General features: G+C 42.9%; 4 protein-coding genes and 1 pseudogene across 4 annotated transcripts; all 5 read left to right on the forward strand.

Annotated features, from left to right (window-relative positions):
* Positions 1–15,266: 15,266 nt before the first annotated feature.
* On the forward strand, positions 15,267–90,549 carry SLC12A4 (solute carrier family 12 member 4). Its single transcript, XM_073307579.2, has 24 exons — positions 15,267–15,491; positions 45,100–45,194; positions 47,831–47,962; positions 56,308–56,454; positions 59,830–59,884; positions 62,566–62,696; positions 63,265–63,506; positions 66,113–66,327; positions 67,473–67,637; positions 67,738–67,836; positions 69,336–69,393; positions 72,685–72,859; positions 73,769–73,887; positions 74,380–74,478; positions 75,089–75,208; positions 76,757–76,861; positions 78,367–78,535; positions 79,329–79,524; positions 79,933–80,102; positions 81,952–82,083; positions 82,171–82,278; positions 83,092–83,276; positions 87,017–87,150; positions 88,958–90,549. Exons 1-24 carry the CDS (start codon positions 15,269–15,271, stop codon positions 89,047–89,049), a joined length of 3,366 nt encoding a protein of 1,121 aa, XP_073163680.2. The 5' UTR covers positions 15,267–15,268; the 3' UTR covers positions 89,050–90,549.
* LOC140896577 (U2 spliceosomal RNA) lies at positions 29,329–29,504 on the forward strand (annotated as a pseudogene).
* Positions 90,550–101,392: 10,843 nt separating the features above from the next.
* Positions 101,393–103,968, forward strand: LOC140896524 (ferritin heavy chain A). The gene is made up of 4 exons (XM_073308449.1): positions 101,393–101,692; positions 102,069–102,215; positions 102,682–102,807; positions 103,746–103,968. The coding sequence occupies exons 1-4, from the start codon at positions 101,591–101,593 to the stop codon at positions 103,899–103,901; spliced, it is 531 nt and encodes a 176-aa protein (XP_073164550.1). The 5' UTR covers positions 101,393–101,590; the 3' UTR covers positions 103,902–103,968.
* A 4,747-nt stretch (positions 103,969–108,715) lies between these two features.
* Positions 108,716–112,005, forward strand: LOC140896525 (ferritin heavy chain A). Its single transcript, XM_073308451.1, has 4 exons — positions 108,716–108,912; positions 109,623–109,769; positions 110,289–110,414; positions 111,756–112,005. Exons 1-4 carry the CDS (start codon positions 108,811–108,813, stop codon positions 111,909–111,911), a joined length of 531 nt encoding a protein of 176 aa, XP_073164552.1. The 5' UTR covers positions 108,716–108,810; the 3' UTR covers positions 111,912–112,005.
* A 4,513-nt stretch (positions 112,006–116,518) lies between these two features.
* Positions 116,519–122,285, forward strand: LOC140896526 (ferritin heavy chain A). Its single transcript, XM_073308452.2, has 3 exons — positions 116,519–116,620; positions 120,792–120,938; positions 121,574–122,285. Exons 1-3 carry the CDS (start codon positions 116,519–116,521, stop codon positions 121,718–121,720), a joined length of 396 nt encoding a protein of 131 aa, XP_073164553.2. The 3' UTR covers positions 121,721–122,285.
* The last annotated feature ends 13,625 nt before the right edge of the window (positions 122,286–135,910 follow it).

Genomic DNA, 135,910 nt, shown 5'->3' on the forward strand with positions numbered 1-135,910 from the left:
AGTTGAAATTGGTGGGTGTAACACAACCCATAACAATAACTCTGAAACCATAACAATATATTTCCCAGGCTTTGGAGCATCTGTGTTCAGTCTGATTTTCAGAATTCTGCAAATCTGGCTCCAATTGTGGGTACTGAGCACTTGAAAAATCTGGCTCTGAGCTCTCTGTGAGAATCTGTCCATCTGAGTTTCAAATGACCATAATAAAAATACTTGTGCTTGGCTTGATAGTATAGTTCTGTAGTTCCACGTAAGAATCTGATATTTCAAACTGGAGGGCATTGGACCAGGGCTTCTGTTAAGGCACCACGTGAATTTCTTTAAAGAAATTCTTACCAAATTAGTCCCCTGATCCAGGCTGATTCTTGGGGGTATCACATCCAGCCTTCCTGATAAGAAGTATGTGGTCCTCTGCATGGTCCGTGTCTGTTTATGGTCTACAAACTCACAAGCGTATATCTGAATTCCTGAGACTGCCTGTAGGGCCTCCAGGGGAGGTGAATGCAGGATCTGAGAGTTGCATACAGTGATGTGCAAAAAGGAAAGCTGTATATGAGCTCAGTTGCAGTTTCCAAGGCTGACCCTGAACCCGGGTATGACTCCGACTTCTGCAAGAGGTGAACATAGACACAGCTCCAATGGCTCCAGCACTTCCTTAGCCAAGTGGAAGGGCTGCACTCACTACTCCAGTCCATAGGCTGGAGTAGCAGCCCTATGGGGGCACCTCTGTGCCCAGGCCCTGGGTTGTGGCCGCTGTTTTTCACCTTCCCAACCTGCCTGGACTTTAATCTCCTAGACCCTGGTTCCCCAGACTTGGGGATGAAGTGAATTTCACCTTACGGGCTTGAAACTCCTCTCACGCCTGTGGAAATTCCACGCCAGGAGGAATTCCACTGAGGTCAGTGTACATATACCAACATAGGACAGGTGTAAGTGGAATGATAAATCTGGCCCTGGGTGTCTGAAGGTCCTTGTCTAGGTATGTCCTCAGTTCAGGGTCTGTGTCCTCTGTAAAAATAAATAAGACAATGGCATGTGCCATGGATACTCAGTTCAAAACCAACAAAACTTCACACCAATGCTTCTTCCTGGAGGAGTCCAGGATCTGAACTTCAGAAACAACTGTGGAATGTGACAAGTTGCTTTAAGAGGATGTTATTTACCAGTAACTGGAGATTCTTCAAGATGTGTGATCCCAGAGTGCTTCCTTACCTCCCGAGTAGGCCCTGCCATGGTGGTGGTTCCACCAGCACTGGAGTCGGATATAGTAGTGGGAGACGCGCTCCTTGCTGAATCAGGCCAATATACAAGCAATGTTCTCTGGCCTGGGTCCGAGTGTGGTCTCATGGTGAGCTCAGAGGCGAAGAGCCCGGCTTTCTTGGGTGCAGCGGAGGAAGGACTGGCAAATACTGCATCTAGCCATGATGTGAGCTTCCTGCAGGCAGTGAAGGCAGTGTTGGTGGTTGTCGCTGACCGAGAAGGATCATGGGCAGAAGATGCAGAGTTTGCAGCCTGGAGTCCTGCACGTAGTCCGGTACCTGTACGGCGGTATGTGTGAAAACCCCAAAGTCTCTCTAAAACAAATGTTAAAACTATTAACTATTAGAACTAAGAGAAAAATAATACTTCTAAACTATGTACATTTTAAAGATGTGTGTCAGAGATGAGGACACTTGGGAGTTTCGATCTGGATCATGTGGCAGTGAAAAGGAACTGGAGATGCAGTCAGTCTACCCTGCCTTTTGTCACCTTGGACAGAAGCAAAAGATGAATCAGGAGGCATGCATGGACCAATGGATACTTCTTTCAAATGCTCCTACTCTGGGCACATGATGTGCATGCATAACCCTCAGTGGAATACAATAGGGACCATCGCTCAAAGAAAAATATTTTTTTAAAAGTTAATTTGGGATAAAACTGTTCTTGAAAAATCTCCCTCCTACATGATGCTACTATAATGCCCTCTTGTGGTTGATAGCATCTAAGCCTTCACATGCTTCGCAGTGCATCTCACAAAAGAAAAGCAGAATTTCCACAGTTGTAGTTGACATGCAAACTTTTGCAGAATTGTAATGTGAATTTCCTGCAGATGTGTCTACTGTTGACGGCTCATGGTTGTAGGGAAGTGAGCAGGAGGTGTTCTCCCCCCTCACTTTTTTTAGTATCCTTTTCCCAGGTTCTCCCAGCTTTGGGGACAGCAAATGATGTAGGAAGTGGTGAATTTTGTTTACATATCTTCTAGTTTAAAAGTGGTACTTACTCTACCACAACTATTAATTCAGAGCAGAGGACTGTGAATTGTTTCCATCTGATTTTAGATTGGTCTGTGCTGCAAGCTATGGACTGTCATGAGTGTCTCAGAACTATAGAATGGAAACCGCTCATTAAAATCCCAAATGAAAGGGATTTGGGACAGTAGGCAATGGGAAGAGAAAGAAGAAAGCCGAAAGCCACCTCAGTTAATAGGGAAAAATAAACAAAAGTTAAGACTCCAGCTGCTCTATCTATGACCTGCTCCCTAGCCTTTCAAGAGAAAGCCAAATCAGTTACTTAAATATACTGTGGAAAATTCCCAAGCAAGTGAAGAGCAATTTGATTTACTTTGTGAAAGCTACACAAGCATCTTCAAAGGATAAGGTTTAATGCTGCTACAGAAGTGGGAATTCACTGGTGTTTCTTAAAAGCCTCATGTAGCTTTGCAAGTTGCAGATTGCCAGCCTCAGCCCAGAAACAAAGAGCATCTATGTGAGAAATGGGTAACAGGGCTCTGGCTAATGCTGCCATGGTTTTAGGCCTCTGTAATGAAACACAGCCTCATATGGTACTTAAAAAAAAATAAGCAATTACTTTTTCTGCAGCAGTGTACAGGTGTCTGCACACCTACCTGGAAGAGAAGTTGGTATCATATCAAATGAATGACAAAGCTACTAGTAGCTGAAAACACATTCATGTTTAGCACTTTTAAATTTGTCCTTATATTGTCCATAATACACTATATGGAGATTATTGTTGCAAAAAGTGGCAGGAAAAATATATTACGCACAGTACAATGCTATTTGGAATACTGTATTTGGCATAGCCATGGAAATGAAGTATATAGTGCCATGGCCTTAAAAGGCTAATGGTGCAATTTTCAAAAATGCCTAAGTCCCATTTTCAAAAGTGACTTTGTTTCCTAAAATCCTAAGTTGCTTTTGAAAATGAGACTTATGCACCTAAGTCACTTGGTTATTTTAAAAACATTTGCCATTTGGGCTGATTTATATAGATCATACATTTGTGAAAAACCCTCCAAATTTCTCATCTAACTGTATTTCTATTCTGATGCCCTTGGATATAAGTTGATGACACAGGACATCACTGAAATTGCTACAGTATCATATCTATCAGAGTTCCCATAACTGTAAGTTCAGGATTGGTTTGGTATTGCATTTTACAGACTGTGACAAAGTCAGGCCTGAGTCTGACAGCTAGAACAGAGTTGGCTTATGGGGTTCCAGGAAGTGTGTGGACACAAGCCCGTGCATGGCTAAAGAACTCTCCCCCCAACCCATGGGGAGGATCCATTGAGCATGGGACGTAACTAAGCATGGGGGACAACAGAAAAAATAACAAGGACAGGTGCGAGGGTCCAAAATAGGGAATTGGAAGGGGACACCAAGCAGAGAACCCTGGACAGTGCCCACTGCTCCTCAAATGTGCCAAGGGAGTAGAATGGAGTGGTCCTATTGGGTTCTGGGAAGGGAGCAGGCGCAAGCCCACCCATTGCTAAAGGACCCACCCCCAGCCTTAAGGGAGGATCCACAAGGTCCAGGAACTCAAATAATTACAGGGGACAACCAAAAACATAACAGGGGCAGGTGTGAAGGTCAAAGGGTCAAACAAAGGGAACCTGAAGGGGACACTGGGCAGAGAACCCTGGACAGCACCCACTGCTCCTCAAATGTGCCAAGGGAGTAGAACGGTCTATCAGCCCTCGAATGTTGAAGGCACTTTCCCCCCCGAAGTTGAAAAGAGGTTACTTCAGATCAACTAGGGACATATGAGTCCAATTAAGGGCTGCCTGTGACCTTTAAAAATCCCTCTTCTGGTAAGAGAGGGAGGAGGGATGAGAAACAAGCTGTAGCAGAGCTAGTGGCAGCAGGGAGAAAAGGCTTCTCCTGGTTGGAAGGCTGCTGTCCTCCCTATAAGGGAAACAACGCAGTTAACTGCTGTTTGGGAAAGGACTGGCAACTAGAAGTTAGCGTAATATGGCAACACTCTGGAAAGGGGGAAGGGAAAGGTATTTCTTTTTGTGCTATGAGTTTGTTTCTTTGTTTTGCACTCTCTCTCTTGCATATGGCATCTGTCCACAAGCTATTTTAAGGCCTCCTCTGTGACATTGTGGCTATCATCCAATTCACTTTTGAATCCATATTTGGGGCACTGCACCATGATGTGTTTGGTCTGGATGTTCTCACTGCAGTCAAATGGGGGGGGTGGTCTGTGATTTTTCCATTTCTGCATCAAAGAGCTGCGTCTTCCATGGTTTGTTTGGATACAGTTCATTGTGGTTCCAAGTCTGTGTGGCAGGTTAAAACTGGGAAGGCGGCTTATTGCGTCAGTAATAATGTGCTTGTTTGGAATGGTAGATGAGGTCCAGACACTCTGCTATTCACTGGCTGGATCCAGAGACACAAGATGGTCACGTGTGATCCATAGCGGTTTTCACAATTTTAGGTGGTGTTGGGGTTTATTATCCATAACCTCCTAGATGGGAAGTCTATGCAGCATTTAAGTTCTCGTGCTTTGGCTAGATCTTGAGGGCTAGCTGGAGGTTTGATGTTTGCTAATACAGAATGCTACAGCAGAGGCGTTAATTTTAAAGGTTTCAGAGTAACAGCCGTGTTAGTCTGTATTCGCAAAAAGAAAAGGAGTACTTGTGGCACCTTAGAGACTAACCAATTTATTTGAGCATGAGCTTTCATGAGCTACAGCTCACTTCATCCGAGCTCACGAAAGCTCATGCTCAAATAAATTGGTTAGTCTCTAAGGTGCCACAAGTACTCCTTTTCTTTTTGTTAATTTTAAAGTTCCTGTGGTGATTTGCATGGTCTGATTCAGCTACCTATCCACAAGATGGTCATGGCAGCTTCTTGTCCACACAGATGCACAGTGCTTTGCAACTGAGTACACCAGGGCTAATGCCATGGTGTTTGCAGCACCAAGGAAGTTGATCCCCCAGCTTGTTCTGACGAACTTGAAGAATGTTGGTATGAGTCTCTGATTTAGAGGCTTCTTTTTGAGTCATGAAAGTCAGTATGTGGTCAAGAATGATACCAGGATATGTTGGCTTTGGGTCATAATGTGAAATTATTCCAGAAAACTGTACAGTTAGAGTGTTTTCTGTGATTCTGTTGTCAAGGTGGAAAGTAGAGACTACCAATTTTGCCCAAATTTAATCTTAGTTGCTACTTTTGGAAGTACACCTCCATGATCTTAAGGTCAGATGTAAGGGACACTTCAAGTTCTTTAAAGCTACAGGGCTGAGATCATCAGCAGATCATCAGCATATGCAAACTTCTGTGCCATTGTTTCGGGCATATCACTAGTGTAGACACTGAAGAGTGTCGGAGCAAGTACAGAAGAAGTTGGTAGCCCACTTATTCAAAGGGTATGGGTTGATGGTTTGACCTCTGAGGTATATGCACATCCTTTGGCTGCTAAGCATGGTGTTCAGCAACCTGAGAATCTGAACACGGGGGATATATACTCCAGACTGGCCAGTTTCAGTACCACATCATCCTTCCAGACTGTGTCATATGCTGCTGACAGATCGACTAAAGCAATTCTGATCTTGAGTTTTCATTGGAATCCAGCCTCAGTGTATGTAGTGAGGGCCAGGACCTGGTCACTGCAACTTCTGTGGAGGCAAAAACCACCTTGCTCCTTGGGTATACTGGCATCCCCAGTAGGCCTGATTTGGTTCAGAATCATATGTTCCATCATCATGTTGGTGGTGCTCAAGAGGGAGACTGGCCTATAACTGGAATGGTGATCTGCAGGTTTTCCAGGCTTTAGAAGTGCAATGACCTTGGCTTCTCTCCACACACGGGGATTGCTCCAATCTCCAGCATGTTGGTGAAAAGCTACATCATCCATTTCCATGCCAGTGGACCAAGTTTATATAGGAACTCAGGATAGGCGAATACAGACTAACATGGCTGCTACTCTGAAACCTGTCAGGATAGATACTATCTCTTCCTGCTGCTTTTCCCATTTTCATGGCTGCAGTGATCTCATTAGCGGTGAATGGCCCAGACCACTGGGACAATGAAGCGCATGTGGATATCACCTGTTGGAGGGATCTGCTGCTGGATTTGTCTGTGATACTGTTTGTCCATTTGCTGTTTTGATGTCTGTAAAAGTTTATCAGCGATGGCATCTCAGCGGGTTCCAGGCATGCCTTCTCAAGAGTGTGAAGGTTTTTATTTTTTTTATTTATTTATTTTTACTTAAGAGCACTACTTGGGCCTACCTTGTAAATATTGAAAAATAAACCAGAGTGAAGCATTAAAAAACCTCTGGAGTAGGAGAGGGAGAAACACTGGGGCCAGTGAGGCAAAGGAGGTGCCTTGGCATAAGGCAAAGAGATTAGAGGGAAGTCTTAAATCTACAGCTTATTTTAATGGATAAAATCCCAATATGTGCATCTAAGGCATTTGAAATATATGTATCCTATGCAATTTAGAGCTTTGTACTTGGCATAAATGTAGCATGTTTCATTATCCTGGGCCAATATTTCCAGCAGACATGCCTTCAACCACGCTAAATATATTTTGCTTTAACCAGATCCCTTGGGATATATACAGTACTGCTGACTGTCAGTGGCTGTAGGCTGTGTAGCTGCTGCAGTTCTGTATAATTGTATCCTTGTATATTTCAAATCAGTCAATGCAAATCTCATTTGAATCATGTACAAAGTTTTCTGTATTAATCAACATCTCATTGTTCTCATCAAAAAGCAGCCCAAACAGAATGTCAGAGCTAGCTCAGTTTGACAAATGTGCACTCTGTGAATCTTAAAATTCATTCCTCATAATATGAGCTCTCAGTAAAATGTCTCGACTTCCTGCTTCTAATGATAATCTTTGACACACCATCATTTAATTGTCCCTTCTATAAAAACTGAAACATGTATCTACAGCTGTGATTTTCCCCATTAAATTCTGTGGGGATGTAAAAGTAAAAAGCTATGGCCAAATCTAATCTCAGATACTGGGCATGCATAAGCCCAAACCTACAGTAATAATTTTTTATTGAAAGGAAAATAGGACCTGAGGTGCTGGCTGTTGTTCAACTGAGATTAACGTCAGAAGCTTAGTTGTGTGTTCATTGCAACACATTTAAACAAGTAAAATAGCCCCAGATACTACACAGATTCACTTGAAATCTGGTTTGTCTCAGGGGCTTGGCAAGGATGCTGATATTAACACCTTAGAAATGCCTATATATTAATAAAAAGAAAAGGAGGACTTGGGGCACCTTAGAGACTAACCAATTTATTTGAGCATAAGCTTTTGTGAGCTATAGCTCACTTCATCGGATGCATTCAGTGGAAAATCTATAAATTAATGATTGTCTTTCAATGACTGTATACAATTCTATCAGTTTGTAAGTAAAAACGTGTTTTATAACTGCCAGCAGGCTCTGTGCCACCCTCTCATGGTGGGCTCTGAATGTCATGCTAGCTTTTTTTGTTTGCATGTTATTACCCGTAATAAAGATTGTGCAGGATAAACTTTGCCATTGATTATACCTCTTTGTCTAAGCATTTAGACAGGGCTCATCAGAACATCTTACAACATTAATTTACTGAACTTTCCAAGAGGCTCTGTGGTGTTTGTGTAACCCATTGTTTTGAATTGAATCCCCCTTGCATGGGTGAAATTGAGGGAAAATATTGGCCCTGCAATAGGAAGTTCAGGCCCAAACTACTGCTCATCGAACCTAATGAGACACCCGGTGATGTAAAATGAGAGTTGGATCCATGCCCTTACTTATTCAGTTTGTAGATGATGCAGGAGCCAATGTAGAATCCTGCTCCTTCAGATCATGACTTCACAGAAGAAGCAGATCTGTGAAGGAGGAAGTGTGTACCTTTACAGTCACTCTTCTGACCATGTTTGTGCTTTAAATTTCAGTTTGGATAAGGGGAATGAGCAAAATTTCAGGCAAATTATTTGTCCCAATCAATTTTCCTGCAGAGCTGTGTGCTACTCACTGACTTCATGGGAGTTTTCTAACATGTAAAATCTGCAAGATCAGGTCGTTTAAGATCTGCTTCTGCTAATCTGACCTGCATGTGACTCCTGCTGTAATCAATGGGTATTGTGTGTTTGAGAACTGCAGACTTTTTCTCCTCCTTTGAAAAAACAGGAAAACAAAGGTGTCTGCAGGTCCTTTCCTTTGTTATCATTCCTGCTTTCTCTGTCCCATCAGTTCTCAGACCCATATAGATTAAAATAACATCAAGGCTGCTTCTCGCTGCTGGTAATGGGTCCTAAGATGAATGGGCAGGTAACCTACAATTTTCTTGTTCACCCTTTTGGTGTGATGAGAGACAATGGGTGATGTTCTCTCAGGTAAATGGAATGACACCACTGTAGACAAACTGAGCATCTGGTCCCACAGATGGATCCTGCCCATTTCTGACAACCCTTTTTACTAGCTATGTAATTTCCACTTGTATCATTCATAAGTAAGGATTAGTATTTTCAGTGAAGAAAAGAAATTAAGATGAACAATAAATTGCATTAGCCAGTATAACAGTAAGTCCAGTTCCTTTCCTCTACGCTCAGTCTGTTATTAGATCCCTAATAGCCTGGTTTGAAATTCCAGTTCCCTTTCAATCTAGATACTGCAAAACAAAGTTGTTATGGACAAGTAAGCTCTTATCTTTACTTATGGACCAGCCTCTGACCAGTAAACAAAGCCATTGACTTTAGACAAAAGTAATATCTCACTCTCAAATTTGCAGTTTCCTAGAGGCAAATTCTCTCTTCAGAGATGCATGTGTAATTCCCCTTCAACAAGAAAATGGTAGTTGTGGGCTTAAGTGTGAAAGCAGAAGTTTTCCCTACCTGAATGAAGCAGTTGCACTGAAATTCTATGAATGGAAATCATGCAGTCTGGTTCTTCAAAGCCCTGCATTTTCTAAGGCAGCCCAGATGCCTCTGGTTGGTATCTGAAGAAGGGAAATAATTCCCAGCCAGGTTATGACCCAAGAACCTCTTAATGGCAACTGGCAAGAGAGTGCAGAGAGGTTACAGGGATCCTTTGGGTCTCATATTTTCATTTACCAAAGAATGCCATGTGAGATCTTACATGAAAGCTGGTGTCACACTGGTCATCAATATCATTATGAAATTAATGTACAGATACTATGTGACAAGTTACTTATAAAATATGTTCTTAAAAGTGTGCAGGCGGGGGGCGGGGCGGGGCAGGGCAGGGCTTGGTCACCAGCAAAGGTGAAAAACAGTTTTTCAGTCAAACGAGATGTTTATCCTTGCATCTGTTTACATGTAAATTGACTATTGCCTCATGCACAATGGGCTTTTTATCAGCAGTTTGAACTGAATGCAAAAGATTGCAAGAACTTTAGAAAGGTACTAACAGGAGAAATAAAGCAGGGAAAAGAACCTTATCTTGAGGTCTATATCAAAGATATGCTTGACTATATTTGGAGGGCAGAGAAGATACTCAGGTCCCCTTCACTGAGGAAGTAAAGAGACATCAACTAGGCTTCATGAAAAAGGGGTCTTAACCAGGTGTGGTTGAAAACATGGGAGGGAACTTTTGGGCAAGATAAACTTTAGATAAGAGGTTAACCTGGGAAAGCATTTTATGATTTTGTTGTTACATGTAATTTCCAATATTCTTACCCCTTACCACTTGAATCTCTCATCTTTAATAATAAACATATTCTTCTGTTTGCTGTAAATATATGTAAATGCCACCTTAAAGACTAACCAATTTATTTGAGCATAAGCTTTCCTGAGCTACAGCTCACTTCATCGGATGCATACTGTGGAAACTGCAGAAGACATTATATACACAGAGATCTTGAAACAATGCCTCCTCCCATCCCACTCTCCTGCTGGTAATAGCTTATCTAAAGTGATCACTCTCCTTACAATGTGTATGATAATCAAGTTGGGCCATTTCCAGCACAAATCCAGGTTTTCTCACCCTCCTTCCCCCCCCCCCACAAACTCACTCTCCTGCTGGTAATAGCCCATCCAAAGTGACCACTCTCTTTACAATGTGTATGATAATCAAGGTGGGCCATTTCCAGCAAAATCCAGGTTTTCTCACCCCTCCTTCCAAAAACCACACACACAAACTCACTCTCCTGCTGGTAATAGCTCATCCAAAGTGACCACTCTCCCTACAATGTGCATGATAATCAAGATGGGCCATTTTCTTTTGGCGAATACAGACTAACACGGCTGTTACTCTGAAACCTATATGTAAATGTTGTGTGTCAAGCAAAGTGGTGCTCTTGAGCCGAAGCGTACAAGGTGGTCTGTGTACTGTTCCTTTGGGAACAGCAGGCCTGATAATACTGTGAGTGTTCTGTGGATAAGGGGGCTGTACGATGCAGGGAATGCTCTGAGGGCTGGGTGGTGGGGTGTGCCTGTTGCTACCTGTACAGAGAGTGAGGCTTGCAGAGGCCTGGAAGGCAGTGCTTCTGCTGCCAGAGGAGAGGCTGTTAGTTGCAGAGACCACAGCAGGCACAGCCAGAACTACATCACACTAATGGCAGGGGGTGGGGTACTCCTGGGGAGCATTACACAGACCCAATTCCTCTGCAGAAGAAAGGGGAGAGGAGAAGGAAGCTCCTTGTCTGACTCTCCCTTCTGGCTACATGGGATGCCACAGATATTAAAGCTTGTCCTGCAATACCCCTCACTTTGTCACCAGGAGTCGAGTCACTACAATCCCTGTTGTTTTTTCTAGGACAGCACAGTTGTGTGGAACACCTCAAGCCTAATGATATTAAATGGAAGCCACACAATAGAAAAATGTGAACTTGAATAGAACAGTCACTTCTGATCATCTTCCTACTTTTCTGTAATATTCTGCTTTTGTGCCCTAGAGATTACCCTTTCTTCCTCCTTTCAAACTTCTGGGGCTAATCCAGCATCCAATGAAACATGATTATAGTTCTAATAACTACTTTAATTTTGTGTGAGACATGATTCAACCTCAAATTGAAGGGCTAGGGAAGAAAATTCTCCATTAGGCCAGGTATCCCATAATTGACAACTTTGGGATGCTTGCACTTTCGTGTGGAGCAGTTGATACCTGCCACTGTCATACACAGGATACTGGCTATATGGAACACTGTCACTGGCCTGATCTGAGGTGGTAATACCTGAGTTTCTAAAATCTACAGTAGGAGTGGATTTTCAGAAGTGCTCAGACTAACTGCTCCCAATGAAGTTGCTGGTAAAACTCCCATTGACTTCAACAGGGTCAATGAAAATCCCACTCTAAATATTCTAGATATTTTAAAATTATTGAGAAAATACATTTATCTGGCCAGAACTAGGGAAGTGAGAAGATGCTTCACAGCAAAACAAATGAAATGCCCCAAACCAAACACAGATACACTTCTGTTGTTTGTTAACACTGTGAAAAGATATAAATAAAATTTAGATGATAGAAAACTGTTTCCTTTCTCAGAAGCCTGTCTGATCACTGCTAGGGGGTGCAATTGTTCTGGCTTTCCCCAGAGGTGGCCCATCAATACATTTATTAAGTGAACTGAGAAACCTTCATCCCTCCTGGCAGCAGTCGCCATGGATCCTTAAACCCAGCTAATTAAAAGTAGAATAGTTATTCAGTTCTTGTGAACAAAGAGTTCTCCCTCTTGTTTGTCTCCCATTTCTGCTCACTACCAGTATCTTTTGACAAGCTGGACATTGCTCTGTTAATAATGTAAAATCCTGTTCCAGAAGGCAGGATGAGGTTAAAAAAACACCAAAAGGTTGGGTTCCTCTAAGATCAAGGCAGCAACGCTTTTACAGATCCAGACTAACATGGCTACCTCTCTGATCTAAGATCAGGAAATCTCTAAAATAGACCTTCTTCCGCTCTTCCTGCCCTAAGACTAGTGTTTCCCATGGGCTCCTGTGTAGCCTGAGAACTCTTTTGCTGTCTAATGGCAGGAACTAAAAAGTGCATTATTACAGAAAACTTAAATGGGCAATGAGTTTACAGAGTCAGATTCCTGACTGAGGAAGTCTTTTTAGCCCTAAATCTAAAATCAGGTTGGATTGAGCCAATAGAGAAAAGTCAACCATATAATCTCTTCCCCATTCTTTTCTGGTGACTTTATGAATTTTAAAGAATTTTAACCATTAATTTAACAACAATAAAAGAAGATCAAACCCTTATAAGGTCAAAGATAATTTCCCAAAAGAAGTGTGAATGCTTAAGTAGGGTGTTAATAGAGAGGCCTTATCATAGAATTTTCAATCTCGAAGCCATTAGAGGAACACTATCACTTAAAAATAAAAGTTCTCTAATACTTAAGTGAAAGATTAGGAAAAAAGAAGTTTTCTCTGTTTTGTTTGTTTGCTGACAGCACTTCTGGCAGTCAGTTTCCCTGTTTCCCCCATATAGTGAGTTTCTCAATTCTCTATTTGCTTGTGTGGGTCTTTCAGACTGCAAAATGGGAGAGGAAATATAAAAACATGAATGTGAAACCACCACAAATGACAGAAAAATATGGGGACAGGTCTAGTACAAAAAAAACTTTTTAAAATTTAAAATACACCAGATTTTAAATCAACAGTGTTCCTTTAATTAGCTCACTGCTGATAATCTGATTGAAATTCGGGATTAGAAGCAGAGTTTGGGTACAGAACCACCACTGTTTTCCTATCAGACACAATTTTAGGATTGCAAACTCTTGCAATTTTATCACCAGTCTTGCAATATTTGGTATTTTCTAAAGCCATGAGTCATGCGATTACGTGAGAATCTCAGCTTTCCTTTTAAAAGAAGTTTTTATCCCCAGCTGCAAAACTTTGAAAGACTCAAGCCCAGAAGGCAAATACAAAGAATCCACAATTTTAAAAAAAACCCAACTCATTATTTGTAAGATAATCATCTCTGTTTGTGGCCTGACTCATAATTTTTGAACATTTGAATGTAGGCAATACTGCTGCACTGTTCAGATTCAGCCATATTTACCAGTTCAGCACTAAAAGTGTTCCTGATACAGAATTTGGAGGAAAGAATACTGAGCAGCTCCATGGCTGTCCAGCAACATCCTCCCCAGCTATTGCCAATAACCCTTGCAAATTAAGGACCCCCTTTCTCCCCCCAGTTAAAGTCCTGGGGAGTAGGACCAATGATACTCCCACTGGCTGTAGCACTCTCTGCCTCCCTGGAGCTCAGCTGGGTCTGTTTAGCTTTTGCCTCCTGCTGATAGGTTCCATTTGGGGAGGGTTGGGCCGCAGGCATGGTTTTATCACTGGTTTGGCCCTACAGTAGAGCTCCAGGGGGACACAACAGTAGTAGAGTCTGTTCTCCACAGCAAGAGGAGTTCTGTTCCCTATTTAGACAGGGAAGCTGTGAGACTTGCAAGCAAACCGGCTTAGCTTGCTTGTCTCCTGCTTTCCCCAAACCACCCCCCTTAGGTTCTAGGGCAATTACTCTACTGATCTGAAAAATCAGCCCAGTAGAAGGGTTATTCTTGTCCTGTCTGTCCCAGGAGCCTCTATTTAGCAGAGAAGACTAATTCCTTTCCCTCTCTTTGACTGTCTCAGGTCTAGCTGCAGGAAAAGGAAAAATGTTAAGTTTCTGAGGTGCCTGGGCCTGCTGTAGGGGTGCCCCTTCTCCCCATTGGACTGCCAGGCCGAGGCTTCCCCTGGCTATAACCATACCCCTGGATGTCTTTTCTGCAGGAAACAGAGAGTCTGTAATGCAATATAGCAAGGCGGTGAACAGGTGCTCTTTGACCCTGTCAGTGGGCATTGGGGTGAAGGGGGTGCTCTGGCAGAGCAGAGGGGAAGACATTGCTTCTAAGTGTTCCCCTGCTTTAAGTGGTTTATCTGGCTTTGTTGTGCTTTGCTGGGGTAATGGGCCCCTTTGCCTCTCTCCTGAAAAGGGGATGGAGAAGGGAAAAGGCCCATCTTCATCAGTCCTGCCATAGTTGAGTCACTTTGCCTGCTGCCCTATGGCTTTGACTTCTCCTTGTCTCCCCACCTCTGCCCTGACCCCTTTTACTGCCCCTTCCCTTCTCCTGCCAAAACCCTGCTTGTCTTCCTTTAGACCCTTTTCTTTCCACTCTGCTCCCACTTTAGCATTGCTGAATGGCATCCCCACTCCCAACCTGGCATGGCTGAGTGGGGTCCCTCAAGTCCCTTCCCCTCTCCCTATTGCTCTCAATCTCTCTCTGCTTAGTGCAATTCCTCCCACAGCCCTCTTGCAGAATGGAGTCCCCCCCAAATCCTCCACCCCCTATTACTGAGTGGAGGGCCCCCCTCCAAATTCCCCTTTCGCTTCCCTCTATTACTGGGTTGAGTCCTGTCCCAAAGTTCACTCCTCCTCCTCTTTCACCCACCTCGCAGAGTGGAATCCCCCCAAATCCCTGCTACCCCTCACAGTATGGAGCCCCCAAATCCCCTCCCCCTCCCAGTCACAGCGTGGAGCCCCCCAAATCCCCTCCTCCCCCTCACACAGTGGAGTCCCCCCTCACAGCAAGGAGCCCCCCCCAAATCCCCTCCTCCCCCTCACACAGTGGAGTCCCCCCTCACAGCAAGGAGCCCCCCCAAAATCCTCTCCTCCCCCTCACACAGTGGAGTCCCCCCTCACAGCAAGGAGCCCCCCCCATCCCCTCCTCCCCCTCACACAGTGGAGTCCCCCCTCACAGCAAGGAGCCCCCCCCCCAATCCCCTCCTCCCCCTCACACAGTGGAGTCCCCCCTCACAGCAAGGAGCCCCCCCCCATCCCCTCCTCCCCCTCACACAGTGGAGTCCCCCCTCCCAGCAAGGAGGCCCCCCCCAATCCCCTCCTCCCCCTCACACAGTGGAGTCCCCCCTCCCAGCATGGAGGCCCCCCCCAATCCCCTCCTCCCCCTCACACAGTGGAGTCCCCCCTCCCAGCATGGAGCCCCCCCAGTCCCCGCCCCCTCGCCGTCGCAGAGTGGAGACCCCTGAAGCGGTGGCGGGCCCGGGCTGCCGAGAGGAAGTGACCGCACGGGGCTGGAATGCGCCGCTGGCTGGGGAGCGCGTCCCGCCCGGCTGGCAGCGACCCGCGGCGCCGGAGCTGCGAGCGGGGCCCCGGCGAGATGCCGCACTTCACCGTGGTGCCGGTGGCGGACCAGGCGCGCGGGGACTACGACAGCCTGGAAGGGCTGAGCTGGGTGGACTACAGCGAGCCGGGCGGGGCGCGGGGCCCCGCCGACCCCTACGACACCGCCAGCTCCGAGGGTGAGTGGGGCGAAGTTCCCCCAACTTCCCCGGCCGGCCGGCCGGCCTCGCTCCTCCCGGCGCAGCAAGGGACGGGGCGCGGGCTGGGGCGTCTCATAGAATATCAGGGTTGGAAGGGAGCTCAGGAGGTCATCTAGTCCCACCGCCTGCTCAAAGCGGGGCCAATCCCCAGGTTTTGCCCCAGACCCCTAAATGGCCCCCTCCAGGATTGAACTCACAACCCTGGGTTTAGCAGGCCACTGCTCAAACCACTGAGCTATCCCACTCCCCTGCGCTGTATTTGGATAGAGGTCCAGAGCTCCCCCCCTGCCAGTGCCAATATGAATGGAGGGGACTGTTGTCAGGATGAGCACCGTGTCCCGGGGACAGGCGATTCCTGTCCCCGGCAGACAGAGGGTGGTGTCGCCTTAGAGGAGAGGCTGTGCGCCTGCAAAGCCTAGCTGCTGGCCTGGGACCATGTCTAGTTACATCAGCTGACGCTGGACGCTCCAATTCTCCTGTCCTGGTATTGAGAGAGTGAAACAGTTAAAAACCCCAACCCCTCACGACTCACCTCCACTAGCCAGCGGGTGGCCTGTTAGCAGCTCTTTAAAATCTCGTTTCCTCTCTTTAAAAGAGAAGTGAATGGGACTGCTCCTGTTACAGTGTGTATGGTAACACCCATTGTTTCATGTTCTCTGCATATATAAAAACTCCCCACTGTATTTTCCACTACATGCATCCGGATGAAGTGAGCTGTAGCTCACGAAAGCTTATGCTCAAATAAATTGGTTAGTCTCTAAGGTGCCACAAGTCCTCCTTTTCTTCCTGTGAGTAAAGTTACTCATTGCTTGAGTGTGGGCAGGATCATTGTCTGCTCTCTTTCAGTCTTCCTGCTGTGCCTATTATAATAGGACCCTGATTAGGCATTGGGCCTTTTGGCCACTATAGTAACACAAAATATTTTAAGGAAGCTAAGACAACAGTAAAAGAGTCATACAGTAATGGAAATGGTTCACAGATTTGTACATGCTTATTTATTGTTGCTAACTAAAAAGTTATGTGGATGGAATATTTGAATCTGGATTTTCAAATCTTTCCTTACCACTGTTGGCAAATCTGTCTGTAATAGTGAGGCTTGTGATGTTATACGACATTGTAAAGATTTACTGGGTGAAAACTCTTGCCTAGGAACAGTGACTAAACATTCTAGCCTTTTGTATGTAGCCTAAGGATGCAATAAAAAAAAACTAGGAGGAGTCTGGTGGCACCTTAAAGACTAGCAGATTTATTTGGACATAAGCTTTCGTGGGTAAAAACCCCACTTCTTCAGATGCATGGAGTCAATGCAATGTTAGTACAGAATGTGAAGATCAATTCAGATGTCACATTTTTGTCTTTAAACTGACTGGTGATGAAAGTTATTTTTGTTCTGTTTTCTTAGACATGACCTGATGTAATTGTGTAATGGGCTATTATCTAGAAGTGGTTTTTAAAATTAAATAATATGCTGTGGCTTACCACGAAATAGTAGTTATGGCTAGCCTGTCTGTGTTGCACTGACATTCAGCGAGAGAGAAGAAATAATTTTAGTTACAGTGGTTTTTCTCTGACGCAAAAAGACTGTATGGCCCTGCAATTAAAAAGCTAATCCGTCCTTCTGCTCCTGGCCCCATTCCTTCCCCCTCAAAACAACTTTTGCTCTCAGTCACTTGTTGTTACTTTTTGTTTTGAAAATTAAGTTTCTTAATGAGGGAGATTGTAGAATTTATTTTATGGCCTAATCCTGCACATGGAAGGATTTTTCATGATTTGTGATGGGAGTGTTAAAAGCTGACATGAGTAACTATTTAAGTGCTCTCAACTAAATAAACTCACGATAGAAACTATAGCTAAATAATCTAATCTCATGTTACTGTTAGCTTTTCCTATTGTGGTTATGTACTCTCATTCCTTTGGTCTGACAGCTATTTTTTAATGTAAAATCAGTGCTTAAATAATGTAGCAAATACTCTGTGCATTGTCTCTGGGCTACTTTTACAGTTGCTTCTGTTAGGCATGCTTCTGTTAGGCATAACTGCATCTTATTAACAGTTAATTTAGTTAAAGAAGGCCATCTCTTAAGGAGGAGGGGCCTACCCTGGGGGCTGATGGTGGGGAAATAGAATTTTAATTAGGCTACTGTTAACTGGTTGCTGATGTCACTGTTTAGCCTTTGTGGATGTTTCACTGTGACTTTTAAAAGGAAATGGAATTTAAAAGATCCAGGGTGCATGACCAAAGTGGCTACAACAACCCTGCAAGCAACAATGGAATTTTAGACAGGCAAAACAAATAATAATCTAGCTCTATAAGTGATCAAAACAGTGAGGCTCCAGATGCAAGTGACCTTTGCATTCCAGTGTGCCAGACCAGGGTGTGTTGTAATATCTGTGCACACTTCTGAGATGCTTAATTAGTGTGCCATTGTAAAATGCCTTCAGAAGTAAAAATTCTTTCACATGTATAGCAGGGGGATCTCCATTCAAAAACTTGTTTCTCTTGTTGAACAGCTTGCTAGACAGGTGGGTCGGTGTCTGCTGGACTAGTTCTTAATCCTGAAAACCTTCACTACTAAAGGCCCTATGTGCTTTTTAGGGATTATCCTTCTCCCGCAAAAATATATTTAAGGAATTAACCCATAAAATGTATTAGTCCTTTAGGCCTTGTCTTCACTGGGCAAAAAAGTGTGTTCTTACCTCATGTTAATGTGTGGTAACTGACATGAGGTAAAATCCAAGTGAAGACCAGGCAGTTTGTAGTTTTAGCATGAGTTAGTCTATGGGGTAGTGGAGCCTTGCTTGTACCTTCTCCACAGGATGGAGCAATTGATCACTTCCTGCGTCCATGTTGGGGCTGAGTAGGAATAACCTCTAGGACTACTAGGAGTTACTGCTCCATTTGGGTAGTGAAGGGAAGAGAGCCCAGGCTTTTGGCTGTGTCCATCTTGCTGCACTTAGCCACTGCTGACGTCCTGAAGGCAACTTCATTTCCCATTTGAAAAAAACCCCAGCTGTCTGTCCTGCATACTGGCAGGCTGATGCATTGTGGCCCTGGGTGTGTTGCTTTTTAGACTGTTACACAAAAATGTGCCAAAAGGGCTACAGCTGACTTACATATATTCTGAAGCTGACAAATGTCTGGCGAAGGTTCTGTGTTAATATGTGTTGTGCTTCAGCAATATTTTTTTGTTTTGTTTTTAGCTGTAACGTTTTCCATTTCTGTATCCCCCTTATAGTATTTATATGGGCTGGGTCACATCAGCAGGGCATAAAGATGATGAATGGCCTTGCTACCTCTACTGACATGCTAGCGCCTTTCCTCCGGACCCACAGCTTGGAGGCTTGAGGAAGGGGGAAAGGCTTCACTTCCCATCTCCCAGTGATCTCCAACCTTGTAGTTAGGGCCTGGGAAGTAAAGACCCACTTACTACTACTGTTTTCTGGGCCCAGCAAAGGGAAACTCCAGGTCTGGGGAGAAGTCACCTAGCCCTTTTTGCTCCTGCTGGGTTCCATCCTTTTGTGGTTGCGCAGAAGAGACAACAACTCCCTTTGTCTCTTCTCTGCTTCCAAGTGCCTCCCTCCAGCTTAATGTAGAGGTGTAGGGGAGCATCCAGTGGATGGGGAGTGCCAAGTAACAAGGCACATGCTGAGTGAGGGAAGCTCCCGTGAAAGGCTGGCAGTTCCAGCAGGAAACCTGTGAAAGGGAGCTGATTGGAACTGAGGGGAGAATTGGGCCCGCAAGGAATGTTCCAGGGTGTTCCGTGGCAGTTGTGAGTATGGATTGTGAGTAGGATGCTAACAGTTGGTGGGAGCCGTGATGCCAGATAGGATGTTATACTTTTGTGTAACTGGAATGCGTCACTTTACAATTTTAGTTGGTGATTGTCCCCAAAGTGTGTGTGTTGTTATATGGGCAATCCATGAATATGTGGAGGGGTTGTCTGGCAATAAGTGTGCTGGCACGTTGTCCATTTCCTCTATGTGGCCCAGTGGAATGATCCCTGCCACCAGGGCTAGAGTGGTGAAAACTAAGTACAGTTATTTTTGTGAACCTCTTGCTTTGGCAGCTTGCTTGTAAGAGCCATATTTAAATGCTGCTCCAGGTAGCTCAGTTTGACTGATCACGTGGATGGCCTAAAATGCAAGTTATGGTATGACGTTATCAGGGTAATGCTGACTCTCAACTATAGTAATATTGAAATAACGGAGAAAAAACACTGGCTTTGGCTTTCAGAATATTCCTTGAACACCTGTCTCATGCTATAATACAGCTGTGAGACTTCGTGAGTCTGGGAGAACTTAATTTGATACCTTCCCTCCCTCAGTCCCTGTCTGTTTGCTTCATGGGGTTTTTTTGCTTTTGAATGTTTTATTTTGTTTTTTATGGGATGTGTTGCCATCTTATGGTGGTATAGCATTTCAACATTACAATTTCTTGGCAACACTAGTTATAAGCAAATAAACAAAGTGCAACACAAGTAATGCATTTTAACAAAAATATTTAACACGTGATTATTTAATCCTAACAATTGGTTAAATACTCACTTGTAAATAAAATAAATCCCTCTCACTGTTTGTGACTAACCATGACACCTTCCTTCATTTGGAGGAGGGATGTAAATGTGTGAGCCCTGCTTTGTGTGTCAGCAAGAGTAAGAATGCACACTTGGTATCCTTTCAACATTTGAGATAAAGCTGGTGGCTTGGTAGGGGGCTCATTTAAAAAGGGGCAAAGAAATGGTTTGAAAGATGATAAAACTTCTATTTTAAAGCTGATCTTTCATAAAGATTATTACTCTTCCCAGTCCTCAGAAGGCTGAGCTGTTCATCTCTGTGACGTGCTTGACTTCTGCCAACACAAGTCTGACAACTTCAGATATGTGCTCTGTAGGAAGCTGTTTATCTTTCAGTGATGTGTGTGGAATCAAGACTAATAAGCTTTGTGTCGCTGACCTAGTTTGGGCAGTGACCAACTCTGGTTTTGCCAATGCACTTTCATGCTTATTTGCCAGTTGTATTACAGCTTTTGTTGAATCCATGGAACTCAATGAAACAGTCCTGTAACCAGCCTGGAGCCCTCTCCTCCAGAGATGGCAGGCCAGTAGTAATCTTACATGTTGTATTAATGTGTGGGCTGGTTGGTTTTTTTGTAGTAATAGGTTATGGTGGCCTGATACAATACAAAGAACTTTGTTGCAAGCTGTTTTTTTTTTTAATGGTTGGGGGAACGGGAGGGTGAAATGATGATACCAAGACCATATATTTTCACTTTTATCTTTCCCCCAAACAGGTATTTTTTAAATATCTGATGACAATATTTGCTTTTAAATATAGGTTAAATTATTGAAGTAACAGCTCTTAAAACTTGGAACGCAGCTCATGTAAAATGTGTATGAAATTCTTATAGTGTATGTAGCATTTTTTTCATTCCAGAAGATTCCAAAGACTTGACCCTTTGGCGAAGTCTGGAGACAGGGGAAAAATTGGCCTTTGTAATAAAACTAGACATCTTAACTAGTGTGTACCCACAGAGTCTTTCTTATATACATACATAAAAGAGCATGACTGAAATTCAGGTATTTTAGGGGCTGAGAGTAGCAGCCATATGGATAAACAGAGTCCAGTCCCCACACAAATGTGGTTTTTGGCTAAATGAAGAGGCAACCCTATTTTTACACACTTACTCTTGTCATTCTTCATGTTACTCGAAAAATATAGAATGAAGCCAAACAGGAGGGCGTTGGGGAAGATTCTAGGAAGCAGCTCTACAGGGAAGCAGAGTGAAATAACTTTGGAATGTGGAGCACAGTGTTACTTCTAGTAATGGTGGAGCTGACTCCTATGTGATTTCTTTACCACTGTCCAGAGATAAATGCTACTGGGCCTTTGTCTAAATTTACCTACTTTTCAGAGATAAAGGGCTGAATAACTCTGCCAAGGAAATCACTTCAACTCACTTTCTTGGTGTCTCCATTTGTTAAGTGGGGATAATGATGCCATGTAAGGTGCTTTAAAAGTCTCAGATGACAAATATAATGTGAGTTCTACGAAATGTTTATTATGTAAACCCTTGGATCAAAGAAGTTGAGATATTTCCAACCTGATGCTTTGATCTGGCTCACCTCCTCCAGCTACAAATACAATATGAATGTGATGCAGAGCCACGCTGTGTTTAGGTGCCAGAGTGATAAATACTGTAGAACCACCTTGTAAACATCCATCCAGGATATAAAATAACTTGTAATGGAAACTGAGAGTCTGAGACTAGATTGTATGCGGTTGAACTAAAAATCTCTCTGCTCTTTATGAAGTCAAGTGTATGGTCCGGCTTATGGGCAGATGGCAGTTACTATAGCAATGGTACCAAACTCAGGATGCAACATTCAGGTGCATAGGTCTACAGACTTATGCTGATAAAGATAGGATTGTGATATGTGGAAAATGGAAAGACTGGAGAAGGGCTTCAGGACTTACCCAAAAATTGAACACAACTGAATATAGTGGAGGAGAAGGCGTATTCGTTCTTCTTCTGGTTCAGACAATCTCAAATAAATTGGTTAGTCTCTAAGGTGCCACAAGTACTCCTTTTCTTTTTTCTGAACGCAAAGATACTGCCCTGAGATTCTCATGGGAACCCCATGTAGGGTTGCCCCAGAAGACTTGTCAGGTTTCTGAAGCTTTTCAGTAGTTTGCACTTTGTCATGCTTACTCTCTCTATATAGCTGCTTACTTTAAAAAAACCATGCCCTGTTTAGCCTGTTTTATACGCCTCTCACATATGGCTTCTGATTTCTGTGGCGCAGTAGCTGAGGCAGCTGCAGCTGTGGTACACTGAAGGACTCCCTTTGCCGGCTGCCAGCAGAATCCTTAGCTAAATTTAGAAGAACCTGTGCCTTTTTCTGGATTCTCTGGAATTTAAGTAATTTGGAAGTATCTAGGAAAGATTGTTCTGATGCGTCAACATTAGTTAAAAACAACCCTCTCATATGTCTGTTGGGGTGTGTGCAGTGTAAAACAAAAACTTCACTGCTCAATGTTTATAACTGTGATTAGAAAGCTTAGCAAGGATATGTAGAGAAATGGATTTTCTAGTTGATTTTTATCCACAAATGACGACTGTCAGTGATTTGCTGACTAATGAATGTTTCAAACAAGAGAGGTCAGACTCAGAGAGGTTCTTTAAATGCTGAAGCAGTGGGAAATTTACATCAAACAGAATACTTGTTCAGGGATCCTAACTCAGCTACTGGTATCCCCAACTTGTCTTTTCCCACTTAATCTCTGCTTCATATAAAACTTTATTCTGTCTTCCCTCTCTCCCCCAGCTTGCCAGTGTTTGGCTTCATTAAAAGTAAACAGTAGCATCCTTTCTCCTTTTCCCCACTCCAACAACTACGTTTCATGATTATGGTTTTATTGATCTTTTAAAACTTGGCTTTCACATGAAGCCCCATGCTAAGTGGAGATTAAGACACTTTGCAGCCCTATTGGCCAGCAAATGCAGCCAGGCATAAACACCATTCACTCAAGTTTTAAAAAAAAAACCTACTGCTCATTATTTTCTTTTTTAGTGTGCGTAACGGAATGGGGGACACTCAGTGTCACAGAGAGATAAAGACACTTTGTGGTAAGTTCTTTTTAAATATAAAACTCCAGGAACAAGCTAAAAACTTAAATTTATCTTGACAAAGTCATTCAAGATAGCTTTCCCAAATTTAATAAGCAGATTTTTTTTTTGTAATGCAGTAAAGCAAATACCACTGTTTCTGTTAGTGCAACAGACTTATTTGATCAATGGGTTTTTTTTTTTTTTGTATTTCTGTTTGATTTGGCTGGCAACATCTTTATTTCTTAATTGTTCCTCTTTAATAGTGAGCTGAACATGAATAGTGATGGATACAATTTGTTTGTTCTCTGTCTTCCTTATGACAGACTAGTGAAAGGTATCAATGCTATTGTTGTATTATAGTTTTCCCCTCTTGTTATTCCTCAGGAAACATGTATTTTGCCATGTATGTAGAGAACTGTGTACAATTAGTTCTGCCAGCTGTGGTAGACATTATTTGAGTGTTTATGGCATATTAAGAGAGACAGGATGGGTGAGGTAATATCCTTTATCGGACCAACTTCTGAGGGTGACAGTGACAAGCTTTTGAGCTATACAGAGCTCTTCTTTAGGTCTGCTTATGGTATATGCAGTCAAGTAAATTCTTCCAGAACTAATGCTTTTGAAGCAGGTAGCAAGACAGAATGCTGTATGTGAGTATTCTAAGTCTTGTAACTTAATTAATTTGTGAATGTCTTTTCTCCGTCCTCTTTTTAATGTGTAGTAGTTTTCTAATGTTCAATTAAAACACTATGGCTCAGTTTCAGACAAGAATGTATTTTAACCTTCTAGATTGCAGTGTCAAGTTTTCTCTATGAAATAACTTGCCTTTGCAAATATTTACAGTGTAGAGGTCTTGGTGTATGAGGCTTTTCTTTAGCTATCAGATTAACTGTAGGAAGCAAAAAAAAAATCCTCTCAATTGATGTCTTAATTTATAATTTCTAAATTCTACATCCCTAACTCCTTAAGAGTATGGACTTGTCCTCAGTATAAAAAAAAATTGGGGAAACTTTTTAAAGATATTCCCATGACTGTTACAACATCACCTGTAAATTGCCTATCATAATCTTATTTCTGTATGTTTTCTGGTTAATAAATTTTTTCATTATAATTTAAGCACTACTGGTAACTGTTGAGGACTAGATTCAATGACCCTGTTGAAGAGAATAAGGAATCTTCATAGTAGTCCAAACAGCCATATTTGCTTATTCTACAAATGCTTTATTGGCTGTATAGAGGAGTCCTCAAGTGATTTTTGTATGCAAAATAGCAGCAACACTACAAAGGCATCATGCTATGGGGAGGGGTTTGTTCTACAGAATATCATAAGTAAGGGAATCTCTTGCCAGGTGTGTGAAACTGCTTCCAGTCACTAGCCCATTTACATGAATCTATCAGACTACACTTTATAAATGTATGTAAAATATGTTAAATTGGGCATAAGATTTTTTTTTTGGTATAGTTTTTATCTTGCATACTTCAGAATCTTTTATACGTGTGCTAATCTTTCTGCCTCACAATTAATCCCAGTTGTTATGGAACAAAATCACAAAAGACCAACAGCAGGAACAACAAAAGCTTCAGTTTCTTAGAGATGGGCTGCTCTTTAACATCCACGTTCCAAACTTTGCACTTTGCGGTAGTCGCTCAGATGGACTGTGGTTTTGGCTCCTTTCAAGCCAATTACCAAAAGAGAAGTCTACAGCATTTAGAGCTCGGATACACTAGAGAGTTTACAGCGGCGCAGCTGCACTGCTGCAAACTGTCTGATATAGCCGCTCTAAGAGAGCTCTCTCCACTCCAGCCCCTGTGAGCGGCAGAAGCTATGTTGGTGGGAGAAGCTCTCCCATCCACATAGCACTGTCTAAACTGGACTGATGATGTCATTCACCCCCCTGAGCAACATAATTTATGCCGATAAAAGCTGTTGTGTAGACATAGCCCTAGCTCTTTGCTGCAGTGTTGTTGCTAATGGTAGGTGTACCTTGGGGAAAAAATGTTGTTATATAATGCATTTCTCCTCCTCCATGCATGAAACGATGATTCTGTAGATCCTACAGAGTGAATATGTATTACTTTAAGTATTTCTGCTCCCAGTCTGTTCACAGACTTTGTTCTTTAGCAGGTTTGGTACATGTTAGTGGAGTTTGTGGATACTACTGTCACAGTTCAGGGCAACTGCACCTGTATTTCCCCTCATTGGTTCATCAAGGCCACTCGATTTCAGCTCCCCAGCTGTTGGCTTTCTTGGGTGGAGACCTCGTCTTACTCCCTTCTGACTGAGGTACTTCCTGGCTGCACAGTTCCCTGCCTTTACTGTGTTATTCTCTGCAGAGACAGGCTGCTTACTTTCTTTTCAGAGATGGTTAACAGGTGTAAGTGCTCCAGTTATAAGTTAGCACACAGTTCTTTCTGTGCAAACCTCTTTTATTCTTAAGATAAAAGCACTACAAAGCTACATGCATGTTAATCAGCTTACTAGACACCATCTCAGCATAGGCTCTGGAAGGAGCAATCCTTCAGCACCCTAGCTACAGGGTTTCCTTTGTAGTCAAAAGTTCATCACAGCTTCAGCTCAGAACTAGCACCCAGTCTATGGGGCCTCCGTAGACCCAGGCTTTCCAACCCTACTCTAAGGATTGGGGCGCTCCGTGGACCAGGGATAATGTCCATTGCTAGGTCAGGAAGAAGGAAATGAGCCAATTTAAAACCAGGCTATTTATCCAAAAATCCTTTTAGGCTCTTGGTCACTGGAGAATCCAGTTTGAACTGTCTTGCTCTCTGGAGGGGGGGTGTGTGTGTGTGTTCGTGCGCGCACACTGATAACAGAGGAACTATATTAGCATCCCCCTCCTCCTAGAGAAGGGACTTATAATTCCACAATAACACGTACAGTTTTAATACAACGGACCCCCTGATTCAATAAGGTTTAACTTTATTGAATTAAGTTCATTCAGGATGTTGCAGGAGACTGTTACACCTACTGCTTATCAATATAATTCTGTAAGCGGCAGAATGATAATCTGTTCTCTTGTGGACTTCAAGTTATCTACCTTGATCTCCTTACTGGAAGTTTGTCTTTATATTTTTTGTGTACTGATCTATATTTGTAGGGTTTTTTTTTAGTAACTGCCACCTAATTCAGTGGATTCTGGCCCCTGCTGTGTGGTAGTGGTTTAACTTTTGTAATCATGACCAGTGTGGGGCTTGGAAGTACCAACCGACCTTTTCCCTGCACCCCTGTTTGTCAGTATATGCCTTCCTTGAAGGACAGCTGCCTAGAACAGTGTGAGGAATCCATTTCCATGGAAATATATGGCACTACAAAATGTCATGATGAGTTTCAGATGATCTTTTAATCATTGTTCCGCTCTGTATGCCCACAGGCATATATTTGCTTGGCCGGCAGAGTGGAAAATTAAGTGGTAGCAGCCTTAAGAGCGAAAGGCTAAATTATTAGTTTTTGCATGGATGTATGGGAAAGGATTTTCTTTTTGATACCACTTGCAGGATTCTGAGGTCTTTGCTTGACTTAAAAGCTATTGCTACAGTTGCATTTGTCTCCAGCTTGTTCCAAAGTTGCTTTGATTGATAACCATGCTAAGTTGTACACACACCTCAAGGCTCATTACTGCATGATGTCTAAACCAGTGCTGAGCATTTGTCACCATTGTCACACTAATATACTATTATGTACTATTATAGGAATGAGGAGAAATAGTGTTGTAGGTATTTGACAAATGCTGAATTTTTACCACTGATCGCTGTACTAAGATGGACATGACAAGAAGGATGGTCTGGTGATTAGGGCACTAATTTCAGACTCCAGAGTCCTTGCTCTACCACAGTTGTGCTGCGCTATGCAAGGTCCGTGCTACCACCAAAAGAGATGGTGGAGACCAAAAAGCAGTGTGTGGAATTTTAAAAAGGTGTGGAAATTATGGGATGTGGAAAGCATTATGGGATGGAGAAAGTGGAGTGGTGGGAACTTGATCATAGCTCTCAGAAATCCCTGGGCGAACCACTGGTATCTCACAAAGCGCTGCAAAAATGTCCCACAAGGCATTGAGCCGGATGGCAGTGTGGTTCACACAGGGATACCTTCCCCTGATGCATTGCATTTTACGTCGATGCAAGCACTCATGGTGAGTAAGTGCAGTGTCGGTGCAAGCACCCAAGTATGCACATGCCGAAGTGATATACAAAGGTCAGCAGCTGAACACAGACGTAACTCGCATTGACAGAACTTTGTGTTGTTGACGTGGCCTCAGATGTTAACACAGCTTATCAACATGTGTTTAAAATATAACTTTTTTCCCAGTGAAGACAGGGCCCTTGGATTTCAGTGCCTCATCTCTGAAATGGGGATAATAGAGCTTTTCTAACACTTAAGAGGTATTGAAGATAAATCCGTTAGAAAAAGATAGAATCCAGATGTCTCAGTCTTATGGTTTCATACTGCTGCCCATCACCATAGTATCAGAGCAGCTTCAATGTAAATTCAGTAGTCACAGTGAAGTGGATTTTACGGCGTCTCCATCACTTCTGTTATTTTAAGGGGGGAAAGAAATCTCGGCTGGGGGTGGGGGCAGGCTTAGAGTTTGTATTTTGGGTCTTATTCCTTTTTTTCTTTTGGTGTGGGTTGATTGGGTAAGAGGGGGTGTCAGTGGTGAGTGCCCATTCTTATGGCGGAAAGGATTTTTTGAAGATGATAGTTTTGCAGTGTTTCCTAAACACTCTGGATTTGCCTGATCTCCTCTAGAAATTTGTTCTATAGTTGAGTCCCCTCCATCGAGAATGCTTTGTTCCCAGATCTCACATACTTTGTCCTGGTGATGTGCATTGTCCCAGAGGAGTGCAGCTGTTGTGTTGGTTCACAGATCAAAATTTGGTCTTCAGTATAACTGGGGCTCGATCCATTAATTGCTTTGAAAACTAGGACTGAAGTTGACTGGGAGAGATTCAATAGCAGTGCGGGCCATGTAAATACCTCTGATAAATAGATGAAGCAGATATGTGTTTAAATAATACAGTATATTCGTTCTACTGACGACTTTAGCTTCTCTTTTATCACAGATGAAAGAGGTCACACTTTCCCCCTACAAACCAGCTGCCACTCTCCATCTTTTTGAGATCCCTACTTACAGCCCAGTGCTTTTTCTTATTCATTTTTTATTAAGCAGTGTATGAGAAGTTACTCCTGTGTATGAGAAGTTACTTAGGGCATCAGATGTTGTCCGAAAAAATATATCTTTAGGGGAGTCAGACCATTGTAATTTTGCCTTTCATCTCCATTTCAAAGACAAAATGCCATTATTACATGCCATTTGAAGTAGTTTATTTTGCTGAGCTACGGTAACTTTCCGAGAAGGCAGACTTGTTGAGGCTTGCTATTGCATACTTTAAATTGCTGATTGCAGTAAGAAACAAATTTTATACCTAGGAGCCACACACTTTTATAACAGCCCCACCTTGTGCTGAGAGCCTGTCTGTGCTTCCAAGCTAAACAGCCTTGAACTTGGGCAGTGTATGCAAAGACCATCTCCACAGAAACTCAGGGTGTTGCCCAGGTAATCAGTGGATCATTATTAAACCAGACCTCAAGATATGCAGTCTACCTTTTGTCTTTCATAAGGCACTCCACAAGCCCTGTCAAATTCCAGTCTGGTAATTCTGTCTTTCAAATGCCTTCTTCGGCTTCTAGTCTATTAACTTTTTGGCCTAGATTGTCACTTATCTCATGCGGCGCCTCATGGTCTCGGACACCATCCGATGGTCCAGGGACATCTATATCGAGCACATCACCGGCCACCGACAGTACCAGGAGGAGTGAGCCGGTACGACACTGTGCACACACTGTGGGAAAGAGACTGAGAGGCCTTCCCCATCGGACCGTATGAACTGGAACCGTAAGCCCGCTGAACATTAAACCCCACCAAATGAGGGTAGACCCATCCCCACCCCCATATTCACTCACTATACCCAGCATACCGAACGTAGCTGTTGTGTGGATAACTTACCCCATATCTCGATGTCTGTACTCTGACCGGTTAAACTTTTCACCCAGTCGGGGAATTTGCAGATTATTATGTGATCCTTGCTCCACCAGCTCCTAAATCGAATTTTGCACCCCTTGATAATCTGTACCTTATCCCCTGACGACCAGAAACTCCTATGCTTGAACTCTGTACCGTTCCTTATTTCAACATTACCTCTAATAAAATTATTAAATCTGTTCTTATCAGTTTAATATCTGATACGTCCTCTATCTGAGGACTATATATTAAATGGATTTTTGAAACAGGGAGATGGAATAGGAGCTTGCTCCATCCACTCCACGCATCGACCTGGTATTGCAGTACGTCCAGGAACGGTGCACCTCCCCCCTGGGGAGACTATTGTGGTTGAAAAACAGACTCAGTTGAACTCTGCCCTTTAAACCCGTCTTCACAACAGTTTTATTCTCAAGCATTCAGTCTCTTGGCTTATTTATCAAAATTTCTGTTGTAATTTTGTGAGTCCAGAGAGGTGAGGTGTTACTAGAGAATTATTTAAATTGCTGTGTGCTAAATAGCTGCTGTTTAACTCCAGCTGTGGCCTTCATTTAAAATGGTGTGTGAAATCATCTCTGTATAGCTTGTATATAAGTTTAAATTTGAAAAGAACTTTGGGATGAATACTGCTCCCGTGACAAAAAGCCCAATTATAAAGTTATGCTACCCGAGCCACAAGCATCCATTGCCAAAGGGCTGCAGCTTTTTGTTGAGAACCAGGCGCTCCTCTGAAGATGGAAGAGCTGGCAAGGACCTAAAATGACCAGCCTGGTGGTAGAAACCTCAGCATTTAAACAGGTACTTTATGCAGAGAGAGAAAGCTAATAGTAATAAATCATGGGTGAGCATCAGTTGGAGCAGTATCCATTCCACTTGTCTTCTGTAAGGCTCATATATTTAGCAGTCAGTCTGGTAGCTTAATTAAAAAAAAAAAACTTCCCTTGATGGTCCTGGCTGGATGAATCTTATTCAAAACAAATTATTATTAATTTATCCTGTGGTGGGGATGCTTCCCTGGTGGTTTATGTGGAATGGTTTAGGATTAGAGCCACTATGTAAATGTGAACTGTTATTTGAGTGCTTAAGACTGCACAGAGAATTTATAATCTGAACTTGGTGAGCTGGACCTGCTTCCTGTAGTGCATATGAAATATGGTGTTCTTCCCTCAGAACATCTTTGCTAATTATGGAGTGCTCCCTGCAGTTTCCCGTTAGCTTGGCTGGCTACAGTGAACAATCTCTTCTAGATGTTAATTGGCACAAAATGTAACAAGGATTAGCTAAAACAATGTTTTCCGCTTTGGAGGAATAGTAGTGAGCAGCTACTCCATTGTCCAATTTATATAACTGGATTGCGAATCTGAGGTTACTGATGGGTTTTTTTTTTCTTTTGGTCATATAAAAGGGAAAATACAGACAGCTTGGGGAAAGACTGAAACAATTTTATTAAAAAAATTCCAATATCTCAGTCTACTATGATGGAAAATACATTTTTCTGATTGGAAATAATAGGACTGGAAGGGACCTCAAGAGGTCACCTAGTCCAGGCCCCTGCACTCATGGCAGGACTAATTATGTAGACCAGGGTGGACAAACTTTTTGGCCCGAGGGCCACATATGGGTGGAGAAATTGTATGCAGGGCCCTGAATGTAGGGCTGGGCAGCGGGTTGGGGTGCAGGAGGAAGTGTGAGGTGTGGGAGGGGGTATGGTATGCGGGAAGGGCTCAGGGCAAGGGGTTAGGGTGCAGGAGGGGGCTCAGGGCAGGGGGTTGTGGTGCAGGAGAGGGTGCAGGGTGCGGCAGGGGGCTCAGGGCAGGGGGTTGGGGTGCAGAAGGGGTGTGGCAGGGAGCTCAAGGCAGGGGGGTAAGGGCTCAGGGCAGGGGATTGGAGTGCAGGGTGCCGGAGGGGTTCTGCATCTGGGCTTCAGCCTGGCACTGCTTACCTCGAGCGGCTCCAGGGTGGCAGTGGCGCACAGCGGAGCTAAGGCAGGTTCCCTGCCTGCCCTGGCCCCGCGCTGCTCCTGGAAGTGGCCAGCATGTCTGGAAGTGGCTCCTGGGGGTGGGGTGGGGTGAGGGAGGCAGCTTTGCTGCGCACTGCCCTTGCCTGTGGGTACCACCCCCAAAGCTCCCATTGGCTGCGGTTCCCCGTTCGCGACAACTGGGAGCTGCGGGGGACGGTGCCTGCACATGAGGGCAGCGCATGGAGCTCTCTGCCTCCCCCTCCCTCAGGGGCTGCAGCGACGTGGTGCTGACCGCTTCTGGGAGCGGCGCGGGGCCAGGGCAGGCAGGGAGTCTGCCTTAGACCCACTATGCCATGGGGCTGGCAATCCCGTGGGCCGGGTTGAAAGCCCTGATGGGCCGGATCTGGCCCGCGGGCCATAGTTTGCCCTCCCTTGATTTAGACCACTTCTGATAGATGTTTGTGTAACCTGCTCTTAAAAATCTCCAGTGATGGAGATTCCACAACCCCAGTAGGCAATTTATTCCAGTGCTTAACCACCCTGACAGGAAATTTTTCCTAATATCCAACCTAAACCTCCTTTGCTGCAATTTAAGCCCATTGCTTCTTGTCCTATCCTCAGAGGTTAAAAAAACCCCAATTTTTCTTCCTCCTCCTTGTAACAACCTTTTACATACTTGAAAACTGTTATCATGTCCCCTCTCAGTCTTCTCTTTTCCAGACTAAACAAACCCAATTTTTTTCAATCTTCCCTCAGAGGTCATGTTTTCTGGACCTTTAATCATTTTTGTTTCCTTCATTCCCTATCTGTTAAATATTTCTACCTTCAGCTTCTAGGCACTGGATGTTATAAACTACTCTGCTGAACCATCCCCGAAAAATAGGGGAATATAATACATTGGGGCATAACTGATAGTGCTAATGACTTCAGGGCCATCCATATTACAAGGTGCAAGGCTGGAGAGGAAAACCTGTGACTCAAGTGTGGGGAGGGATTTATGTGATGAAACAGAGCTGGTACTTAAAACTTACCTCTTCCTTATGCATACTGACTAAAGCTTGAATTATGCATAGGCGCTGTTTCTCTCATTTAAGGCTTGAATTTTGTCTTGTCTTTAATGGTTCTCCACTAGGATTTCCCAGGAAAAGAGACTTCTCCAATATTTGTAAGGTCACGATGAACTCCAGAGTTCATTTTTGCCACAGGAAGATGGTAGGCAATGTGTCTTCTGACTATAAGTAGCTTGGAATTTTAGCAACAGCATTTTCAGTATGTTAGTGACATTTATATAGTTCGTCTCCGTTGAAAGGATTATAGTTTCAGGAATATATCAATGTCTGCTTAGTCTTCCTGTGAGAAAGCATATTGCTTTATGAACCAAATCAATTCTGTGCAGTGCAGCAGCCAGTGTGTCCCTGGAAATAGTGAACAGTTCCTTTGGAAGTACAGTATTACTTGTTTTAGTTGTTCTGGTCCTTCAGGGCTGCCTAAAAAAGCATGTGCTGACTAAATGTCATCTGAAGAATAGAGAAGAATGATCAACCAAATTACAGAAAATGGCAAAGAATTACTGCTAAGGGGTAAGTATAGCATGTGATATTAATACGATGAAGGGGTGCAGTGCTCTGAAGGCATCGGTGTGGCTTATTTATGAGGAGTAAAATAGAGAGACTTGTTGAATCACTAATCGCAAACATTTCAATGGCTAAATCACTTGAGTTGTGCAGTTCTCGTTGTTGCTATGGCTGTGAGGGTATTATCACAATCTTTCAAAATACTGGGAAAGGTGGATTCTGTGATTTCATAGGGCTGGTGTTATACCTGCATGCTAAACAAACCGTAAAAAAAAAATCTTAAGGAATATTTAACTGGAAATTGCAGTTTATATATTTCAAAAGATATTAGTGGCTCATTTTTAAACAGTATTTCATTTGTAAATTTCTGGTTTGCTTGTACTAAATCCTTTTCAGATGCAAAAGCTGTGTTATTGGCCATAAATTATTCTTACATGTTTTATATGCAGTGTCATGTGCAATTGAGCTGTTCTTAATCAACCTTTCTTTTGCCGGGTAACATCCATTAAGTACAAAGTCTTGGTTATAGTGGTAACCCAGCACTGGGATGGATAACGTTATATTGTAGGCTAAAAGATGTGGTGAACAATTTTGTCTGTTTAAAATATCTATAAATGTTAATAGCTTGTTTTTCCTACTGGGCTTTAAGCTGTTGTGGTTCATGGAGACACATCTGTGATAATGATGTACAAGAGTAAATGTATCTGTAACCTCTGGAATTCAATTCTGTGTTTAAAGTACAATGTGATTCCTTTTGCATGCTTAAAAGCAGCCCAGGTAGAGATCAGAGATCCCAGGCCGAAGTCTACCCTATCCTATACCCTGTACAGCTGCCCTTGGTGCATGGGGTATAATCCAGGACAGATTTGGCTTTTCCCGGTGACCATGTCTTAAAATAGAGGATAAACCTGGAGTAGCAGTCAACAGTTCCACAACCGCTCCTCCCTCAACCTTCTCCTTCAGTGAAATGGGTTCTGAAGTCCAGGATGGTGAGCTGTTGCTGAACTCAGAATGGCTTCTTTTCCCCCCTGCAGTCACTTCACTGTCAGTACTTATCTTAGTATGTATATCAAATAAAGTTGTATTCTATAAAATAAAGTCCCATTTTTATTTCCTGCTGTTCACAATTTGAGATGTGTTTAACGTAATGATTTTAAAAAATAAAGCATTAAACCCTTTATTCCCTTTAGTATGCTAGACTTCAACAGGAGTCTTTGATCTGTGGAGCCTACAGAGATGAATCACCAAAAGGTTGATTGCTTTAAGATGTAACAATTTATATTTTTCAATTCTGAAAAAATATAAACAGGTTAAAAATCTAATCGTATAGCCATGGTAACTGTTTTTACATTTTTAAAGAAAAATGCCTCTGACAATTTAATTATTGATCAAAATACAGTTGAAGCAAAAATAAATCAATATTCCTCATCAGATTTGTGATGTAAGCTGTTTATAGAGATAGTGTAAATGTGTTATAGACAGAAACTTGCATTATGTAAAACATTTTAATGCAAACACTATTCACTGTTGACTAGAGAGAACCAACCGTGTTTTTCTAATAGATTCTAAATTCTATTCTCTTATAGTTTAGTCACCTTGGAAGCTTATTTAAATAATTGGATTATGATTTCTTTTGCCTTTTAAAGCAGTTTAAAGCCAATAACTTCAAAAATAAATATAATGTGATTTTCAGTTGTGCAGTTTACATTTGGAAATCTCTGAAGAAAATAGAACAATTGCTAGTTGAATAGTTTGCCATGGAATTTTACCAAGGCTTTGGGAAATATCTTTATTCAGTAGAAGTCCTCATGCTATTCTCTGTAGTAATGGAACCAGAAGAAGTTTGGTAAACAAGAGCAAACAGTTAAAGGACAGTTCCAATTCCAGTTATACCTTACAGTACCACGATGTGTGACTATTGTAAGTATATTCTTCAAATAGAGTAGGTCATCACACTTTGAATCTGTGAATTACTGTGTTTCTTTACGTAGGCATGAGGTTAGCATAACATTGAGGTGCACTGGTATTTTTAAACAATAGGCTTGAATAGTTTTGTAGTGTCAAAATATTCCACAGTATGATGTCCAAGATTTTTGGCATACATACTGGCAAAGATTCAGGGTCAGATTCTGCTATCTTAATAGTATTAAGCAGTACTGTACTCATCAAGTAGCTCCTCTGAAATCAGTGAAGCTGTTTGTTGAGCACATACTACTTCCTGTGAGTATGGGAGCAGAATCTGGTCTGCGGATAAAGATTTTTGGGAGAGTGTCTGTATCTTCCTTCATGTCTGCAAAGTGCCTGATACAGGACTGAGGCTAAAATAATCATAAATACCAAGATCCTCTGGTAACTGGAGGGGGACAGAGAAGATGGAGATAATAAGTTCTATGCCTTTATCCTTTTACTTTTAAACCAAACTTGGAAAAAAATCAAGTAAAGATCAGCAATATTTTTTTGAGATGGGTAGGAGGAAACCATAACTGCCTGTTAAAGCTAACTTGCTGAACTCTGTTTGTGACTCTGAACACTGCTTTAATTTTTGCATCTGAACAATATCTAACTGGATTGCATTTGTTTGATCCCTATCTCTTTTATAAATGTGTATAGGAGGGTATAAGGTGGAGTCCAGTATCTTTTTCTGTATTTCTCAGACAAAATAGATTTTTAAAAATTCATTTACACACTATCACTTCAAACAAAGCTTTTGGAGAGTTTTGTAGTTTTCTCAAAAACAAATAGCAAGTTGGGAGTTTGCTACTAAGTTTCCACTTTGTATCAGAAAATACAGAATTCTGGAGATTAGATCACCCAACCAAAATTAACTCTTTTGCCAAGGGTTTGCTATTCCAATCTTAAATTTGCAGGCAATGTACTTGTACCTCTGCAGGCAGAATATTGAAACCACAAAGATTTGGTTTTATAATTGCTTTCACACATGTATATGTTTGAGTCTAAGTGATACTCCTGTCTAGGTTTGTATATGTAGACACTCCAGCTCTGTGTCTAATGACTAGTACAAGGGATCTCAAACTTCATTGCACTGTGACTCCCCTCTGACAAAAAAAATTACTACAGGACTACACAAGGGGAGACCGAAGCCTGGGCCCGCCCAAGCCCAGGCACCCTGGGTGGGGGGGCCAAACCAAAGCCTGAGCCCTGCTGCCCAAGGCAAGGACGCCAAGGCCAAAGCCCAAGGGCTTCAGCCCCAGGCAGGGGGCCTGTAACCTGAGCCCTTAACCCAGGGCTGGAGCCATTGGGCTTGGGCTTTGGCCCTGGGCGATGGGGCTCAAGCTTTGGCCTCAGACCCCGGCAAGTCTAACGCCAGCCCTGGCGACCCCATTAAAACGTGGTGGCGACCCACTTTGGGGTCCTGACCCACAATTTGAGAGCCTCTGGACTAGTATAACTAGTATAACTCCGAACAGTAGAGCATGCTGGTCCCTGGTGTGCAGTCTGTCTTATGAAGGTGTCTTTCAGCAGACAGTGCATGTTTGTAATGGGGTACTCACAAGCAAAGCATGATCACAAATAAGGCATTTGGTTTTGTGTTTCTGGAGAGATAAATTTGTATTTGATGGATGGATAGACTACCACCGAATTTCTGACGGTCTAGTAAGTTGTCTCCTTGACAATCAGCAAGACCTAAATACAAAGATTGTTAAAACTTTATACAAGAGAGCCTCTTGTGTTGCAAAAATGTCATTATCTCCAAAACTCTTCAGTTTACTCCAAACTTTTAAAATTAATTCTACTCTGGACTAAGACAGGGTATGTGAAATTTGAGGTAGAATTGTTGGGCAGGAGAAGGTTAAAACAAGGACTAAAATTGGTGGAAGTTAGCTTCTAAATCGTCCCTTCTTACTGAAACTAGAGGTAGCTATTGCTGCTGGCTAGGACCAATGTGTCACATGCTCCTAGCTGACAGCTGTCAGTCACTAGTGCAGACATGAGTTCCCCATCTTGTGCCTGGAATCTACATATGCAGTCATCTCACATTGTAGACTGTAGGAAGTTGCCTTATCAGGTGAGTCTGGAAGGGACTCCCTGTAATTATGACATTAGAAGCTTTGCTGAGCTTGTCTTAGCCTGAGAAGCGTGTGTCTGGACATGTCTACACTACAGAGCCTTTGCTGGTATGTCTGTGCCAGCAGAGGCCCTGAATGAAGATGCTGCAGAAGCTGACAGGAGTAGTTCTGCCAGCATAGGTACTCAACCTCCACAAATGACATTAGCTAAGATGACAGAAGTACTCTGTTGTGAGCACAGCTGTGTCTGCACCGGGGGTATGGCTGTGTCAGATAGGATACTCTCGTATAGGAGTTTGTGACACCCAGGGACCCCTTGATGCCAATTGGCAGAGAGCACAGGGAGTGTATAGAGTTTTACAGGGATCCCCTGGCTCACATATTTGCATAGTAGTTCACCAAAGGGTGAGGTCTGTACTGAGAGCCAGTAGCCCACTGGTTGTCATAATTGTGATGTGTATGTAAGGCTAATATTTAAGAAGCTATGTATATATACTGCAAACTCTGTTCTTAAGTAGGGCAGATCACCGGTGCCTTGGACTGATTCCTTTCAGGCAGGGGGTAACAGATGCTTATTTCCCTGTCTAGTCATTGTGTATTGTCAACTTCACAGTGGTGGTCTTATTTGCATATTGAGCCTGATGCTTATCAAAAGGTTGTGAAACTGACAAAAGAGGGATGCCGGAGGGGGAAAAAAACAAAACAAAAACAATCAGCAACAGGTGTCCAGTTGGACAAAGGACTGTGCTGATATATCTGAGGGTACCAACAGACATCCTGCATCTTCCACTGACAGGGCGACTTGTCTCATGAACAGAAGATCACAGACAAGCCTGGCTTTAAAATGCTGAAAGGACTTTCGGTGAGCATTATTCTGTAAGATGGGGAAGCATCTAGTTAAGTAAGTCTAGGTTCTAGAATGCGTGTTATGATTTTATTTTATATGTAACCATTTATTTCCAGTATTTTTACTTGCATCCCTATACTTAGTGAAGATGAGTAAAAAATTATTTAACAATGAACATCTCTAAGCACTGTGTGTTAAATGAAATGGTGATCCGAGGTGTAACTGGTAAGCTGGCACATACTGCTCCTTTGGGATCAGCGGATCTGTGAATAACTGTGAGTGTTCAGTGGACCAGGAGCTGGACACTCCAGGGAGATGCTCGTGGGTAGGAGTGTGCTTATCGCTAACCTGTAGAAAGAGAGTGGGCCTGCTCAGGCCTAGAGGGGAGTATTTGTGTTGTCTGTGGACAGTGGAGTTGGGGAGCTGATCCCCTGGCAGGCACAGCAAGGCTTCCTCATGCTAAGGACAGGTGGCACTGAGGTGCCTCTCAGTCATGGGTACCCTGGGAAGCGTGATAGAGTGATTTCCCCCTCCCCCTTCTAACTGACATAGCTATGCTCGCAAAACTTTGTAGTTTGGAGAGAGCCTGACAATGTCGGTTCCTTTTGATGGGAATTGGGTGAGTGCCTGGGTCAGCTGGTCATGTCCAAATCATAGGACTTTTTAGGGACTTACACAGGCCGAAATTGGCAAACCTCTGCACAGAGCCTTCCATAACAAACTGTTATCACCTAATATATCTACCTAAGACTGAACACTTGCTCATACCCTTAGCAAAAAAAAAAAAAAAGTACCATGTGGCGATGCCTGTCCTAATGCTAAGATATATTTCATGCTTCAGAATGTCAGCTGATCACATGTGGGGCTGAGAAAAGAATTTCTCCTAACCCCTTTCCTATCCCACATGTACAGAGGACTTTTTTTGTTTTTTTGTTTAATGTATTAGGTATTTCCCATTAACAGAGGCAAGGTAGTGGACTAATGCTCTATTCCGGTATGGCAAATACTGTGAAAATTACTTTGCATTGTACATTAGAAAATTACGCTACAAATGTGTTTGATTCTTGTTTTATAAAGGAAATGGGGTCAGTTTACATGGTCTTACTCAGGGCATTGGAAGCAAGCAAAAACCAGATAAAATGAGATCATTTTGGTGTTGTGGTTTAGAACACATCTAAAATGTGCAGATTGCTCAGGAAGAGTTGTTGTGCGGAAAGTGATTTTGGTCCACTGATGTATCTAATAGAGCAATTCAGTACTCCCAGTGAGAGTATAACAAATACATCAAACTGCCTCTCTGCAGCAGCCAAATCTAACTATTGATGGAGGTTAAAATAGGATGTCCTTGCAATGATCTTGACTGTAAACCTCTAAGCTTTTGGTTACTATTGGGGAAGTCTGCAGTATTTGAGAAGGGACAGAAGTGGGACCAAAAGTGTGGCTAACCGTTGAACGAGTGGAAGAATACAGTTCAGAAGCCCATTTATAATTTACACGATCAGTAATTCGTGACTTCTGCATGCTCTTTCAAGCGGATGGAGCAAATGCTGTATACAAGAAGAAGAAAGTGATCCAGATGTGGTTTTGCTTTACCCTTATAATTTTGCAGAAGGTGGGCATCACGTGCTATTTCTGGCTGATTGTACTAGTTATTTCTGAAGATGTCGTAAGTGTAGCCACCCCTAAACGCTAATACTGCAATGAAACATAAATTTTCAGCCCATTAATGATACACTAATCATGTGAGCGGGGTCCAGGGAGAAGTAGGGGAATGGTTTTTCCACTTTTGTTTGGAGAAACCCTGGTTGGGGTAAGAGTGTTGGAAAAGTGATGAGAGGCCCGAAGGACTAAAGAGGGCAAAAGAGTTTGTCACTTGTTGGGTTCATACTTAATTTAATTTACATAAAAGCAAAAGGATCAATCACATGACTTTTATAGAGAAAAAGTGCACAGGCATTTCTACAGAAAGCATTAGAAATATTCCCAGAGATATTAAAAATGAACCCATATCCCATTCAGCAGATATTTCTGACAGTAGCATGTTGCAGCTACAAGAGAAACACAAAATCTAACTGTTTGTTGCAGAGGAGGGTTTCCTGAGGCTTCAAGCAGCAAAGGTACAGTTTAAGAAATGACCCACTAGCTCATTTTTAAAACTTCCAATCTACCAGAGCAACCCTAGAAGATAAATAATCAAGACAATTTAAGTACTGCATGAGACAAAGCTATAATAACTGTCTGAGAGAAAAATAGCCTCTTACAGCGTGGTCCAAAATTTTGAGGAACTAGGTGGGGCAGTATTTTTATTACAATTATCATTCACCACTGCAGACTGTCTGAAAACTGGTTTAAATAACAAGTGCAGTGAGTGGGTGGTTCTTTGAGTTTAGTCTCCAGTAGACACTTTCCTCTGTTTAAAAAGTCAAGAAACATCTCATGTCAGCTTCACACTCTGTTGCCAAACCGAGTGTTCTTATGGAATCTTGGGATATTTTGTCTTCTCGTAAAGCTAAGCTCCTGGAGAGGTGTGATTATGTGAGAATCTTTCACATTTTTAAAAAATGAACATTTCTAGTCCTCTAGGTGGTGGTAGAAATCTTGTAAATGTAGATCCTTGGAAGCTCAAAACCCAGAGGCAAATAAAACTGATTTTGAAGCCAGAGATTTTAAACAATCTCATACCATTTTTACAGGCATGATCCATGAGTTTTGAATGGTTGGGGTTTGCAATAATGTAGTCCGCTCAGGAGAGCCTAGTGAAAGGAGTCCAGAAGCTGTTACTGATTAAGATTTCAGTACATTGGCAGAACCATAAAAAGGAACATGCACAGCTCCTGGGCTTGCTTCAAAATCACTATAATTAAACTAGCCCATTTAAAAGATGATTTGGGGAACTTGTAATGCTAACAAATTACAGAAAACCTACCTGGCATTACCATCTCCATTTAGGAGAACTCTAAGATGACTTATTCAACCATTCTGACTTAAATTATTACATTCTCCCTGCTCCCTTCAGGTGGTAATTTACTTGTGGTTTTGATTATGTACATCTTAGAAATTAGGAGGCCCTGTTAAATGGGCTAGCTCCATTGACTATGCCAAGTTCTTGGGTTCTGAGAACCCTGGAGTCTCGAAACACAAGTTCCAATTTTAATGAACTTCTGACAACTAATAGTTAAAGTACAGCTTTGAATTTATGCCTCTGGAGAACAGGCTATACTTCAGTTACGTCAGAACTAAATTATTTTACCTCCAGAAATCTGGGGGCTTCAGAGACCCTAGCCCTTTACCGTTTTTATCCAAAGCCTGTTTAAACTCATGCAGGCTCCATAGTCATCACAGTCTGAATCTTTTGCACTTTGGGTGGCAGCAAGCAGGGTGCTGCTCCTTCATGGATACCTACCAGTTAAAATGTTGCCATTCAAACCATTCTAAACAGAGAATACTTGCTTTGTTTTTAAAACACTTCAAATGATCGAGCCCTGTAGCCAAGTAACCATGTAAAACCACTGTGGTGTGGGGCCCTAAGTAAATAGTTCAATATAGAGGGATGGGAATCTAGTTTTGTAGCCTGCATTCTCCACCCCAAAATGAACTGCAACCTTTCAATGAAAAAAGAAAAGTTACTACCAGCAGGAGAAACTCACCTTACCTGATCACCCTGGTGACAGTCTGTACGGTAACACCCATTGTTTCATGCTCTCTGTGCGTATAAATCTCCCCACTGTATTTTCCACTGCATGCATCCGATGAAGTGAGCTGTAGCTCACGAAAGCTTACGCTCAAATAAATTGGTTAGTCTCTAAGGTGCCACAAGTCCTCCTGTTCTTTTTGCGGATACAGACTAACACGGCTGCTCCTCTGGAACCCACCTTTTCAGAAATGCTAGTTAATGATCTCTGCAGGACTTGGGATATAATGGTAATAGATGTGTTGTTAATGTAGGGTCTCTTTACTTGAAGAGTTCCAAAAAGTCTTATGTACTATGTGTGGATTGTAGACAGCTCTGGTAGTATTGCGTCTTAAAGTTGCTCAACACTTCTCATAAATCCCTGTGTTCAGTTGTTTATATCTCTGCCAAATTTCAACAATTTGGACTGAAATTTTCCAGGCTGAGTGACTGCCTCAGTTGGGATTTTTCTGAAAGTTTCAGACAAAACAGTTGAGCTGTTTGTGAGAATGAGGCTAGTGACAAAATGTTGTGCCCATATTAAAAAGTTCAGATGACATTTTCTTTGAAAAGCCTCTAGTGCCCCCAAAGCTTTAGAGCAGGGATTTGAACTTGGTGTGTGTGTGTGTGACTTTTGTGCCATGAATGTGTCTTGTGCTAGCTCCTTGAAAATCTGCCCAATTTTTTTTTTAAACCTTTAGAAAAATTTTTTTTTTTACACATGCTCAGATTTTACACCTGCACTTCTTAGATTTTTAGCAGCCGCATTCCCTGAAGATTCCGTCTGCACTGGGCATACCTTGAGCTAAACAGGACTTTCCCTGCAATTGAGCTGTTGCAGGCTCTGCTGGATCTGGGAACCTGAACTGACAGCAGAGAGGCTTTCTCCTGTGCTCTCAACCTGAATGCAAAGGAGACAAGTTAGATCGAAGGTGGGTGGGAGTAGATTGGAATGGAAACTGTGGCTGGAGGATGGTAGGTTAGGAGAGGGAATATTGGATGGGGAGTGGAGATGCGGGGAGGTGGGAGGGAAGACAGCTCTGACTAGAAGTTGGGGTAGAAAGGGAGAACTGGGACTGGCTGGGTAAAGAGTGGGATAAGGAGCTGAGGATGACGGGAGATTAGGACTGGGAGCCAGTGTGGACATGTTTATGTTTCAACTGAAGGCCAGAGTTGTGGGGAGAGATGGATAGTATGAGGAGTTGGGAGTGATGGTGATGAAATTAGAAATAGCTGGGCAAGGGGACTGTGATAAGAAGCCACAGTACGGAAGAGATGGGACTGGGACAGGCACAGGTTGGAGGGCTCAAGGCAGAAGGTGGTCATGGAGGTGTGGAATGGGCAGAAGAATTTGTGTCTACTAGAGCACACTCCCCTCCAGATCCTGGAATGGAACTCAAGATTCCTGCGAGCAAATCTGTGAAACTAGCTGGCAAAGTTTATCAACTTTTAGTGCTGGTCCACATAGAGAATGGCAACATACTACTGCTACCAGTAACTCCATTAGTTCAAGTGGCAGAGGTCTGTGTGCTGGATCTGAAGGTTCAAGTCTTCCTGATGATATGTGTCTGTTGATGTGATGGCACCTGTTGAAGTCTAAACTTAATTCCAGCAGAAAAGGGCCACCCAATCCGTTGTTTTTGGTGGATAAAACAAACTGCTTTGCCTATATCTGAATATCTTTTTGCTAGTTGTTTAGCTTTTACTAACCAAAACAAGTGGGCACACAATGTGTCTCTACTTTCCAGCAAACCAGCTGTGCTTTTTTCCAAACTCTTCCCCTGATGAGAATGGTGCTGAAATAACAAGATATGAACGGATTCTTTTCACTATAACAATTATCCAACTAAACATGTTGAATGTTTAAATACACTTGAAAGCATGTGATGCTGCACACAGATAGGAGCCTTCTGTTTAGCTTGCCAACTACTTATCCAATTGGGTGTAATTTTGTGAGACACGTCCAGGTTTCATAATATCAAAACAGATACCTTCACTTATGTAGTGCTAATTCAACAGAGGCTAACCCAGTTGATTTAAATTGGTTTAACCATAGTTGAATTAGTTGTAAGATGTAATTTTGAAGAAATGTTTTCAACTTCTCAATCTTCTGCTTTTTCTTACAAATTCAACATACAATTCCATCTTTTAGCTTGTAGGGATATGTTCCTGTTAAGATGGTCTTTGATATTCTTTCACTTTCTTTGGTAATTTAGTTTTTTGAAATTAGTGACTACAATATCTTTTAGGTTATATTTGTTTTCTTTTTGGGATATGAACCTGTAAACACCTGTGCCTTGTGTATTGGACCTGGGAAACGCAGGGAATGCAATTCAGAGTGCTAAAGAAAAGATGTGAATTTAAGAAATGCTGGTCATCTACAGCTCCAATGGTAGTTGCAGATGCTGAGAATTTCTGAAAACCTGAACCATTGCTCAGTTGTGCAGAATATCACATCATTTTATGCTGCACTGCACTTAAGAAGTTTTAATACTGAAACTATTTTAAAACTTTCTTTAGGTCCTCTGTGCTATGCTAAATTTTCTTTCACATTGTACTGTATATAAAAACTATGAATTATTTGTTTGTACAGTATCCAAATGTGCTAGATGCTAGTTTAGACTCTTAAGAAGAGTCTTTATCCCCCAAAGCCTGTAATTTTATATGAACAAAAACAACATGATGGGGAAGGGTTTAGTGCAGTGATGGGCAACCTGTGGCCCATCAGGGTAATCCACTAGTGGGCCGCGAGACAATTTGTTTACATTGACCATCTGCAGGCATGGCTGCCCGCAGCTCCTAGTGGTCGCGGTTCGCTGTTCCCAGCCAATGAGAGCTGTGGGAAGTGGCGGCCAGCATGTTTCTGCGGCCTGAGCCACTTCCCGCAGCTCCCATTGGCCAGGAACAGCGAACTGCGGCCACTGGGAGCTGCAGGTGGCTGTGCCTGTGGACAGTCAATGTAAACAAACTGTCCCACGGCCTGCTAGTGGATTACCCTGATGGGCCACAGGTTGCTCACCACTGGTTTAGTGCAACTGAGAAAGTGCATATTTACTTACAGAATTTAGAGTTTGCAATAAAATAGAAGGAAAATACTCTTTAGTTGATGTGGTATTATCTTAACTAGCCTGCAACAATTCTTACTAAATATTTTTTGAATCAGGCCGATTAGATCTATCTGATTTGTTTACTTATTGCTTAAAGAGAAAATTGTGTTACAAATCAGCAATAATCTCTAACTGTGAGTGATCTCAGGAACTGTCTTTTCTGACAGGTTTCAGAGTAACAGCCGTGTTAGTCTGTATTCACAAAAAGAAAAGGAGTACTTGTGGCACCTTAGAGACTAACCAATTTATTTGAGCATAAGCTTTCGTGAGCTGTAGCTACAGCTCACGAAAGCTTATGCTCAAATAAATTGGTTAGTCTCTAAGGTGCCACAAGTACTCCTTTTCTTTTTGTCTTTTCTGATTAATCATAATACTCTACTAAAAAACGTAAAAAGGAAACTGTCAAGGTTATTAGGCCCAAGACATCATCTTGGCAGTAGTCCTACCTGTAAACTTCCCCTTGAGGCAGTTTTGTGTTACTCCTTGTCTTTTAAAAAAAAGATTACTTTCAACTCTGAAAGCAATATCAATGATGGTTTCAGTTTCTCTGTGTCATAGTAAATCAAACAACTAACACAGTTATGCCATTTTAAAATTATATGCTGAACAAAAACTGGGATTTTAAAAATTGAATAGAACAGCTGTTGTATAGAGCAATCTTCCTTGGGGAGTTGAGATGCTCCTCAGATTTTACCTCCATTCCAAACTTACCAAAAACTACTTCTTTATTCTCTCTGCAGGTCATGGCAACCATAAAGAAAACAGTCCTTTTCTCAACAGTTCTGAAGCTGGCAAGGGAAGCGATTATTATGATCGAAACTTGGCCTTGTTTGAGGTAAACTTTAATTTTGCTTTCCAGACCACTGGGCATGAGCATCCTTGACCTTGAGTTATGGAGAATAGGAGATGAGGTCTTTCTCTCTCTTCTGTGGAGGGAGGGGATGGAGTCTTCCAAAGCTACAACTGGCAGGTAGATGCCTAATTCCCATCTAAAGTCAAGCAGTCAGACACCTACATGCCATTCATACCTTTTAAAAATCTTTTTAAAGTGTTGAGTGGCCTTTGGTAGGTCAGGCCCGTTAACATACACTTATAATGCCACTGTCCCAGGCAGTGTCTGTGGGCGGTTGTTCGGCCGGTGATGTGTGGAGTAGAGAGCAGCTGGCATCCCAGGTACCATGCACTCACGTGTAACTGTCTCTATCTCAGCCTCTCAGCTGTCAGGACCTAGTGCCAGAAGGCTGAAGATTGGGAACATGGGTTCCAGAGATTGGGAACAAGGAATGACAGGAGCTACTGATTAGGGAAGGGTGGGAAAAAATAGCATGTTTGGGCTCTGATGCCCAGGAGGCTCTAAAGAGCCCAGAAGATCAGGTTCAATACAGCAGCACCACACTGACCCAGTCTACCAGCATCTGCCATTATTCGCTTTTGCCAGCTAGCTGGATGGTGGCTTCTCCGATGCCCAACTCCTTTTCTTGGCAGTGTATGATAGTGTGCCTCTTCACCCTTTAGCAAGTTTGACATGCTGAGAGTATGTTCTGAGGTTCACGCAGAATGGAGGAGGAGTAACTTCATACCAGTACCACTTTTTTGTCTGCAGATTAGTTGCTCTGGCTTGGTTTTTTTTGTTTTTGTTTTTGTTTTGCATGGCTGGGTTAGCAGGGCATTGATTTACATGGTGAAAGCCATATTTTTATAATGGAAAGCTCTATAAATGAAGGCCAAAATTAAGTGCCAAAAGTTGGTTATTTAGGAGTCCTAATTTTCAGTGGTCCTGAGCACCTCCAGTTCCTATCAACTCCAATTATAAGTGTGGCTGTTCAGTGCCTCTGAATCAGGCTACACAGGTGGCTAACTTTAGGTAGTCATCTTTGAGTGTGTGTGTGTATTTTGTTTAAAGAGGTAATTCCAGGGCCCTAATATAATTGTAAGAACCCATTAATCTTCCCATTTGCTTCCAGTTTTCTCCTGTCACTGCATGTTGTTTGTGCCACTCCCATAGAATCCAAAGAAGCAAGAACCCTCGACTTTTTCTTGAAGGGAGAATTCTCAGCCCTCCATCCAGATGCTTCAGTTCATGAGAAAGCATGTTCCAAGCTTTCTTAAGCACTCGCTTTCCCAACAGGCCATTTAGATTAGCTGCTGCTGAGCAGCTGCTCCATCAGGTCACAAAAGCTCCATTTTAGCACACCCTGTTTCCACAGTGACAACCCATCATGTAGAGGCTTGTGCTAAGGAAGTCTAGTGCCAGTAAGATAGAACCAGTCACAATGCCTGCCTCCAATTCCTGCCACTCTCGCTCTGAGCAGAACCTTCACTGAGACTTCATGCTAGTTCATGGACAGATAACAGATGTTTGCTTCTCTCAAAGGCATGTCTTCCAGGAAAGATATCATAATCTGCCTGAGGCTGGAGTTTTGCTTTTGAGCAGAATCAGGTGTGTTGTGGATGGCTGTGTTAGAACGAAGGGACTTTGTATATTTGCAGGGCCTGTGGGTCTATGTGGCTGGTAAATTATGATTGCTGAGATTGGTGTTGGTGAGAATGTTGGCTTCACTGGTGACTTCCCTAATTTTTAGTTATTGCGCTTGAGAAAGGGTAGGGTAGGCGCTTGAGAAAATTTAAACCTGACAGGCATGCTCTGCGTGTGGGGCAGGCACAAGGGAAGGCGCAGAACAGAAAGTTCAGAACAACAGAACTATTTTAAGGATCTTTAGGAGATAATGCAGGAAAGAATACGGAGCGAAGGCAGAGAAGAGAAGCTGTAAGAGTAATCAGAGCACTCTCTAAACACTTTGCAAAAGATCCCAGCTGGTATAAAAATGAGACAAGTGGCTCACTCCTGCCATACTGCTCCAGAAGACAGGATGAAGCTGCAATACGGGAATGTGCCTGCTTGCCGCTCCTCGAGCGCATTGGTGCAAAGTACCAACACACGGGCTTTCCCCACCCTCAAAGACAAGCACAGGGTAAGAGGGATCCTGCTGGATGTGGGGAATTTAGGGAGAGGGGATCGCGAGAACCTTCATACAGTCAAACAAAACATACCGATTTTGGGAGGCTTATCTAACCTCAAACCTCTCGGAGGCCCTGGATTAGGATATTGATATTAAATCTACCAGAATGTGCCCATAACACTGCAATAGCTGGGACTCTGGGTACCAGATCTCTGGTTTATTTGAAGAATTGTCCCTGAAAATGTTTTTTTAATGTTAACCCAAGATATGCATATTAGCCAACTGTAAATCATTCACTTTCCTGCAATCATGGAGTTCAGAGCTCTTTTTTTCTAAGACAGCTTTCAAAACCCAAATGTCCTCTAGCCAGATCAGACAAAATTAATATTTCATTTATTCTACTGCAGCCTCTTTCAGTGAGTTTATCACCAGCTCCAGCCCTGCCAAGAAGGTATATATCCACCCCTTCTTTCTGACTGCTTTGGCTTACATAAGTTGTTTTCCTCCACAGGAGGAACTGGATATACGACCAAAGGTATCTTCTCTACTTGGTAAGTTGGTCAACTACACAAATCTCACTCAGGGAGCCAAAGAACATGAGGAGGCAGAAAGTGCTGAAGGTTCAAAGAGGAAAGTTTCAAAAGTAAGTAGAACTTCTCTCAATGGCCAGCTTGTAACTGAGATTGCTTGTGTGTGCAGTTGGAGAGTTCTGAAATTCCTTGTGCTTCGTCACCATTTCTGAATACGGATCTAATCCTCTTCCCCCCACCCCTGCCATGGAAGCCATGACATGACATTGCTTCATTGGCAGCAGGACTGGGCCCCAAATGAACACAGTGAGTTGCTTGTAATTTCTTGTTTCTAGACTGAAGCTGTTTTCCTCAGAAAATCAGAGGTGAAGTAATGCTTAAGCAATCTAGCCACTCCAGTGCACTTGGATAGTCTTAGTATGTATTATTCTCAGGAAGTTTGATTAAGTAGGTCACAATGTCACAAAAATCATGCATTTAAGTTTTACAACCTGTTTCTGCCACGATTATTCACCTTAAATAGAAACATAGTCTGTGAGTTGTCACACTGATTTCAAAACCATTTTTAGAGGCAGAAGTGTGTGTGTTTAGGCTTCCTGTTTGAGCCCCATTTCTAATAACACTCTAGCAGGTGAGATTTAGTGGCCTGATCTGAGGGTGCTGTGCACCAGCAGCTCCCTTTATTTTTTGTAGGGGCTGCAGTTGTCCAGTGTCTCTGAAAATGAAGCCATATGCCTCAACAGGGTACTAAAAATCAACACATTAAGGCTAAACTTCCTATTTAAAGGTCTTGCTGCTTTGCTTGCTGGTTTTCAAGCAAAGGTTCAGCAAAAGGTTTTCAAGTAAACTGCTGTGAAACTTGAACAGTGCAGATTTATTGTCATCCTGTGTTGCCATATATACAGAAGTCTTGACCCACTGAAACAAGACAGAGGCAAAAAGAAAAGGAGTACTTGTGGCACCTTAGAGACTAAGCTTATGCTCAAATAAATTGGTTAGTCTCCAAGGTGCCACAAGTACTCCTTTTCTTTTTGCGAATACAGACTAACACGGCTCTTACTCTGAAAGACAAAGGCAGTAACACTGAAGATTGCCAATTCACTTTCAAAGGGAATGCACATTAATCCATGCCAAAAGTCTGATTCCAGCACCCTCACTCCACATGTAGTCCCTTCTGATTTCAACAGAGTCACCAAACCCAACAGGTGTTAAAAACATTAGTTTACTCTAATCTGGGACCACAGGTATTAAAATGTCTCAATTTTGTGGTTATTATGGTATCGCTAAAGGACAGAGTTAGGTTATTTCGGTGTCTGTGCATTTTAATACCTTAACATATATGGATTCCCTTTTAGGCATAACTTTAACTAATATATATATAAGTTAAGGTTATGCCTAAAAGGGAATATATATCAGTTTGTTTGTCTGGACATAATACTAAAATCAAGCATGAGCTGTTGTCTTTTCCTGTGAATTTATTGGATTGCCTAATTTCAACTGATTATTCAGTCTGTTCTTCCTAAAAAATTGGGAGAAATTACTCTAATAAAGAATGTAGGGAAATAGGGTAGGGTAAATCCTTAACTTTTTGAAATGACACCTTTTTTGGCCATTGTTAGTGTTATTTAAAGATGGTTTATGATTAAATGACACCTCACACTGGTATTCTACACTGGCCATCTGGAAGCCAGCCATTTATTTTCCCTTTGGAAAAGACTTCAGAGAATTTGGTAGCTGGTTCCAGCCTCAATGGGGAAGAGATTAGGCAATGATAGGAAGCCGAGAAGGTATTATTAGTCCCTAGCAGAGTAATTCATGGTGGTGTCAAATATTCTGTATTTAGATACTGCATATATAGTGTAACCCACTTAGGCTTGGTCTACACTACCACTTTATGTCAGTATAACTACGTCACTTGGGGTGTGGAAAATCCCCTGAAGGATGTAGTTATACTGACCTAACCGCTGGTGTAGACGGCACTATGTGACGGGAGGGCTTCTCCCGTTGATGTAGCTACCGCCTCTTAGTGAGGTGTAGTACCTATGCTGATGGGAGAAGGTCTCCTGTCCACACAGGTAGTGACTTTGCTAAGTGCTCCAGCGGCGCAGCTGCAGTGCAGTAAGTGTAGACAAGCCCTTAAAGTGAACTTGTGTATAGTGAAACTCCATCTGGGCGATAACAATAAGGGTATGGCTACACTGGAAACTTCAAAGCGCTCCCGCGGCAGCGCTTCAAAGTGCGAGTGTGCGAGCGCCGGGAGGGAAACTCTCCCAGCGCTCCTGGTAATCCACCTCCACGAGGGGATTAGCTCCCAGCGCTCGGAGCCTGTCTACACTAGCGCTTTAAAGTGCTCTGACTTGCTGAGCTCGGGGTGATTTTTCGTAAGTGTAGCCAAGCCCTAAGTCTCAGTTGTCCCATTTTAAGCTATACTGTTGTGGTTTGTGGTCCTGCCATGGTAGAATTTGACATGGTTAAAGCACATTTTGTTCTCATTGTATGGGTAGGAGTGAACTTTTTGAAAACAAACAAACAAAAAAACCCACTGTTCCTGCATTAGCCTCTGGCGCATCTGTTTTCACAGTGTTAAATTTTTGTATTGTAGTCTCTGGGTAACTCAAATCTTTTGAAAACATTACCCTGAACTAGTGTTTCAGTACACGGTGTATGCTGGAACTCCAGTTAGTGAATTTCTGCCTAGAGTGTCTGTCTTTTGTGAAGGACACTACAGTAAAGGTCCCACTGTGTGTAATCTAAATTAATTGTAGTTGGCATGGGGGGAGGAATTCAAATAACATTAAAGCTGTGAGGATGTCAGATGTCATTTGGAATTTAAAACTAGGGAGTTGAATACAGACATGAAATTCTAATTCAAGTCACCAAAAAGGAATGCAAAATCATGGGCAGAGACAATGGAGGTCCCCTGCATTGAGAGAGCCTCCAGAAACTGTGGAAATGGGATTTTCCTACAGGCTTCCGGTTTTTATTTTAAAAAGTTTCTAGTTCTCCTTTTGAAGTGTAAATACTGACACAAGGAAACAGTAGCACCGAGGCATGAAATCCCCACTTATCTTGATTGGGAGTTAAATTTTGACACTCTGCTATTAAATATTAGCATTGTTAACTGATTTGTTGCTGGATGATACACCAGATACATCCAGCAAATGTACTTACCTAGTACGGCTGAAAGTAAGTTGCATGTGTTGACATGTCAGTCATTTGAATTATGCAATGTTGTTGTAGCTATGTTAGTCCCAGGATATTAGAGAGAGAACTTATTTTTCCAATAAAAGATATTATCTCACCCACCCTGTCTCTTCAGTCATTTGAATTGACATTCCATAGGGAAATGCTGGAACAGGAATATGAGCTTTCTTTTGGTTTGGACTTTGTGAATCTCTGTTGCCTAGCTCCTTAAAATCTCAATATGTGTTGTTAGATGCATGTTGCAGGTGTGAATTTTTAATGGTCTGGCTTTTCCACCTCCTCATCTAATATGCCTAAATTGATCATTGGATGTGCCATGCCAAGCTGCATGAATAATGTAGTCTTTTCTGTAAATAAAAATTATATCTCCACAAACTGCCAACAGAGGACAAATCTCTCAGTGAATTCTGCTTCCTGCTATGCTTGTCGGTATCAACCGGTTTAACCAGAGCCATATTAGCACAGGCAGACTCTCCTTTCCAAAATCACTGCCACTTAAAATCAAAAAACCCACTTGTATGCAAATGCAAAGTATTAAAGACCTGTGAATGGCAGACATGGAAAGATAATCGTATGCTTAAGCTGCTAGATTATGTGGTGCTTTCGGCTTTGAAGACAATTTTGCGTCCTGCTGGTCTTACTGAAATTACAAGATTGAAGGAAACCTGAAAATTTTTCACAAACACTTGCAGTGTGGAAAATACAGTATATGGAATTTCTGTCCAGAAAAAAGAAAAGAAAATCCCCTATAGAAAACCTGCTCAGTTGTGAAAGTGTCAAGAACAGACAAACTTAAATGGAGTATGGCTCACTGTAACTATTTCACCTTGCTTCAGTATTGCCATAAGTTTTTCGTATTCAGTGTTACGTTGTTTTGTAGCTCCTCGCTTTGTGCGCTTGTCTACACTTACATTTTGTCACGCTCTACCTTGCTGGCTCGGGGGTATGAAAAAATCACCCTCCTGAGCACAGCAAGTCTGAGCGCTTTAAAGCGCTAGTGTAGACAGGCTCCGAGCTCTGGGAGCTGGCCTCCCAGCGCTCGGAGCTCATCCCCTCGTGGCAGTGCTTTGAAGTTTCCAGTGTAGACATACCCTGTGTTAAGATACATTATCAATTACCCTCTCTCTGTTTAAGAGGGCAGCAGGGGTTTTGTTTTGCTTTTTAGGTTAGTATGAATACTGTCTGTAGTAAAGTACTGACACAGTTATGACACAGTTATGGTGCTTCAAACACCAGGTTAGACAAACATCTGTCAGGGATGGTCTGGATAATACTTAGTCCTGCCGTGAGTGCAGGGGACTGGACTAGAAGACCCCTCGAGATCCCTTCCAGACCGATGATTCATGAATAATAAAACTCCTACTTCCCATATTGGAGATCAAATGAACTACTTCAGCTTCTACATTGTAACTGGGCAGTTCAGCTTTATGCAAATGTCTGTTATGGCTTTTGGGGCTGCTCTGTGGCATCATCAGTTACTTATATTGCGTGGCTGGTAATGGCAGTTGTCAATTTCTTTGGGCCCTGCAGCCAGTTGTTTGGAAAACCAATCAGGCTAGCACAAGGGGAGTGGTGTCCTTTAACTCAAATCAATAACTTGCGTCAGTTACGTGTTTGAAGCTGATCAAAGTGGATACCACACATGTGGAAGCATGGGCTGCCTGGCTGAAAACAGATAATTTTCATAGAAGATATGAGGGTTTTTTTTACCATTTGCCGATTGTCAGTATGTCTGCTTGAAATATCTTATTAGCTCCGTGCAAACTTTAGAGTAGTATTTCAATTTTCCCTTTTGGTACTGACAAATCTGTTTTTGATATAATATTGCCCTTGCTATTTCTGATTGCCTTCTATTGACTAGTTTCAGAGTAACAGCCGTGTTAGTCTGTATTCGCAAAAAGAAAAGGAGTACTTGTGGCACCTTAGAGACTAACCAATTTATTTGAGCATGAGCTTTCGTGAGCTACAGCTCACTTCATCGGATCCGAAGAAGTGAGCTGTAGCTCACGAAAGCTCATGCTCAAATAAATTGGTTAGTCTCTAAGGTGCCACAAGTACTCCTTTTCTTTTTGCTTCTATTGACTAGTTTCATATAACCGTTTACAATAGTGGCATCTGCTGATATAAGAGGATGTAGAAAAGGGCTCAGTCACTGCAAATCACTGATAGAAATGTTTTGCTGGTGCAAGCTGTTCTCCTGCTTCATGTCTTTGTTTGCGGCATTTTTATTTGGGTACAGAAACCAACAACCCAGTGACGACTTATGTCTGAGGTGCACTTAGTAATGCTGTGATTTGGGCATCTCTTAAGCTGTACTGCTTTGCCATTCTCAAAGTATACAATAAATGCACAATGTTTTCCCTTTACGACTGAGATTGTAACTTGGTGTAGCAGAGGCTGCAGAGGGAGGGGGAAGAGGAACCAGAGCAAGAGAGTTGAGATGCCAATCAGAGAAGAGGAGGTGGAAGCAGGAAATTGCCAGTCAGGGGGAAAGGGGTGGCCCAAGCTACTGTAAAGCACACAAACAATGCGGGGTGAAGGTGTTGGGACCAGGGAGGAGTGCAGTACTGAGCCTCAATTTGATTGTGTTAGTGCTCTGAATGAATGGGGAGGGGGAGATAGTCAAGTAAACCAAAGGCAATTTTACTCACTGTTCTGTCATTGTGAAGTTTAATTTTCTAGCCAAAGGAGAGTAGACTGCGTTGCAGCTTTGAGCTCTGCAAATTTAATGGCAGCTGCTACAAGTTATCTTTTTTTATAGTATTGCAACCCCAAGCGTTGAAAAATTGTGACCCAGGCACTCCAGAACATGAGATTTTCTAAAACGATAATTTTTTGGTCGTTATTTGCTGGGCTACAAGAAAAACACCTCAAAGGCTGGGAGTTGACAACGCTGTTAGGGGTGATTTGGACTGAAAGCTTCAATATGGACTGAAAGCTTCAACATGCTCTGTTAAAACCTTGCAGTTGTAAACTTAGCTCCTGCTGCCACAGCCAGGCAGTCTAGTTTGCAAATCAATCCTTGAGTTATACACTACATTTCAAACATGTTCAAATGCAAATTATATGCACACAGATTTGGTTGAAGTTTTAAAAACCTTGAACAATATCAAGCACCTCATACCATCCTGGTTTCTGGAGGGGAAAAAGGAGTGAGTATTTAAAACAAAAGCCAGAATTAGCAGAGGAAATGATGCAGGCCTTGGGGCAAGTAAACAAAAGTAGTATGCTAGGGAATTAGTACAGTGAAAATTCTCGGAAAGTTAGTTCTCTTGGTTTCATGTCAAAGACTAAATGTTTTGTGTAATTTACATACAGCATGACAACCTTTCTGGTCATTCTAATTAGATGCTTTCTAAGACATTTCTCTTGTTAGTGAGCGTAAGACCTTTAAAATAAAGTATCTGAATAGACATACATTTTTTTATCCAGATTGTCAGACTGAGTGGGGATACTAAAATGTGAGTGTAATGTACCAGATTGTGCTTCAGAGCATGCAAGGGCAGTTAATTTCAAATCAGAGACATTAGTATGGTATCTGGAAGTCTTTGGATCTTTGCACATTCAGTCCAATGAATAGAGACCACCTTACATAGCACCCTCCTAGATTTAATATCTACACAATTTAAGATAAAACAGTAAAGGAAGGAAGCATCTAAGAATATTCTCATAATTTTTTTTCCCGAGAGCCTTGTAACAAATAATTTGAACAGCTCTTCCAATGAGTGTTCAGCTTTTTTGAAATTTGAATTAGGGCACTTCTAATTAGGATGTCTGTACACAAGCACAGCTTCCATTAGCATCATGGGACAATGATCTCTTGCTTCTTCATACACACTAAGGAAAAGCCAAAACATATTTTCATAGTGGGCCACATTGATTCTGTTAGTGCTGTAGTACAATAACTATTTGCTACACAAATGATAGCTTTTTTGTCTGATGGACCTGGGTGCAGCAAAGTAACAGTTATTGACTGCATCATTAATCAGCCACATTCTGGCAGCCTAATAGAACAGAACAAGTAGCTACCCCTTCCCACTCCCTCCCACCCCCTGCTCCAAACAGTCCACACAAATTGCAATGGCTAAAAAATTACTTGGGTTGGCTTGAGTTACAGAAGGAGCTCAAAATAAACATCACAAAATCCAGTCTAAGACTCTTTAGACTTGGTCTCTCCCCCTCCTGCCTCCCAAATGTCTCCTTGAGAATTGCTCAGCCCATGCTCTAAGGCCTGGTCTTCGCTAGAAGTGTGGAGCTACCTCACATTAGCAACGTGATGCAAAATCCTATTGAAAACAAGGCAGTTGGTAGTTTCAGTGTTTGGGGAGGGGTGGGGGCAGCGTGCAGAGCTGCCTAGCTGCACCTCTGCCTAGGAGCAGCAGAGACATGTTGCCGCTTGCAGGAAGCTGCCTGAGGTGAGCAGCGCCCGGATCTGGCACCTTGAAACCCCCCCTGTGCCCCAGTTCCCTGCCCCAAGCCCTCTCCTACAGCCAAACTCCCTCCCGGAGCCCACGCCCCGCACTCGCTCCTGCACTCCGAATCCCTCATGGCCATTCCTCCGCCTAGGAGCAGTAGGGACATGTCACCACTTTTGGGGAGTCACGCGGAGCCAGGTAGGGAGCCTGCCGGCCCCGAGCCAACCGGACTATAAACTGGACTTTCAATGAAGATCAGAAATGGCGGTTTATAGAGCTTTCCGGTTGGTAAAGTGCTGGATAACACAGCTTTTACTGTACAAAGAGAAATTTAAAGATATGGAAAATGTATGGCACATTTCTCAAAGCTGTTTCCAAATCTTTTGGTAGTTGTAACTGGAAACACACTGAACTTGTTGGGATAAACCTGTTCTTTACTTAGATTGTAAGTTTCTTGGACAGGGGCTGGGTTCTTGTTCTGTGTTGTGGACAGCATCTAACGCAACAGAGTCCAGCACCTTGCTCGTAGGTACTACCTCAGTACTAATAATAAATAATATAAATATGTTCAGTTGGTAACTGCTGGAGAGGCGGGGCTGAAATGAAGAGTTAGCATCCTGGTCCAAATTTTTTTGCCAGTCAACCAATGGTTTTGGTTTAAACAATTCTCTTGAGGTTTTTTGGAAGCACAGCACTGTAACATTTGTGCATCTTTTTATTATAATCTGCCACAACATGATGTCATTTAAATAGCTGAAATCTATTTTCCTCTTCTGTGTTCTAAACCCTTATTTTGAGTTACTCAGCGAATGAAAGTTGATGTATGTGTTTATTTTCAGTCACCCAGCATGGGCACCCTGATGGGCGTGTACCTTCCATGTATGCAGAATATCTTTGGGGTTATTCTCTTCCTTCGCTTGACATGGATGGTAGGAACAGCAGGAGTTCTACAGTCCTTCCTGATAGTCTTAATCTGCTGCTGTTGTGTGAGTACATGATCAAATTAAGACACTTCTCATACCACGTGTGCACCTCTTGCAAAGCTTTTACTATGCCCGTCTAAGGGGGTTTACTATACATGTGTGTAGGATTAAGACCAGGACTACACCAGAAACATTTTGTAGCAAAGCAATGTCAATTAGGAGTGTGATATTTTTTGGGTGGGTGTGGGAGGGGATGGTAAACATTACTATAATGGTAAAAGTCCTAATGTAGATGCAGTTTTAATGGTGAACAAGTGTTTTTGCCAGTGTAGCTTAGGCTATGTCTACACTAGACTTCTGCTGGTATAGCTCTGTTGGTCAGGATGCGAAGAGGTCTGTGGCTGGCAGAATCTTCAGCTGTATCAGTGAGTCGGTGCTTTACAGATATGTTTATTTTGCTTGTGGGGGTGGGAGACTTACAAAGTGCAGCTTTGCTGGTATACCTGTGTCCACTTTGCCAGTATAGCATATTGGCACTCCTATGATGGTAAAGCACTTCAGATGCAGCCTTATTTCACTCAGGGAAATGGTGTAACCTCTATCAGCAAAAGTACTTTTTTGCTGGTATAAGCTGCGACTAAACTAGGAGGTTTGCTGGGATAGCTATGCCAGCAAACCTGTTCTTGTGTAGGCCAGGCCTAAGTTCGTTGGGTAGTGAAGAGTGGTGAAGGAAGCCCTGCCATGATCTATGGGAGAATCTACCCTGCAGTGCTAATATAAATTGTTCAGATTGCATGTGCAGTCTAAGCAGTTACGCAGCCATGCTCTTGCAGGAGGGGTTTGGAAATTCAGATCCCGCAATACCGTCCAAGTAAATGTGACAGTAAATGTGTGAAGTCTTACAGAGCTCTTCTCCTTGGCTGTTGTTCAGCTCTTTGGCACATCTGTTACGCTGTACGTGCAAGCCATGCTCATCTCCCACATGAAAGGCTGAAGAGTTGTGAAATCATTGAGTTTTCTGCATTGAGAAAATGACCTTTGGAGGGTGTGACATACCAGGGTACAATACACACTAATGAGCAGCTGTGTTCTGCAACCCTAGCCTGCAAACTTCGGTGCCTTACAATGCTTTGGTTGAAACAGTTCCCACCTGGGCCACTCACAAACAGCCGTTCAGCATGCAAGCCACACCCTGTGTGTCTGTGTGTAACTGCAGCTGGACAGCTACATTGGGTTACACGCCAGCTCTCACCAGCCTGGGTTATACTTCCGGGTGACCCCAACACACCCCCAGTCTTAGATTTCCTCCCCCCAGAATTGTATGTCCTGTACTTCCCAGCCCTGTTCTGGACAGTACAAATTATATAGTGTGTGTTATTTCTTTAATAGAAAGAATATGCACACAACTTGCCACCCCAAATGGAGTTTCCCAGACACTTAAATTTAAACACACCGGATTAGGTAAAACAACAAAAGAGCCACAAAGAGAGAGATTTAAAGAACAAGTAGTGGGGCATAAAAGTCAGAAATGGTTATAAGAAAATAAAGTTAAAATGCTACTAGTGCCTAACTTGTCAAATTATATTAGAGTCAAGCAAAGTTTCTCACCATATGCTTTCAGCTCTCTTATTGACCAAATCCCCTAGGCCAGGACCGCTTCTCCCAGAATCCAGTGAATGCTTTCTTTGTTGCTTCAGGGTGTATGTGTGTGTGCGCGCACATGCATGTGCACGCTTGTACTTTGGGGTGTTTGTCCCTCCTTTTTATAGTTTCAGTCCCCCTCTTGAAAAACATTTCCAGCTGTGTACTAGGAGACAAAAAGTCTGTAGGAAAGGAGTTCCCTGCTGCTTTTCCCTCACTTATTTGAGCTTCCTTTGTTTCCCTTCCTGCTTGATGACTCTGTTTACTGCTTAAATGCAAATTAATCAGAGCATACATTCGTTTGTTTAAGATACACCTGTTTGCCAACCTCAGTTTGGTCCATCTGGTAATAACACCATACAATAGAATCTTATAACTTCAGTGTTGCCACACATATTTTATCAGAACAATACTGATCAACACATTGAGTTTTCAAATGATAACTTACAAGGCATACTTTGTACAAAGATTATTACAGTAGATACTCCTGGGGGAATTCTGCGCCACTGTGCGTGCGCAGAATTCTTGTCGCCCGCAGATTTGTTTGCTTCCCTGCAGAAAAATGACTTTTTGACAGGGATGCAAAGGGAAGCTGCAAAAGCAGTTGCACACCACTCCCTAGCTGCACAGGTACATCGTTTCAGGCACCCAGAGCAGCCAGCGGAGAGGTAAATCACTGCAGGGCTGGGGACACCCCAGCCAGTGGCTCCTACTCTGCGCCGGGATCAGCTGCTAGTCCCGGCTAGGCTGGAGGAAGGGGAGGATGAGATTTCCTCTTTCTCTGCAAAGAGTGGCCCCAGAAACCTCCCCCAGCTCCAGGAAGCTCAGCATCCTCCCCTGCTTCCAGCCCCCATCACTCCTTAGCTGTGGGGGGAGGGGTCACTGTACGGGGAGCTGCTCCCCCATCCATCCAACCCCCGTGCATCTGGACCTCCCATACCCAGACACCCCCACGAAGTCTCACCCCATATACCCGGAACCCCCCAGCCCTCCATACCAAACCCCACCCCACTGAACCTCAACCCCTGCATCTGGAGCCCCCCTGCCTCCGGACCCACACCACTGCACCCAGACCACCCCCCACTGAGCTCCCTGCACTCAAACCTCCACCCTGACGAGCCTCATCCCACTGTACCACCCTGAGCCCCCATATCAAGACCCCCATGCCACTGATCCCCAAATAGCTGCACCCAGATCCCCACCTCACCAAGTCCCATTCCCCCAGCACCCAGACCTCCCTGCTGAGACCCCCACACCCAGACCCCTCCCCTGAGCCCCAACATCCTTCACCTGGAAGCCCCTGCAGAGTCCCATTGCCCTTGCACCTGGAATCTTCCTGCAACAAACCTCTGTGCATCTAGATCCACCCCACATAGACCCCCTACTGAGCTGCCTGCACCCAGATTGTCCCATACAGAATCCTCTCACCCCACACCTGGATCCCCCCACACAGAGCCCGTGTCCCAGATGATCTCCCACCTTCATAGAACCAGTGGCCTGTGCCGCCCATGCCATGCTGGAGTCTCTGAATTTATTAATTAAGAAATAAAACTTGCAGAATTTTAAAATGCACGCAGAATATTTAATTTTTTGGTGCAGAATGCCCTCAGGAGTAAGTAGTGTAAATGGTGTGAATACAGGGGTACGTTCTGTCTCTGTGGGGTAGAACAGAATGCTGTAAATTCATACTTAAGCATGACAACTTTTTCTGTTTTGCTTATTTTACTGTACAGGGAAAGAATTGTATTTTTGAGACTGTTACTTATGTAAATATATCCATTGTCTTGTTCTCCACAGACTATGCTGACAGCCATATCAATGAGTGCAATAGCAACAAATGGTGTTGTTCCAGGTAATTGTAATTAGCAAATTCCTCACTTCAGTCAGAATAGCGTATCTGTAATCCATTTTGACTCACATTTCCTGTCTGTAAGTACAACTGTAAACATGTGCAAATCTGTATGCTAACTAGAAGATTGTGGTTTAATAAATGTAGATTTTTTGTTGCTTTCCGTTGAAATTAGATGAGAAGGCAAACTAATATCCTGACATGTCAAGTGAAGAACTGTATGGTACCTTCTCCAGAATTGCCAACCCCAAGTGTTAAAATATCATGAGCCAGGTGCCTCCCCGAACCCATCAGATTGGCTTAAAAATCATGAGATTTTTTTTTTTAAAAGTACCTGTTTTTTTTCTTTCTTACCGAAAAGGTATGGGTGGGTCACATTTTCAAACTTTGATCTGCTACCATAAGGGCTAATAACTATTTTAAACAAAAGCTGAGATTCTCCCCATATCACATGTCTCCCAGATTCAGGTTTTTGAGTAACACAGTGACTTGCTAAAATCATGAGTTGGCAACACAGCTTCTCACCTATTTGAGAAACATGTCCTGTACTAACCACGAGGAGTACTTGTGTACTCCAGAGCACTTCAACCTCCCTGGACACACAATAACAGACCTAAAAGTGGCAATTCTTCAACAAAAAAAACTTCAAAAACAACAAGAAACTGCAGAAATGGAATTAATTTGCAAACTGGACACCATCAAATTAGGCCTGAATAAAGACTGGGAGTGGATGGGTCACTACAAGAACTAAAAACTGATTTCCCCATGCTAATTTTCCCCCTACTGTTACTCACACCTTCTTGTTAACTGTTTGAAATGGGCCTGATTACCAAAACAAAAGTGATTTTTCCTCTTGCTGATAATAGCCCACTTTAATTGAATTGTCTTGTTAGAACTGGTAGGGCAACTCCCATCTTTTCATGTACTACGTATATATATCTTCCTACTATATTTTCCACTCCATGCATCTGATGAAGTTGGTCTTAGCCCACGAAAATTTATGCCCAAATAAATTTGTTAGTCTCTTAGGTGCCACAAGTGCTCCTCGTTGTTTTAGCTGATACAGACTAACATGGCTACAACTCTGAAACATGTTCTGTACTGACATATATATCATTGCTATGGTCTCACTGCTATTTTTCTAAGGTTTTTTTGCTTCAGATCCCATCAAGTTGAACTTCACAGCAGATTGAGGGACGATTATTATTTAATGAGGAAGAAAAGTAGTTTAGTGTATACAAAAGGTGAAATCCAGGAATTTAAAATGTAGCTCACTCTTCAGAATGGTGATACTAGCTAACCTTTCATTGGACACTAAACAGATTTGCACTATGTGTAACTTAGCTCATCTGTGTTGTAGCCCGTTGTTAGGGTTCCTTCCTCACTCTGAACTCTAGGGTACAGATGTGGGGACCTGCATGAAAACCTTCTAAGCTTACTTTTACCAGCTTAGGTTAAAACTTCCCCAAGGTACAGATTAATTTTACCCTTTGCCCTTGGATTTCCACTGCCACCACCAAACTTTATCTGGGTTCCTGAAAAAATGGAGTTTGGACACGTCTTTCCCCCCAAAATCCTCCCAACCCTTGCACCCCACTTCCTGGGGAAGGTATGGTAAAAAACCTCACCAATTTGCATAGGTGACCACAGACCCAAACCCTTGGATCTTAGAACAATGAAAAAGCATTCAGTTTCCTTACAAGAAGACTTTTAATAGAAGTAAAAAGAAAAGAATCACCTCTGTAAAATCAGGATGGTGAATACCTTACAGGGTAATTAGATTCAAAACATAGAGAATCCCTCTAGGCAAAACCTTAAGTTACAAAAAAGACACACAGACAGGAATATTCATTCTATTCAGCACAGCTATTTTCTCAGCCATTTAAAGAAATCATAATCTAACACATACCTAGCTAGATTACTTACTAAGTTCTAAGACTCCATTCCTGTTCTGTCTCTGGCAAAAGCATCAGACAGACAGACACAGACCCTTTGTTTTTCTCCCTCCTCCCAGCTTTTGAAAGTATCTTGTCTCCTCATTGGTCATTTTGGTCAGGTGCCAGCGAGGTTACCTTTAGCTTCTTAACCCTTTACAGGTGAGAGGATTTTTCCACTGGCCAGGAGGGATTTTAAAGGGGTTTACCCTTCCCTTTATATTTATGACACCCTTCATTTACCCAGTTTATCTGTCCATATGACTGTTTCTCTTATCTGAAGAGGGTGAAAATATTATTTGTTTTTGAGTCTAACAAATTTGAAAAGAATGGGAAATTGCAAAATAGAATAAGATTAAATACCATAAGCACGCTCAGGATTTCGGTCACTGCAAATTACTCGCACCCACCTGTGCAGTTGTCCCCAACTGTAAAAGATTTAAAACTTTAATCTCTTGAAGCGTTAGTTGACAGAAACTATTAAATACATTTCTGAGGAGGAAACCTGGATTGAGCCAAGATACAAGACTTGATTTAATATCCTGTATTTCTGCTGAATGCTGCCTAGGCAAATGAGAGCTATCTTTGTGTAGTTTGCTATTGTGTAAACAAAGTTATTTCTGGTAAAGATCTGAAAAAAGCTAGATATGCAATTTATTACTTTGTATGAGTGTTCTGGATTTTTTAAAATGTGAAGTTTGTGATAGAAAAATATTCTGGAAAATACCACCTCCCTTTCCTGTCTTGTAGCTGGTGGCTCCTATTTCATGATCTCAAGATCCTTAGGTCCAGAGTTTGGTGGAGCTGTGGGACTGTGCTTTTACTTGGGAACAACGTTTGCAGGAGCTATGTACATACTTGGTGCCATTGAGATTTTATTGGTGAGTAGTAATGCTTATGTGGCAATTCACATGTAGATACTACTGCAGAATTCCTGCCTTATAGGGATAGAGTTATTCTCATTTTGAAGGGGCATAGAGGATGATGGCTTACATTTTCAAAAGTGATTATTGGGTGCCACTTTTATTCTTTTCTAGGGGCCTGACTTTCAGAAAGTGCAGTGTCCATCCTCTGGAAGCCAGGGCCCTTGAAGGTGTCTCATTTTGGGTATCAAAAAACAGAGACTCCCCAAAATCACTATTCACTTTTGAAAATGTAGGTTGAAGTGTGACTCATTCCAAGCCACCCAGTGAGTCAGTGACATAGCTAAGGTTAGTTAATTGTATTATGGAAGTAAAACTACAAAACTGCCCATATCGATTGACTATTCTACAAAGTGAAGAATCCTAGCTCAATGTATTTTGCAAATAGAGAATTGATTTACATGGAAATAAATTTTCGGGGTATGTAATGCTTATTTAAAATTGAAACATGCAATAAGTGGAAGTATATTTGAAACTCTTGTTGTCTTACTGCAGCCTTTAGTTAACTTTTTGTTTTCTATTTCAGACATACATTGCACCGCAAGCAGCAATTTTTCATTCCACTGGTGCCCATGATACATCAAGTGCTACGCTGAACAACATGAGAGTTTATGGAACCATATTCCTCACCTTTATGGCTGTGGTAGTTTTTGTAGGAGTGAAATATGTTAACAAATTTGCTTCTCTCTTCTTGGCCTGTGTAATAATATCCATATTGTCCATTTATGCTGGAGCTATCAAGTCCATCTTCGATCCCCCTGCATTTCCGTAAGTAATCTTGCTGGCTGGGTATGTCAACCTGCAAGTCAGAAATATCTTTGGTTGCCATTTGGAAGCCCTGATTCAATGGAAGTTATACTAAAGTTACCCAGCAAATATGGCAGCACTTATGTGCTATAAAAATTATTTACTTTAGGAATGATAAATTTTATGTTGCAGTGAGCATAGTTCGATAAACCCATGAAACAAAGCTCCTTAGCCTAAAATAAACACACCGTTAACCTTTACCATCTTCAGCCAATTCCACTAGGATAGTGTCTTCTGCACAGGTAGAGGAAGATGGATGGATGTTGACACTTTTTAACCTGTTCCCCCACATACAGAAACAGAGAAGCAGATACTCAAGATACAACATAAACTTTCCTCACATGGCATCAGTTCATTTTATGTTGCAAAGTTGCTTTAGTTCTGAGCCAGAGTACAGTTGACTTAGTCTTTTGTGTTGTAAGTTCAATGCAGGCTTACACTGTACCAGGGAATGCACAGCACCGGCAATGGTAGCAGGGGATTATGCCGTGCAGTTAGGGTAGCTTAATCAGACAAATTTTTCACTTGACAAAAGTAGTGTCATGCTAAATGAGTAGCCACAACCCTCTACTGGCCCCCACTTTGCATGTAGAGCCCAGTCTGCACCATTGCAGTGAAGAGTGGGAGTTTTACCATTGACTTCAAAGGAAGTGGATAAAAAACAAAAAACAAACTCACATACAAATGATCAGGAATAAATTAAAAATACAGTGTTTCTCTCTCCCTGCGGCTTTCTCTTATTTAGCGAATGCTTCCCTCTGCTTGTCTACTCATGCTGGCACTTATGTGGGGCTGGAAAGGATCTTGAGTCAAGAGGCAGGACCATCCCCTGACAGATTTTTTCCAATCTATTATTAAATACCTTCAGTTAGGGGATACCACAATCTTCTTTAGAAGCCTCTTCCAGAACTAAACTATCTTTATAGTTAGAAAATTTCTCCTAACATTTACCTAAATCTTCCTTGTTGGAAACTATTACTTTTTGTCCTACTGTCAATGGACATGGAGAATAATTAATGAAAGTCCTCTTTATAACAGCCCATATCATATTTGAAGACTGTTATCAGGTATCCACCCAAGCCTTCTTTTCCCGAGATTAAACATGGCCATTTTAAAAATCCTTGTCTAATAGATCATGCTTTCTAAACCTTTTATCATTTTTGTTGCTCTTCTCTGGACTCTCTCCAATTTGTTCACATCTTTCCTAAAGTATGGCACCCAAAACTGGACACGGTACCTCAACTGAAATTTCACCGGTGCCAAGTAGAGTGGGACAGTTACCTCCGTGTCTTACATATGACACTCCTGTTAATATGCCCCAGAATTATATTAGCCTTTTTAGAAACTGTATTGGATTGTTGGTCATATTAAATTTGTGATCCACCAGTCCTTTTCAGCAGTACTATTGCCTAGCCAGTTATTCCCCCTTTTGTACTCGTGTATTTGATTTTTCTTTGCTAGGTATAGTACTTCACACTTCTCTTTATTGAATTTCAACTTGTTGATTTCAGACCAATTCTCCAGTTTGTTAAGGTCATTCTGAATTCTAGTCCTGTCCTCCAAAGTGCTTGCAACCCTTTCTAGCTTGGTGTCATCTGCAAATTTTATAAGCATACTTTCCACTCTGTTGTTCTAGTAATTAATGAATATATTGAATAGTACTTGATCCAGGACGAACCCCTGTGGGACCCTATTGTATACACACTCCCCATTTTTCCCCCCTGCCAGTTTGACAGTGAACCATTGGTAACTACTCTAAGTACGGTCTTTCAGTCACTCATGCATAAAAGTAGAGCAAAAATGTTGGCTAATATCTTTTTTATCATGGATTACAGCCACAATGAAACTTCCTGAATTTCTCTTCTCTCCACTCCCGACAAACCAGCTGGAGAAACGTAGTAGTGACCTGATATTCACACTGGTGATCTAGGCTTGGTCAGACTGTACCTCATATGGCCCCATTAGTTTAGTATCTGAGCACTTCACAGTCTTTCATGTATTTATCCTTTGAGCACCCCAGTGACATAGGGAAGTGCTATTGTCCCCATTTTATAGAGAACTGAGGGGGAGAGAGAGAGAGACTAAGAGACTTGCCCAAGGACACAAAGGAAGTCTGTGGCAGAGGAGGAAATTGACCCCCTGGTCTCACAAATCCAAGGCTTGTGCCTTATAATTCTTTCCCTCCATCTGTTCTGCATCCCCCTCATGGGGGAAGGGGCAGTAGGTGGCACATACCTTTCAGATGCTGCTGATCTTCAGAACTGCCAGCCCTACTTGTAGGCAAATATCCCGAGCTGCAGCCTGGAAGTGGGACACTGAGGGGCAATGGAGAGAGAAATAAATATATTTTCATTTTGAATATTAAAACAAAACAACATCAACATATACACTCCTGGTTCTGCTGCCCAGGAGAGTCTCAAATCTGGAACATGTTGTTGGGGAGGAGAACCACTTTAAAATCGCAGTGTATGGAAAGGAAAAAGCTACACTTTCCAAGTAACATCTGATGTGAGTAACCATCTTTGCTTAGTATGTGGTTCTAAATGACTCTCTCATTCCCCTTCCAGGATTTGCATGCTCGGCAACAGGACCCTGACGAGAGATCATTTTGATGTTTGTGCCAAAACAACAATTGTGGGCAATATGACTGTGGCCACCAAGCTCTGGGAACTCTTCTGCCATAGTTCTAACTTAACAACTGATAATTGTGATGAATATTTTCTGCTCAACAATGTTACGGAGATAGCAGGTATTCCTGGAGCTGCAAGTGGCATTTTAAAAGGTATGATACAAAACACGGTTGGATCAAAGGATATCCTCTTGTTAAGAGGCATGTATAGCCGTTGAGGTGGATTGAGCTGTTCTATGCTTGTAGAGAAAAAGCACCAAAGAAATGTAATTACAGTTAAGAAAACCCTTTTGAAGAAAACTGTTAGAATACTGTAGAGTAGATGGTGTTAATCACTTTTCTAGATAAGAGGCTTACTTTCAGTTCTACTAAACTGACTGACTGAGACTGATATTTGCAATAGAAACTCAACAATAGTAATATTGTAGGGCGAATTAACCTGGGCATACTATATAACTCTTCAAAACCAGGCTAAAATGTCTGGGTTGGAGAGCAGTGGTAGGATATTACGTATTCAGATTTATAACATAGTAGATTCTAGCTGGAAGAAGCATAGAAGTGTGTGCATGAGCGTGATTTATGTGTCCTTGCTCTCTACAAACCTACTGCAAAGCTACAGTATATAATACTACAAAATGCTCACTCTAAACAAGAATTAAAGGGAAAGTTTGCTGTGTGCAGGTGATGTCTATATGTTCATAAAGTTCCTATTTAACAAGGAAAATTAGCAGACATACTCACTGCTTATTCCATGCATTGTCGAAGCATTAGTTAAATGCAAATCCATGCAGTGTCATAATACTTCCACTTCCTAAAAAATAAAATAACTTCCATCCAGATATCTGGTCCGGGTTACCTAGGTTTCTTCAGTTATGTACACTCTTTCATTTAATATGCCTAATTTATGGGACAATGCTAAACTTATGTTGCTTTGGTTAGAGCAAGTCTATTTAAGTGGTATGTTAGAATGATATGACATCAGTTTGTTAACTTTATAGAATCAAAAAATAAATGTTGCATAAACCTTTCTAGGCAGTTGGTTTGTGTGGTGATAATCCAAACATGTTCATTGCTCTTGTAAAAAGTTTGCATGAAAATTCGATGGAAACGTTTTCTGTTTTGGACGTTTTGTGTGTCTAGATTTGTAACTGTAGTAACCCACTATGTTTCACTCCAGCCTGTTATTGCTTTGAGTAGATAATTAAGAGTTCAGTAAGTTAGGTTTGGGTTAACCTGTATTTACTGCTCTCTTTTTGTGGTGGTAACTCCCCTTTCCTGCCCTCCTCCCGCCCCCCCAGATAATCTGTGGAGCAATTATATGGAGAAAGGAGAGATACTGGAAAAAGCTGATCATCCATCAGTTGATGTACCGGGGCTGAAAAGCAACCTTCACCTTTATGTGTTTGCGGATATAGCCACTTCCTTCACAGTACTAGTTGGCATCTTCTTCCCTTCAGTGACTGGTGAATACTGGGAAAGGGTTTTGTGCGATTTTTAATTAACTTTCTTTGATCTCTTGTGGTGTTTCCAGAAACATTTTCTTAAACTGAAATCTATGTTTAGGTATCATGGCTGGTTCAAACAGATCAGGAGACCTCAAAGATGCACAAAAATCTATTCCTGTTGGAACAATTCTGGCGATTGTCACCACATCACTCGTCTGTATCCTTTAAAAGTAGAATGGAATTCTAGCACATTGTGACTCAATTGAACTTTTATTATTATTTGTGTTCCTGGTTCATTGCACTGTTTTCAGTTGATTATAAATACTCCTATGATTATCATATGTCAGTGAAAGAACATAAACACTGGTTCAATTGAGAGCATGTAACTTCCTCCCCTTTCTATCTCTTTGCTTTCTAGCTGCTGTTATTTGCTCCTTTAATAAAGCTGACTAGCAGTCAGTGGTATCTTGGGCTGGCAGAATGCAGAGATCCATTACCATTGCCAGCTGGTAAGATGGGGAAGAACCTTAAATGCAGGAAATTCTAGATCACAGTACCTTTTTAAACAAATAGGTTTTTAATTTTGAGTAAAGGGAGGGCAATGTGTGCTGTCTAATAATTTGTAAGCAAATGTCTGTGTAAAAGGGCACATAAGGATCATCAAAGTAGCCAGAGATGGCAAGATATAGTAGCAAGGTTGTTGAATAAGAAATGGAATTGGGGTGGGGACGGAAAGTTAGAATAAAAGGAATCAGTGTAGACCAGACAACTCTAAAATTAGCTGCTGATATTCTGCTAATAAGCTCTTCTGAAAACTAAATGTGAACCAGGATGGCACATGAACTGTAGCTTGCAAGTGTCTTCTGGCACATCTGCCAAGCTGCAGATCAGGGGATTGTCAAAGGGACAATGTACTCCATGTCATACTCCTGCTGTCTTCCAGAGAGCTCCCATATGGCACTTCCGGAGTGGACCTTTTTGTTCCAGAAGTTGTTGTTTGTATGTTGATGTAACGGGACAGTCTGGTGACCGGCTGGCTTAGTGGTCAGGCAGTGGCCTTACAGTTTCTGGCGGCGTAGTCATTCAGAGGGCGTCCCGGCCAAATTGTATGCAGCAGGCCTCAATCCCTCCTTAGTTCTGTTTTTACAAGGGACCATGCAGGCATGGTAGGGCGACCCAGGCCCACTCCACCTGGTCCCCATCCAGGACCCTTGGGGTTTGTCAAAGTGTCTAGATCAGTAATTGATCTACTCCAAGTTACACTTTCGCTGGGTCACATCCTACCAGACTGGAGCTCTTCTGTTTGGGGCATGGTTGCTGGCTTACGCTTCCCTTGGTCTGTTAATGTCCTGTTCAAAGCAGTCTCCTTTAGGGCTTTCAGCTCCCACTGGGGAGTTTTGAAGTGGAAAACTGATTTTATTAAAAACATTAACCATGTCTCTTTAATCCAGTCTTTCTTAAATTTGAATTTTGGAACAACAATTTAATCATATTTGTCTCTTAACTATTAAAGATACATATGTACGTTGGGTGATATTAACAACTCACTGCCCCGCATACCTCAAGTGATCATGATATCTGACTATATAGAGGATACCACTGTATCATAATCATTTGCACAGGGGCAAACATAGAGCTTTAAGGATGTTCAATATAATTGCATTGATTTATCATGTCTAAATAAAATTACCTTCCTTAATGTACTCTGTACTCAAGATTTCAGCAGTGTATTACTATTTGGAGCCTGCATAGAGGGTGTTGTTCTTAGAGATAAGTAAGTAAGATGAAAATATTTTACCTATCACATGGTAGGGGAGGTTGCGCCCTGGCTTTGGCCAATGAATCTTTTAGTCTTTGCCTTCATCTTCACACCTGACTAGAGCTGTCTCTTAGGCATATCTGCATTCAAAATGTAAAGAATACTTTGGACGAATGGGTTCTGCACTTCCCTTTGCTTTGTGTGACTGCTCCCTCCAATCTCTAGCAGTGTAGGGTCTTCAGAAGAACATTTTACCCATTTTGCCTTGCATCACGTGTTGCCTTTTGAGTTCCAAGAGGTACTAGGTTCAAAGATCAATTTCTTGCCATTACAGTTGACTTCCTAGAAAATCAAAAACCCACTGATGTTATCTGAACACTGAACTTCATCTTTGCTCCCTTGTTCTCCCTCTCTGCCTCCTTACTAGACCTGGTGAAATTTTTCCTTGCAAATAAATTATCTGATGAATTCAGCCCTTTTTCCTCCTGAGAAACTAATTTTTGATTCCTCCAAATGTATTGACTATTTGTGAGAATTTGTCTAATAGTTAGGTTTCAGAGTAGCAGCCATGTTAGTCTGTATCTGCGAAAAGAACAGGAGTACTTGTGGCACCTTAGAGACTAACAAATTTATTTGAGCATAAGCTTTCGTGGGCTACAGCCCACTTCATCAGATGCATAGAATGGAACATATAGTAAGACAATATATATACACACACATACAGAGAACATGGTGGCTGACCTTTGTGACTTTGTCTTCACCCACAACAATTTCACATTTGGGGACAATATATACCTTCAAGTCAGCGGCACTGCTATGGGTACCCGCATGGCCCCACAGTATGCCAACATTTTTATGGTTGACTTAGAACAACGGTTCCTTAGTTCTCATCCTCTAATGCCCCTACTCTACTTGCGCTACATTGATGACATCTTCATCATCTGGACCCATGGAAAAGAAGCCCTTGAAGAATTCCACCATGATTTCAACAATTTCCATCCCACCATCAACCTCAGCCTAGACCAATCCACACAAGCAGTCCATTTCCTGGAAACTACTGTGCTAATAAGCAACGGTCACATAAACACCACCCTCTACCGGAAACCTACTGACCGCTATACCTACTTACATGCCTCCAGCTTCCATCCAGGACACACCACATGATTCGTTGTCTACAGACAAGCTCTAAGATACAACTGCATTTGCTTCAACCCCTCAGACAGAGACAAACACCTATAAGATCTCTATCAAGCGTTCTTACAACTACAATACCCACCTGCTGAAGTGAAGAAACAGATTGACAGAGCCAGAAGAGTACCCAGAAGTCACCTACTACAGGATAGGCCCAACAAAGAAAATAACAGAACATCACTAGCTGTCACCTTCAGCCCCGAACTAAAACCTCTCCAGCGCATCATCAAAGATCTACAACCTATCTTGAAAAATGATCCCTCACTCTCACAGATGTTAGGAGACAGACCAGTCCTTGCTTACAGACAGACCCCCAACCTGAAGCAAATACTCTCCAGCAACCACACACCATACAACAAAAACACTAACCCAGGAACCTATCCTTGCAACAAAGCCCGTTGCCAACTGTGTCCACATATCTATTCAGGGGACACCATCATAGGACCTAATCACATTAGCCACGCCATCAGGGGCTCGTTCACCTGCACATCTACCAATGTGATATATGCCATCATGTGCCAGCAATACCCCTCTGCCATGTACATTGGCCAAACCGGACAGTCTCTATGCAAAAGAATAAATGGACACAAATCTGACATCAGGAATCATAACATTCAAAAACCAGTAGGAGAAAACTTCAACCTCTCTGGCCACTCAGTAACAGATTTAAAGGTGGCAGTTTTGCAACAGAAAAGCTTCAAAAACAGACTCCAACGAGAAACCGCTGAGCTTGAATTAATATACAAACTAGATACCATTACGTGGATCCATAACGTGGATTTGAATAGAGGTTGGGAGTGGCTGGGTCATTACACATATTGAATCTATTTCCCCACGTTAAGTATCCTCACACCTTCTTGGCAACTGTCCAAATGGGCCATCTTGATTATCACTACAAAAGTGTTTTTCTCCTGCTGATAATAGCTCATCTTAATTAATTAGCCTCTTACTCCACTTTTTCATGTTCTCTGTATATATAGATGTGTATACTTATTATATGTTCCATTCTATGCATCTGATGAAGTGGGCTGTAGCCCACGAAAGCTTATGCTCAAATAAATTTGTAAGTCTCTAAGGGGCCACAAGTACTCCTGTTCTTTCTAATAGTATAGACAATCTTGGGCCAATGTGATCTTAGCAGATAGTTGTTAAAATTAATAGTTTGCTCTCTGTTACTCGTGGGGAGTGTGGGCACAAGTTGGAGGATAATGTTTTTTATGCTTTGATTGAATGGCTGAAACTTTTTAATCCAGAATGACTGCTCATTAAGATAGTGCATGATCATGTCTGCTCATATGTGGTCTTGCTCACATACGGGTATTTATACGGCTGTTTCTCTTAAATGCTTGTGACCAAAATTCTGCTTGTGAATTAAGAATAAAAAGGGGACATGAACATGGTCAAATCCAAGCAGCCATTTATAATTAGGAAAATGTTGCCATGTTTGATGATCATGTTTCTTACCCTTAGGTTCTTAACCCTGTAAATCGAGTAATGATAGTTATCCTAATGCTGGAATCTGCACACAGCATTTCTGAAAGCTCCCACGAGGATCATCTGTCAGGGGACAAGCAGGGAACTGCTTGTTCATAAAGTTTGGCATGAGGCTATGATCTGGTTGGAAAGGTCTAACGTCACTGAAGCTTTTTGTATGAGTCTGATATTGGGGATTGTACAACCAGTGTCCGTACTTAATGGTGGTTATTGCATGCTAAAAGACTTAGGGCAGAAAAACGTAGGTGTCACTGGTTGTTTAAATAAACAGGAGAGCTCGGTTTCAATGTAATAAGGATGGCTTCTCAGCAGATGAACAGAAACGAGTGCTTGGTTAACAAGGCAGTAGAAGTGTTATCAATAACTTAAAGACAGAAGCGACTTTTCAGATTGTTGTCCTTGGAAAATGGGTGCAACCTTCTTTCCAGTAGTGGTTATCTTGTAGGGGATCGCTTGGGCTACTGATTCAGATTTTTTCCTATATTGCAGTTTTCTGTTCAAGAAGTTGCTGGAAATTTTTGTTAAATAAAATCTAACCTACTTCTTGTTGGCTTACATTTGGATAAGACAGACTCTGTCCAAGTGAAATATAGGACTGGCTAACCTTTCTTTATCCTACAGGTATGGTGATGCGGTGAACAAGAACTTAGTGGTGGGCACACTTTCTTGGCCCTCACCATGGGTCATTGTGATAGGCTCATTCTTCTCTACCTGCGGAGCAGGCTTACAGAGCCTCACTGGAGCCCCACGGCTACTGCAAGCTATAGCCAAGGACAACATTATTCCTTTCCTATGGGTTTGTAAATATTAAAGAACATTCATTGTGCTGTACGCAGCATACACGAACCCCATGACCTAGCCAGTGGGGTAAGGTTATTTTCCTTGAGACTGGCAGAAGGAAATTGGAATATGTAGATGTATTTGGCAGATATCAGAAACCTGATTGCCAAGTTGCAGGATGGTTATACAGAAATCAGGCCACTAAGCTTCAAGTTCCCAGTCCCTGTTCTCAAGCCTACCAGCCCCACTACTAACCCTGCCTACATTTTGATCTAGTGCTAGGAGGGGTGGGACTGCTGAGAATCCTCCAGCCCCTCTCGCTATGAGATATTTGGACCTTGAGAGTCAGTGGTCATCTCTCACCCTTCTTCAGTGTTGCTCCTAGAGTAGGGCCTCAGTCAGGTTTCATGCATTGGAGCAGGAGCCATATCTTCACTTCTTAGTTGCTGTCTACTGGTTGCAGACCACTATTGCCTCTTCTCTGACTAGCTTCTTGCTTAATCTTGTTAAAAGCAGGGGAAGGTTCTTCCTAGAAAGGGGAAGAAAGGGAGATCGGACAAGGATTCCCCACTCTAAAACTAGATTTTTCGCACACTGCCCCTTTTCAAAGTGAGGGTCTGTGCTTAAAATAAAAAAAAGGCAGGTGTGCGTTGAAGGGAGGATTTAGATGAGTATTTTTTGTATCATTAAGGAGTCTGACATCAAACTCAATGGAGTAGGGATTGGATTTAGCGGCTAGCTGGACTTCTGTCCTTGTCCTTCAGTGAAAGATATGAAAATCCCCCGCTGCATGCTATCTTTGAAGTGGGAAATAGATTCTGTTTTAGACTGTTACTGAACATATTTGTAAGCAGTGTCAAGTTAAGCTATGAGTCAAGTGTGATAGTACAAATAAATAATGTTCCTTTTCTTTTTTTTTGTTTAGGTTTTCGGTCATGGGAAAGCAAATGGTGAACCAACATGGGCGCTTCTGCTAACAGCATTAATTGCTGAACTCGGAATTCTTATAGCTTCCCTTGACATGGTGGCTCCAATTCTCTCTATGTAAGGAACAGAGTCACTGTTACAAGATTAACAGAAGTCACTGTGAATTCTGTTAATGTGATTACCTTTTAGAACCTCAATTTTAGATAAATACAATAGGTACTGGAACAGAAGTTCCATTTATTTAAGGACTACAAATGACCTGACATCCATCTTAATTAACATGTCAATTGTCATGCCTCTGAAATATATCATGAGTGAACATTTTTTCTGACAAAGCTGGATTGGGCCTCCCTTTAGAAAACCGTATCATGTTTGGTGCTCAGCAACTGGACAGAAGGAATGTGATTAGATTCATTCGTAAAGAGTCTCTAACCTTTACACCTAATTAGTATTAACAGTTTAGGCCTGTCTTTAGTAACAAATTGGAGGTATAGCCTCTTGTGGCAAAACAGATATTGGTTTTGGTGTTATGTGAGTGACATTCAGACCTTTCCATTTTTACAGTTTGTGTCAAAAACTAACGTGTGCTAAATTGTTCCTTCTCTACAGGTTTTTCTTGATGTGTTACCTCTTTGTCAATCTGGCATGTGCAGTACAAACACTTTTAAGAACTCCAAATTGGCGGCCCCGATTTAAATACTATCATTGGTAAGCAAATGACTCAGTGTAGACTTTGGTCTACTCTAGTCCGTATTCTGTGGTCTACTGAAGGGATTTGGAAGACTGTTGTTAACCCTTCATATGAGGTGAAGAGCTTCCTAATAGAGGGGATGTTAGTATGTGTTTCTGCTGCTGATCACGGGCATGGAGTGTTTCTGTAGGTGGCTTTTGCAGCTAGTCTTGAAGGCACCTCGTTACTGAAATTGTGTCTTGGGCCACCTTTGGGTGGCTGAGAAGATGGAAAGATTCTGCAGTGCCCTGGGGCTGTCAGGAGGGACTTGGTTAAGGCTGCTGGATTTCTTCTATCCATCTGGTAGTAGTCAGGGATGCAGGAAGAAACTCCTCTGTTTAGTGTGGACCAGAATTGTGGTGATTAATGTAGTAATAGCATCATCCCCACAATACAGTATATTACAGCAGTGGTGATGGGAGTTATTGGTTGCTTTTTATTGCCATCTCTTCAGGAGAGAGGATACAGAAGGTGAAAAACTTTAAGGGGGAAAGCAATTAAAATAACCAGTGGGTTTGTAGCAGATACTTCAAGATTTTAGCTCTTTTTCCCCAGGTACTTGCTAATACCTATTTTTTCCCCTCCCAGGGCTTTATCATTTTTAGGCATGAGTATTTGTCTTGCGTTGATGTTCATTTCATCCTGGTATTATGCTCTGGTGGCTATGCTCATTGCAGGCATGATTTACAAGTACATTGAATATCAAGGGTAAGTATTTTCAGAAGGAGCAGGGTAAGAGGAGACTTGGACTTACTTACCCTTTATTGGTTCGGCACATGAATGGGTATTGCCTTGTGTCTATGGTATTCATTTTCTACATGGGAGTATTTTTCCAACTGCTTTGTGGTGATGATTCCAAAAAGAATTTATTAGATCAGGATGTAAGCATCTTGGGTAAGCATCTGCAAGATGTTTCTTGAAATCTGTGTGATAGCGGGAACTGGAGGTCTATTTTGGGCATCTAGTTCCCTGCTCCACTTTACCCTCTTTGACCTTTGACTACTTCTAGCCAAGGAGACCTGAATGCAGCCCTCTCTAGAGCCATTCCACGTGGCTCATAAATTGGTCACGTGGTAAAGGTTTTTAAGAGAGTCTTGGGGAGATAACCAGCACCCAAACTCAGCCTTGCTTGGGATGCATTAGATTACTATTCTCAGTCTCTTAGACTGGTAGTTTGGCCGCATAACTTCATCTTCACAAATCAGATGGTGAAGCACATGGTGTGGTTCATGCATGATGATGTTCCAAGGAAATCTCAACCACAGACAGGAGTGATTTATAATTTGCAAAGTACTCCATTTAGGAAGGAGCAATCAGTTTCACACATACAAAATGGGAAACGACTGCCTAGGAAGGAGTACTGTGGAAAGGGATCTGGGGGACATAATGGATCACAAGCTAAATGAGAGTCAACAGGGTAACGCTGTTGCAAAAAAAGCAAACATCATTCTGGGAGGTATTAGCAGTATTGTAAGCAAGACACGAGAAGTAATTCTTCCGCTCTACTCCGTGCTGATTAGGCCTCAACTGGAGTATTGTGTCCAGTTCTGGGCGCCACATTTCAGGAAAGATGTGGACAAATTGGAGAAAGTCCAGAGAAGAGCAACAAAAATGATTAAAGGTCTAGAAAACATGACCTATGAGGGAAGATTGAAAAAATTGCTTTTGTTTAGTCTGAAGAAGAGAAGACTGAGAGGGGACATGATAACAGTTTTCAAGTACATAAAAAGTTGTTACAAGGAGGAGGGAGAAAAATTGTTCTTCTTAACCTTTGAGGATAGGACAAGAAGCAATAGGCTTAAATTGCAGCAAGGGCGGTTTAGGTTGGACATTAGGAAAAACTTCCTGTCAGAGTGGTTAACCACTGGAATAAATTGCCTAGGGAGGTTGTGGAATGAATCTCCATCATTGAGGATTTTTAAGAGCAGGTTGGACAAACACCTATCAGGGATGGTCTAGATAATACTTAGTCCTGCCTTAAGTGCAGGGGACTGGACTAGATGACCTCTTGAAGTCCCTTCCAGTTCTATGATTCTCTACCTGATGTGTTTGCTTGAAATACATCTTGCAGTTCATCCCTGTGAGTACATTAGGTTGTGAAGCACATCCGTAAATTTGTTGTAAAGTAATTATGACTTCCATGCAAGAGCAAGGAAGATAAACACTGCTGAAATAATACTACCTAGCTCATATATACCGCTTTTCATCAGCAGATCTCAAATCATGTATTCACTAAAATATGTGATTTCTTTGCAGTGCAGAGAAGGAATGGGGCGATGGTATTCGGGGTCTGTCACTCAGTGCTGCCAGATATGCCTTGCTAAGACTGGAAGAAGGTCCTCCCCACACCAAGAACTGGAGGTAGGCATTTTGGATGTGCAAAATGCAGATTTTGCTGAGCTTCAGGTTGCATGTGCAGGGTTCAAAACAATGCCCACAATTTACATGTAAGTAATCTAGCTTGACACTGGACAGGAGCTTTGCTATCTTAAAATACAAAAGAATTTTAAGAACTCAGTCTTTTAATGGGAATCAAAGCACGTGAGTAAGTCCCGCACACTTAGTGTGAAATGCATGCAGCCCATGTAAGATATTCCATGCTACATTAACTACACTGGGGGTGCCTGGCAGAGACAGAGCAGCAGCCTGTCTTGTCTGGGATGTGGATGGTGTCTCGATTCAGGCCCAGTGTAGGCTAGTTCAGAAAGTGGAGTTGGGGAATGACACACAAGACGTGCGATTCCAGGGATGCAGTGGCCTAATATCCTGCAGTAGTGGCACAGAGGTTGCTGATGTGGCTCCATCTTTAAAACTGGAATAGTGGCCAAGGATTTCTCCCTCTAGCCTCTGCACTTCTGCTGCATGAAGCCAGATTACATGGGCAACATGCATTTTGCTCTGAGAGAGCTGAGTTCTACGTGCAGCTGCTGGAAAATAGTAAGGCTTAGGGGGCTGAGAAATCCTCATTAACTGAAAGGTAAGCTTGTACTGTTCCATGACTTTCACCTCTGAAGTGCATAGCTCAATCTAGCTTCTGTTATGTTGCTAACTAGCACTGCTGTATAGGGATATTGAGCACTCCTCCAGCTATTGAGAGGAGTAGAAGTCTACCTTAAATAATACAAACAAAATCCTATACATCATGATATTCCGTTACTCATAGCTGAATGTTGGGAAAGAAAATCCAAATGTTGATGGGTTTCAGAGTAGCAGCCGTATTAGTCTGTATTCGCAAAAAGAAAAGGAGTACTTGTGGCACCTTAGAGACTAACCAATTTATTTGAGCACAAGCTTTCTTTATGCATCAGATGAAGCGAGCTGTAGCTCACGAAAGCTTATGCTCAAATAAATTGGTTAGTCTCTAAGGTGCCACAAGTACTCCTTTTCTTTTTGCAAATGTTGATGATGTCAGACTGAAGTTGCATGTATCTCACATGTCAGAAGAAAGTAAAATTCATTTGTCTATTTGGAATGTAATCTTAATCCCACGTGTTTGGTACATAATATCCATATAGACCTAGAAGGTAGCGTTATTGCATAAATGAAGTATGCAATATATTTTGTGTTGGGCAGATTCTTGAAAATCAGTTTCTGTAAGTAAAATGCTAATGCAGACCACTCAGACTAGTAAAATCCTTTCTTCAAAACCACATGGAAGAAGACTCTCCAGACAGTATTCCAAATTTGCTTTGTCTAAAGAAATAAAATATCAAGTAGTGCACTTCTGGGCATATGGTACAGAGACAGTACTTCACTGTTGTGGGTATCAGTGTTAATGATAAAGCATAATTAAGATAATTAGTGAGGCAAACATTTTTTAAAAAGTTTTATAAGAATAACCCAGACTGCTTTTTCTTTTCCTCTAGGCCTCAATTGCTGGTGCTTCTGAAATTAGATGAAGATTTGCACGTGAAGTATCCGAGGCTGTTAACATTTGCTTCTCAGCTGAAAGCTGGCAAAGGTTTGACTATCATAGGGACAGTGATCCAAGGGAATTTCCTGGAGAGTTATGGAGAGGCCCAAGCTGCTGAACAGGTGCGTGCTTTAAATATTGACATATAATAATGATTTTACACAATTGTAGTGAATTTTTATTAAATTTTGTGGAAACTAAAGCAGGCCCCAGTAAAACAAAGCTCTTAAACACAAGCGTACTGTATGCCTGTTGCCCAAAGTGCTTAAAGACATGCCTAAGTGCAGTCATGGCTGCTGCATTATGTTCTAGATCTTATGTGTATACATCTCTAACTCATTTAACAGGACACATTGTCACCAAACTGAGAGAACTAATGTTTCATGATGTTGACTGATTCACGTAAAGGATGATGTGTTCTGTAATTTTCTGAACATCACAGTAGCTATTCTGAACCCATCACATTTGCTGTATTTTGCTTATTCGATGTAGTGGTAGAAGACTTATAAAGTCCTTTTCACCCTTCCTAATGCTTAATCATTTACATCTGCGTAGAAACAGCATACCGTGACATTCCCAGCACCCCTGCCCCCCCAGCAGCTCTTGAAGAGGTGGGAGACAGTACTTTAAAAATGGAAAGCTAATTCATATATCTCTGGGATAATATCTTTGCTAAGGATGAAATTATTGTTCTCTTTATATCTTGCAGCCTTGTTATAATGGCTTATAGCATATGAAGCCTTATACTACATATGATTCTCCTGTCCTTCATTACTCAAAATAGGGTAGTAAACTTTTGCCCCTGATGAGTATATGTAGATTACAGTATGAACATGCATAAGAAGTATAATCAGTTGATATAGAGGACCCGAGTTCATTTTAATGGAGAACTTTTTTCCCTTGCCTATCTTCCAGACTATTAAGAACATGATTGAAATTGAGAAAGTGAAAGGATTTTGTCAAGTAGTTGTAGCCACCAAGGTTCGAGAAGGAATTGCCCACTTGATACAGTCCTGTGGACTAGGTGGCATGAAACACAACACTGTGGTTTTGGGATGGCCGTATGGCTGGAGACAAAGTGAAGATGCAAGAGCCTGGAAAACATTTATTGGTTAGTTGTGATATGTCATGTGGTTAGACACACAGAACCAAGTTCTGTGTACTACTCTACACACACTATACTTTTGATTGAACAGATTTATTCTGCAAGTTCCGCATCACTTTCCCACTATTTGCATGAATATTAACAAAAAAAGTAAAATGTAAAATAATGGCACTCATTGACAGGTATATGTGTCTATAGGCCATTTCAAATGGTTTTTAATAAACACTATAATTTTTTCAAATAAAAAGCCTTTACAGTTGCACAGTTACACAAAAGGAGTAAATACATATATTTAATGTGAGCAGCGATTTTATAGGTAAGTGGCACTTGCTCACTGAATAGCCTTTTCCACTATCATTTTCTCTTACAGTACCATAGAAAAGTGACTGTTTGCTTTCTTCCCCTTCCCCACAGACACTGTGCGTTGTACAACTGCTGCCCATCTGGCTCTGTTGGTGCCCAAAAACGTGTCTTTCTATCCCAGCAACCATGAGCGTTACAACGAAGGCAACATTGATGTGTGGTGGATTGTGCATGATGGAGGCATGTTGATGTTGCTTCCTTTTCTACTGAAACAGCATAAAGTAAGGATGAAAAGAGCTAGAGAACAAATTTGTCTGCCAACTGCTTTGTATGCATCAGTGTATGGTGTGGAACAGTGAGCCAAGAATAAGTGAAGATCCTCATACTGTTCTCTCAATAAGTTTTTTCTTGTATTATATATTTATAAAAAATGTTTTTTGACTCACATGTACATTCTGCTCATGTACAATGCATTCTTGTATTAGCAGAATGTATATTTCCTATGTGATCATAGCAGGAATGGTCATACAAACACACAAATCTTTACCTTTAAAAAAAATGAAAGGTACTACATTGAAAAGGCAGAGTTCCTGGAGCTGTGTTTGAGACTTGCTCAGTCTTCTGTTGATAGCTATGTAAATTTAATAAGATGTGTATCATAAAGGACTCAGCAGACTGCTTATGGATACCATGTTCACAAGGGGGTTGGACTAGATGACCTTCTGGGTCCCTTCCAACCCTGATATTCTAAGGGCTATAGGACCTAACGAGTGTCTTAATTTTAGACACTAGATGTATTTCATTGCAATATAATTGGATTATATGCATGCAAAAGAGGAACACTGTCAAGTTATGAAGCAAGTGTTAATTCGGAAGATGATGTACTATTTAAGCAAAGAAAGAATTCATTTGTATTAAGTGGGTGTAGTACCAGAAATTAAACTGAATTTAACAAAGTCAATATGATCATGAAGATGAGGGACCACAGTAGTGTTGGTAGTACAGCTGGTTGAGAAATGACCCCAAATTATGAAAACTATAGTCTTCTTCATCAAATTTGATTATTTTGAGAAATTTTGAGCACTCAGAGTGTGGTGGTTATTAAAGACAAAGAGGAGGAACCTAGGTCTCCTTAAGTGAAAGGAGTCCACTAACCTCTCTGTCATGAGGAGAGACGGTTAAAATAAGGAGATTGAAAAGGTCTTTAAATAGTACAGTATCTTTTAAAAATAAGACAGTATTTATGCGCATTGTGTCCAAAATGTTGTGATTTTAAAATACACTGACCTTGGTTTTTTTGGTGACTTTTTCCCAGTTTGTCCTCTGCAGGTAACTTGCTGGCTCCTACATTATGGCTTTAGGCTGGATGGGAAGATATTAGGCCTGCTGGAGCCACTTCAGCTTTGGCCAGTGGGGTCACTTGATGTGGCCAGGACACTTATCAGCCAATGTAATGGCTATGATTGGTTTTGTCGTGACAAGAATACAAGAAAAAAATTAATCTCACAACCCTTGGCATATAATATATCAGTGTTAAGTTTAGTTTCTTTTAAAGTTTAAAAGAATATAAAGATCATAAAACACCCCGGAAGAATGAAATATTTCAAGATTTTGTGGCAGTCTCACCAGCAGCAGACCAGAGTGAATGAATAATGTTTTATTGAGGTAGCCCCTCCCCCCTCAAAAAAACAAACAAAAAAACAGGTCATGGGTTTTGTCAAGGGAAACATAGCAGTGAAAAACCTACCTGGGATTTTTCTTATGTTGTAGTTCATAGGACCATTGGGCTGGCCTCATATGGCTTTTCTTTGTTATCTTTAAGCCAAAAGAGAGGCTGGATACAAATTTAGGGCCTGCCTTGCATTAATGGCTCATTAACCCTGTTTGTTAAAGTCATGCTTGATAATCATCTCAGTTTGTCAACACAATGCATCAGCAGTGCTCCTAAACTATGCTTGATTGCTCTGATGGGAAAGTCAATAGTATGGATGTGTTTAAAAAAAAAATCCACAGAGCCCAGTACAGTAACTCTGCTGAAAAACAAGGATGCTATATTTATTACAGTTCTGTTTTGTGCAGAAAAGAAGTTGCTGGTTCACATGTTTTGAGAACTTGTATTTTCCCCCATAGGTCTGGAGAAAGTGTAAAATGAGAATTTTCACAGTAGCTCAGATGGATGACAACAGCATTCAGATGAAGAAGGACCTGGCTACTTTCCTTTATCACCTACGAATAGAGGCAGAGGTGGAAGTTGTAGAAATGGTAAGGGATTGATCCTATTTCTCCTTAAGGTTTGAATGCTAGTAAATTATTTGATTACAAAGAAGAATATTTTTCTTATTTCTGCAGCAAAACAGTGATATTTCAGCTTATACCTATGAGCGGACCCTAATGATGGAGCAGAGATCTCAGATGCTGAGGCAAATGAGACTGACCAAAACAGAAAGGGAAAGGGAGGTATGTCATTCACTATAGAAAAAGCTAAGGTGGATGAATCCAAGCGCTGTTCCTAGCACCATTTCATATCCTTCATATAGCATAGTAAAACTTCCATGAATTAATACAGACATCTCCCACATCTTGAAGAAAACGAACATTCAGTGTAGCCTTTTCAGTTGCAATGTCTGAAAACTAGGTTTATTCCTATTGGTTAACATCTTGCCATGGAGCCATGCTAGAAATGCTTTGTCCTAGGAAAGAATGCATGGCGGTCACGTAACCTGTAAAAAGCCTTTTGTGCATTTCCCTGTATGATTATGTGGTGTCCAGTTAGTTCAGAATGTAAGTCTCAGGAGGTTTCTTGAAAGTCTCAAGAGTTTCCGGTACATGCGATATCCTGGGTTTGTCCCATTTCATGACACGTCCTGTTTTGCTAGTGTGGGTTTATGTCGTGTCTTGGATTCTGGTAGAACTAGGCAACTAGTTCACTTGGCCACCAAAGCTGTTCAATTTGTATCATCCTGTTCCATCTGAGCAGAACAGTTTTCATCAGCTTGGGGTCAGTCTGGGCTGCCAGGTTCCATACTACCTTACGATGTCAAGTTCTCTCTTTCTCTGTATAGAGACACCCCAACTGGTCCAAATTTTGGTTGACTCATATTCACCATAACCCTCTTTGCTCTTTGTGTTAGTGAACTGCTCTGGCTCCTCTCCTGAACACAGGTGAAGAGTACAATGAAATGAGAGCTATTTAATTGGTGAAAGGGATCCAGAAAAGATAAAATTAACCTGTGAAAGTAGAACTCAGCTTGCCATTTAAACACTTCTCAGGCCCAGCTGGTAAAGGACAGACACTCTATAATACGGCTGGAAAGCCTGTACTCGGATGAAGAAGATGAGGGGGAGACAGTACCTGATAAAATTCAGATGACATGGACAAAAGAGAAATGTGACTCTGAAAAACGGAACCGGAACACTGCAGTGGAAAACTTCAGAGAACTGATCAGTATTAAACCGTGAGTCTCATTGGGGCCGATATCTCAGACCACTTTGGGTTAAAGTCCGGTTGTGCTGCTGTCCACTGTATGCCATCCCTAATGACAAAACAACTTGACTTCCTTTTAAAACAAAAATGATTTAGTACTGCTCAGGTCTCTCTTGCATTTAAACATTAGAGGCTTTAATAGTGGAAAGTCAGCAGAGTTAGTCACCCTAAGATTAAAGGTGGGATGTGGCTATGAATACTAAAAAGTATCCCCAAAGTTTTAGAATTGGCCCTTAAGTTGTGGCTTCTTATAATACGGAAGAATTGTCTGTAATCCCTTCTGTAATATGTGTGTATCTGAACCATCCAGAACTAGTTTATTGGCAGATGATCATATCACTTACTGCTAAGTAACTCAGTGAGAATTCCTGAGTGTTTGAAATTCCTATTCATTGGTATAGGTAATTCTAGTATATTTTACTGTTAAAAAGCCATAGAAATTCTGTGTTTGTGTTTAAATTTAAACTGATGTACTCTTACCTCCCTTTCATGCTTTCAGAGAGTGGGAAAACCTGTAAGTTTTTTTGCTAATTGTTTAAAAATGCTTTTCTGTGGATGGGAATGAGAAGATCAAGAATTCTCCCTAGATGAAAAGGAATGACATTATTAGCCTACATGTGATGCTGTACAATGGGCCTGATCCCGCATGCTTGAAGTTGAGGGGAAACTTGCCATTGTCTTTAAAGGGTGCAAGATTGGGTCCTTAATTCTTAGGGCGATAGGTATCTTAGAAATAGCATAAAGCAAAGTCTGCAAGAGTTACTCTGTCTAACCAGGACTGACTCAGGGAAAAACAACTTCAGGTTTGAGCATTTAATTGTGTTTTCAAGAATGGCATACCGCCGTGTGGGTGATCAAAGGGTGTGTGTTATTGTTGGGACACAATATCAGATGGTGGGAAATCCAAAGTTCAGCCTGTCGTACAGGACAGAAATTCAGGACAGTGCTGACTTGAACTTCTCTAGCTCTTTGTAGTTTTGTCACAAGCTTAAATATGATATGCAAAAGACACGGTCAAAGTGCTTTTACCATCGTTTGAATGTTTTTACTCTCCATTGTTTGCAATAGCTTGCATAGCAGCTTGAAATGAGATTCTTTTCAAGTCCAGTTCTGTCTACACGTGCCCCCAATCCTGTCCCCAAAGGAACATCAGGTCCACCAGGGCTTCCTGCACAACGGGGCACAAATGGGGATTGTAGCAGGCTGTGCTGGTCTGGAAGAACTGCAGCTCATTGGATCCTCCAGTCCTTTATACCCCAACTGCTGAGAGGACACGAAGGTCATAGGCTGCAGCAGCAGGCTCTGGGCTGGCTCAGTAACTTGTGGGAGTGGTGCGATTCCTCTTTCTTGCCTTTCCCCTCCCAACCTCTCACAGATTGTTAGTGCCCAGCTGGGGAGAGTAGTTGTCCCTAAGGGTACATCAACACAGGAGTAAAAGCCCTGCGGCATGGCTGCGACTGGACTGGGTCAGCTGACTTGGGCTTGCAGGGGTTGGGCTGCGGGGCTAAAAATTGCTCTAAAGATGTTCGGGCTTGGGCTGGAGCCCAAGCTCTGGGTCCCTCCACCCTTGCAGGGTCCCAGAACTAGGGCTCCAACCCCAGCCCAAATGTCTACACATCAATTAGAGGGAAAGGTGTCAACACAATCAGAAGCTGTACATCCTCAGACCAAACTCTCATTGGCTGCTCATATAACAGAGGAATCACACTGTTCATTGTCTCTCCTGGAGGCTGGGTGAACCATTCCTTATATGCCTACACCACAATTAATGGCATTTTCTCAGCTCTCTGGATAGATGCCAGTTTTAAGGGTCACCTTGAAATTTTATTTTTGTCTCTTTGGATCTCTTCCAAATACAAAAATAACAATTCCTTCGTCATCTCCCATTGTTGTAGTACAATGATGTCCTACCTCCCTTGTCGGTGACGTTTCTGTTTCTGACATGGAAGAGGCAGAGGCTGTGCTCACTTTTTCAATAAAACCTGCGCCCATAGCATGACATCACAAGGAAAGTATTCCAAATGGGGCAAGTTGAACCCTGTTGTAAATCTTGCCCCTAAATAGTTCTCTGCAGCAGCACTGTCTCTTGGTAAGGTGGTGTAAATGAGTCATCTCAGTGTATCTGCCACTTCCTGAATGTTTTGGGAAGTTTATTCCTTTACGAAATGTCAATGAACATGCAGCCCCATAAATCATCACAAGACAAAAGCTAAAATTAAACTGACTTCAAAAACAAAAAAGCCTCCAGAAAAGAAATGAGTTCAGTAAGGCCTGTTACCATAATTTGTAGCATGTAAAATGGGTTCTTATCTAACCCCTTTCCCTAAAATATCTGGTTTTGACTGAAAAGCATCAATAGTAATAAAGAAATCATTATCCAAGTTGCAAAGGATAATTGATTTTTCCTTTAGGTCTGCATCTGTCTGTCTGTCTTTTGTTTTGTTCTCCCTTTTTAGCCCTTATTAACCACAGTAGTAGTTAATTTCGTATTGGAAGGAGACATCTTCTGCCTAAAAATGACTCCCTGACTCTCCAGTTCTTATTCAGCATGGATTGGTTTGATGTGATCATATTTTCAGTGTAATAAAGCCTGGACGCTTTTTGTGAGGATATGAGTGTTTTGCAGCTCAAAAAACACAGGTGCACTTCTTAGAAATGTGGGCTGGTGTTGCTGTCACCCTATTCTGGAGTTATCTGTGAGACATGGAAGTCTCAGAGTTGAGGATTTTTTCTGTACTTTAGTGTGTTGAGTGGGGGATTTTTGGTCAGCGTGATCTGGGCTATTGTTTTGCAATGTGCCCTGAGAAAGAGGCCGCATGTAGTTATGCTACCCAAGGACCAGAAGTAAACTCTGCCAGGCTTACACTCAGCACAATGTACCACACCTGCGCTGCTGGCTTTGCTGATTGGCGCATTGGCAGGAGCAGAGACATCTGTGCAAGGGAGCAGTAATGGCTCTGTAGAGCCTGCTTTCCTTTCTGCACTGATACTCAAGTCATGGGTGGCCCATGCAAGTGAGGAAGGGGGCGGTGCCTTATTCCCCTTGGGCGGATGCATAGGGCTAGTGATTTATCCCTTGCTGTAGGAGCATAAGGCCCTGCTTGAAAGCCCTGCTGGTTTGGTGGAATGCTCCTTACGTTGTTACAAGTCGTTGACTGTGACACTCACTTCAAGAATTCTAGCTCAACTCTAATCTGAGGTCACAGTGGATGACCGTGGTATTTTCCACTTTTAATAGTCAATAACCATCCACTCCAGCCCATGTCTTACTCAGTTTGGGCCTGATCCCAAGCCCCTTGAAGTCAATGAGACTCCTACCATTGCCATCAATGAGTAAGTAGATGAGGCCCTCAGTGCAATAGAGTTTATATTTGTATTGGTGATCTTAAGGTGAATTTCTTATCTCATGCAATCTGGCAATAGCTGCTTAGGAGAGACCAAGGACAGCAGTGGAATGGGAAATAAGTTAAATGATGCCTTCAGAACACAGATCACAAAAACTAGTGGAATAGTATTAACTCCAAACATGTAGAGGTACAAATAACTCTGTACCTTTAAAATAAAATCTGGAAAAAATGTGCATGTTTGATTAGGTGACATTTTAAATAGCATTTTGTAGATATGATCATTATAAGGTATTTTTCTAGTGATTTTTTTTCCAGTTCAGTTTTACAGTTTTTTTCTAATAGTAAACATGTGATTCTTCAACAGGAACCAGTCAAATGTCAGAAGAATGCACACTGCAGTGAAGTTAAATGAAGTAATTGTAAATAGATCTCATGATGCCAGACTTGTTCTTCTCAACATGCCTGGCCCTCCAAAGAACATAGATGGTGATGAAAACTGTATCCTTTGAAGGAAAGCCAAGGCGATACTCAAAATATGCATCTCTCTATCTAACCAGGTTTTATACTTTGCCTATCAAAGATATTTATTTAAACCGAAATAAGTGTAACTTAGTGTTCTATTTGTGTATGAAAGTAGTAAATCATGGTTGTTGAGATACAGTAAATACTTTTAAGGGAAAGTCACGTCTGCTCTTGCCACTCTCCTGTTTTGTACCCAGGATGCTTTGCTAACGTCACCTGTCATAGGGCCTGACCTGTCTTGTCTACACTCCTTTATTAGTTTCATTTTCTCTGATGGGCTTGCCTTCATAAGCTTTGTCAACGGTAAGGAAATTCAGTAGCAGGAGTTTTGCCTCCTGCAGAATAAGGCTAAACAATCTGACATTACTTCACATGGAAATGATGTTTTGCTCTTTCAAGGAATAGTAGCTACCTTTTTCTTATTGTACGCTGAAGCAGTTACTAAGAATGAATTCCTTTACACAAAAATCAAGAAGGAGAGTGGGGGAAAAGGGTTAACGCTTCCTGAATGGATTCTAAAGAGGCATTTAGTATAATTAAACTAACAAATGATCTACTTCTGACATGGTAACTTCAAATCTATCATCTGTTTGGCCCTAGGTTTGTAATTTCATAACAACTGAAATCTAGCCAGTCTGTGAATCTGTAGGGGTGAGTAAAAGTATGTCTTCACTAGCAATGTTAAAGCGTTGCTTTAACGTGTCTGTGTAGTTGAGGCACCAGCATTGGGAGAGAGCTCTATAAAAACCCTACCCCCACCAGGGGAGTAGCTACCGGCAGTAGGAGCGCAGCTCCCAGCACTGGTGCACTGTCTACACTACCACTTTACAGTGCTGAAACTTGCAGTGCTCAGGGGGTGTTTTTTCACACCCCTGAGTGAGAAAGTTGCAGTGCTGTAAAGTGGCAGTGAAGACAAGGCGTAAGATGCACTTCCAGGGAGGTTCACATTTTCAGAGAGGTTGAGAGCGTGTTCCTAGGAGCCAGTATGGACATCCTCCCTAGGAAGTGGCTTGGGTAATATATGACGTTTTGTGGCTTCAGGTATGTTGCTAAAGCAGGGAAAATGTTGAGTTTTTGTGAGACACTAAAATAGCTTCCTATTGCTCACAGCTTAAGGAATAGATGCAGCTTGGTAGAAATTTCTCGGTAGTATACTGTCTGTGAATCAGCTGTCCCTCTGCTTTCCCTAGCTCCCCCTACAGTTTGGCTTAGATTAAAATCTCATGGTGGACAACTGTCCACTCCTGCCCTGTTATAGACCCAGTTTGAAGGGAGCAGTGTTTGAAAAACATGGATGAAACATGACTCAAAATATGGCTGAGGCATCCCATACATCTTGTGCTTGATGCTATATTGGTCCACAAAGACAACGCAGATCTGTCAGATTCAGTCAAATTGCAATAAATTAATTTACTGCTAAAATGTAATTTGGCCTTTCATTTGGTTTCAAAGCATAAACATTTACAAAGTATATTGAGCCATGAATATGGAATGTTTATATCAATATAAGAAACTTAAACTCTACAACTCTACTAGTTCTTTAAAAAGTTTGCCCATACTATTGAGAAGAACTCAATCTCCCAAGGTTGCAGCTGACATACAAATAAATTTATTTTTAAGAAATCTAGGAGGATTGTTTGAAGAAATTGCTCAAGATTTTTAGTTGCACTCAATGTATTAGGCTTATTGCTATTGTATTACTGTTCAGTAAAAAGGACACTAGTGACTCAGTGTCTGCATTTAAGTTATAAAATATCTTTTGTCCTTGACTTCACTGATACAGATATGGAATTCCTGGAAGTTTTGACAGAGGGCTTGGAGAGAGTATTACTTGTTAGAGGAGGTGGTCGTGAAGTCATCACCATTTACTCTTGATTTAATATGGCTTTCTGCCCCATCGCACATTTACCTTCTTGATGACAAAGGACATTCCAGTTGTAAATGGAGAAGAAAATAGGTTCTCTCTCTCCTCCTTCCCTCAAACAAACACAGACTTTCCATCATCCACCCAGTCTCCTGAATGACTACTAGACTTTTCTCACCAACCTTTACACTATGCCGTAGATCTTAGTACTGATTCCATTGGTTTTCTGTCTAGTGACACTCCAGTTGCTACATACATATCTTTTGTATTGCAGTACTACACCATCCAACTGGCAACACAAGTGAATCATGAATCTACAATATTATTCGGCTTCTGCTTTGATACTCTGGCATTTGTGAATGTAGTTTTAACACTAAACCTATTTTTAGAAAACAGTGCTAACATGCAGTGTTTTTAGAAACTGTGTATAAAGTTAGGGCTCGAAAGTCAGTTACTGTAACAAGATTTTAAAAGCTTTTATATTTGTTTATGGGGATAGGACTACATTATATAGCAGCTAGTTTCTTTTGAAGTTCAGCTATAATGCATTTTCTAAACAAAACACGAAGTTGTAAGAACTGACTGACAAAGCTACAGTTTTGTGGGTTCGTTTCCAGAACTACAGTTCGAGTATTGGATAAGAATTTATACTTTAATACATTTATAGATTTAAATAAATTATGTTGATATAGTTGATTATGTATGTAGATTGCTACAAACAGTGTGTAGCTTCTGAGACTTCTGGAGGAGGCAGGTCCCTATTTATTTTTATATTTATTTGTTAGAAACATTGGAAACACAGATGCAAATAGTCTAGGAGTTTCACAGAGAGGTTTCTTAAATCAATTTCAAACCATCAGCGGATTGAAGAGAAGTCCTGTGCAGTTCTTCTCCATTTTAAATTCCTCCGGCCCATCATTGTATGATTCTGAGTATACTGAGAATCCAGTACATGGAAATAGAGGTGCTGCATTGCACACAGCGATGGATTGCACCTGCACAAGGGCAGGAGCTGCTTTTTTGTAGGCTTGTCTTTTACCAAGCCCATTAAATTATACTTACTGTACAGAAGGATCATATTTTTTCAATAAAATGTTGCATACACTTAATTATTAAACAATGTGGAGTTCTATATGCTGTATGCACACCCCACTCTCTCTATTGTATGGAATTGGGATTGTTCAACTACAGCTGTATAGACTGCTAACTGTTAAAGGAACATAAGAACTGACACCCCAGCCAAAGTCTTGTCTGACATTGCCTGGTATATATTACCCCATAATAGATAACTGTGCGCTAACATATTTATGGGAGGAACAGGAGGGACTTTCTCTTCACCTTAACTGTTAGTGGTTGGCATATACTGAAGCATTAAGGTTGATACACTTGATACATTTTTTAATTCTGTCTAGGATAGCAGTTGATATAATCATATAAATGTTTTGATTTCTAGTAGCAGTGAGTTCCACAGACTGATGATACATTGTATTAAACACTTACTAGTTTCCAAATGTGTGACCCTCTAACTTCTTTCCTTCCCCTCTTCTTCTATTGTAGAAAGATAATGTGCCACTTCACATTATGCAAATATTTCTTTGACTTGGTCATAATGACACCGAGGTGTTTTTACTGGATGGTTACAATTAATGCTGTACAAAAGTATCCTTTAGTGAAATAGCAGGGGCTGTGATTTTTTTTTTTTAATTAGGAGATGCTGATCTCTATCCCTGTGTATATTGGGGTTGCCATGGTGTGGAGCACAGTGAGAATTGTATAACCTGGGGTGGATAGAGATGTCTTACCCAGTGTGGGCACAGAGGTATCCTTATGGAATTATATCAAATATTCTGGTTGTCTGATCTCCTCTTCCTGTTGCAAGCACTCCTGCTCTTTCCACTTCTGTCAGTGTATCCCGGATGTAATCGGTGTGTGTATGCCAGAACTCTGGCAAAACAATCCAGCATGTCAAGTCACTGACGGGTGGGTACTACATTGAACCGCTCTTCACATTTCCATGTTTGTTCTCTCCCCCTTCTCAACCCTCCAAGGAGCAATGTCCACTAAGACAATTCACACCCTAGTCTAAGGAAGTGCTCCCTTTCAGGAAAAGGACACGGGTCCCTCCCAGTGAAATATGTCTGGGGTGGGATGGAGTTTTGAAGAGTACTGGCACAATTAAGGACGCTGGGGCTTGCTCTGTACTGGAGAACTGATTTTTTGCTTAAACGGCTAACTCTACTGGAGCCCAGGCTCTGGCAGCATGAATCATTTTTACTCTTTGTTTTAGAACAAGTTGAAAAGGTAGAGCATGTGAAGTGCACAGTAACGTTTGTAAAGCAATCCTCCCATGAATGATGTTGTGGAAGAGCAAAGCATCCCCCCCCCAAAAAAAAAAGAAAAAAAAGAAAAAAGACTTCTAAGGAATATACAGACAGCAAACACAAAATTGGGTCTGGTCATTGCTATTTAGTAAATGTTATGGATAATTGAGAACCATTACTATAGGGGGTTCAAAAGTGTTTACTCTAATTTTTTTTAGTCCCGCCTCCCCAAATCTCTCAGCCTCTCCTATTGGATGTAAGGGGGGGTGGGGGCAGAAGTCCAGTGCAAACTCGTGGGAGAGATGGAGTGGAACAGGCAGAACAGGAAAACATTCAAAGCAAAAAGGTATAATCTAGTTGAATCACCTTTGCTGCTGCTTGTTGAGGAACTGAATGGGTATTTTCATTCCCTTCCTAAGCTACCCAGATTTCTCTTTCAAGCAGAAAGCTTGCACTTATTCATGTTTCTCCTGTGTGTTGTGTTTTAACTTTAATGTAATGGGTTCACATCAGATCATGTTTACAAGACCATCAGTAATGGGGGAGATGCACAAAACTTGTTCACACTGGCAATGATCCAGTTTATAACAAGCTGACAAACATTTAGCATAAGTCTGGGGCTAAGACTAAGCTCACAGGTGAAATTTCTTCTTTGGGCAAACTATTGTTTATCAAAAATGTAAATATTATAGGCCGAGATGGCATTTTAAATTGCAAATGGCAATCTTTACTGTCACTTGAAAGAAAAGATACCAATATTTGCACGTCCTCCCCCTGCCTGGGACAAGAGAGATGTTAATGCACTACAAGCATCAGAATCTCTGCTGTCACTCGTAGACACCATTTTTTACGAAACTCACAATGGAGCAGTATTTTCCTTGAAGACCACTGTGGGACTCTGCTATTGAAACTTAGCTTTTATAGTGGGAGAGATGCTGCAAAACTGTTGAAGTTTAGACACTCAAATCCACAAGAGGGAACTAGAGTGCTAGTCATTTGGGAGTTTTGTTCACTTGAAGAAACAGGCAGTTTTTCAGATTGTTTATAAACCACTGCTGAGGCTCCATTCTTATTGAATTTTTCATGTTATTTACTGTAGGTACCTGGCATGTAATTAATTAGATAAAGAAACAAAACTCCCACTCATTCAGACAAAAATAAATCAAGTTCCCCATTTCCCCATGCATCATCCTAACAATATTTGTTTGTTTAGGAGTGCCTTGTGGTGTGCTCTGAAGGTCGACAGATTAAAATTACTCTGGAGCAATTATACCCTCATCATTTAGCCACTGTTTTATCGGAAGATACTGCCAAGGCTAAGATGCTTGGTTAAATTCAGAGCTGTACTTTCAAACCAGGGGAGTGGTTGGTTTTCTGTATTCAACAAGCACAGCTCTTGCTGAAGGCATAACAATCTCCAAGACAATCCTCTTGTAAAAACTGGGCACAAACTTACAGCAGGCCTAGGAAGTAGCTAAGAAGATGTCATTCAAAGCTCAGTAATTTTAGAGGAAACAATGCCGGCTGCCTTACTCCAAATACCAGGTGCCCCCCTACAGTGAGTTTTGGTCATGGCAGGCCGCAGCAGTTGTTACAACACAACATGGCAGGTGACAGGCCTGAAGACAATCTCTCCCTATAGCCTCTCACATCGCAGGCTCCAGCCTCTAACAGAGGGGTGGGCAAACTTTTCAGCCTGAGGGCCACATCAGGGTTCCAAAACTGTATGGAGGGCCGGGTAGGGAAGGCTGTGCCGCTCCAAACCCTAACCCTATCCACCCTGTCACACTTCCTGCCCCTTGATTGCCCCCCCTCAGAACTCCCGACCCCCCCACTCCTTGTCCCCTGATCGCCCCCTCCTGGGACCCCAGCTCCCTGACTGCCCTGACCCCATCCACACCCCCGCCCCCTGACAGGCCCCCCGGGCTCCCAACCCTATCCATCCCCCCCACCCCCCAGCCCCTTTTGGAATGCGGCCCTGCAACATGGGCAGAGGACGCAGGAGGAGCAGGGGCAGCCGGAGAGAAACGACGGTTTCCCCTTCAAAGTGCCGCTTCTCTCCGGCCGGTTGTGTGGCCGCCCAGTGCTCCTCCTGAGCCCCCTGCCCGCGTTTGCCGCGCTCCCACCACCGGCACCGCCCATCTGCTCCCCTGGGGCTGCAGGCAAGCCTCCCTCCCTGCTCTCCCCTGCCCCCGCCGTGCAGCCCCCTCCCTCACTGGTGGCGCGGCAAGCTGAGGCTGCGGGGAAGGGTGGACAGAGGGGGCGGGATGGGGACTAGCCTCCTGGCCAGGAGCTCAAGGGCCGGGCAGGACAGTCCCACGGGCCGGATGTGGCCCATGGGCCGTAGTTTGCCCACCTCTGCTCCAACAACTGGGGTGTTGTGTTCCATTTGCTCAACACAAAGTGCAAAGAGAGCTGGCCCATTTACTTTTGGGGTTAGGCTGTTCTCTGACATCATCCATTTCGTGCCTCCCTTTTTTTGTAGGACAGATGGAAGTCAAAGTCTGGCACACCCTGGAAGCAATGGGTCAGAGGGTAGCAGCCAAGGGTGGGTCCCACCGTTATCATTAATCTGGCGGTATTGCAACAAATGGTATTGCATAGTCATATTAGTGCTGCAAGCTGTCCATCCCATTGCCGGTGGAATGATGGCATGTTAACGACTTGGTCAAGTATGTGGCTTAAATATAGTTAGGAGGGCATGTTGAGCAAGTACGCTAGGGAGCCCCTGACATTTTATATGGTAGAGATTCGATTAATTGGAATAGGATGGGCAAACTGATGCTCTGGGAGCTTAGATCAATTCCTTCATGTTGCAGAGTCTAGAGGCTTAGATAAAAATCCAGACTTCATGCAGGAAATCTCACAAAACCATGCCCCCTCATAACATTTCTTGCTTTTCAGCTGGGCCAACTGGGCTTCAGGAATGGGCTCTCTCAGTATCCACCTTTAGGTATTTCTTTTCAGTGTCAGCCACCAGCAGACACTACACCCAGGAGTGTGGAAATGAAAAACTTTAAATAAATAAAGGTTTGAACACCCAAAAGTAGCTTTGCGTGAGGATGTCTTGATGTGTACATTCTCAGCTGGTTTGCCTACTTATAAGTTATTTTTGTATGACTGAGAACAGAAATGGGCCATCATCTGGCAGGACTTCAAAATGCTGTTGGATGACTGCCTTAAGGCAGGCTACAGATCAACTTTTCCCTGAAGGTTTGACAGACAGCATCAGAATATACTGCTCGGTCGCAAGAACTATTGGGCCTGGAAACAGTTATACAAACGTTAATTTAAAGACTTAATGAGAATAATAAGTGACTTAAATGTAGCACTTTGCAAAAATGACACAGCCCTCTTTATGTAACTGAATACGCAGGGTATCTGTCAAATGTCTCCTTATTTGAAACAATTTTCTGAATTTATAACAAAAGCATGCTCTGCTTTCAGTTTCATATTTTACTAGTTAAACCCTCAATTTGGTTCTCAGATGGAAAACAGCAGTTACCAGAGCTCAAAAAAAGGGGGGGGGGGAAAGGGCAGAGAAACATTAAAGAGCTAAATAAAATATGTAACTACACTGCCTCATAATAAGCTGGCAATATTCAAGGCTGAATGTATTTTTCCATGGGTCCCTTTCATCTGCTTTCACCTGAGAATCCACATAAGCATTTCCCATAATAAAATGCTTTGTGGGCCAGGCTGCTTTTCTCTTTCAAGGACAAGCACAATGTACTTCCTCAGAGGCCAGCTGTACCAGGGGTAAAGCATGGCCCTGTTTATTGTCTGGAGACTTTAAACCAGCACAACTCTTGTCTTGCCAGAATGGCTTAACCACTACCTTTCATAAAAGGTGTGTTAGGTGCTGTTCCATTCATTACCATTCTTGACAACTTGTCTGCATTAATGTAGGTCATTTCCCAACGTAAAGGAGTGGACAGCTGAGCTAGCAAACCAAAATGAATATTTAAAATACAAATCAAATGAGCACTTTCTTCTACCCTTCCTTTGTCCTATTCCCTATGGTATGTTGCTGCAATTCGATCTTCATATTTACCTTAATTGTTAGCTCAACTTTCAGAAAGTTTATGAAGTGTCACAATAACCTGTAACGGTAAATGTTGATGGGAAAAGGTGCAAAGGAGAGACTGACTGAATTAGTCTAAATAGAAAAGCCTACTGATGTAATTCAAGGAATGTGTCATGCCTGGTAAACAAGAGGGAGTGTGGGACTGGAAATCAATGCATCAAAATCGATGTATCAGAAATTAGGCTTAATTAGTGGATAAAATAATGAGAGGATGGACTGTTCTGCCCATCTCTTCCTTTGGGGGTCCTTAAAATACTTGAAAATCAGGGGGAGAAGCATGAGTGCAACAATTACTGAGTGAAAGAAGCTGGGATCCATTGTAACACTGCTGGATCTTTGTCATCGGATCCTGAGAGCTGTTCTAGCCGGGCCAGAAAGAGGGACCCAGATGATATTGCCACCTCCACTGGCTCTGGCTGACTCGTGGGACCACCTGGGACATGAGACCTACTCCCCCCTTATTTCTCCTCTTTCCCATCTCTCTCTTTTTTTCCTTCTGTGTCTGGCTTAGCTGACCAAAACTATATATTTTTACAACATTGCTGTAAAACAGTTGTAAAATACCATCTAAAAGACTGTCAAACAAGGGATTTTGCCTTATAAACCCCCTCACCCACTAGCTGGAGAGAAAGGGAATAAAGGGTGTTGATAAAATAAAAGACTTATTTAATACTTTACATTTCAAATGCTTGAACCGTTTTTCCTTCTTTTCTGCATCTTTAGTAAAAGGTTTTGCAGACATTTGCCATGGTACTAAGCAGGCTGAAGTCTCTGTATAACCAAACCCGAACCTGGTTGAAAACTATTTAATGTTGGACAGTGACTGGCTTATGTTAACACCTTTGACTCTCTGAGCCCATATATTCCACCTAAATTAATACAATAGGCAGATTTAGCTGTGTAACTCCCATGCATTTGTTCTTCTCTATGCTGAGGTCCTCAAAGGTATTCAGGCTCCTAACTTCCATTAATACAGGATTTTAATTGAAGTTAGGAACCTAAATTCCCCCTGGGCCCGAGTCTTTCAATCTGTAAGGACACTGCTATGGCTACAGCTCAAGAGTTCTCAGTTGCGCATGGCCACCTATCCATTCTGGTTTTGTCCATCTAAAATGCAATATTAGATTTTAAAGGCTGTGTGTTTCTCCTTGTGCCTAGTATTCCCTTTACCCAGGTTTTCTTCCTGCAGGCCTATAGTCAGTATTTGCATGGAAGGAAGTAGGTCTAAAACAGCCATAACTGGGTAAAACCGTAAGTCTGACTTTCAGACCGTGCTGAGAAACTCCAGCTGCCTTTGCCGGCAATAGGAGCTACATGCGCTCAGCATCTCTGAAACTCAGGCCATAGATCTTTAGGAGGCATAATAGAAATGTGAAAACTGCCTTGGGGCTGTATGAATACTCCATTTACAGTGTCTGTACCTTCTGCTATGTAACACACATTAGTTATTGGGTCATCACAAAAAGACTGTAAGGTTTGGCACAATGATTGTATGGAATGAAGGCCTTGCAGGGAGTTAATTGTGGGGCAGTGGGTTTATCCTCTTTCTAATATCTTAGTTCTACATAGTATCTTTCATCTGCAAGGGTCCCTAACAGTAACACGACAGAGATTCAGCTATAGCCACAGGATACTTCATCCATCTGCATCTGCTTGGGTGACACAGGACAATTGTTTAAGGGTTAGGAGCAATCATAACAATTTATGCTGCTCAAACTGCAGAGGACAGATAACGTTACTACCAAAATCTGGCCAGGACAGTCAGAGTTAGTGCCTGTGCTCTGGGAAGGGGCCGAGGGGCAGTGCCATGTGGTCAGAAAAGATGACATGTCCTCAGAGCCATGGTACAACGTGTTCAGAGCACCGTTCTTGTTTGTTTCCCGACCACTCTGCTTTTGCATGGGGCTGGAAGCAAAAGTGCTGCCATAGTGAGAGAGAGGCTCTTTACCTGTTACCTCTGGGCTAAACAAGAGCAGAAAGTCACAGAAATCTCAGAAATAAGCTTATGTTGAAAATACTCATTTCTTTACCCACTCACCGCTACAGCAGAGGTCTAAAGCCAGAGAACACAATCCAGTTGGACTTGAGAGTGCTTGTTTAATTGGACAATTCTGAGAACACCAAGAATTGGGCAATTATGAGTTTATTCTAATTGTATTGGGAGGAGGAGACACAATCCAGCAGCCTCAGCTGCTCTTTTGATATTGCAAGTCAGTACAGTTACTTCCCTAAAATTAAAAATGATTGGTGATTCTGTACTTTAGAAAACAGCATAATGTACCCAAACTTTAGCTACATCTGTTTGTAGTTACACTGTATTTAAAGAGGAGCTTGAGGTGGCCTATAGTGCAGAAATACTGCAGGAGTGGTGGTGAAGTGTCATTCCCATAATCCCTTTAAAACCTAACAAGATCAGAGGACTGACCCTGCCCATACCAGTCTGAAGTATCAAAATCTAATTAGTCTCATTACTAACTGTGTTTCCACAATGGAATCTTGCCTAATACATCTTGCTTGACCTCGTATTTGAGGGAAATTCAATAGTGTCTCCAAACTGGGGGACCTGTGAAAGTTTCCTAAAACAAAAAACATGTGGCAATGACAGTCCTGCCAACATAATGGATAGATGGAGGGGAAAGGAAAAACAAGAAATTTGCACACTTGACAGATTGAAGCCTCTAAAATATTCTTTTATAAGTTTGAAATCCCCTTATGTGTTAAGATAAAGAGATTGTCACAGTATCAGGATGATGAAACTGGCAAAGGAAATGTGTTTTTTGAACTTTGTAACTGATCCTTTGGGCTTTCTTTAGTCCCTGGTACAAGCCTATTCAGTTGACTGATTTATTGGCACCACCAAAGAGACCTGAATAAAATAGTTTTAATAAGATTCCAAACCCGCTAAAGCAGTGCTTGTGGCTTCAAGTTTCTTTACAGCCTTGAGATTTAGCGAGGATCTCGCAGACTGGTGGCACTTTCAGCAAACCTGAGCTGTGTGTCAAGCAAATTGTGGGGGGGGGGCAGGAGGGGAGTCCTAATGGCTGAAATGTGGACCTGGATGCACGTTATAGTGTGTAAGACCAGCTCTACAGGTAACTCAAGGAGTACAAATAGAGATGACATGAAACCAGAAAAAAGGGGAGTACAAATCCATTTGAGCAGCTTTCCTGCATCATTACTGCTAAAGAAGCTGCTGTGTCCAACCCCCCCCCCCCCCCCGCTCCCAGAATTACACATTGATATTTGAAACCTCAGTGCAGTGGTACAAATTCCTGGTTCTTCATGTTTCCTGGTTTACTGTAGAGAAGCAAACACATGATGACAATAGAAATGTCCAGCTCCTGTTTCAGTTAGTAGCAATGTGTCAGACATGGTTGTGCTAATGTTCCCATAGTCATTATGCTCCAAAGGACAGAGGGACCCTGCCAGGTTTAATTGAGTTATTGCTGCTTTAGCAGAAACACAGGATAGAAAACATCTCCAGTTCTGCCCCATAGACATGGTCTACCCTAGTAAAAAGCTGGTATTCCTATCAGTGGCACTTAAAAAAAGGCAACTCCCTTACAACCCAGCATAAATGCTGCAATCGTCACCCCCAGTGCTTGAATAAAATGGTGGGGGAAAAGCACAACCACATTGTAATAAAAGGAGAAAACCCTTTTCTATGGCAGAGTTCAGCAATGAGAAGAACCAGACACAAGCCTCATCCAGCACTCTATAAAGATAAACTTTGCAGGACCAAATTCAGTATGGGTATGAATGGGCACAATGTCCATTAACAGCACTGGGAATTGTGCCTGCTTGTAGGCCAGTGCTGCGTTTTGCCCCTGTAGCCTTTAATGGGACTGTTACGTGAGTAAGGAGCGTTGAATAGGTCCCAAAAAGACTACATCTGAAAGCAGCATAGTAAAGGGTTCTGAAAAATGGGTCTTCAAATTGTCGCACAAGAAGCAGCTCCGGATACAGGAATGGAGTGCCCCTGTGAGAGATCTAAGACAGGAGCCAGTGATATTCAGTTGAGCACCATCTGAGGTGCTGTCCCTTAATGCTTCTCTCTGGAAAAAACTGCTTCGGCAATAAAAAGACCAAAGGATCTTGCAGCCCATATTTTAGGTGATGCAGCAGCTAATAATTGACTAATCTTTGTGTTCATTGCTTATATTCTAGACAATGGAGTGGAGATAAAAGAATCCAGAAACAAAATGGCTGAGACATCTCAGTCACAAGCAGAATATAGAAAAGCTGAGTACTGCTGTGTAAACATGATCACAGATTAATAGCTAGCGCTTTGCTCTTCTCTAGCATATATTCGCTATAGCTCCCAAAGTGCTTTACAAACAATAATTATTTCTCTAACCTCCACTCTCCAGGAGATAAGATAGAAATTGTACTGAGTGTTAGCAGAGGCAGAAAGAGATGAAGTGATGTGTCCAATAAGCACTGAAACGTCAGTATTAGATTTTTCAAACCATGCAATGATGGACACCATATAGTTGAGATTATATATTTGTAACCAGTAGGTCAAATAAAGTGAGCTTCAACTTTGCCTTCAACTTCTCCCATGGACTATGCATTCTGCCCTAACTCTTGCAATATTTCAAGGTTACCAAGGTGAGGAAAACAGAAAGGAAGCCATAGAACACTGCTGAAATAACCAAAGTCATATAATCCAGCCCCCCTATTTAAGACATTCATCTGGCTTCTATTACTGTCGTATCTGAGCACTTCACAATGTTTTAATCCTCAGAACACCCCACACCTACCCTGGCAAGAAAGTACATTATCCCCATTTTACAGAAGGCACAGGAAGACTAAATGACTTACCTATGGATGCCTATAGGAGAGCAGGGAATTGAACCCAGGTCTTTGAGGTCCCAAGTTAATACCCTACCCAGGGGGTGATTCTTCCTTATTTGCTAAACAGCTTCTGAAAGGGCCAAGGTCTTTTGCATAGCTAACAGGAATTAAAACCTGTTCTGCATTAGGTTGCATGGGTGCCTGTAAAATTTGACCCCCGACAATCTCTCTTCCAGCATGAGAGAAGTGTACAGCAATACAAAATGCTTAGATTACACTTAACAGGGGGAAATAAGCTGCTGCCTTTTATTGGACCCAAAATAGGTTCTACTCAGAGTTCTGGGTGGAATAAGGGGGTTAACTCTGCAGTTTTCTGTTTCTTTAAAGAAAAAGGCATGAGCCAATCAACTCTGTAACTTTTGACGCTGGCAGCTGGTACATGCCCTAAAGCATGAAGGGCCATCTCCCCCATTTAACCATGTTTTATCTGATCTAAAGAAACTGCATGTTCTCAGTCATATACATATTTAATATCTTATAAAAATCCTTTTAAGCTTTTGCCCTCAATCCTGTATCTTCCAGCAGTGAGATCCACAGGATATATATGTACTGTGCCTAGAAGCATTTCCTTTCATCCATTCTAAATCTCTTTCATTTTATTGGATATCTCATTGTTCTCTTCTAATGATGAAAGAGCACCCAATTTAAAGTCTCCATACCTTCTTTATTTTATGTCTCACTCAGGTCCCCTCTTTTTTTCATCTCTTCTCCAGACTAAATAGTTTCAATATGTCTTCAGATGACAGGGCCTCCGTGTCTTTAATAACATTTTCATCGGTTGTCTGAGAGCCTTCTGAATACTGGAAGAAAATGACCAGGGTTTCCCAGGTGTAATACGTTAGAGAAACACTGACCTAAGGACACTTTGGGAAGGGGTAAGAAATAAAGCCTTCCATTTGCCACCTTCTCTGTATCCGAAGGGTTTGTAGGAAACTGAATTAATTTGGTGAATACTCCTAATTTTCATCTAATAACAAACTGTCAATCTCCCCCATTGCTCCAGGGGTAATGTGGCAACAAGGATGGTCCTACTGCTGAGTCATGCCCTCACCTGTGGATACTGTGTTAGGATCCAGCCCTCAAAGGTGACTGGTGCAGTAGGGAAGAAGGACATTTCTATTGGACAGCAGCAGCTGTTAATCACACCCACTCCCTGCTCTGGACAGCATTAATACCATCTGTGAAGAAGAACATTTCTGGTATTTTACTGGGCTCTGTTCTTGGTAGTGTTTAGTATCCCTAGAAATTTCTTGAGATCCTTTCTAGCTAAATCTTCCAGATAGAAGAATGGAGTCCCAGGTGCGCCAGAACTTCCATCCTGAATGTGAAGCTGCTGTCAACCGCATGGTAAACCTGGAGCTGTATGCTGGCTACGTTTACTTGTCCCTGGTGAGTGTAGTACAAGAGCTGTGCTGTTAGGCTTTTTCAAATCCATTTGTTTTCTCTCATATGAGAGCTAGCTTGTCTGCTACTATATGTTTTTTTTGTAAAGTACTCTAGCTGTATGCTGTACCTCTTATCCTGTACAAGTGGACAATACAGGAGAGCAGTGAGGGGATAAGACTATTTCTGACACTTGTGGTTTTGTGACTTGTTAGTGGAGAAGCCTCTGAGTCTGACTCTTACAAGCCATTTCTGAGGCTTCTTTGTGGGAAAACTTGTTCATATGAGCAGATATGTTCCTTGTTAAGTTTAAGGATTGATTATATGCTGTTGTCAGCTTGAGGCTGTAGTACCTTCACTAAACTCCTGGATTCTTCCTCAGTCCTACTACTTTGACCGTGATGATGTGGCCCTGAAGCATGTGGCCCAGTTCCTGAAGGAGCAGTCCCATGAGGAGCGGGAGCATGCAGAGAAGTTCCTGAAATACCAGAACAAGCGAGGGGGCTGCATTGTCCTACAGGACATCAAGGTATGTAACAAATCAATGTGCCTCCCTGGGAGGGTGGGGGAGTGGACGCTACACTGAGGTTAATCACCATGTGTGGGGGTAGAGGTAGAACTTGCTTTTTCTAAGGGGAAAGCAATGGGCCTTCCTTGGGAGACCTCTGATTATCCCAAATGGAGTTATTCCTGTGGTAAATTAGAGCTGCATGTCTCAAAAACATCAGCCTTTGACCCTCTAGTAAAGGGTATCTGAAGGCATGGGTGGGCCTCTGATAAGCCTAAAAGCACAGACTAGGTTTGCTTAGCTGTGACCAGGCCATCTGCTCCATCACTTCATAAGCAATGGCTTTAGTTCATAATTATAGAACCTTAAATACAAGGATGAATAGTGCTGTTTTTGGTGGGGGTGGAAAGCTATTTTGGATGCAAAACTACAATTTGGTAACCAGGAGAGTGATGTCTGGTTCTCCTCCGTGGCCACTCCTTTACAGAAGCCAGAGCGGGATGAGTGGGGGAACAGCCTGGAGGCCTTGCAGTGCGCCCTGCAGCTGGAGAAGACTCTGAACCAGGCACTACTGGACCTGCACAAGCTGGCTATGGAGAGGAATGACCCCCATGTGAGTTAATTGTTTTATGTGGGTTGATGGTGTCAGAAGAGTAGGTTTGTCTGGACCAGCATTTTAGAAGATAGATCATAGAATATCAGGGTTGGAAGGGGTCTCAGGAGGTCATCTAGTCTAACCCCCTGCTCAAAGCAGGACCTGTCCCCAATTTTTGCCCCAGATTCCTAAATAACCCCCTCAAGGATTGAACTCACAGGCCTCTGCTCAAACTACTGAACTATCCCTCCCCCCTAATTGCAGACTGAAAAATCCTAATGTGGGAGGGCAGGAGAGGGTAAAGATATGAGAGCTGCAAAATAATCTCTTGCATTTCCTAACTCTTCTACAGCTGTCTGGTTAGCCACCTCTTCCCTAGGAGCAATCCCTGTGTTGGCACCAGAACAGGCTGCTCCCACATGGGAACTATGTGGTGTGTGGCCACTGACCAGGGTGTATCAGTAGGCTAAGTTGCCCCTGCAAAAGTTTTTTGCTTTTAGTTAGATTGCTGTCGGGGAGGGGAAGAGACCTACCCTGAGGCTTCAGACCTGGCCATGGATGAGTGTGCAGGGGTGGGTAAGAAGGAACTTGCACAAATGCTCATTCTGACCGTTCAGGTATACATACCTGACACATGGAATATTTTTACCCTTCTGCTGGACTCGACATGCCCCTTTTGAGTCTTATAGAGTTGGAGCTGCTACAAGAGCTGGCCCTAATACTTTCTTCTGATGTAGAAGTCTGCTTGCTCAGTGACTGAGCCACTGAGCATCCTCAAAAGTCAAATTGGTGAAATAGAAACTTATGAAATGAGGGCCAGTTAACCAATGGGTGAAGTCTTGAGTTAAACACATGACTAGTATAGGCAGGCCTGAGAACCACTAGAAGACTGTTGTAGCTTCTAAGTTTGGCAGCTGTGCCTATAGGAGCAGGAGTGAGTCCCTTTCCTTTTGCAGTTATGTGACTTCTTGGAGTCTGACTACCTGGAGGAGCAGGTGAAGGCCATCAAGCAGCTGGGAGACCATGTCACCAACCTGAAGCGCCTGGGAGCACCCCAGAATGGCATGGGAGAGTACCTGTTTGACAAGCACACCCTGGGGGAGAGCAGCTGAGCTCCCTACTAGGGACCTGACCCATAGTGTAGATCATGATGTCATAGCTGCATTACTCTGGATATAGATCAGAAAATAGATGCCTTGTCTTACCTAAATACCAAGAATAAAATCTCTGCTTTCTGGTGTAACCTGGTTCATGTGATATTACTCAAAGTGGGGATGCAGGCTGGTTTCTCCACACACGCTGTAGTGGATGAATGCTAATGTGTAGTGACTTGCTAAGAAGAGCAGGCATCTTGTGAGGTGGGGGGGGGGGGGGAAATGACTGAGGCATGTTCCTGGGTAGTGGGGTGTCTTGTCTTTTGAGACTAAAGAACTGGTGGTAGAAGAGCTATGATGGGTCAGTGTCTCCATGGGGCAATGGTGCAGGGAACTGTCTGCCAGGAAGTGACTTTGGGATGGTGGTGTGAAATCACAGCATGAGTTCCCCTTAGCTCAATGATTCTAAGAGCTCTGGGTGGCTGGGGCTCATGCAGAGGGGCTGCACACGCCTGGGAAGTAGGGATAAAGGGGACAGCCAGAGCCCTGCCACCTGGGCTATGGCTCTTCCACCCCAATCACTTACCAGTAGGTGGCAAGACTTGGGGTGGCAGAAGTAAGGGTGGCAATAGGGTGCTAAGCCTGCTGTGAAAGAGTGCCTCCCTTACTCCTGGGCTGGCTCAGCACTGCCTTCAGAGCTGGGTGGCCATAAGGTATGGTTTCTGGAGGGGGGGCGGGGAATGTAAGTTTGAGAATCACTGCCTTGGATGTGTTTGCAGCTAGAAGCAAGGTTATGCAGTTAAAGTTCCCTACTGTTATCTGTGCTGTGTAAGGGAACTCCTAGTTCCACTGGGATGGATCAAAGAGGGAGGAGTCTTGTGAGCCTCTAGCATTGTGTGATGACACCTCTGACTTCCCAGCAGGGGGGTGGGTGTGTGAGAGAGACCCTGATATTGGGAAGGGAGGGGGAAACAAATGGACAAAAGGAAGACACATGTTGCTTTCTGGGGAGACTGGGTCCATTCTCAATCTGCTACTAACATAGAGGTTTGCAGTGTGGAGGATCTGATCTTCCCTCCCACCCCACACACTTCTATTTCTAGAGCTGAAGTTCCAGTGTTTTTTCTGGCCCCGGTTATACATGGGCTGCAGTTTTCACCTGTTATGTGGTTCTCTCAACCCTCACTGCAGTGGCCCAGGTTCTACTCTCCATCTAGAAGCCCAGGTCCCTTTGAGATGTAGCAACCTACTTACGAAGCAACTCCTGTACCAGTTGTCTCCATTTTTTGCATGGACTTGGGTCAAGGGTGCCTGAGCAGTAGGCTATCAGCTGTTCATCACTTCCAGTGGCTTTTTTCATTAGTCCTCAAACTAGCTAGTGCAGCCAGACCTTGAGGCAGAACCAACCTTGGCATTTTATCTTCTGTAGTAACAAGGTGGCAAAATATTGACCTGGTCTAATCATGACTGTGAAGTGCAAAAGGGCTGGACTGGGTTTCTTCTTTTACTGCAGCTGTGACTCTAAGAGTCCCACTAATGGAGGAGCAAGTGAAGGCTACCAAGCAGCTGGGAGACCACCTCACCAATCTGGGAGTGCCCCAGAATGGTACAGGAGAGTCCCGGTTTGACAAGTACAGCCTGGACGGGAGCAGCTGCATGCTGGTCCTGAAGACTAGCACCCATAGCGGAGCTGAAATCTGTTGCTTGACTTTTTTTGTCTGAGAATAAAATCTGGGGGGTGTGGGTATTTTTATTTTTTTTTCTCGCTCTACTGTAGCTATGCTGTCTTCTATCTGGGGCTCAAGCTGAGTAGCTGAAGGGAAGAAATAGGTTCAAAAAATCAGCTGGGGGAAGACTAGTAGGTGAGGGAAATAGTTTCACTGGCACAACTGCTGCAATTTGTCTGCAAAATCTTCTCTCTGTGTGTGATCTTGTACTACAGTGAGAGGGAAGCTATGAGGCCCTTCCTATCTTTAGGACATATGGATAATCTCTAAAACCAGGCCCCTGGGTAAGGACCACAAAGCTGCTTTAAACTAGCAGGTAAATATGCTGCAGTAGTTTCTACAGCACAGAAATATCTGTCAAACTTAATGCAAAACTCTCACTAACCCGATGGTAGTAAATTTATCGGTCTCTGGTTAACCTTATGAAGTGAGGTTCCCTAGTGCAGGGGTTCTTGGAACTATTTTTTTGGTGGCCTCAGTGTGGCCAATAACACTCACTAGTGGCTGCTCTGAATCTTTTTCTAAACCTGACCCCCTGTTGTCATGGCCTGAAACCACTAAGCACACACGCTGGCCCTGTGTGTCTGGAGAGGTGCTGCCTCGAGTCCCCCCCAGAGACAATGTGATGCAGGCTGCTGGGCTCCTGCTGGAGGTGCCAACAAACAGCAAGGCAGTCAGGAGCAACAGCTGGGTGCTGCAGGGAGGGGCTGCTGCTTTGCCCATGCTCATCTCCACCTGGGGGCTGTTGTGGCTGCAGAAAAATTCCCTGGTGGCTGCATTTGGGAAACAGTACTCATCAGTGGCAGACAGGATGTTGGACTACATAATTATAAGGCTCTACTCTGCCCTTAATCAGTTAACCTTACTCATCAGTTGGTCCTCTCAGTAGTCTAATAGCTGCTTAATCAGACAATGAATGTGAAATTGAGCTGAATAAAGCACACTACATTACTGATGTCCATTTCCTCAGATTATAGGGCTAAACATTGGCAGAGTAATTTGTCTGTTTTCTGCTAAGTATGAGGCCTTAAAAAGGCCTGACTTTCAAAAGGTAGGTGCTCATGCTTTCTCAAAATCAGACCTCTTTGCAGTGATCAAAGTATGTTGGATAGCGGAAACACTGAGATGCTTACCATCACTGTTAAAAAAGATCCCTTCAGGGGCTGTTAGAGGAACTCCCAACTCACCTGTAACAATAAATGCAGCTGCTGTGGGAATGACAAAAGCCCACATTTAGAATTGGTGAGTGAAACCTATTTTTGAGCTATCTTTCCTTACCTCTTGCAACGCAACGCTTGCTTTCTAAAATGTACAACATCTCGCTGTCGCTGCTTCACGAACCTGTCTCATTTTTGTGGCACTCACTCTAGGTGATGGCCAAAACATGAATTAGAAGCTTTAGTGTAAATATCATGTGAGCAGGCTCTGCCGTACATAGGCTTCTCCCATTGTTCCTTGGCTGGCTAGACAACAGCCCTCTGCTTAGCACGCATGCTAGGGTCCACTTGCCCATATCTGACAAGGGATCCATCCTTGTGTTCCAAACTTCTTCTCAAGCCAGATTAAAGACAAGACACATCTTCTAGCTTTTCATTTCTATCCACTTCCGGGAGGGTTTAATCCACCCTCAGGAAAAGAGGACTTCCTTATTACCAACCCATTCAAAGATGCTAACAATACTGTACAGCTTGGGCAAACTGTAGAACTGCCTTCCAGCCAAGCAGAGTTTCCACCATGCTGAGACTCAAAAACGCCTCATGGTGAAACCGGATATAGTGATATGCATGCAGCCTGCTGCCCTGTAAGCAGTACTGCACTGAAAACCTCAACCCAGGTGGTTAATACAAAGTGTTTGTTCTCTGTTTTCTTAATTGATGTGTGTGTGTGTGTGTGTGTGTGTGTATAGATATAAAAAAACCCCCAGACCAAACAATGGTAAAGATTTAAATCTGCTTGTCACAATATAAACTTATTTTCTCCAAGCAGTTGGTCTGTGTGTGCTGCCTTTCACATGAAGGCCAAATGCAGTAGGATGTAAAGCCATCCTAGTGCTGCCTTTGTGATAAATGGACAAAAAGTTGCCTTGTTGCTATGCAGAAAAACACATAACTATGCTGACTGTGGACTGCAGGATGTTAACTATAATGTTGCTTTACTGTAGTTATGGTAAAGAAATTTGAAACTCCGTATCGTAAAGCAAATAGACGGCCAGTTCTGTTGTGCCATTTGAGTGTTTCCAAAACATTCATGCATACATCACTCAAAAGGAGATGAGATTGCTTGAAGCGAGGTCAGTCCAACCTCAAGATGTACATCTGGGCAGTGGGTCCTGCTCTTGGACTGTTAGTGCCAACATGGACCTGTAAGGAACCCTACAGGATGTGCTGACATGAGCCAAATGCCCCAAACCACATCCCTCTCTACATATTGGTCCCATCCTGCCTTCATGATGTTATCATTTTCCAGGACATGCTTCTTGTGTCTGTATCTTGTGATTCCCTTTTGTATTCCCCTGGTCTCTGCAAATCTTTTTTTCTTTCGCTCAGATGCCCCTTTTCTGTCCTTGCAGCAGTATTTACTATGCCACGACTTTGGGATATGGGGATAGATCATGATGCCACGGCGGGAATTCCAGAGCTCTTGATATAACAAGCCATAGCAACCCGTACTTCCTGAGCTCAAGGAGCTTCTGTATAGGCCCTGATATACCTAAGAAAATATTGCACATAACGTTAAGCTAGGTGGATCGGAGGTATTAGTCTCTCAAGTTCTCCATTCTGTACCATCTTCCCATTTAGGGCAAAATGGGCATTGTTGAGTCCTATAAAAGTGATAGTGAGCCACATTTTTCTCAATTAAGAAACGGGTCAATTGGGCTGTTCTCGGAGTGTATCCATTGCTCCCTGCTTTTCAAGGGTTTCATAACAACTGTTGAGGTGTGTCTTATGGCTAATAACCTCTTTCACCTGTAGAAATTCAGCAATAGTCCCACCCACAATGCTGATTGGGTCCTTGGTGAGAAAGGAAATTCCCATTGGATGGCAGCAGCTTGTCAGTCATACTTTTGTCTTTCTCAGAACAGTATTAATACCAGGTGCTCTGAGACAGGCTTTTATATCCTTGTGTGGTTGAGCTCTTGCTTCAATAGTGGTTGTGTAGAGGATCTTTCTGTTGGTATTTTACACCTTAGAGGTAGGGAAATGGAGTCCCAGGTGTGTCAGAACTTCCATGCTGACTGTGAGACTGCTGTGAACCGCATGGTGAATATGGAGCTGTATGCTAGCTATGTCTACCTGTCTATGGTGAGTAGCTTTGTCTTAAAATCATATAAAATTTTGTCTTGAATAGGGCTCTAATCTTGTAGCTGTAATTTATTGGAGAAGTATGTTTCTAATGTGCTGGTGGTTTCAAAAGAGGGTATATTTCCCCATGTGATTCCTTCAAACTTAATAGCAATTGAAATGTTAAGGTTACTAACTTCTGATTGCCGAAGGGAGCAAAAAATAGCAAGGTATTTATCTTATTGCAAGCAACCTTACTCTTTCATGAGTGGTGAGGGCTCCAATTGTCCCTCTTCTAGAATTCTGGGCAGCTACTTCCTTTTTGGATAACTCTAGAATGCTGAAATCAACAGTAAAGACACCTTGGTGGAAGTGGGAATGGGACAACTCCATTGATGCTGTAAACCATCTCAATAACAAACATTTTTGTTGTCACCTGAGCATGTTGCAGAATTTTTCACTCAGAGTGAAGTGCTGTATGAGAAGTGTATCATGTGCAGGTGTTACACCACCTTTCATGTAGCGTAACTCTTAAAATTCAAAGACCTAACCTCTTTCTATAGGTTGTGGGGGTGATTGATTGCTATTACAGACTGATTTGGAATCCTGTAACTCTTTCTGGGGCAGAAGGTGGTGATATGGGATGCACACAAGATTCCTCCCCTTTATAACTACTCACAAGGAGTTGAGATACTGCAAGGAAAATATCCTCTGCATTACTTTCTCCCTAGTCCTACTACTTTGACCGTGATGATGTAGCCCTTAGGCACATAGCAAAGTTCCTGAAGGAGCAGTCCTATGAGGAGAGGGAGCATGCAGAGAAGTTCCTGACCTACCAGAACAAGCGAGGGGGACAAGTTATCTTTCAGGATATCAAGGTGAATAAATATTTCAGTGAGTACCCAGAAAGCAGCTGATGACAAACTCTAGAGGTGGGGGTTATTCTGCATGTTACTAGTGGCAAATGGATTTGTAGTCTATTTGCTCCTCTAAAAGATGACTAACCTTTATTTGTGCAATTATGTTTCTTCAAAAACATCTGAGTGGAGCTGCATTCTAAGGCCTCTTGAGGCTCCCACTCTCCTGCAGTGCACACTCTGGTGATGAAGGTAGAGGTAGGGAATGTCGTAAGTAGTACAGTTGGGGAGGTGGTGGATCAGGAGTAAGCAGCTCTGGCAGAGCATCCTACAGTAGGCTTAACTGGCCCTGAGTTTGGCTTACTTTCCCCCTACATGACCTGCTAAGTAATGGAGTAACTCATAGAAATAAAAAGCTCAACATAGCTTGAGTTTCTTCTTCAGAAATGGTGCAGTGTATTGTAAAAGGAGCCTGCTATCTGTGAGTCAGAAATGAGACCAGTGGGATGTCTTGTCTTCTATGGCTGGTTGCCTTGACAGAAACCAGAGCGGGATGAGTGGGGAAACAGCCTGGAGGCCCTGCAATGTGCCCTGCACCTGGAGAAGACTGTGAACCAGGCGCTACTGGACCTGCACAAGCTGGCTACTGAGAAGAGTGACCCCCATGTGAGTACTAGGTTAACTGTAAATTAAGAGACCATCAGAGCCTCTAGGGAGGTGGTGGAATCTCCTTCCTTAGAAGTTTTTAAGGACAGGCTTGACAAAGCCCTGGCTGGGATGATTTAATTGGGGAGGGTCCTGCTTTGAGCAGGGGGTTGGACTAGATGACCTCCTGAGGTCCCTTCCAACCCTGATATCCTATGATTCTATGAGAGCAGACTCTTTGTACAGTGGGCATCTGCTCCCTGGTTGGTGTCCTTCAGTGTTGCCACAATAGAAATAAAGCACAAGGAAATGCAGGTGTATGGCTCAGAGGAGACTGATTTGAACTACCAGCTCTTCTCTCTCCCTCTTACCTTGATGTTTGGGTGGGAAAGGCTTGTGCAGTCTCATGCCATGTGCATGAGACAACTTTACAGTATCTTTCCTACCTTGCAGTACTGATAAGAATTTCTTTACTAATCACAGAACTGGAAGGTACCTTGAGAGGTCATCTCGTCCAGTCCCATGCACTCAAGGCAGGACTAAGTATCTAGACCATCCTTGACAGGTTTTTCCAACCTGATCTTAATCTCCAATGATGGAGATTCCACAACCTCCCTAGGGCCATTTATTCCAGTGCTTAATCACCCTGACCATTAGGAAGTTTTTCCTCATGTTCATCCTAAACCTCCTTTGCTGCAATTTAAGCCCATTGCTTCTTGTCTTGTCTTCAGAGGTTAAGAAGAACAATTCTTCTCCCGCCTCCTCGTAACAGCAGTTTTCAAGTACATAAAGCTGTTGCCCCTCTTGGTGGTCTCTTACCCAGACTGAAAAAACTGGGTTTGTTTAATTTTCCCTCAGAGATCACATTTTCTAGACCTTTAATCATTTTTGTTGCTCTCTTCTGGACTTTCTCCAACTTATCCACATTTCTGGAAATGTGGTGGCCAGAACTGGACACAATACACCAGTTGAGGCCTAATAACTGCAGAGTAGAGCAGAGGAATTATTCCTTGCCTTGCTTACAATACTCTTCCACGTTAACTTTTAGTAGCATAAAGCTTGTTAAAACTCTGGTGTGGCTCCCTCATTTTTGGTGCTTGACCATTGCAGATCAGGTGCAGCTGAGTAAGCTAATTTCACATTCTTCTACACTCTCCACTATGGTGGGAATGGATTTCTTTTGCCCATACTTTAGTGACTTCCTCAAAGCTGAGGTTGGCAATGGGGGCTCCATGCTGTCTTCCTTTCCAGGCCCCCAGTGGACTATGGAGTCTCTCAATATTGACTTGTTGAGATGAATGTGTTATCTCCATTTTTATAGTGGAGGTGGATTGTTCCAACCCTTTTGTCTTTTTCCCCTAGCTCTGTGACTTCCTGGAGTCTGAGTACCTGGAGGAGCAGGTGAAGGCCATCAAGCAGCTGGGAGACCATGTCACCAACCTGAAGCGCCTGGGAGTGCCCCAGAATGGCATGGGAGAGTACCTGTTTGACAAGCTCACCCTGGGGGAGAGCAGCTGAATGCAGTGCAGGTTCTTGTGTTTAGAAGGAATATGTATTACCTGAGCTCAAAATAAAGAGGAATAACAGCTGTTTTGGCTGTAACATGGCATTCACTGGCATATATAGGATGCTCTAAATTGTATTGGAACAAAGCAAGGGAGGGCATAAGGTGACAACAATGAGGGACCAAGAAATTCAACTAACATTCTATACAGCAACAGACGTGACCCTGTGAGGCATTTATTCATGCAGTCTACCTCCACAGATAGATTTTTAGCAAGTGTGTGTGTACCTCCCTCTTTCAGAAGATCAGGAGGAATCCCTGTGAATGAAGTATTAATTGGATCAGCCAGCAATAGAAATGTAAATCCCAGGAGTGGGACTGGCTATGGGTAGTGGTGGCAGCAGAAAATGGGGTGGAGACTTAATGCTCCTAAGTGGGTTTGAATGATGGTGCTCAGATTACAAATGGCAACATTCATTTGGGAGAGCAGTGTTGAAGAGGAAGAGTTTCCCTAGGAACTAGTACAAAGCAAACTAATTCCAGGAAATGACCTAAAATACAGGGTTTGTCCCTTATGATACACTCTTTAAGGTACCAGGAAAAAACCCAACCTAAATGGGGGATGATGGAGGGAAGATTCCACATTCCTTGCAGAGTCTTGTAGCACTTTAGCTAGTGTCCTCCATATAAAACCAGAATTTGGCAGGTCACTCAGTGTTTGAGAGGCCTTGTATCAGGGCTGCATTGGAATAGCACAGCTGGTTATATACCAAGAAGGGACACCTGCCCCTTCTGATTTTTAGATGGAACAAATCAACAGCTTCCAGTTTTCTGACCAGGGTAGGCTGGTGGAAACCTATGTTCCCTGCCCTAACTATGCATTAAAAGGGTGTATTCTGGTGTAGGACCACCTCCCCTCCTGGGCACCTGTTGCAGAGTGAAGCCACTTGTGGCTGTTACTCAGGTCCACTCCTACCCTAAAAGACAAATGCAGGAAGGGGTGGGTGCTGGCACAATACCTCTAGAAGGCACAGCAATGGCTGAAAGTTAAAGCTACAACAAATTCAAACAGGAAATAAGGTGTACACTTTTAATGGTGACCATAATTAATCCTTGAACAACTTAAAGGTTGTGGTAGGTTCTCCATCACTGACAACTTCTAGAAGATATTGGGTCTTTTTTGAAAAAGAGAGATGCACCAGGAATTTGGGGAAGTTCTTGGGCTTGTCTTCTACAGAAGACCACAGTAGATGATCACAATGGTTCCTTTATAGTCTTGGAATCTGACTCAGTGAAGGGGTGGGCTGAGACTCATTGCCTCCAAAGGAGTTCTAACCCCCCCCCCCCAACCTCCTCAGAAGGAAACCTGACAGGCATAGCAGCAAAGGGAGGTGCTGAGCCTCATCAGATATTTGTTCTGGAACCCACAGCAGGATGGGGCCTTATCTTGTTGAAGTCCAGCACTGGCTGGAGCTCATCTTCACTGAGAGACTGTCTTCCCCAAGAGATGGGAGAGACTCTCATCTAACTGCAGCATAGACTTGTGGTAGTAGGAACTACAATTCTTGCCCTGGGGCAGTCTGTCTCTCTCCTGCTCCTGGGCTCTACCCCCTCACTTTCCTTCCACACTAGGCCATCATCCTTTAAATGCACTCCTGGGTTGGATGAGACCTATTTCCACTCATCTAAATGAACCATACTTTCTTTTTTTTAATAAAAGTTTGTTAATTAACAGTAACACACATGAGGCCTATCTTCTGCTGTGCACTGAGGATCAGATCAGGAGCCTTTCTGAAAGAACAACTTCCTCTGGTTTCTGTAGGTTAAGGGGTGAGGTCATTTGCTTTCATGAAATAAAGCAAGTGTGGTGTGTGTGGGTTTTTTTTTTTTTTTTGGCAGTGAGAATGTTCTACAGGGTATAGCTACAAGAAGGGCCTTCTTGCCCAGTATAACCCTGGGGAAGTCAATAGCTGCATGGATTGTCCTTGGGACCGTGCTTTTGGTGGGCATGTAGTATCCCTACTGTAGTTTCATTCTCTCAAACCTGGTTCATTGTTACTACTTTCTTGTTTCCCCACTCAGTGTGCTGTAGTGCAATTATTGCAATAAGTGGAAATAGACTTCTTAGTGGTAGAAGTGAATCCATTTTTTGTAGTTCCCTTTTACAAGGCGAATAGGGTGGAGTGGATAAGGGACATGGATTGAAGAAGCTGGAAGATAATCCATAAGTCCCCATTCCACTTAAAATCACTATTGGGGTAATTTAACAAATAAACTTAACTGGGCTGTAAAACTATACTAGCTGTTCATACTCCCTTCACTTATATATAGAATTTCTATCCTATCCCTTATGGACTTTTATAGAATGCTGTCTTCTATTTCTTAAAGTGTTTGATCTCTTGATAATATGATTTATTGCTATTAACCTTTAGATCACACTTTGTGGCTGTTCTGGTTTCATTTACTTTGTTCAGTTAATATTCTGTCTCTTCAAAAGAAATCTTCAAAGTAGAACTTCAATCAAATCCCACTTGTGTGTGTTGTCTTCCTGGGTCAAATGTATACCCACAGCCAGCACAATGCTGGCTATGGTGACAGAAGGTTGTTTAAACTGTTTCAAGAGGATATGTGTGCACAGTGAAAAATTCTTCTTGGGTTCATGAGTATCTATAAAACATGGGGGTGTAATTTTCAATTGTACATGGCTCATGTCTTGATGCCAAAGAGAGTTGTAGATGGCCAGTACTCCGGAATATCAGGCAACTTATGTATTTAAGTTCCCACTCCTGCATTGGTGAATCCTTTTACCCATGTAGAACACCATGGAGGTCCATGAGGTTGTGTGTGGAAATAGGGGAGCTTGTTGCAAGATTGAGGCCAAAGTACAGATTTAGGCACCCAAGTCTGAAAGTTGGGTCTCTTTTAACATTTTGTGTATAATTTTAAATTTTTATTCCATGTCCCATAATACAAAGGAAAATGGGCATTTTCCTTGAACTCCCCACTCTTCTTCCCTCCATGAAAATGGAAACTCACTTTTTGGGCTAAGACTAAAGATGGAGACTTTCAGTTCCAAAGCACAGATTTTTTTTTCCCCCCAGTGAGTTATGATGAAGGCCCCAGTCTGCAAACACGTACGTACGTGCTTAACTTTACTACCAGGAGTACTTCTATTGCTTTCACTGTCACTTAGTAAAGTTCAATGTGTTTGCTGCTCTGGGACCTTACAGAGAACAAGGTGCTAGAGTGCCAAACCTTGCCTAGTGTATATGCTAATATCAAACTGTACTGTTCTCTGCTATGCTAAATTCTATATATTGTAGCTTTCTGTCTTTTTAGTTCTTCAGGTTACTCACTTCATGAAAGCAGATACTTATTTCAGAAATGGTTAAAAAAATACAGCCAATATATGTAAATAATTCCCACTAGCTCCTGGCTAGTCTACTATCCTGTGCCTGCCTAACCTCATACTCTACAGAATCAGTAAACCAACAGAAACCAAGACACATTACAAATGGATGGAACCAGGAAAACATTCTCAAAAGGTTTTTGCTCAAGTGATTGACACAGACTGGAGTAAATGCATCTTGTTGCTTGTGCTCTGTTAGGGGGATCTGAACTTTCAGATTTGGAAATACCAGGCCCGTTCCTCCCACACTGTCTTTGGGCGCTAGTACCAGCAAAATCCTGCTATCCCAGATGGGTGGTATCTATTAAAACTATATATAAATGTTTCTGTCGTGGCTATTAATATGACACCTTTCTCTCATCTCCTACTTACCTTAAATACTCATATGGTCCATCCCCAATGTCACATCTAACATCACAGCCATATCAGATGTCCCTCTCCTGCAAGTAGTAGGGTAAGATTAAACCCACTTGCTAACTGTCTCCTCCCCCATCATCCTTGTTACTAGAGAATTTAAGGAGTCTTGCCAGCACTTATCTCTGCTCTAGTTTTCTGGCATGCTAGCTGCCAACTGTCCCTTTTGTCATCAGGTTGTGGACCGTCCATGACCCCAGGGTATGAGTGTGTAAGGGGCCTTACTGTAGGGAGAGCTAAATTAACAGTGAAGACCCTCCAGAGCTTCCACTGCAACAGGGAAGCAAAGTTTCAGAGAACTACCAACCATATAGAGGAACTGTATGGATGCCTCGGAAATATCACAAAAAACGCCATGCACACTCCCACGCTCTACATTTTAGTTATCTCATTGCAGCCCACTGTGGGCAGATACATTTATTAGGTGACTTGTAATCATTACCTGCATAATGCATTAAAAAAGAACCAAGAAACCAGAGAACATTCTGTTTGATATGGTCCTTCTCTCCTCAGCCGTGTCATTGTAACAAGCTAACTATACAGTGGAGTCCTTTTTTCCTCAATGGAAATCCTGTCATAGCCCCACCCACAATGCTGAGTGGCATTGATGAAGAAGGATATTTCCATTGGGTGGCAGTAGCTGCCAGTCACACTCCCACCTTGTTGGGGATGGTATTAGTACCAGCTGTGCTAGGGTAGAGGCATCTACATTTGTTCTGGGGATGTGTTCTTCATTCAGTAGTGTTAGAACAGGTTCTAAGTTTGTATTTTATACCTATATTTTTTTTAGACAGAGATATGGACTCCCAGGTGTGTCAGAACTTTCACTCTGAGTGTGAGGCTGTTGTTAATCACATAGTGAACCTAGAGCTATATGCTAGCTATATCTACTTGTCAGTGGTAAGGCCTTATTTCTTTTAGTATTCTAAAATAGAGAGTACAATGCATTGTAGACATGTGACAAAAAGAAAATTCTTGTAAAGATGTTTGGTTGAGGATAACAAGTTTTGTTAGGGCTAGTACTCTTTGATTAGTAGCTCTTAATGGTGTAAGCATGTAAGTGAATACAGGTGTGCTCTCCTTAGTAAGGACATGGAGGTTGTTGGGTTAGATCTTTCAGGATACAAAACAAACTCAGCTCATTTTCAATCGCTATTTAAGGACACTGTTGAGGAGAACTACACTGACTAAAAAACTCCTCTGCTAATGGCTTGTACCAAAATCATACATCAACAAACACAGAATTACAGTAACTTGTACATCCAGGTCTCTTAATAGAAAGACAAGTACTATTAACTCCATATGGGAGAATTCCTTACATGATGGAATTCTGGGAAATCCATGATTAACTCCAGGGACGTGGAAGTTCTGAGGCTCTGATGGCATAAACTCAAGGTTTATGTAATCATACAACCCCAAAGCATATGTAAGAGTTGGGGGAGAAATGAGGGTTGGGTAGGCAGCTGAGTTTTTCCACCCAGCTGTTTACTTCACACGGTCTATAACCTATTTAAATAGAAGTCTGAATTGTATTGTTTAAGTGAGTTCTGTAGAGTTTGTTCCTGAAAACTAGGCCTGGACTTATTGGGTGAACGGATGTTTCCTGAGAAAGGAAATCAAATAGTGGGGAGCTGAGGAAATTACAGTGCAGAATGAATCCAATGGCACCATGTGCCCGGTGAACAATTTCTCCAGCATATGCATAATACACATAAATAAAAATGTTTTTATAAATGAAATGAGGGTTCCTTGAGTTGGTGCCTTTTTTGCAAAAATATATTGGAGTGTGTTTTCTCCAATAGATCCATTAGCTCCATTTTCTGGTGTTCTTAGAAAATTGGCCATGGATGTTTCTGTTTCTGCAGCGACCATCAGAAAATCCAAAAAGAGAGCGTACCCTCTGAAGAACTCATCTGTAATATCAAGAACTACAAACACAGCCATGTAACCCCCAGGTGAGCGTGTGTTACAGGTCTGCACAGTGTCCCTTTCATAGAGGATGTGAGTCTGTTACAGCCGCACTGAGAAAGCTTTAGCTTTTAAACTCAAACTGTAGTCGCTCAATTTTTAAGTTCTGGAGGTTCTCCAATTCAATCCCCAGTGTGTGAACCATTGTGGCCACTACACTTCTACTTACTTAAACTACTGATATTTACAAATGCATTAGCACATGTCACATCATGGCACGTTCTTCTTATTCCCACTTCAGTTTGATTTTTTCCCCTGTCCTTCTGTGTCTTGACTGTTCTTACTCCTCTGTGTTCTGAAGATGCTCCTGTCAGCTACATCAGATTCTTACTAGTGTTTCAGCAGTTCCTGATTGTTTCTGCCACTTCCTCTTGTTTTTGCTGCTTTCCTTTGTCCCTTCCACAGATTTCACATCACTACTCTCTGATATCCCTGCTATCACTGCTCTGTGTTCTGTGACAGACATCAGCTGATCTGAACCTACAGAAACTAGAGGTGGGTCTGAACCAAAACCCCACATCCAAAAATACCTGAACTCTGAGGATGTTCAGATCTGGGTCTGGATGTTGCAGCTGGCTCCACTCTAGAATGGGTCAATCCAAAATTCCAGATCTAGACCCCTGAACTAAGTGGTTCAGGGGAAGTAGGACTTCAGAGCTTTCTATATAATAGGCAGATTATCAAACAGCTTTTCTAGTAGGTAAGTAACCTTGACACCATTCAAAAGATAGTATTGGAAACAATAAGACATTTCATTACAGGCATAATTCCTTCAAACTTCTCATGCTAGCACTTCTTCCTTGGGAAATTGGGTGTAATTACTAACTCCCTTTCTTTGGACTCAGTGCAAGAAAACCAGAGATTTTCCTTTAGTGACTTTGCTGTTCTAAGAAAGTATCAGTAAATCCCTAAAGTTACAGGACAACAGGTGCTCTGTATTTCTGAATCATCCGCTCAGCTGGGGCAATGCTGTTACAAACCATCCCCAGAACGCTGACTGGTTTTTGGCTGAGGGGTGAAATTTCAATTGGTTGGAGAGCCCATGACAAGAACACCCATCCTACTCTGAAGAGTATTAATGCCAGATGTGGAACATAACCCAAACTCTGGGTTCAGTGGTGTTTAAATTGTTAGTTTATACGGAAATTTATATCTAGCTATGAGTAGTAGTGTAATGGAGTCCCAGTTGCGTCAAAACTTTCATCGTGAATGCATGGCTGCCATCAGTCAGATGTGAACTTGGAACTGTATGCTAGCTATATATATCTCTCTATGGTGAGTGCTGGCTGTATGCTTAATGGTTTAAAACAGAAGCACTTCTAAAAGTTCTTTTCCTGAGCAATGCTCTGAACTGCAGCTGTCTGGGGCAAAATTTAGAAGCTGTTTTTTTGTTTTAAATTTTTTTTAATTTTTAAAAAGTACTGCGGGGGGGGGGGGAGACCTGTTAGATCTCTCTGCTAAATCAGGATGGTTTCTCATCATACTTCTATCTTTTTAAATTTGGTGGATAGTTTGTACAGCTTTCAAAGCCCTAAATCATAGTTTCCACAGGCTAATAAATCTTATCAAAAGTCTTTTGTGATATTCAGTCTATGTCTGTACATAATTCCTAGCTATCCTCCAAGGCACCAGCCTAAATGTCTTGTCGTACTTGATGTCTATACTTGTCAAATATCTATAGACTTGCTATGTCTGTCTGCCCTAGCTTGGTCCTCTCTAAAGCAAACTGTAGATATTCAGCCCTTCTAATATTTCTAATTTAATTAATCTAGTCCCCCCAAAATACTTATTGCTTTACACTCCACTCAGGCTAGTTTTCCTACAACTTCTGAAAAATATGCAGCTCAAAACTGAGCACCACTTTCTGGCATGGGGCGCTCACACATATATAGAGGGGAAATACTATCCAGTTACAAGTGTAGTTTAGATTTGAACTGTATATTGTTACTATGTAGCAGTATGCAGTTACCAGGTAGGAAGCCTTTTTGAAAATGAGAATTTTATTCTTCTGAGGAGAAACTGATATTTCAACATTTGTTTTTTGTCTTGAATTAGGATGAAACTGTGAGATTTTTGTAGAACAAAAAGCCTCAATTAGGAAACACTGTAACATTTTGCCTGGACACTCAAAATGTTTTGTTTCAGGTTGGTTTGACAATGACCTGCATCTGCCTGAGCTGCCTCATGGGAGTTGTAGTCCACCCTGGGAGTCTGAAATAGAAAACTACATCTCCCATGTTACACTGTGGCCATTCAGCACTTCCAAGCAAGTGGTTGGCCAGAGTGTGAAGGAGGAAGTAGGGAAAAGAGAGCTCTAAATCTGAGGTGGCTGAGGCAGTAGCAGGGAAGGGGCTGTCACTGTAATTCCCATTGTATAATCACTTAAGAATATATGTGCCTATTGCACTTTAATGTTTCAATTGCTTTTAAAATGGTGTGGCTGCGTGCATTGTGGATAACTTGATGAAGCTATCTGCTCAATGAGCAGCTCAGAGTGTTCTTATATGGAGATGGGGGACATAATTCAACAAAAGCAAATGGTAGCAAATTCAGAACTGATTTAAAAGGCTGTATTTGTTCACTGAATGTGTAATTAGACTGTGGGATGCATTACCACAGATGTTGTCAAGGCCAAGAATTTATTATTATTCATAGAGGGATTGGATGGTTATATGGATAACAAGAATACCTAGAGTTTGAAACAGTTAATACAGAAGTTTTGGAATGGATAAAAACCTCATACTTCAGCATTTAAACAAATCTCTTCTTATTAGTTTTAGGATGAGACATCCATGGGGAGGCAGATTGCATCACCCGTGCCTAATGTGGGGTCCCTGGACCTTTCTTTGTAGTAACTGATGCTAGCTACTGTCAGAGACGAGATACTGGATTAGATGGGCTATAGAGTTAGGCAGTTCCTACACTAGTGTTCAGACAATGTCCATTGCGTACACACCTTATTACACATGGCATTCAATAGGTAGCTGAACATTTAACTGACAACTCGTGCCTCACCTGGATCCATGTCTAATGACAGATCTGAATATATAGTCTCTCCCTTTAGGTCTAATTTCCTCCACTGATTTCCTGTCCCTCTCCCCAGTCCTGTTACTTTGACCGTGATGACGTGGCCTTGAGGTACATGGCCCAGTTCCAGAGGAAGCAGTCCCACAAGGAAAGGGAACATGCAGAGAAGTTCCTGAAATACCAGAACAGACGAGGAGGACGTATTATTCTGCAGGACATAAAGGTGAGAAACAAATCAGGATGTAAGAGAAGGATCTCTGGAACTAAGGAGTTTAAATATTTGTTTTAGGTATACTTTTTGGCTGTAATTGATGGACTCCTACATGAATGTGACCGATGAGCTAAAGTAACAGCCAAATATTTAGAAAGCTGTCTGACCCATTTGCCTAGCTTTCTGACAAGAGGTATGGGCTTCAGAAATAGGTGTATTCGTGTCTCTTCTTGGAGGAGAGGGGTGGCTGGCATCTGCTAATCTTTGTGGTAAAGAGGCGGTGTTTTGAGGAAAGTGTTTGGATGAGAAAACCAAGGTAAATGTCCTGCCAAGTTGATAGTCATACAGGTCTACCAGTGCAAGACGCTTGCAGCACACCAGCCTGAGTAAATTTTAGCTCTAACTGGTGTTACCACAGTCTGATACAGCATTGAGGATATATCTTTAAGTAGGAATAACTAAGAAAACAAGTTAAACAAAAGCCCAGTGAGGGGAGTGAACTCCCTGTGCCAGTGAAGCACATGGGTGAAGCAGTGGGGCTTGGCCAAACAGAGGTATTGCATACTACAGAAGGCACAGACTTCAGTAAGTGAAGCTAGAAGGCCATTTGTGAAAGGGCACATAATTTTCTGTTTGGGCTTGTGCAGAAGCCAGAGTGGGATGAGTGGGGGAACAGCCTGGAGGCTCTGCAATGTGCCCTCCAGCTGGAGAAGACTCTGAACCAGGCCCTGCTGGACTTGCATAAGCTGGCTACAGAGCAGAATGACCCTCATGTGAGTATGTATGCGAGTTGAGACTGAAGCAGAGATGTAGCGTATGTTCCCATATACCTTTTCTGGGTGGGGAGTGGGAGATTTCTAATATGACCACAGTAGCTGTTGGCCTGTTTAGAGTCTTTCAAACTAGAAGACATTTATCTTTTTGAGATTCCCTAACTTACCAGTTTCACCATGTAATGGTAATCTCACAAAATGGAGGGAGTTTTAACTGCAAGCGCTCAATGACATACTATTGACACAATATCTGTCCCTATGTAGTTGGCCATGAACATGCTGCTTGGCACTCAACCTTGCACTGAGAAGCAGGCCCAAGTCCTCAATGGAGCTATGCTGGTTTGACAAGTGGCGTCAAAAGTGACCTCTACTAAATGAGGATCTGGTCCACAATGGAATCTTCTGTCAATGATTTTTGATGGAAAATGTGGTTTCTATGTAAGCAGTGTCAGGATGAGCTCCACCCTGACATCTGGTGGTGGCAAATTGTGGAAAAGAACTTCAGGGGCCGATCTCATTTGCATAGGCACACCCACCCCACCTAGAATGAGGCCATAGCTGCCCAAATAGTCACTTTGGCTGCTGTGGGATCCTCAGTGTCTCTGTTATTGCGGCTTGTAGGCCGCAGAGCGGACAGAGCGAAGCAGTTCGTGGGGCGGCTGGTGGAGCGGAGCGGAGTGAAGGCCTATGGAGCTGTGGGGCGGTCAGCTTCAGATCCTGTAAGGTGCCTCTTACCCCCCCCCCCCGCCATCTCCACCCAGGTTGGGAGGTAAAGCTCTGCAGATAAAATTTCGAACTCTGGGGCTGCCCTGACCAGGGACAGAGACTTTTGGGTCATTGGACTTTTGGGACTTTGGGTGATTTGGGGTTGCTGGACTCAAGAACCAAAGGGAAAGGGCATGCCCCAATTTCCTTGGGGTGGGTTTTTTGCTCATGGGTAGTGTTATGAATCCTGTTGGTGCTGTTTCCCCAACATAATGCCACATTGTTTCTCTCTGTTATTAAAAGGCTTTTTGCTACACTCAGACTATGTGCTTGCGAGAGGGGAAGTATTGCCTCTTGGAGGCGCCCAGCGGGGGTGGTATATATTTGTCCCAGGTCACTGGGTGGGGGCTCGAGCCAGTTTGCATTGTGTTATTGGAATGGATCCCCTAGATATTGAACTCGGCCCTTGTTGCTGCCAACTTTGACAGGCAGAAGGGTTACATCTACAAAACTGAAAAGTTTCCATTGGAGAAACCTCTTTCTGCCAATATCTTTCAGATTTCTGTTGGAGAAAATCTGAACCATTTAACTTTTGGGTCATTTTAACACCATCTCTCATCTTTCTGAGATGCCACGGTGCTTTATGGGGTTTCAGGTGACTTATGTCCTCCTTCTCTTCTGTTGGCTGGGTGCACTGTCCATGCTACAACTCACATGGTACACCAATTTCCTCTCTGGCTGAATCACAGTGGTGGATCATTCATGGAATGTTGTCTGGTTGGGTTGTCAGGCTTATGGAGGAGAATGGGGGCATGTGGCACCCAGATTCCAACTCCTGGGAGACACCACAGCAGCTCAGGCAGACAGGTTCTGTTGCGGTTCAAATACAAGACAGCACAGAGCTTTAAGTAAGCAAACAGGCTGGTCTGCCAACGGACTGGTCCTGTCAGCTTTCCACCCTCTCCTTTATTCTTTCTCTCCCCCCGCGCATTACATTCTCCAACAGATCAAAGGAATACAGCGGCTTTGTTTAACATTCTTATTTACCAATTTCTATCTACCGCATTCCTTGCTCTCGGGCCTTGAGCCCAGACCTGGGAGGCTTCCCACGGTTCATGTCATCTGGGTGAGATTCCAAGGTTCATGCCCTTGAGAGGAGCTGTGTGTGCACAGCTCCTACGCAACACTCCGGGTGTGCCCTGAATGTTGCCGAGTGCCTGAACCTTGTATGAATCCTACATCCCCTCTTTTTTTATTTGTGCTCGGCCATCTCATGGTAGCCATCAATTTGCTTTTGCAAGCCAATTAACTCCCGGACAGACAAGGTCATAACTCGTGGAGCCTGCCAGGGCGGGTCTTGACAAAGCCTTAACAAAAAGGAAATACATTGCACACAGCAACAGCAAAAAATAAGCTTAAGAAGGTAAAGTGTAATTGGCTGGGCCCCAATTAGCCATGCTAGAGTACTGGGAAGAGAGGTTCGTGTAAGCAGCGAGCATCATCTCATTCCCAGTTTCCTCAGGGTGATGACATACTGGAATAAGGCACGTACCTAACAATTCTTCAGCTGCTACAAAATCAGATAAACAAAAGTGGGTAACATTTGAAGCCAATCTTTCCCATAGGTTATATGTCATTCGGGCCCGTAACGGAGGAAGCGCTCCCGAGCCAACCCCTACAGGAAATAGCAGGCACAAAAGGCATACAATCAATACAGAATTAGCAGTAATTTGGGTGAGAATTGCCACAAACAAAGTCTCAGGAGTCTCTGGCTGTTGGTTTGCTGCCAGTCTTCATTGAGCCGCAGCGACCAATGCTTTTACTGCTCCCCATGTCATGGGCTGGCTTGGGATGCTACGCCTCCTCCGTCTCCGTCTCGCCGTTGTCAACCCGGGAGGCACCGCGTTCTCCTCCAAGGTCAGCTGAAACTCCGGTATGGGGTTCAATAGCCCCTGGTGCCACGCCATGCTGTTTCAGTGCTGGTCGCACACACCGGGCCGGAACCCACAACGCTCCTGCAGGGAGAAACACAGCAGCATATCCCCGACCCCAAGTGATTAAAGGCACTGGGCCCAGCCATTGCAGATCGGGCAGCTGACAGTAATAGACTTTCCAGTCTTTCCAGTACCTCGGACTTATGAAAATGCCAATCCGTGGGGGTCTGCTGATCTACATTCAGAGTTAAATTATTTAAAGTAAACAAAAGGATATGCATTTGTTGCTGAATGTCTCCTAAGGTTCAGAGACGCAGCTTCCCTTGTTTTAATTGTTTGTCGAGCAAGGTTTTTAGCGTGCGATTTGCACGTTCAACAATAGCTTGGCCTGTGGAATTATAAGGGATCCCGTGTTTGAGACAGACATCCCATTGGGCACAAAAGGTGGAGAGGGCTGTGGAGCAATAGGCTGGGGCATTATCCATTTTTATCTGGCTCGGGCGACCCATAACAGCAAAACAGGCTAGCAAATGGTGAATAACTTTGGGAGTGGCTTCCCCACGCTGTGGGGTTGCCCAGAGGAATCCCGAATAGGTATCAATGGAAACATGTAAAAACGAATAGGGGCGGAATTGTGGCACGTGAGTGACATCCCTTTGCCACAGCTGATTCGCTGCGGTACCTCTGGGGTTAACGGCATAAGAAAAGGTAGGGGCAGCAGCGGCACGGTGGGGGCAGGAACGAACAATAGAACGTGCATGATCAGCAGGAATGTGAAACTGTCGGGCCAAAACAGAGGCAGACTGATGAAAAAAGGAATGGCTTTCAATGGGGTCAGAAAAAAGGGAATTTACCTGACCACGTAACGTGCGATCAGCGCGCGCATTGCCTTCAGTGAGTAGCCCAGGCAGAGGGGTATGACTGCGAATATGAGCAACAAAATAAAGGAAATTACGAGTGGTGAGGAGATACTGTAAGGACAAAAACAGGCGAAGAAGGTCTGCATCGACCTGAGGGGTGATGAGGGCAAGGGGTAAATGATCAATTACCTGATAAACATAATGGGTGTCCACGATCAAATTAAAGGGACAATCAGCAAAAAGTTGAAAGGCCAAAATAACAGTAGCTAGTTCCAAGGACTAGTGAAGCTCTCCAAGTGCTGTGCATGCAAATATTGTTGTACAAGTGAATGAAGCGCTTTCAGCTTTTCTAGGGGGAGGGGCCACTGGTCAATCCATATGGGCTCTAAGGATTGCCATACCAATGGTAATGCGGATGGCAAGGTGGGTGAGGGAGGATTTTGGGCCATTATATATTAATATCGAGGGTGGTGTCCAGCTTTACAAGTAAGTCACGGCCCCAAATATTGAGGTGGACAGGGAGTACAAAGGGGTGGATTGTAGCAAGGGCACGGCCTCCTGGTTTAGAGACCGTGACCCAAGACAAACTTTGGCCCCGGGTTTGCTACCCCCGATCCCCCACAACTCTTTAGAAGGAACTGTTGGCCAACCGACCGGCCACTCCGGATCACGAATCACCGTAACGTCAGCTCCAGTGTCCACCAGCCCTGTAAAAGGAACATTATTTAAGAGAAGTGTTAACTGAGGTTTCGAGGGGCGGACCGACATTGTTAGAGCAACAAGTGGAGAGGACGTGTTGTGAGACGGCAACTGAGACAGCGTTGATCCAAAGCCGTTCCTGCCCCGGGCTCGATCCTCTGCGGCTGGCACCTGATAGGGGACTAAAATCAATTGCGCAATTGACCGTCCACGTGGGAGCGACTGAGGAAGATGGGTCCATACCTGAACCTTAATAACGCCGGTGTAATCGGCGTCAATGACCCCTGGGATGACAAAAAAACCCTGTTTCCCAGCGTGTGAGCGAGGGAGAACCAGACCCACAAATCCGGCAGGGAGAGGTCCCTTCACCTGTGTAGGTATGGCGCAAACCTCCCCTGGCAACTGAAAATCAGTGTCCTCCTGCATAATCAAATCAAGCCCTGCACTTCCAGCAGTCGCCGCCCTCATGGAATCTATGGATTTTAAGGCAGAGGAACAGTTGTCTGAGTGGGAAACACCCCCATTTGGCCCCGGGTTCGGGGGAGACCCGTCATGCGGTTTCCCGACCCGCTACGACACTGATTAGCCCAGTGATAGCCCTTCCGACACTTGGGGCACTTCTTTGAGGGGCACTTCTTTGCCGTCGATGAGCGGCACTCCCGCTGAAAGTGACCCTCCTTACCACAGCGATAACAACACTTCCCCTCTTTCCCGCTTTTCCGCAGGGCGGCGGCCAGAACCCCAGCTTTATGTGCTTGTGTGCCGATGTTTTGGCACGCCCGCAGCATGTCTGACAGCTCTAGAACGCCAGCGGCTTGTGCCGCCTGCAGAGCACGGCGGCAATCCTCGTTCGCATTTTCAACCGCCATTTTTAACAGGATCTCCTGCGCTGCCGCAGGGTTATCCACCTGTCGGAGGATAGCCTCCTGCAATCTGTTGGTAAAATCCATAAAGGACTCTGATGCACCCTGACAGATACTGGCAAAGCTTTTGGTAGGCTTGCCTGAATCTGGGACCTTCCAGAAAGCATGCTGGGCGCAGGTGGAAATAATGGGGAAGACGGCCTGAGGGAGTTGAGACTGCATCTGAATGGTAGCAAACTGGCCCTCCCCTGCCAAGTGCTCATAAATGATACCTTGCTCTCTATATACCTGGGCTTGGCGTTCTGCCATCTGCCGATACTCACTAAGCCAAATAACATACTGACTGGGCGTCAGCATCATGCGCAACAGCGCCTTCCAATCTTCAGGGATCAGGGTGTACCCAGTACCTAGCCCTTCAATGAGACCACGTACATACGTGCTAGTCAGGCCGAACTCGCAAATCACTTTCTTTACCTCTCTGATCACCGAGTAAGGCAAACTGACCCAGTTTGCAACCTGGTTGCCCTGGCCATCATCCTGCCAGGTCACCGGACAAACTGAAACCAGATCAGCCAGCTCCTCTGCTGTAATATCTGAGCGAGTCTTCGCTGCGTGAACCATTTGTTGCACCAGCGAAAGCCCCTGAGCAGACATGGATGACCCCCCGGAGGGCCCCGGAGCATGGGGCCCCACGGGGAGATGGTAATCACACACCAGCTCCGGTGGGGAAGGCAAGGGAGGCGGTGGTAATAGAGGCACTGGGGGCGAAGCAGGGGGAGGGATGGCTGCAGGAGCGGACAGGGGTGGCGGGATCGGCAGCCCCTCTGATGGCGCGGGAGAGGGCCTTTCTGAGGCAACACGCTGTGTCACATCGCCAGGAGGGGGGATGACTGCAGGAGCGGACGGGAGTGGTGAGAGCACTGGCCCCGCGAGGGAGGGCCTGTCCGAGGCGACACGCTGTATCGCGTCGCGGCAGAGGTGCCAGGCGTGTAAAGCCTGCACGGGCGCCCGAGGCTCTTTGTGCAATGTCTGGCCCAACCGCTCCCAGTCTGCTAGCTTAAGGGTTCTGGCTTCAGGGTACCACGGGCATTGGGCACTCACCTCCTGTAGCAGGAGAGTGAGTTCTCGAGTGGGGCAGTCATGTTGAGCCTTACGCAGCAAATACTGTAGCTCATTGCAGTGTTGCACTTGCAAAGCAGAGAGGGAGCTTCCCATACTTACCACAATGAAAAATACTCACCGGGATCCGCGAAGCGGATGAGTGATGAGTCTGAAACCCTTGCCAGGCGAGGTGAGTGCTGAGGGCCCCACGTTTGGGCGCCAGTTGTTGCGGTTCAAATACAAGACAGCACAGAGCTTTAAGCAAGCAAACAGGCTGGTCTGCCAACGGACTGGTCCTGTCAGCTTTCCACCCTCTCCTTTATTCTTTCTCTCCCCCCGCGCATTACATTCTCCAACAGATCAAAGGAATACAGTGGCTTTGTTTAACATTCTTATTTACCAATTTCTATCTACTGCATTCCTTGCTCTCGGGCCTTGAGCCCAGTCCTGGGAGGCTTCCCACGGTTCATGTCATCTGGGTGAGATTCCAAGGTTCATGTCCTTGAGAGGAGCTGTGTGTGCACAGCTCCTACACAACACTCCAGGTGTGCCCTGAATGTTGCCGAGTGCCTGAACCTTGTATGAATCCTACAAGGTTCCATGTCAAACTTAGCCAAAATGTGATGTTGAATGTTTCTGAATTGGGGGTGTGGGTGTGGAATCTTGTCCTGATTAGGAAACTCCAATTTTTTGAGGTTTCCATCCAGAGCTAGAATCATGGAAATGTAGGGCTGGAAGGGACCTCAAGAGGTCCTTTAGTTCAATTCTCTCTGCAGAGACAGGACCAAGTAAACCTAGATCATCCCTGACAAATGTTTGTGCAACTTTGTTCTTAAAACCTCTAATGGTGGGGATTCCACAGCCTCGTTGGAAACCTTTTCCCAGGCTTAACTATCTTTACACTTGGAAAGCTCTTCCAAATACCTAACCTAAATCTCCTTTGCTGCAGATTAAGCCTGTTTCTACTTGTCCTACCTTCAGTAGACACAAATGCCAGTTGATCTCCATCCTCTTTATAACTGCCCTTAACCTATTTGAAGACTGTTATGGATCCTTGCTTGTGCTCTTTTTCTAAAGATTACACATGCTCAGTTTTTAACCATGCTTCAGAGGTCAGGTATTCTAAACCTCTTATCATATTTGTTGCTCTCCCCTGGACTCTCTCCAATGTAGCCATATTTTTCCCCCCTTCCTAAGTCCAAAGTACTTCATTGGTTTCTATTGAATTTCATCTTTTTGATTTCAGACCAATTCTCCAATTTGGCAAGGTTGTTTTACATTCTAAAATTGTTCTTCAAGGAGTTAGAAACCCCTCTCAGCTTGGTGTCCTCTACAGATTTGTAAATGGATATTCTCTATTCCATGATCCAAGTCATTGATGAAAATTCTGACTAGTACCTGATCAGGACAGACCCCTGTAGTATCCTACCAGATAAACTTTTCCAGTTTGAGGGCTAACCTTTGAAATGTACCCCTTGAGTATGTTCTTTTGACTAATTTTGTACCCATATTATAGTAATTTTAATCTAGACCACATTTTCCTTGCTTCTGAGAATGTCATGTGGGACTGTCAAAAGCCTTACTAAAATTTTACACTGTTTCCCCCATCCTCTGGGTCAGTAGAATCATAGAATATCAGGGTTGGAAGGGACCTCAGGAGGTCATCTAGTCCAACTCCCTGCTCAAAGCAGGACCAATCCCCCAACTAAATCATCCCAGCCAGGGCTTTGTGAAGCCTGACCTTGAAAACCTCAAAGGAAGGAGATTCCACCACCTCCGTAGGTAACACATTGCAGTGCTTCACCACCCTCCTAGTGAAAAAGTTTTTCCTAATATTCAACCTAAATCTCCCTCACTGCAACTTGAGACCATTACTCCTCTTTCTGTCATCTGCTACCATTGAACAGTCTAGATCCATCCTCTTTGGAACCCCCTTTCAGGTAGTTGAAGGCTGTTATCAAATCCCCCCTCATTCTTCTCTTCTGCAAACTAAATAATCCCAGTTCCCTCAGCCCCTCCTCATTTTTGTTGCCCTTTGCTAGACTCTTTCCCATTTTTTCCACATCCTTCTTGTAGTGTGGGGCCCAAAACTGGACACACTACTCCAGATGGGGCCTCACCAATGCCAAATAGTGGGGAATGATCACGTCCCTCGATCTGCTGGCAATGCTCCTACTTATACAGCCCAAAATGCTGTTAGCCTTCTTGGCGACAAGGGCACACTGTTGACTCATATCCAGCTTCTCGTCCACTATAACCCCTAGGTCCTCTTCTGCAGAACTGCTGCCTAGCCACTTGGTCCCTAATCTGTAGCGGTGCATGGGATCCTTCCGTCCTAAGTGCAGGACTCTGCTCTTGTCCTTGTTGAACCTCATCAGATTTCTTTTTGGCCCAATCCTAGATAAATTGGAGGTCCCTCTGTATCCTATCCCTACCCTCCTGCGTATCTACCACTCCTTCCAGTTTAGTGTCATCTGCAAACTTGCTGAGGATGCAATCCATGTCATCCTCCAGATCATTAATGAAGATATTGAACAAAACCGGCCCTAAGACTGACCCTTGGGGCACTCCGATTGATACCAGCTGCCAACAAGACATGGAGACATTGATCACTATCTGTTGAGCCCGACGATCTAGCCAGCTTTCTATCTGCCTTATAATCCATTCATCCAGCCCATACTTCTTTAACTTGCTGGCAAGAATACTGTGGGAGACTGTATCAAAAGCTTTGCTAAAGTCAAGGAATAACATGTCCAGTAACCTTGTCAGAGGGGAAATTAAATTGGTTTGGCATGGCTTGTTCTTGACAAATCCATGTTGGTTATTACTTATTACCCTATTATTTTCTGTGTTTACAAACTCATTAATAACTTGTTCCAATATCTTTCCAGGTATCTAAGTTAGGCTGACTGATCTACAATTCCCCAAGTCCTTTACCTGTTTGGATTGATTCAGCTAGTTCCTTAAGTACCCTAGATTAATTTCATTAGGCCCTGCTGACTTGAATATATCTAACTTATCTAAATATTCTTTAAAATGTTCTTTTCCTATTGTGACCAGATGCTTAAAACAATTAACCTGTTCAATGAAGACTTAAGCAAAATAGGCATTAAACACCTCAACTTTCTAGCGGTCGTCATCGTTATCTCTCCTTCCCTGCTAAGCAGAGGACCTATACCTTCCTTTCTTTCTCTTGCTGCCCATGCGTTTTAAAACCTCTTCTTATTGTCTCTATATTCCCTTGTTAGGTGTAATTCATTTTCTGCCTTAGCTTTTTTGATTTTTGTTCATCCATGTACAATATTCTTTTATATACTCCTCCTTAGTTATTTGTCCATGGTTCCATTTTTTTTTAAAGGTCATTAAAGAGCTGCTGATGGAGCCATACTGGCCTCTTCCTATCTTTTCTCCACATTGGGATAGTTTACTGTTATGCCATTAATATTGTTTCTTTCAGAAACTTGCAGCTCTCCTGAATTCCTTCTTTCCCCCTCCCCCCTGCATATATTTTATTCCCTTGGGACCTTGCCCCTACTGCTTGAGTTGGGATGAAATGTGGAAGTAGCAAAACTTTATAGGACTGAAATTCCAATTTTTAGTCCTCTCTACACAAATCACTTAAACATCAAGTGACCGTACAACAGAACAGGTGATATCTATTCTTCATAAACTCTCTCTTTAGCTGTGTGACTTTCTGAAGTCTGAGTATCTGGAGGAGCAGGGAAGGCCATCAAGCAGCTGGGAGACCATGTCACCAACCTGAAGCTCTTGGGAGTGCCCCAGAACGGCACCGGAGAGTACCTGTTCAACAAGCACACCCTGGGGGAGAGCAGCCGAACTTCACTCCAAGATACTACCTAGCTTGGTGACATCTATGTGCCCAGAGAAGATAAATTGACTGAACGCTAAACACTGTGAATAAAACATGGCTTTGAATTGAACTCGATGTTTTTTTGGCCTTATTTTGTGAACTGGCTTACATGTATAGCTTTGCTGTACTTACAGGCAATAGAACTCAAAATACTGTCAGTGCTCTAACTACTACACATTAATAACATGCGTGCGCTTCTTGACTTTGCCCACTTCAGCAGGAATCTGAAACGTAATACTCAATCATAGTTGTAGGCTCAGTCACGTCTTGTCTTATCCCTCAACCACTACCCTAAACAGATTCAGAAACTACTGTTCGTACAAATGAGCTCATTTTCTTATAGTCACTTAAGAACCAACTATCTCTATCTTCCACTCAAGTCTGCCACACTGTTGGCTCTCCAGGCAGTATTTCCACACCAGTGAGATTCCGTCTCCCCCATCACTGTAGGTAGTGGGTGAAAATCTCTTACCTCTAAGGCATAGGCGCCGACTCCGTGGATGCTCCAGGGCTGGAGCACCCACCGGGAAAAATTAGTGGGTGCTCTGCACCCACTGGCAGCCACGCGCCCCACCCCACCTCACCTCCTCCTTTCCCTGAGCGTGCCGCATCCCCGCTCCTCAGCCTACCTCCCAGCACTTGCTGCTGCCAAACAGCTGTAGCAAGCTCCGGGAGGGAGGGGGAGAAGCGGGAACCTGGAATGGTCAGGGGAGGAGGTGGGGAAGAGGCAGGGTGGGGATTTGGGGAAGGAGTTGGAATGGGAGTGGGAGCACCCACTGGCACCAGTAGAAGTCAGCACCCTGTGCTATAAGATTCTGATTAAGAAGAATGATGCCATGTACTAGCTTGCCCAAGCAAGCAGTCTAGTGCCTCTCAAACAGAGCTTTCCAGGTAACCTCTCACAAGAGGACTGTTCTTCTGCCCCCTGACTTCTATAGGCAGCAGTTTGCAATTGGCAGAGATGTTATTTTGTCAGAAGCTATCTGGAAAGCTGTAGTTGATGGGAGGGAGGAACCCTTCCTAAGCACAGTCGTATCCTTCCTGTTTACAGGGCTCTGGCATTGGATTTCTGAGAACCATGGTTCCAGAGCTCCTTGAGAATGAAGCCAGGTACCACGCAAGGCTGAATGTGTTCAAAGGCCATCTCTTCAATGTTCTCTTAGCACTGAGCTCTCCTTTCTAAAAAGGCACCATAGAGCTGGTGAAAAGAAGAGTGAGAAATGGTCGAGTAACTGTATTTAAGGCATCCGATGAAGTGAGCTGTAGCTCACGAAAGCTTATGCTCAAATAAATTTGTTTGTCTCTAAGGTGCCACAAGTACTCCTTTTCTTTTCACAAGATAATGCCATTTAATGAGTAACTGCGATAGCTAAAAATCTGCACTTCTAACTCCTATTTGTAATCCTCCTGCAGCTTTGTGACTTCCTGGAGTCTGACTACCTGGAGGAGCAGGTGAAGGCCATCAAGCAGCTGGGAGACCACCTCACCAACCTGAAGCTCTTGGGAATGCCCCAGAATGGCATGGGAGAGTACCTGTTTGACAAGCGCACTCTGGGGGAGAGCAGCTGAACTTCATGGTGTAGAACCAGTCCACGGTGCTGGCTCACCAGTGCATAGATGTATTGCCTTATTTGCAATGTATGAAAATAAAACATGGTGTTCACCTGTGGCTCATCTGACTTTACTTACAGGGTGCTCTAATTAAATTTGTCAGTGTTGTGAGCCCCTGCCAACAGGGGCTGACATAGAAATGACTGTATGCTACATAATGTATGGATGGCTGTTGGCCATGCCTGGTTCATTACAAGCCCAAACTATACTTAAACTCTAAAATCCACTTTCTTGTGCCGCTGCCAGTGTATAATATCAAATCCTCCTGAAGTGACCCTATGTGCATAAATGGCAGCTGCATCCCACACCAGGCACATGGGCCATTTAAACGTGTAGTTTGAGGCCATTATTGCCCCACAAAGAGGGATAAGGAATATCCCTATTCAGGATATTCACCTGCTGCCATACAAGTGTTTCCTCTACCCATGTCCTTTGTAGCTATAAGCCTGGTGCTCTAAAGTCAATGCATTTGAATGATAAGTCTCTGTGAGGATGACTACTAATCATAGTGCATCACGAGCTATTTGGGATAGTGGGGTGGGATAACTGGATACTGCTCTGGGTGTGTGTGTGATAAAGGAAAAGCAGAACACCCCCTCTTCTGCTGAGGAGCTGCACTGTGAATGAGTGGGGTAGACGTCCAAGGCAAGAGTGAATAATACAAGAACACTGCCATCAATCATCTGATGTCAAACTGTAATTGTGTGAGTAGTGGACTGAGCTTCCCGATAGCTGAGGAATTGTGCCATTAGTATGACTAGGTTTAGAAATCCCCTGGTTGTGGGCGCACATGTGACCACCATAGAATCATAGAATATCAGGGTTGGAAGGGACCTCAGGAGATCATCTAGTCCAACCTTCTGCTCAAAGTCGGACCAATCCCCAATTAAATCATCCAACAGATTTTTGCCCCATATCCCTAAATGGCCCCCTCAAGGATTGAGCTCACAACCCTGGGTTTAGCAGGCCACTGCTCAAACCACTGAGCTATCCTTCCCCCCACTTACTTGAGGCTAGACCCACTTGCTGTTGCATATACTTGCTACTCAGCCTGAATCAGGAAATCTCTGTGCATGTGGGTGGGTCTCTGAGATCTCTCCTGCATAGACCATCCTCTCATTGGATACTAAATACATATATTGGCTATGGCTGGAACCTACTCACCTGCTTCAGGCTAGTATTGTATATACATGTCAGGAGGCAGAGGTGCAGTCTTGCTCCTTTATTCTGTGGCAGGATCACAGCTACAGAACTCCTTGCCGGGGTAAATGAGATAAAATAGTACTTTGAAAAAAAAAACGGGGGGCAGGGGGGTGGACAAACACTCAGGGCATCTGTCCTCCAAAATAGGGGGAGGAGCAAGAGAGAGAGAGAAAAAGAAAACCTAGTTTCCATTTTTTAGGGTTTTTTTCTTGGCTTAGTAGATACTATGGTGATAGGTGCCTTTGGAATAGCCTCTTTCTACCCAAAAAGAGCTGAATTTTGAATATGACATGAAATTATCTTTGTTGAGAAGTTAGAGATGGGGCTGATGCCATTTGGTTTATAGAAGGTGCAACTGAAGATTTAAAGAAAGTGACAGCTTGAAACCTGTTTGTCCTCAAATATCCTGCATGGAGTAATACAGCACCAGAGAGCTACATCTACGCAGAGGCTGTTAATAAACACAAAGTTATTGAGAGCTGGGCTCTTTGTAGTCTCGTATTCTAGCATAGTGATAACTGGAAGAGTAGCAGGGCTGTCAGTGTTGCTCTTTGCCTTTTCTACTGCCCCCGCCCCATGAGATCTGGTACCAGCAGCCACGTTCAAGGTCACTGATTTTCTACAACTCATTGCTCAGTGTCAAGGTATATTTTGCGACTCCCAGTCTCTTTGAAGTTGCTTGACAAAGGGAATCCTGCTTTAAGTCTATGTTTAATTTGGGAGGAACAGATTTCCAAGATGGCTTAATATGTGAGATATTCTATGTAAATGGAGTATTGCCCTTACAGACTATTCAGGAACTCCATTCTTTGACTCCCACATCCCACCGCTACCTGCATTATCCAAAGGGTCATCTGTTGCTTTCTTCTCTGATGCGGCTCTGGTATGCAGCAGGATCCATTCCAGATGCTAAGAGCTGCTTCCTAGGAATGAATGGAAGAGAAGACCTATCAGTGTGTGCTTTTCAAATTTTGTTTTTAAATTTTGTGGTTAAGAAATATGGATGGCAGAGAGAGGGATTTCCCAGTGTCCCTGAACGTGTGACCCTTTGAGGAAAAACTGGATCCTGCAGCCAGGGGTACTGGAACAATTTTCACAGTGCGGGTGCTGAGAGCCATTGAACCAAACTGTAAACCCGGTGAATAATGGACTCCACATCAATCCAGAGGGTGCGGCAGCACCCTTAATTCCAGGACCTTTGCCTGCAGCTGGGTTTCTGAGAATTCAGTCATTCCTTGCAATGCTGTCAGACAGACTTGCTGCATTGACATTAGCTGGGAGGAACAGACCTCTGTAAAACACGTGGGATGCAGGGTATTCTGTTTTTGCATTGCCACAAGAATAGTTAGATGGCTGTTCTTGTT

Source organism: Lepidochelys kempii, chromosome 12, assembly GCF_965140285.1.
Source record: "Lepidochelys kempii isolate rLepKem1 chromosome 12, rLepKem1.hap1, whole genome shotgun sequence".
Classification (NCBI taxonomy): Eukaryota; Metazoa; Chordata; order Testudines; family Cheloniidae; genus Lepidochelys; species Lepidochelys kempii.

What these genes read in the sequence shown, in the direction of transcription:
- LOC140896526 (XM_073308452.2), top strand. Translation starts at nt 116,519, where the DNA reads ATGGACTCCCAGGTGTGTCAGAACTTTCACTCTGAGTGTGAGGCTGTT. An exon ending in GCTATATCTACTTGTCAGTG is followed by an intron (nt 116,621 to 120,791) that starts GTAAGGCCTTAT and finishes CCCTCTCCCCAG; the next exon opens with TCCTGTTACTTTGACCGTGA. An exon ending in TTATTCTGCAGGACATAAAG is followed by an intron (nt 120,939 to 121,573) that starts GTGAGAAACAAA and finishes GGGCTTGTGCAG; the next exon opens with AAGCCAGAGTGGGATGAGTG.
- LOC140896524 (XM_073308449.1), top strand. Translation starts at nt 101,591, where the DNA reads ATGGAGTCCCAGGTGCGCCAGAACTTCCATCCTGAATGTGAAGCTGCT. An exon ending in GCTACGTTTACTTGTCCCTG is followed by an intron (nt 101,693 to 102,068) that starts GTGAGTGTAGTA and finishes ATTCTTCCTCAG; the next exon opens with TCCTACTACTTTGACCGTGA. An exon ending in TGGAGAGGAATGACCCCCAT is followed by an intron (nt 102,808 to 103,745) that starts GTGAGTTAATTG and finishes TTCCTTTTGCAG; the next exon opens with TTATGTGACTTCTTGGAGTC.
- SLC12A4 (XM_073307579.2), top strand. Translation starts at nt 15,269, where the DNA reads ATGCGCCGCTGGCTGGGGAGCGCGTCCCGCCCGGCTGGCAGCGACCCG. An exon ending in TTCGATCCCCCTGCATTTCC is followed by an intron (nt 63,507 to 66,112) that starts GTAAGTAATCTT and finishes TTCCCCTTCCAG; the next exon opens with GATTTGCATGCTCGGCAACA. An exon ending in AGGCCCAAGCTGCTGAACAG is followed by an intron (nt 78,536 to 79,328) that starts GTGCGTGCTTTA and finishes CCTATCTTCCAG; the next exon opens with ACTATTAAGAACATGATTGA.
- LOC140896525 (XM_073308451.1), top strand. Translation starts at nt 108,811, where the DNA reads ATGGAGTCCCAGGTGTGTCAGAACTTCCATGCTGACTGTGAGACTGCT. An exon ending in GCTATGTCTACCTGTCTATG is followed by an intron (nt 108,913 to 109,622) that starts GTGAGTAGCTTT and finishes CTTTCTCCCTAG; the next exon opens with TCCTACTACTTTGACCGTGA. An exon ending in CTGAGAAGAGTGACCCCCAT is followed by an intron (nt 110,415 to 111,755) that starts GTGAGTACTAGG and finishes TTTTTCCCCTAG; the next exon opens with CTCTGTGACTTCCTGGAGTC.